Here is a 144179-nt window from a genome sequence, read left to right on the forward strand (position 1 = left end):
ATTCTCTTCCACAGCAATATTACCCCAGTGAGAAACCTCAATGACCCGGGTCATACTGGTGATGGTCAAGAAAGGGCTGTTGTTTTCATAGTGTACTTTAAAAGCATCCTAGAAGAGAAGTAAACAAACAGTTCATAGCCTTGGCAACAGAAAAATCAACATTCGTTTAAAAGAAATTAACTAGGGCTGGAGAGAGTTAAGAGCACCGACTGCTCTTCCAGAAGTTCTGAGTTCAATTCCCACCAACCACATTGTGGTTCACAACCATGTGTAATGAGATCTGGTACCCTTTTCTGGCCTGTAGGCATACATGCAGACAGAACATCATATACATAATAAATAAATCTTTAAAAAAAATAACTACAGAGGGCCTATGCATCATCCACAGAATGGTTACTAAGCACCAATATATATAGAGTGGTTTTAAGGCCAAGAATGTGTTAGATCTCCTAAAGCAACCAGATATAGGTGCTAGGACATGAACTCAGGTCCTCTGCAACAATAGCATGTGGTCTTAACCACTAAGCCATATCTCCAGGCCTGAACTATAGAAGGTTTTTTTTGTTTTGTTTTTGAGAAAGAAACTTGCTCTAAAACTTTCAAAAAGTGGTCATTTATGCCCATAATCCCAATTCTCAACAAGCAGAGGCAGGAGAATCACCATGAGTTCCAAGGCCAGCCTGGGAAACAGAGACCCTGTCTTTAAAAAAATAAAATAAAATAAAATAAACTAAGGCTGAAGCAGGAAGATGCTTATACTACAGGAAGATGGGTCTATGTTTTGCCTTACCTGCCTAAGGCACATGGTTGGTTTAATAAAGAGCTGAATGGCCAATAGCTAGCTAGGCAGGAGAGAATAGGCAGGACTTCCAGGGAGAGAGAGGAACTCGGAATGAATATAGGTGCATGGGAGATGCCAGAGAGACATGGAGAAAGTCAGATGTACAGAATGGAGGAGATATAAAAAGCCATGTGGCAAAACGTAGATTAACAGAAACAGATTAAGTTATAAGAGCTAGTTGGGAACAAGCCTAAACTGTAGGCTCTCATAATTAACAGTAAGTCTCTGTGCCATTATTCGTGGCTGGCAGTCTAAAAAAGTCCCTCAAGAAAGCCCAACCATATAAGACCAGGAGTGATGCCACACTTTTAATCCCAGCACTTGGAGATAGAGGAAGGCAGATTTCTGAATTTGAGGCCAGTCTGGTCTACAGAGGGAATTCCAGGGCAGTCAGAGAAACCGCTTCAAAAAACCTAAAAAACAAACAGGTTGGAAGTCCCAGTCTCCACAACCTTTGCTCTAGTTGATAAACATAAGCAACAATACTAGATCTTCAGCAAGTGGAAATTCTGAGTCCAAGTGTCTGCATAATTCTTCAAGTTGTCTGCCAACTCCCCCAGAGGTTAGCTTTATTTTAATCTCAGGTAGGAACAGCAAGGCGGCTTAGCAAGTAAGGGCACTTGCTGTTACACTTGGGACCCATATAATAATAGAAGAGAAATGATTACCAAAAGCTGTCCTCCGGCCTCCAGACATGTGCTGTGGCACTCACACCAACACATCTCACATATACTCACACATACATACACACACTAAAATTTTAAAAAACTCTCTGGGGTTGAGACTATATATGGGTTAGTGCCGGGGTGCTTACCCTGCACACAAAGGTCCTAGATTCAACGGGGAGTAGGTTTGGGGTCTCTCTGGTCACTGAGTAATGCCCTTTGATGAACTTGCCCATAATTCAGAAAGGCAATATAAAATTAGAATGTTAGGAAAATACCCTTCTTTCCAAAGTCTAGGAAGAGAAGCAAACACATTTTGTAATTTTATAAATTCTCTTATTCTCTCACTCTCTAACCACATCCTTTAAGATTCAATTCAAACTCCTACTGAACAATATGCAGTGCTGTTGGCAGAGGTTGCTCATTTGTTCGCGGCTGCCCAGACTGAAATAATCACACAGAAACTGTATTATTACAACACACTGTTTGGCCTATTAGCTCACGCTTCTTATTGCCTAGTTTTTTGTATCTTAAATTAACCCATTTCTATTAATCTGTGTGTCGCCATGTGGTTAGGGCCTACCGGTAAGGCTCTGTCTGGTGTCTAGCATCTGTCTCCTGTAACAGCTACATGGCTTCTCCCTGACTCTGCCTACTCTCTCCTCTTCTATCTGCTTGGAATTCCTGCCTTGCCCTTTTCTGCACTGTAATAGGCCCAAAGCAGCTTCTTTATTAACCAATGGTATTCACAGCATACAGAGGGGAATCCCACATCACAGTGCCAATACTATAAGGACGGCAGCTTCATGCTGCAGGAATCATAGGTACAGCTCACTGATAGAGCACATCCTTAGCATGCCTAAGACCCTGGATTCAACTCCAAATGCACACACTTGTGAGCAGATTCAGACTCAAATACACACATACACAGACACACAAGAACTTACTTTCATTCTTAAAATGCTCATGGTGTTTGTTCTGTTTTGAAACAAAGAATATGAAGCATGGCTGGCCTCAAACAATCCTGGTATCTCTGCCTCCTGAGTGTTGGTTTTACAAGCAATTGCCATCATTTCTAGCTTTAAAATGTTTGTTTCAGCCGGGCGGCAGTGGCGCACGCCTTTAATCCCAGCACTCGGGAGGCAGAGGCAGGCGGATCTCTGCGAGTTCGAGACCAGCCTGGTCTACAAGAGCTAGTTCCAGGACAGGCTCCAAAACCACAGAGAAACCCTGTCTCAAAAAACAAAAAAAAAAAAAAAATGTTTGTTTCAGCCAGGTGGCCATGGAGTACACCTTCAATCTCAGCACTCGGGAGGCAGAGGCAGGCGGATCTCTGCGAGTTCGAGACCAGCCTGGTCTACAAGAGCTAGTTCCAGGACAGGCTCCAAAACCACAGAGAAACCCTGTCTCAAAAAAAAAAAAAAAAAAAAAGTTTGTTTCAGCCAGGTGGCCATGGAGTACACCTTCAATCTCAGCACTCGGGAGGCAGAGGCAGGCAGATTTCTGTGAGTTTGAGACCAGACTAGTCTAAAGAGCGAGTTCCAAAATTGGCTCCATAGCTACTGAGAAACCTGCCTTAAAAAAACCAAAAAGAGGGGCTGGAGAGATGGCTCAGAGGTTAAGAGCATTGCCTGCTCTTCCAAAGGTCCTGAGTTCAATTCCCAGCAACCACATGGTGGCTCACAACCATCTGTAATGGGGTCTGGTGCCCTCTTCTGGCCTGCAGGCATACACACAGACAGAATATTGTGTACATAATAAATAAATAAATAAATATTTAAAAAAAAAAACCAAAAAGAAAAAAAATGTTTGTTGAGCTGGGGAATGGCTGCTTACAACTGAAATACCATCTGTTTAGGAAGACTGAGGCAGGACTGCCACACAAGGCAAACATCAGAAAAATGGCTACCAAAAAAGTGTACAGTGCAGTTACTAAGCATAAGAATTAGGCAATACATTATATAACATGATCTCTACATTAATAGCATTATCTCTAGTCAAGAATAGGCCGAGCGGTGGTGGCGCACGCCTTTAATCCCAGCACTCGGGAGGCAGAGGCAGGTGGATCTCTGTGAGTTCGAGACCAGCCTGGTCTACAAGAGCTAGTTCCAGGACAGGCTCCAAAGCTACAGAGAACCCTGTCTCAAAAAACTAAAAAAAAAAGCCGGGCGGTGGTGGCACACGCCTTTAATCCCAGCACTCGGGGGGCAGAGACAGGCGGATCTCTGTGAGTTCGAGACCAGGAGACCAGCCTGGTCTACAAGAGCTAGTTCCAGGACAGGCTCTGAAGCCACAGAGAAACCCTGTCTTGAAAAACCAAAAAAAAAAAAAAAAAAAGAATAGTACTGCACACCTATACTTCCAGTGCTCCAGAGGCTGAAGCAATAGCCTGTGCTACAAAAAAGCAAGACTAGAATGAATTCCAGGGGCCAGTGCTGGAGCTCAGTGGGAGTCTTACCTATCATGTGTGAAGTTCTGAGTACAATCCTCAACTTGGCAAGAAAAGGGCATTAGATCCCACAAGACTAGTTATAAGACAGTTGGGAGCCACCACATGGTCTGGAAGAAGGTCAGGTCCTCTGGAAGAGCAGTCAGTGCTTTTAACTGCCCAGTCAATTGTTGTTTTCTTTTTTGACACAGAGTCTCACTGTGTATCCCTGGCTAACCTGGAATTCTATGTAGACAAGGCTAGCCTCGAATTCAAGATATTCTCCTGAGTCTTGGACCTTGCCCCACAACAAAATTTTTATCATGAATTAAATGCTTTCTCTCCCAAAGTACCAATTCCAAGGCCCTTAGCCTCTGGTCTGTTTACTACCACCGTCACCCCAATTTCTCTCCTTGTCCATCACGACCCTGCCCTCATTGCCTTCTCAAATGATGCCCACTTTCCAGTGTCTGAACTCAGCTCTCAGGTGGAAGTTAATGGGACTAAGAGTTACTTCAAGATAGGTTCTGAACATTTTCTGAATGCCAACCGGCACATACCATCCAAGCCTGGCCGTGATGGTCTCTGGAACCTACCTGACTGTAGGCAGGGATGTCTTTGAAAGGTCCATAATCCAAGACGTCTTCAGATCGTGTGGGGTTCCCCAACTTGGTATAGCTTTCTACATTTCGGGAGGCAAGTTTCACTCTCATGGTTTGGGTCTTTGTTGGATAGGGAGAATAGAAATAATGGTTGCCCTCAAATACCACAAACTGTTTCTCTGACTGAGTTATCTGAGTCGGATATGGATGAAGCACATGGGTGTAGACAGTTTCCACAACAACCGAGATCTTGGACCCAGGATCAAGAGCAACTGGAAGCTTGACTGTGAAAAATCTCCCACTGAAGGAGGAAAGCGAGAGAATTAGAATTAAAGACACTGGTCCAGGCATGGTAGCACACACCTTTTTTTCCTAGCACTTAGGAGGCAGAGGAAAGTGGATCTCTGTGACTTCTCAGCCAGTCTAATCTATGTAACAAGCTCTAGAAAAAGCAAGAAGACTAAAGATACTGAAATCAGCTAGTATTTCAAAGTCACAGTAAATTCTTCATCCAAGATGAAAGATATCGCCTTTAATATATTAACTTAAGCCTTTAAAGATGGATGTCCAGATGTTCATCCCAAGTTTGTTTATGATAATAAAAACATAAAAACTATCAGAGACAGGTCAAGTGACAGACCTCTAATCCCAACACTTGAAAGATAAAGGCAGAAAGAACAAGAATTCAAGGTCATCCTTAGTGACAGAGGGAGTTTAAGATCAGCTGGAGTTAGTGAGACTGACTCAAGAAAATGGGTGACCAGAGATATGGCTCAACAGTATGAGTACTGGCTGTTCTTTCAGAGGAGCCAGATTTGATTCTCAGCAAACACACAGCAGTTCATTACTCTGACTCCAGTTTCAAGGGGATATGTCATCTTCTTCTGGCCTCCGAGGCTACTGCATGCAAGTGGTGCACACATATATGCAAGAAAAACACCCCCCGCCCACAAAGTCAACTAATTAATTTTAAAGTAACCCTGTCTCAAAAAACAAACAAAAACATTTCTTTAAAAAATGCTTGGGGCAGAGAGATGAATCAGTGGATAAAAGGGCCTGCGGTCAAGCATGACTACCTGAGTTCAAGCCCCAAGACTCACAAGAGGAGAGAAGCACTACTGCAAGCTGTCCTCTCCTATGCATGTCCAGCTGCAGCATGCATACAAGTGAGCAAGGAGACACTGCCTGTACACTAATGAATCTTAATTTCCTAAGCCAAAAAATGAATTTTTGTTAGACCCAGTATGTCATTAGTAAAAACTTGAAGGCTTTTAAACATGTTCCCATGTAATTCACCCTCAATGATTAGAATGTGGATGACTTAATTGAGAACTCACAGCACTGTACATCATATTGCTTTAAAAAGTTCACAACTAAGACAACACTTCAAGCCCTCCGTCTTCTAGGACAGTTTTATCCCGTTCTTGGCTTCAAGTATCATATCTGCTTTTCTTTTCACGACTGGTCCTGAGTAAGCAGTGTTCACGTTTCCTTGTTAGTTCTGCGGACGGCCCAGTCAATTCAAAACACCAGTACCATTCCCAGCAGATCCCCTCCTCTGTTAACAGCACTGCCATGCAGCCAACTCTAAGCTAGAAAACTAGGGGATTTTCTGATGTCTCTACCTATCCCACCTATCCCAAACATCTGGTCAGCCACCTTATAAACACCTCTCGGTCCGCCTGCTTACCTTTTCCCCTTCATTTTGGTTTCACGTACTTCAAGGTTGCTGTCTTCCTCATCTTCTCCCTTTACCTATAACAGAAAAAGAGTAGTTCATTCTTTCTTATATTTTCAAGTTCTAAATTTTAAGCCAACTATTAACAATTATGGTTTAAATGAGAATGCCCTGCAAGGCTCATGCTTAAATACTTGGCCCCCAGTTGGTGTTACCATTTGTGAAGGGTTCAGGCTTGCCCTCTGGGGAGGTTTGAATAGGTATGGTCCCCACAGACTCATGTGCTTGAGAGCTTGGCCCATAGGGAGTGGCACAATTAGGAGGTGCCACCTTGTTGGAGGGAGCGTGTCACTATGGAAGCCAGCTTTGAGGTTTTTTATGCTCAAGCTGTGCCCAGGGTACCACAGTCTCCTGCTGCCTGCAGATCAAGATGTAGCACTCTCAGCTCCTTCTCCAGCACCATGTCTCCATGTCCAACCATGATAATAACGGACTAAACCTCTGAAACCCTAAGTGAGCCCCAATAAAATGTTTTCCTTTACAACAGCTGCATGGTCATGGTGTCTCTTTACAGCAATAGAAAGCCCAACGAAGACAACCCTTCTGAGAGAATGTGTGTCACTGGGGGGTGGTCTAAGAGGTTTCAAAAATACTCCAACCATTCCCAGTGTGCTCTATGCCTCCTGCTTGTGGATCAAATGTGAATTCTCACTGCTGCCCCCAACTACCTGCCACCTGCTACCTCTGCTCTAACCCTCTGAAACTACAAGTGTCAAAGAGGTAAATCCTTCTTTCCTAAAGCTGCTTTGGTTTTGAAGTTATATCATAGCAATAGAAAGGAAACTAATACACCAACTTCTTTACAATATTTACGTTAAAGTAACTTTTCATAGTTTTTTTTTTCGTGTGTGTGTTGTGTGTGCATGTGTATGTGTGTTTGAGGGGGAATGAAGAGGGAGCGGGAGGGGGAGTGTGCACATGTGTGGAGACCGAGACAGGATCTCTCCTGCTGTTTCTGCCATGGTGGGTACTCCACGCTTACTGGCCTGCAAGCTTCCAGGTGATTCTTCTATCTCTGTTTCCCGTCTGAAGGTGCCAGTGCTGATATTACAGATGTGGACCACTGCACCAGGATTTTTATATGGGTTTCAGGACTCACTCCAATCGTCAATCAGACTTGCACCATGAGGGCCTTTACCCCCTGAGCCTTCTCACTGGCCTAGAAATTTTGTTTGTAGTGCTGGTGATTGAAGTCAGGGCCAGGCAAATACCTTTACCCAACTTTATTTTTTATCTGAAACCATAAGATTTAGCCTGAACATCACGGAAGAGTTACTATAAACATTTTCCTAAACAATCAAATACACATAAAGACCTTATCTCCATGTTTACTTCCCAAATGTTCCAAAGACTTCCTTCTGGACATTTTCTTTTTCATATCAAAATAACTCTAAGTACAAATAAAAGGCAACAACAGAAGTCCCATCTGTGACCAAATCTTCTGATCCCAGAGTGGCAGAAGTGCAAAGGCCTTAGGGGAAAGGAGCCCCAGGGGCCGCTATGGGACATGCTGTACTCTTATCCTTTAACGGCACCAGACATGCACCCAGGTTAACTCTAGAAGGCTGCTGAGGCTTCCTGAGGTGTTATCTGGAGTCACAGACTGTGGCAGTCTATGTGGAAAACATACATACTCTCCACTAACTAACCCTTGATCAGACTAACCTATCCTCATGGAAAAAATAAAATTCTAGGACTGAAGCACTAATTCCCAAGAGAGCACACAGCTATGAAGAAGACTTCTATGTGCGGTGCTGAGCTGAGACTTGCACTCACGGCCTGCACAGATGGGCATGTGCTTTACCATCGCTTCACACACCAGCTCAATAGGAAGTCAGTCTCAGAGCACAAGCTAGCCTCACACTCCCTTTAGGATGACCTTCAACTACCGACCCTCCCACCAACTGCTGGGACTGTATGAGCCACCATCACCATCTCCCAACTCCAAAAGCAATTTCTTAAATATCATTTTTAGTACTTCAGAAAGTCCAAAAAGTTTGCTTATTCAGAACTCTTTGTTAATGCATAGCTTACTGATATTCACGAAAAATATTGATGACTTAGTAAAAAGTAAAAGAGAACCAAGCATGGTGTTATAAAACTGTAGTCCCAGTACATGGGGAAAAGTAGCAAGATGATCTGAAGTTCAAAGTCATTTTTAGCCATCAGCATTCAAGTTCTAAAATAGTCTTAGGGCTATAGAACATGACCCTGTCTCTAATAATAATAATAATAATAGTGATGGCTCAAACCACATAATCAGTATTGTCCTTCTACCAGTTCCTAAAAGGGTTCCCGTAACCCATCCAACCTCACCCACGTTCCCAACGCAGTATGTGCTCCTTCTCACATTTGGCGTCCCTGTGTCTCACAAGGTAGGAGTATAATGCAGTTTACATATACAACTGGCCTCCCTCCAGAATTAACACCACTGTGAATAAACCGAAATATCAGAACTAGTCTCATATCACGGCCAGGAAGCAAGTAGTCAATAATGCAGCAACATACAGGACATGGAACAAATTATAAACCTTCATTTGTGGGGTTAGCAGCTCCAAGGCAGATGCTTCCACAGCCATGTAGTAACACCTATACCTCAAAAAGTTGCTGTAACAGAAAAAGCACTTAAAATACCTGATGCAACCTTCTCTTTTCCTTTCTTTTTAATGTGTATGGGTTTTTTGCTTCCATGTATGCCTGTGCACCCTGGCACTGGCGTTACAGATGGCTATGAGGTATCGTGTAGGTGCTAGGAATTACATTTGGATACCCTGTGCTCTTGACTACTGAGCCACACGGAGTGGCCCAACTTGAGTGCCTTCTCCACCTCGACAGCTATGATAATATATATTGCGATCTCATGAAGTCATGACTGGCTTTCACGAACTTGGGCTGAACATTCAAAACACTCATGAGCGGCTCTGTAAGTTGAGAGAAGTCATGAATGTCTTTCCAGAAAGAGCCAAGCAAAGCTGTGCTTCAGCGTGAACAAGGCTTCAGTGCGAAGGAGCCAGGTCCAGTGACAATGTACCCTGCTTTATTATAGCTCCATTACAGTCAGGAGAATGTGGTGTGCTTAGGATGTGATACTGTAATTACTAGTCTCCTCCTAATAAAGTCGGTAATCACTTAATGAATACAGTTTAATGGAAACGGCAATAAAAGCAACCTGTGTGGACAGTCCCTCTACTCCCAGAGACCACGATGGCTAAGCCGTAAAAGTGTGCTCACTGAAAGGCACAGGGGGGAAAGCTAGGCGCCCGAAGCACCGCACCTGGTCACAGCCAAGATGTTCCTGTGCTGTGGTGTGGTGTGGAAGGTGGTCGCCGGGAGACCAAGGGGTCGCCTCGGGCTCCGGAGCTGCCACGTGGGCGGCGCCCGCCGCTCCTAAGTTTGTGCTGACGTGTCCGAGTGGACACGCGGACGAGAGGGGCGGTGGACCCCGACCTCTCGGCTGTCCCCTCCACACCAGCCTTCCAGACAACCCTCAACTTTCCCGGCAGCCCGCCCCGGCCTCCGCAGGGATCCCCGGCGCCGCAGGAAGCCCGTGTGCGGCAGCCCGGCCCATTCTCCGCTCACCTGCACGCCGAGGTGAGCCAGCCGAGACTCGAGTTCCGGCTCCAGGGCCAGGACGAACGAGCTGGCTCGAGACGTGGAGCCGCCGCCCGGGTGCGCCAGGACCACCTCGGCCGTCACCTTGGCCAGGTGGCTGCTCAAGTCCACCGTGCGCTTCACATCCTCGTTGACCAGCGGCGGAGCCTCCGAAGAGGCGCTGCCGGGCGTCGGGGCCAAAGCCCCGAGCCACAGCAGCAACACCAAGCCGACCGGCGCCTCCATGTTCGCGAGCAGAGCGCCGGCGACCAGCGCCCCGCCCCCCAGCCACGGAGCAACCGCTGATTGGACAACAGCACCACAAGATGGCTGGGCCCCGCCAGAAAGGACCCCGTCTCCAGGGCAACCGGGCAACCACGGGGCGCCTGACTGAAATCTTAAAGCGCAGGCCTGCTTCTTGGGGTGCAGAACTGTTCTTTACTTCCGAGACGACACTTTAATGTGGCATCATCTAAGGAAGGAATTCCATATCCTCATGTGACAGAACGATAGGAAAGGGTCTCCCTGCGGCAAGCCCCTTTACAAAGGCATCTTGAGGATGGATTCCTCTGGTGCAATCATCTCCCAAAGCCATACAGAAGAGTTAATGAGTTAAAACAACGAACCTCAAACTAGTGCAGAAACTCTCTGCACAGCATACCTTCTATCAAGGAAACCAGCATAGTAATGAGAACATCCGCTGGCATTATTGGGCCTTGAAACCATTTTTTTATTTTTATTTATTTTTTTATTTTTTAGTTTTTTTCGAGACAGGGTTTCTCTGTGGTTTTGGAGCCTGTCCTGGAACTAGCTCTTGTAGACCAGGCTGGTCTCGAACTCACAGAGATCCGCCTGCCTCTGCCTCCCGAGTGCTGGGATTAAAGGCGTGCGCCACCACCGCCCGGCTGAAACCATTTTTTTAAAACAAAGAAAGAAAGATCACATCTATTGACTCTTTTGGTAAACCTTTCCTCCCCAAAAGTTCCCTTTTCACCCTATCCAACCTCCAAGCTCCCTGCACCAACGCAGGTGCACAGGCTCCCCTCCAGCAGAGGACTGCTGCCCGTCATTTGCTCTGACTGAAGGACAGTTCTGCTTCTGTTGAGATTCTGCAATTCTGCTTCTCTTTCATTTCCAAGTTGCCTCAATTAATCCCTGTCTAACGAACACGCCCCAATATTGTTGCTTGAAGGATTTAGTTTCGATGTGAATTTTGAAGGAAATGGAAATATTCAACAATAACACCAGCTAATGGAAAGAGAGAAGGGAGGGAAGGACATGCTCCACCCTCCCTATAGAGCAAAAGTCAGAAAATTAGCACCTGCAGGCCAACAGTCTATCCTCGTCCATAAAGTTTTATTGGAACAGAGCCACATTTATTTGCCTGTGGCTTACGACTGCTTTCACGCTACAAAAGGAACAGTAGTATATTTACAAAACAGACTGTGTGGCCCACAAAGCAAAATTGCTTACTGTTTGAACACTAATACATACACAAAGCTGGAAAGATGGCTCAGTGATTAAGAGAACTTGCTGCTCTCACAAGGGACCTGAGTTCCTCCAGTTCCCAGCACCCACACAAACAGCTCACAGCTACCTGTAGCTCACAACCAGGGGATCTGATGCTCTCTTCTGATTGCCACAGACACCCATGCATGATCTCTCTGCTCCTCTCTCTCTTCCTCTCTGTCTCTGTCTCTGTCTCTCTGTCTCTCTCTCTCTCTCTCTCTCTCTCTCTCTCTCTCTCTCTCTCTCACAAACACATAGACATTTAAAAATAATTTTTTAATGCCACTTGGGTGTAGTAGTGCATGTCTGTAATCCTTCAGTGCTTAGAAGGCTAAAGAAAGAATACAGCAAATTCAGGACCAGCATAGGATATTTTGTCTTAAGTATTAAAATAATAATGATAGTAGAAAGTATGACTACTACTACTTTATTATCACCTTCACAGGGCAAAGATCTGCAAAGGGCAATATAGCAGCTGCTTAGGACAACAATCCAAAATTAGAGACACAATTTTTTCAACTCTTTGAAACTTAAAAGTTATAAAGTAAAGTGGCTGGAGAGATGGCTCAGCAGTTAAGTGTACTGACTGCTTTTACAGAGGACCCAGGTTCAATTCTCAGAACCCACATACCTGCTCACACAATAAATCCATTTCCAGTGGATCTAACATTCTCTTCCAGACACCACTGGCATTGCAGGAACATGGCACACAGACCCACATGCAAGCAAAACCCCCAGACACAAAAGATAAATAAATAAATATTTTTAGAATAATAAAGTTATTATTAAGAGTGTTAAGAGGGGAACTGGGTGGATAGCTCAGTCATAAAATCCTTGCCACACAAGCATAAAAACCTGAGCTTGATCCGCAGAATCCATGAAAAAAGTCAGGCACAGAGATATACCCTTGCAATTGCAGCACTGGGGTGTCAGAGACAGAGACGTGTTTGCTCTCTGGAGTTTGCTGTCCACCCTAGCCTACTAGATGAGTTTCAAGCCAGTGAGAGATCCTGTCTCAAAAAGCAAGGTAGACAGCTCCTGAGGAAAGAAGCTGTTCCCTGGCCTCTTTTGGACGCTTATATACATATATGCACAAAGGAAAGTGTGAAGAAGGATTGGGAACACTACTTGCCGAGCATGCAGAAGGAATTTAGGGGTGTTGCTCAATGGTAGAGCATGTGCTTCACGTGTAAAAGACCTAGGGCTCAATCCTCAGAGCCATGGACACATACACACAACTCTGGAAAGCAGGCCTCAGAGTGGAAGAAAAAACTGGAGCATCCAAAATAATAGAAAAATACAAAATAAGAAGAAAAACAATAGATAACAATTGGGAAATGAGCGGCATTGAATAAGCATGTTTGAAAGAATAAGCAGGCTATATAGCTCAATGAGAGGACATTTGCCTCATATGGACAAAGCCTGATTTCCAGCCCCAACACTACAGTAAATAAAAAAAAACTAAATAGATAAATAAACAAATCCAGTGCAGCTGATAGGAACAACTTATAAGCAAGGGTTACATGACTCACAATTTCACAAGTTTCAATCCGTGATTGGTTAGCCCTGTTGCTCTGACTTTGTGGCAACACATTATGATAGAGCGAAACTGATCACTTAATAGCGAGGAATGAAAAGAGAAGAGGAGGGGCTGGGCCCCAGAATCCCTTTGGGGGTATCTTCCCTACCACTTTAAGAATCCCCACTTGGCCCACCTCTTACAGTTCCACCACCTAGCGATAGTGCCAAGACGGAGATTAAGTGTGCTGGTTAGTTGTCGTCAGTTTGTCACAAACTAGAGTCACCTGGGAATTCACCTCCAGTGAGGAATTGTTCCCATCAGATCTGTCTGTCGGCATGTCTGTTGGCCAGTTTTCCGTTACCAGGCATGATTTTCCTCCTGCTGAGTGAGCCAGTTAGACAGTTGTTGGTTACTGCCAGGATATCAATGCCACTATTGCACCATAGGGATATTTTACCATGCTTATGGGGAGCTGAGAAAGCCATGAGCGAGTGAAGTGCTGAGGAAATGTGTGCTGTCAGCATGGGCATGGCCAGGTTAAGGACCCCATAGCCTTGGGTCCAGAAAGATTGCAAAGCTTCCTCAGAGGACTAAATGCTCATGTTAACAGTGTGTGCAGAAAATGCCCATGAAAGCCTCCCCCGCCCAGATACTTATGACTTGAAGACCACTTGTCTACAGAGACCATTTCTACCAAGATCAGCTGAGCCTATCCTCTTGATCCCGCTGTACACCATAAACCCTGCTTCCTTGTTTATCTGTATATAATAACCCAACCTCCTTGTTCAGCTGTATGAAATAACCCTACCTCTCTGTTCAACCTTATATAATAAATGCGCTGAGCTTCCAAGATGCTGTAGGTTCTTCATCAGAGATCCCAGTCTGCCCGACACCAGCTTTTCTGTGTGCCCGTGTGTTCAACCATCCACATTTTCATCATTCCCTCACTGCCCCAGTCAAGCTTATCCCTGAAGTCACGCTGGATGTGGCACATGCTGGTCATTGTTATGGTTCTTAGGCATCACAGCTAGGCAGGGCTCTTGATTGCTTCCACCCTTGGAAGCTTGCATAGCAACTTCTAGTACTATGAAAGCTAGTCCGCAGCAACTATTTTCATATTAATGATTGACGTTGGAGAGCCCAGCTCACTGTGAGCAGTGCCACCCCTGGGAAGGTGGTTCTGGGTAAGCTGAGCAAGCCATGGAGAATAAGTCAGTGAGCAGCACTCCTCCATGGCCTTTGCTTCAGTTCCTGTCTCCAGGTTCCTGCCTTGAGCTCCTGCTCTGACTTCCCTCAGTGATAGTCTGTGATGTGGAAGTATAAGCCAAATAAGCCCTTTTCCAACAGAAAGCAAACAGCAACACTTTTAAGTATTTACTTATTTTATTTGTGTCACGATGTGTGTCTGTGTTTACAATAGGGTTCTCTCTGTATCCCAGACTGACCTAGAACTCACAGGATAGCCCAGGCCACCCTCGAACTCATAGCAATTCTCCCACCTCAGAGGGCTGGTACCACAGGCCTGTACCAACTCGCTGTCCTCAGTGGACAAGTATTCTGACTTGTCTTATTCTTATTTCATATTCTCTCTCTCTCTCTCTCTCTCTCTCTCTCTCTCTCTCTCTCTCTCTCTCTCTTTCTCCCTCCCTCCCTACCTCCCTCCCTCCCTCCCTCCCTCCCCACGGTAACCTTGCAGAATAAGACTAAAGCAATCATGGTGGAAACTAGCCCTAGTACCCTTGGAACCAGAGGGTAGAGAATGGCGTGACAGCTCCTCTAAAGATCTGTTTCTGTTAACACATCAGTTATTCTGTGGGAAGGCCCACTGAGAAGATTTGTCTTGGGCTGTGACCCAGAAGTGTTTGTGGGAAACAACAGTGGGGATCTGTAGGTGGATTTTTCTTTGGGCCACCAGCTCACAAAAAAATAACATGGAGACTTATTATTAATTATGAAAGCTCAGCCTTGGCTTAGGCTTGTTTCTAATAGTTCTCACAACTGAAATTAACCCATATTTTTTAATCTGTGTTCTTCCATTACCTCATCTCTATTATACCCATCCTGGTTATTCCACGTCTGGCTGGCGACTCCGCCTTTCTTCTTCCCAGAGCTCTCTCTGTCTAGAAGTCCCATCTATACCTCCTGCCTAGCTACTGATCATTTAGCTTTTTATTAGACCAATCACCGTGGCACATCTTCCTTCACACAATATAAAGGAATATTCCACAACAGGATCTTTAAGCATCACAGTGACCTGGGTGGTGATAACAGTTGGGGCAAATAACACGCTGATTAAATCCTCTTAAAGGGGAGGAGAAGGAGTTTGGGGAGCTAAAGTCTGCACATACATAGAACTGGGCACAAGAATACACAAAGCACTGGAGTTCACAAAGGGCTGTAAGATCTTACAGTTGCTGACTTTTTGGCTCTGTGCACACTGGAAGGATGAAACAGAGTTGTGAACTGAAGAATCTACCTGTGTCTTGTCCAGTATGGCTTGGTCCTATTCAAGATTATAGCACACAGCAAGAGGAAAGGCCCATCAGTCTCAGTGTAAGGTCTCTGTAGATGAGTTATAAATGCCTGGGAGGCGGAATCGGCAGTCTACACTTTCTGTACCCTCTGTCACTTGCACACAAAACCGAGGAGGGTTTTGCCAGTGCCCATGTGTCTGAAGCACTGGTCTTTGTCGATAGTGTTCATTGACTCACACCTTCATTAATTCCTTACATATTCACCCAAGGCTTCCTCCACTCTCCATGTAACCAGGCATCAAAGGTAAGTAAGTTTCCACACGCTCACAGAACAAAGTTGGAAGATCTAGGAATTCCAAACATTTAAGGAAGTCTCTCTCCAGTAACTTTTTGGTCATTCAGCTAGATGTTCAGCTTGTTTAAAGAAAAACAAAAACAGGGCTGAGTGTGGTGGTGCACAGAGTTAATCCCAGCATTCTGGAGGCAGAGGAAAGTGAATCTCTGTGGGTTCAAACCCAGCCTGGTTTACAGAGTGACTAGGTCAGGGTTATGTAGAGAGACCCTGTCTCAAAAAGAAGAGGAGGAGGAGGAAAGAGAAGAAGGAAGGAAGGAAGGAAGGAAAGAAGGAAGCAAGGAAGGAAGGAAAGAATACTGCTAACATTACTGTTATATATATATAACAATAATGTTAATATAACATTATTAACATAGCATTTTATGCCATAACATAAAAATGGCAGCAGTGGGATGGAGAGATGGCTCAGTAGATAAGGGCACTGGCTGCTCTTGCGGAAGTCCCAGCACCATATGCTGACTCACAGACATTAGTAATTCCAGTTCCAGTGGATCTGACACCCTCTTCTGACCTGAGCATCAGGCATGCATGTGGTACATAGACATACATACATACAAACATTTGTACACTATATATACACACACATATACATTTCTTATGGTGTGATGGCAAATGTCTGTAATCAAAAGCATTTGAGGACAGAGAGGCAGAAAGGGCAGGTGCTGAAGTCCAGCCTGAGCACATGACATTGTGTCTCAAAAACAAAAAACCAAGCAAACAAGATGTCAATTCAATATGTTGTACTAGTTCAAGTGAATAATCACATGGAAAGTCTGTTTTTGTCTATTTCTTTCATTATTCTTATTTTTCTTCTTAAACTATTTTTTTTTTAATTTTTGGGGAAAATCACTTATATATCTATTTGAACTTGAAAGCTTTATTCTGCATCATGAGAGACAATACCTTTGTTTCTTCAGAAACTTTTAAACTATCAGGCAGGAGAGATGACTCACCAGTTAAGAGTACCGGCTGTTCTTCTGGAGGACCCTGTTTCAGTTACCAGCACCCACATGGCAGCTCACAACTATCTGTAATTCCAGTTCCAGGGGACCCAACACCCTCACACAGACACACATGTAAGCAAAACACGAACACCCATAAAATAAAAATAAAACAATGTAAGTTATTAAACTGTCATCACCCCAAGAATCCTAGCACCCCCTTTTATGTTTTATGTTTGTTTGTTTGATATTTTGGTCTCTCTCTTGTGTGTGTGCGTGCGCACACTCACCTGCATATGTAAATGTGCACATTTGTTTGCATGAACACAGACAGGCATGTTGTATGGGTCAGCACAATATCAGGCATTGGTCCTCACCTTCCTCCTGAGTTGAGACAGGGTTTTTGTTGGTTTTCTGCTGCATATGTAAGGCGGCTAGCCATCAGGTTTCTAGGGATTCTTCTGTCTCTGCCTCCATCTTCCTTTATGAGTGTTGTAACGACAAAGTCTCGTTTAGTTTTTATATGGGTTCTGGAAATTCAAACTCAGGTCTTCATGCTATGTGGCAAGTGTTTTTACGCACCTCTGCACCTTTCTGGGCAACTCAAATACACTGTCCAAAATGTTTCCTCTAGGCTGCACTGCTGTAGGAAATCCTACAGACAGTAGCCTTTAAGTTACTCGCCCATTTGGGTGTGGCCTCTTATACTATTTATGCTGATGTAAAGGCGCATCTGGCCTCTTTACTGGCTGCTCCATGGCGTCTCTCTGACTCTGCTTTCTTCCTCCCAGCATTCTGTTTAGTTTTCCCCACCTAGCTCTGTTCCCCTATGACCTCCCATGCCATTTCCCCTTTTTTGTTTAAACAAAAAATGGTGTATACATTGTTTACATTTTGAGGTCATTGTCCTCATTTGTTGCATATTTGTTTATTGTATAATATTCTAATATGAAGTCTTAGTCTTTAAGTTATATAGGTATTAAGGATTCTAGATCAATAGTCATCTATGTTTATCATACTTATAGTTAGACTAATTAGGTTCTTTAGATAAATAGGGATTGCATTCTGCATAGATAGGTAATCTTCAACCACTTCAAAGAACTGTAGAATATGGCATTTAAATAAATTAGGGTTCTGTTGACATGAGACATGATTGCTCCTGGCAGCACCAATCTATTACCTAGCGAATGTTGAGCACCAAAGACACTCCATTTGGAGTTTGTTTTCTGCTTGGTACAGTTGGCCTTTAGGCAAAGAATTACCCATGCTTCAACCACTGACAAGGTACATGGTATCTGGAAATGGATAAGCAGGACACAAGGAAAAAGACTGTCAAATCTTGCCAAGACAGGGTAAGACGGTTTTGAAAATTTTCTTGCCTCTGAAAATGGTCTGTCAGTTACACTAGGCCTTAGCCAAAGTTGGTTGCTTCAATGTTGCAAACGAGACTTTGGGTGATTGCTCAGGTAACTAATTGTTTCCATCATATATTGCTCATTTTAGAGGTTGTTTGATTGCACTTCCTGCTTACTCAAGTAATATTATTTCCCTTCTCGGATCTTTAGTGGGGTTAAAGACTAGTTAGTTGTAGTTACTTTCCTCTCATGACTTGGCCAAGTAATTTATTATACAAAACTTAAACTCATTAGGATAGGATAATTATTGAATATATTTGTTCTTATTGTATATAATTTTGTATTAATATTATAATTTGTATATAATTTTGATCAGAGGTAGAAATGTACATTGCAATATGATAAATATATCTTAAAATTGTATCAATATACAAAATGTTTTAAGCAGAGGTAGAAGCATACATGCATACAATATGACAAAATAACTTTGCCTAGATATACAAATATTGTAGATAAAAATAGGAACATATTCAGTATAATTTAAGTTTGTATCACTATACAAGAATCTATACCAATGTAAATTGCCTATAAACAACAGCTCACAAGTATTCACTCTATTACTCACTATTATTAGTGTGAGTAAGCTCACACTTATCTGTTTTCCCATCCAATCCCCCTCCCCTTTTTTTTTTCTTTTCAAAGACTGCACTCCAGTATTTCCAGGTCTCAAACACTTAACATCTAAGTGTTCAGATTCTTCCAACACTTGGGAGGCAGCTCTCTGTGAGTTGGAGGCCAGCCTGATCTACAGGGCAAGTTCTAGAACAGCCAGGGTTACACAAAGAAACCCTTTCTTAAAAACGCCAAAACAAAGTTAGTAAATGTTCAGACTCTTTCCTCTTTTGATTCTTCGTCAGGATTTCTATATTTTTCTCCTTTTCTTCCTCCTCTACTACATTAAGCTAGGGATCTAATGCCTTATTTTGCTTCCCTAAATGGAAATTTATATATAAATATATGTATAATTTTAATCATAGCTGGATATAATAGCTCACTCTTGTAATTCCAGTACGTAAGAGGCTAAAGGAGGGGGGTAGCTATGAGTTACAATGAGTTCCACAGCATCCTAGGACTGAGGTCCCATCTCAGAAACAAAGCAAAAAACACTTCTGACCTTTGCGGGCACCCAGTACACCATATGGTGTACAAATATACATGCAGGCAAAACTGTCATATACATAAAGTAAATACGCTTTATAGAAAAGCAAAACAAAACAAAATCCACCTGGCACTGTAACTAAAAACTCGTTAAATCTTACAATGATGAAGGCAAATGCCTGCAAATCTACCTCAACCAGAGTTTAGCCAAGTGCGTAGAAGAAGAGACTCGGTTTTGTTCCCAGAAAACTTTAGCAACGTTCTCATCTCCAGGCCTTCAGCTCCAAAACTACAGGCTCCGCCCCGACAGGCCCCGCCCCCATCCGCTGAGCAAATTTAGCCAACTACGTGGTGAACTCTAGGCTCTTCTAGACCTGCTTGTTGATTTCAGCGGTCCAGGCCGACCCGGAAGCAGAATTCGCAAGTCAAAGATCACGCACATGATAAAGCACGGCCGCCAGGGGGTGTGCAAGCCGCCCTAATGTCGTGCAGTTCCTCTTTAAACCAGCCTGGCCTCCGAAAACGAAGGCTTGCAGCGGACGTTCCGGCCGCTTTCCGCCTGTTGTACGAACATGGAGAGGCATCCTTGCTCCTGGGAAGCGCAGAGATTCCACCCACAGAGCCACCGCTGCGGAGCTTCTGGAGCGGCGACGCCGAAGACAACCTAGAGCGGAATATGGCGACGCAGCGCTGTGCCTCAGGACAGAGGGAGTGTAGCCTGGTCTTCTAGCTATTGTGTCTTGGGTGCCACCCCAGGGTCGTCATGGCAGTGTTTCCTTGCACCAAGCTGAGGGGTTTCCAGGAGTCATAACTTGACTGCAGACAATCTCCCCTTTCCAATTTTCAGCCACAAATTGAAACCATGGAAACTCAGCATGGTGAAACCTTTCCGCCGGAAATCTCTAACCCTTAACAGTGCAGAACAGTGGGGCTGAGGCAGTTTAGAAAACCAGGGCAAATTAAAGGGCCGTGGAAGAGAAAGGAACCCTTTACCTGGAGTCCCCTAAGGGTTAAAAACTGTGATATATGATACAACAAAATTCTCTGCGAACATTGCCTTCACAGACGATTATTATTAAATAGGAATGTTTCAAAGAATGTTACAGTAACTAGCCCGTAATCCCAACACTGGGGGAGGCTAAAACAGGAGGGTTGCGGTGAGTTTAAGATTAGCCTGAGCCTCAGAGTGTGGCCTTGTCTCGATCCAGAAGGAAAAACTGAAGGTCTTAGATAGTTTAGCCTTAAACTTTAACTGTGTTTCTCAGCTCTTGTATCGTGACCCCTTTGTGTGTTGGGGAGGCGGGGGCTGTCAAATGACTCTTTTTCCCAAGGGTTGTCTAAGACCATATTATATCACGATTCATAACAGTAGCAAAATTGCAGTTATAAAGTAGCAACAAAAGTAATTTTATGGTTAGGGGTCACCACAACAGGAAGAACTGGATTAAGGGGTCGCAGCACTAGGAACATTGGGAACCCACTGCACTTAAAGCATGACTCATTGGCATTTTAATTTATTGATTTTGATAGGTTACTTGTAGCACAGGCTGGCCCCTCTAAATAGCCAGTGATGTCCCGCCTCCTGAGGCCTGGGAATTAGGTGTATGCTGCTACCCGTAGCTTTATTTGGTTTTACTTTTTTGAGGCAGGGTCTCCCACTAGCCCAGGCTTGCACAGGCTGGCCTCTGTCTCATGCCTCAGCCATCCCAGGGCTAGGATTATAGGTACGATCCGCCACATCTTGATACATCTTTGAGAGTATCCTAGCTGTAACCTGTAACCTGAGAGTCTTAGAAGATGACTAGCCTTGTTTAGCAGTGAAAGCATAATTTAACGTTAATGTCACCACTGTAGTAAAGATGCCTTTGACACTTGGGACCTGTGCTTTTGTCATGTCAGCCTGTAATGCTATCCAGCCCACCTCAGAAACCTCCCCTTGATCACATTTACAAAAAAAAAAAAAGTACAAAGGAATGAAATTCCTTAGAACTCTTAAACAGTGTACCTTCAAAAGTCACCCTGTGTTGAAAAACCCTTTCCTGTGTATGTAATGTGAACTGTCATGTTGAGAAACTCATGCCTGTGTATGTAATGTGTCATGTTAAGAAACCCTTGCCTGTGTATGCAATGTGTTCTGTCATGTTGAGAAACCCTTGCTTGTGTATATAATGTGTACTGTCATGTTGAGAAGCCCATGCCTGTGTATGTAATGTGTACTGTCATGTTGAGAAGCCCATGCCTGTGTATGTAATGTGTTCTATCATGTTGAGAAGCCCATGCCTGTGTATGTAATGTGTTCTGTCATGTTGAGAAGCCCATGCTTGTGTATGTAATGTGTACTGTCATGTTGGGAAATCCATGCCTGTGTACGTGATGTGCATTGTCATGTTGAGAAACCGATGCCTGTGCATGTATGGTCCTCCTAAGCATCTTTCTCTCTCCTTTATTATCCAAGTTTAAATGTACACTAAAAACCTTTTTTTCCAAGACCATGTCTCACTATGTATCCTTGGTTGGCCTGGAACTCACTATGTAGACCAGGTTGACCTCAAAATCACATAGATCCACCTGACTCTGCCTCCCTACCATTGTACCCAATCGAGAACATTTTCTTTCTAAACTCCAACTCTGCTTCATACGAGATCATTCTGAAATTCTCTTTGCTGCAAGTTAAGAGCCTGGCTTGTGGGCTAGTAACGTGGATGCCTATAATGTCCAAAGCCTGGTTAGACCTCCAGCACAGCATGAATCAGGAGTGCACAAGCACACTTGCTGTCCTGGCCCTCGGGGAGGACCAGGAGTTCAAGGTCATTATCAGCTGTATAGTAAGTTGAAACCAACGGGGGTTATAAGAAACTGTCTCAAAACCAAAATTTATCATTAGTGTCTGAAGAAGTAGATCAAATGGTGGAGTGCTCGCCTAGCATCCGTGAACCCTGAGTTTTCTCCTCCGTACTACATAAACCGGGCATAGAGGCAGAAACTTGTGAGCCTAGCCGTTGAGAGGGGAGGCAAGTAGCAAGTTTAAGATCAACCAGGAACGCATGAGACTATTAGAAAAGAATCCTGGCTAGGAATGGGGGCTCATGACTTTAACCCCAGTGCTCTGCAGCCAGAGGCAGGTGGATCTCTGTAAGGCCAGCCTGGCCTACATAGTGAGTTCAAGGTCAGCCTAGGTTATGCGGTGAGACCTTGACTCAAAAAAACAAAGAAAAATCAAAACAAAAAAAATCTGGCTTCACCCGAGCGGAAGTCTCTGAAAAGAATGTGTTACGTTGCCGTTTGAAGTAGGGCTGAGCTGTATCCCCCTCTCTTCTATGCTGTTGACAGAACCAACTCCGAAGGGTATGCAAGCAAAGCACGGGAAACAGTGGATAGGCCACCGTTTGTTTTAGACAGATCCACACAGATGAGGAGAGAGATGAGCATGTGTAGCACTCTGTCTAGGACATAACGACCTGGTAGCTGCCCATCCAAAGGACAGTTGAAGGGACAGTAGGGGACAGTTTTCATCTAAGATCAAGCCTTCGGAGGCTTATAAATTATGATGTTTGTGTTACTGTTGTTTGGTTTTTTAAGACAGGGTTTCTCTGTGTAGCCCTTGCTGTCCTGGAACTCACTCTGTAGACCAGGCTGGCCTCGAACTCACAGAGATCTGCCTGCCTCTGCTTCCTGAGTGCTGGGATTAAAGGCGTGCGCCACCACTGCCCAGCGAGGATGGGTCCTCTTGCCTCTGTTCGACCTGTCTGTCTGCGAGTTGCTGTTTACCTTAAATTGCAGGATCACAGATCCGAGAGATAAACAGCCTGTGAGGCAAGTGGACAGTGGACGTTGGCCCCTGAGCCAGCACTTGCCTTCCCAGCAGGAGTTTCCTTAGCACAGGACTGGTGGTTGTAGACCACCGCCCCACCCCAGCTGCAGCAACTCCTTTGACTCCTAAGGCTGACGCTGGCCTTTGTTCTTCCTCAAGATACAGGCACACTGAAGGAAAAGCTCGCTTTCCTGTTTCGTCACCTTTCCTGCCTGTTTTTCTTTCAGGGTGAGAAGCAAAATCCGGCCAGCTAGAATCCCTCCAGTCTATCTTCTCTTCTGGGGTTCTAGATGTAGATCTGACACATCTGAGAAAATTACTGAGACAGTTTGCAGGGATAAAATTTTCAAGGTTAATATGAAATACATGCTGCCAGGAATACAAACCCAAGTGACAACCTGCACCCTCTTGGAAGTTAAGTGGACTTATTTTGAGGGAGATGGAGAGTGATCAGGGACATGAAGATCTATCTACCTGTCCACTGCATCCTTGCCTTTCTATTACACAAACTCCCGTGGCTTTTCAGTTGGTATGTCCTTTGGGTTTAGTATTACAAAAAGCTGGTAGCATTAAGTTACAGGTGGAGCCCAGTTCAGACTTAAAATTATTTGGAAAGATGTTTTCAGTGCTTGAAAAGTAAAGTAGCATTCAGAGTGAGATCCCATGACTATTCCCAGCACTTGTAGGCTGAGGCAGGAGAATTATGAGTTTGAGGCCAGCCCGGGCTACAGTTTAAGATCCTGTCTCAAAAGAAGAAAAAGAAAGAAAGAAAAAGAAAAGAAAGAGAAACATCATGACGTAGCAGACTGAGAACCGGTGTTGATCTTGGAGGTCACATTTAACGTGAAAAGAGGAATTGGTCAACATCCTAAAGAACTCCACAGAACCTTCGCCTAGTGTGCAGTCTTCACAGTACCTTTGCCTAGTGTTCAGTCTTTGACAAGCTGGACATACTTTTAAAACAGGCTGTCACATAGAGGACTCTGTTTTTAACTCCGGGTCCTCTTGCCTAAGTCTTCCTAGTGCTGGGATTTGGGGCTTGTACTAACACTGGAAAGAGGGCTAAATTGAGCACTCTCCAATTGGGTAATCACACGCAGCTCCTGAGGATCATGGGAGTGTTAATATGATAATATACTCTGATTCCTCATCCACCGAGACGTGGCAGAGTATACTGTTCAAGCCACCACAGAGCCTCAGCTTTTAGGCCTCCCCACCAGATACTGAGTCAAGGTAAACCCCTCCTTCCACAAAAAAAGAAAACCTAAATATAATGTAATCAGCCAATCTACTTATTATTACCTGCACCAAGTGCTTGATAAATATTAGCTATGTATTAGCCTGGAACAACACTTCATAGCTTGAGACAGCGCGGTTGAGGCTTTGAGTTTCTTGGGGGTTGAGAAATGTGTTAGTTCTGTAGGCATCTTAGAGGCCACGTGGCACATGAGAAAGAATTCAGCCTCATCCTATGCATCCTTTAGGAAGTTTCCTAACCTTTTCCAACTTCAGCCCCAGCCAAAGGTGAAAATTGCAAACCTCTTTTAAGGGTAACAGAGAAAATTATTAGAAGTAATTTATATAACAGGCATGTGGGTTCACATCTGTAATCCCAGCCCTGAGGAGGCTGAGTCAGGAAGAACTCAAGTTGGAGGCCAGCCTGGGCTACGTAATGAGATGCTGTCTCAAATAGAAACAAAGCCCCTTGCCAGTCACCACCTATTGCTTCAGTCACAGTCCCCTCTGTGCCTGTCAGAGGCTCAGCCCATCTTCATCCTTCCTGCCCCCTCCCCCACTAGAGACTACCCAGGCTGTCCTGAAACTCAAACTCACTTGGTTAGCCAAGGATGACTTTGAATTCTCTCTACTTTTTGCTTTGCTTTTAGAGACAAGGTTTCTCTGTGTAGCCCTGGCCATCCTGCAACTCACTCTTGTAGACCTGGCTGGCCTCGAATGACTTTGAACTCTTGAGGGCTCCCCCTCCCCCCAGTCTGAACTGCTGAGTATGCAGTCATGCACCACCACACCTGGCTCTTGTCTTCAAGCTTCATATGAGTTAGTTTTGGATACATTCTAAAATATATTTAATTGTTGCAAAATACACATACACCAAGCTTAGATCTTACCCTTCTTAAGTGCGTAGACCAATAAGGCACACTCACAGTATTTCATAAGCCACCACTAGGACTCTTCATCTTGCATAACTGAACTGAAAGTCTACCACGAAGTAGTAATTCCTCATTTCACTCCAACCCAAGCTCTGGCAACCAGCATTCTACTTTTTTGTCTCTCTGAACTCTACTATACTGTATGGCTCATTTTGATGGGACCATACAGGATTTAAACTGGTGTATGTGGTTATTTAATTCAGCCCAGTATTTTCAACATTCCAATAATTTTTTCAGGACATAGCAGAGCTTCATTTCTCTTTATTCTGATTAATCTATTGTAGTTACTTAGTACATTTATCAATTCCCCTCTTAATGAATACTTGGGTTGCTTCCACTGTTCAGCAATTAGCATTAAAGTTGCTATAAATTAAAGTTGCAGAAATACTTTAATACAAGGAAATTCTGATAGGACCAGAGACAGTTGATTATATTTTTTGTTTGACTAAGTAAAAAGTTGCTATGTGCCAGGTGGCGGTGGCACATGCTTTAAATCCCAGCACTGGGGAGGCAGAGGCAGGTGGATCTATGTGAGTTCAAGGCCAGCATGGTCTACAGAGTGAGTTGCAGGACAACCAGGGCTACATAGAGAAACTGTCTTGAAAAAAGAAAAAAAGGAATGGACTAAAGTAGGCAAGGCGTTATACACATGGCCACAGCTGTACAGGAAGCTGAAGCAGGAGAATGTTATAAGTTAAAAGACAACTTGGGCAACCCAGTGAGACTCTGCTGTAGGGATAATCTTTTTGTACACTGTGTGAAGATGTGTCTCTGTCCAGCCTCACCTGCCTAAGTCACCTTCTGATTGGTTTAATAAAGACCTAAAGGAGCAATAGCTAGACAGGAGAAGATGGTGGTACTTCCAGGGAGAGAGGGGAACTATGGGAAAGGATTTGAGGCATGGGAGCTTTCGCCAGTCAGACTCAGATGAATGTGTGGTACTGACGAGAGGTAATGAGTCACATGGCAGAACATAGATTCATATAAATGGGTTATTTTAAGTTTTAAGAGCTAGCTGGAACAAGTCTAAGCTAAGGCTAAGCCTTTATAATGAATAAGAAGTCTCAGTGTCAGTATTTAGGAGCTGGTGATCCAGAGAAAGACCCAATGTATTTCCCCATACACTTGGAAGTGGGGTGGGTGAACTAGGCTATAGTAGAGTTCAGTGGTAGAGCATTGCCTAACATGAGAACCTTGGTTTAATCCCTAGTGTCACTACCAAAACCAAAAAAAGGCAAGCAAGCAAGAAAGAGCAGGAATAGTGAACCAGACCTGTGATTCTGGTGTTTAGGAGAGTCAAGGGCAACTTGAACTTATGGTGAACTAGAGGCCTGGGCGAACTGTCAAGAAATAAAGAAAAACACACAACAGGTAGATCTCTATGAACTGGAGGCCATCCTGGCACATATAACAACCTCCATGTCAGTCAGAGCTACACAGTGAGATCAAACACTTAAAACCAGATATGGTGGCACATTCCTTTGATCCCAGCACTCTGTAAGTAAATGTTGGCAGTCTCCGAGAGCCTAGTTTACACAGTGAGTTTCAGGCCAGCCAGGGCTGCATAGTGAGACTCCATCTTAAAAGAAAAGAAAAGACTAGGTAAGTATAAGGACACATGCTTGTAGTCCCAACACTTCAGAAATGGAGACAGGACAACCAAATACTCAAGGTCTTCCTTAGTTACATAGTAAGTTAAGGTCAGCCTAGGCTGCATGAAGCTCAATCTTAAAACACACACAAAATTAAAACACCATCAAAGCCGGGTGGTGGTGGCGCATGCCTTTAATCCCAGCACTCAGGAGGCAGAGGCAGGCGGATCTCTGTGAGTTCGAGACCAGCCTGGTCTACAAGAGCTAGTTCCAGGACAGGCTCCAAAACCACAGAGAAACCCTGTCTCGGAAAAAAAAAATCAAAATGTCATGTAAAACAGAATACAACTTTCAAAAAATGAATATAGAAAACAATTATACTATAATAAGTGTGGCTTTCTCTGGGTGACAGAACTATGCAGTTTCATTCAAGATGGTTCCTTACCATTTTTCTTTGTTGTTTTGAGCATGTCTTAGTTTAATAAACATGATAAAAAAAATAGTTGTTTTTTTAAAAAAAAAAAAAACTCTTATTCAGGCCTGGTGTCAAAGACCTGCGATCACAGCTGCTCAGTAGGCTGAGACAAAAGAATCACAAGCTTCAAGGCAGCCTGGACAATTTAGTGTGTGAGGCAGCAGTATGAACGACAGTGGTGCCCATAGACTCCTATTTTTAAATACCTGATCCCCAGTTGGTGGAATGGTTTGGAAAAGATTAGAAGGTGTAGCCTTTGGGGAGGAGGTGTGTCCATGGGGGCAGGCTTTGAGGTTCCAATGAGCTCCCAACTATCCCTGTTGCCATGCCTTTGGTCTGCCATCATGGACTCTAACCCTCTGTAACTATAAGCCCTAAATTGAATGTTTTCTAAGTTGCCTTGACCATAGTGTTTTATCACAGTAATAGAAAAGTAATTAAGATAGTGAGACCCTGTCTCAAAATTAAAAGGTGGATTGGTAGGGGTTGTGGGAGTTGGGGGTGGTAGTGGGGTGATAGTGTGTAGCTTTCTTTTCGGACTTTCTTCTGGGACCACTAGCCCTCAAATAACGACACGAAGACTTTTAAATTATGAAATCTTGGCCTTAGCTTAGACTTGTTTCAAACTAACTCTTCTAACTTAAGTTAGCCAGTTTCTATTCATCTATGTTTTAGCCACGTGACTTTTTACCTCTCCTCCATTCTGTATCTTTGACTCCCTCCAGGTCACATGGGTTTCTCCTCTGGTGCCATATTCTAACCCTCAGTTCCTCTCTCTGCCCGGAATTCCTGCTTAGTCTCTCCTGTCTAGCTATTGGCCATTCACCTCTTTGTTTATTTATTTTTGTTTGTTTGTTTGTTTGTTTATTGGCTTTTCAAGACAGGGTTTCTCTGTGTAACATTCCCAGCTGTCCTGGAACTTGTTTTGTAGCCCAGACTGGCCTTGTACTCATTGATATCCACCTGTCTCTCCCTCCCAAGTGCTGGGATTAAAGACCCACACCACCACCTGCCCATTAAACTCTTTATTAAACCAATCAGAAATCGCCTTAGGCAGAGTCACAATGTACAAAAAGATTATCCCACAACATCTTTATCTCCAGCACTTGGGAGGCAGAGGCGGGGGTTCCAGTCTAGCCAGTGCTAGAACAAGACCCTATCTCAAAAAGAAGTAGGGTGGAGTAGGGAGGGAGGAGGTGCTGGGATATAGAAGTAGGGTGGAGTAGGGAGGAGGAGGTGCTGGGATATAGCTTGGTGGTAGTAGGGTGGAGTAGGGAGGGAGGAGGTGCTGGGATATAGCTTGGTGGTAGTAGGGTGGAGTATGGAGGGAGAAGGTGCTGGGATGTAGCTTGGTGGTAGTAGGGTGGAGTAGGGAGGGAGGAGGTGCTGGGATGTAGCTTAGTGGTAGGTCACTTGGCTAGCACACATGCAGCCCTGGGTTTAATCTCAACAACTCCCAATAAGTAAAAATAAATAAATAAAATAAACTACATAAATATCTTTAGCCTAATAATTATTGAAAGAAGACACACGAAGACTTCTGGGTTGACATCTGAGAAAGAGTGGCGCATTGCAGGGAAGGCTGTCACCTCAACTTCGTATGGATGCTCTCTCAAAGTTGCTAAAATCCCACTTCAGAATCAAGTTATGTGCCTAGAACGCTAGACCAGGGAGGCGATTTCCTCAGCAATCAGGAACACAAACTTCCAAGTTCCCTGGGCGCCAGCTGTCCTACCAGGAAGTGTCCATCCCCCTCCTGAACTTCCTGTGGTCATATTGCTTACTCACGATTGGGAACCTGACATACTTATGTAGTGCTCTGGCCAGGAAAAGGCCTTCCCTCAGCTGGAGCACCGATCTGATCCTCTCTTTTCTTCCTCAGAGTGGGGCTGACATTTCTACCGAACCTGGCCAGGTGTTGAGGGACTTCCGTCTCCCACCAGGAGGCCTCCTGTCTGTCCTTTCAGACCTCCTCCCAAGTCCCTGGCCCAACAGTCACCTCTCTCTCAGTCGTTGAGATGAACCATTTTCATCGTGTGCCCGCTCTTTATCCCCAAAACAACCAACAAGGGACTGGAGAGAGTTCAGCAATTCCGAGCACTTGCTGTTCCTGCAAAGGATCTGAGCTCAGTTCTTAGCATCTGCAGTCATCTGTATGTGGCTCAGAACCCTGTGATTCCAGGATGGGATGCCCTCTTCCGATCGCCACAGGCACAAGGCACACATGTGGTGCACATATATACATGTAGACAAAGCACTTGTACAGATGAAATAAATTTACAAAAAACACAACAAACAAGTTAGAGCTTGGTCATTTCATTTTGTAAAAGAAATTTGGATTTTCCCTTTTATCATCTGATAAATAATTCTACACATGGTGAGGGTATGCTCAGCGGTACAGCACTTGCCGAGTACACACAAGGCCCCGGGTTCGTCTCCAGAGTCACACACTCACGCTGTAGTTCCTCATCCAGGCACACATTTTATCTTTCTCGTTAACTGAGAGGTCACCGTGAAGTCACTAGAGACCAATGTCACTTTTCTGCTCCATCTTCCTTATCCTGCGGCTTTCATCTTTCAACTGTCCCCTCGAGATCAAAGATGGCTGTGACACTTCCCCATCACTGCCCAGTTTCAGAGAGGATGAAGGAGTATGAAGCCACCAACTGTACTCTCTAGCTTAGTCAGCGCTTCCTTTGTGAAAAGTTCAAGGAAGCACAGCCAGCAACTTCCACTTGCACCCTGTCACCTGGCCACTTGCTCCCTGCAGGGAACACTGACAGGAAAGGTTTTTAATTTATTATTATGTATGTGTGTGTGTTTACCTATATGTATGTCTACCCTGCAAGCTGGTAGCCATGGAGGCAAGAAGAGGACATCAGAACTGGAGTAACACACAGTTATGAGCGCTTTGTGGGTGATGGGAATTGAAGTACAGTCCTCTGGAAGAGCAGCCAGTGTTGTTAATCAATCAGTAGCTCTCCAGCACGGAGATGTAGTTCCTTTGTTGTTGCTGTTTCTCCAGGTAGCCCTCCCTGACTGTCCCGGAACTTGCTTTGGAAAACATGCTGGCCTTGAACTCATAGAGATCCACCCACCTCTGCCTCCCAAGTGCTGGATTAAAAGCTGCCACTATCACCACCACCTCCCGTCCTGTAGTTCTTTTTTTTTTTTTGAGACATGATTTTATGTAGCCCAGACTGTCTCTATCTTTGGGGTCCTGGGATCACAGGTGTGTGTCACCTTGCTCAGTTTTAATCACTGTTTCTTTTTTTTATTATTGATTTTTATTGAGCTCTACATTTTTCTTTGTTCCGCTCCCTGCCTCTCCCCTCCCCTTCAACCCTCTCCCAAGGTCCCCATGCTCCCAATTTACTCAGGAGATCTTGTCTTTTTCTACTTCCCATGTAGATTAAATCCATGTATGTCTCTCTTATGGTCCTCATTGTTGTCAAGGTTCTCTGGGATTGTGATTTGTGGGCTGGTTTTCTTTGCTTTATGTTTAAAACCCATGTATGAGTGAGTACATGTGATAATTGTCTTTCTGTGTCTGGGTTACCTCACTCAATATGATGTTTTCTAGGTTCATCCATTTGCCTCCAAATTCGAGATGTTATTTTTTTTTCTGCCATGTAATACTCAGTTGTGTAAATGTAGCACATTTTCCTTATCCATTCTTCTGTCGAGGGGCATTTAGGTTGTTTTCAGGTTCTGGCTACGACAAACAAAGCTGCTATGAACACAATTGAGCACATTTCCTTGTAGCACAATTGAACATCCTTTGGATATAGACCCAAAAATGGCATTACTGGGTCTTGAGGAATGTTGTTTCCCAATTTTCTGAGAAATCACCACATTGATATCCAAAGGGGTTGTACCAGCTTGCATTCCCACCAACAATGCAGAAGTGTTCCCTTTACCCCACAACCTATCCAGCATAAGTTGTCATCAGTGTTTTTGATCTTGGCCATTCTCACAGGTGTAAGATGAAATCTCAGAGTTGTTTTGATTTGCATTTCTCTGATGACTAAGGATGTCGAACATTTCCTTAAGTGTCTTTCAGCCATTTTAGATTCTTCTGTTGAGAGTTCTCTGTTTAGGTCTGTACTCCATTTTTTTATTGGATTATTTGTTCTTTTGATGACCAATTTCTTGAGTTCTTTGTATATTTTGGAGATCAGACTCTGATGTGGAGTTAGTGAAGATCTTTTTCCATTCTGTAGGCTGTCGTTTTGTCTTGTTGACCATGTCCTTTGCTTTACAGAAGCTTTTCAGTTTCAGGAGGTCCTATTTATTAATTGTTTCTCTCAGTGTCTGTGCTACTGGGGTTATATTTAAGATGTGGTCTCCCGTGCCAATGCGTTCAAGTGTACTTCCCACTTTCTCTTCTATGAGGTTCAGTGTGGCTGGCCTTATGTTGAAGTTTTTGATCCATTTGGACTTGAGTTTTGTGCATGGTGATAGATATGTGTCTATTTTCATTCTTCTACATGTTGATATCCAGTTATGCCAGCACCACTTGTTAAATATGCTTTCTTTTTTCCATTTTATATTTTTTTTGCTTCTTTGTCAAAAGTCAGGTGTTCAAAGGTGTGTAGATTAATATCCAGGTCTTCGATTCATCGATTCAGTTCCATTGGTCCTCCTGTCTGTTTTTATGCCAATACCAGGCTGTTTTCAGTACTGTAGCTCTGTAGTAGAGTTTGAAGCCAGGGATTGTGATGCCTCCAGAAGTTCTTTTATTGTACAGGATTGTTTTGGCCATCCTGCGTTTTTTGCTTTTCCATATGAAGTTGAGTACTGTTCTTTCGAGGCCTGTGAAGAATTTTAATGGAATTTTGATGGGCATTGCATTGAATCTGTAGATTGCTTATGGTAAGATTGTCGTTTTTACTATGTTAATTGTACCTACTCAAGAGCATGAGCGATCTTTCCACTTTCTGGTGTCTTCAATTTCTTTCTTCAAAGATTTAAGGTTCTTGTCATACGGGTCTTCCACTTGTTTGGTTAGAGTTACTCTGAGATATTTTATGGGCTATTTGTGGCTATTGTGAAGGGTGATGTTTCTCTGATTTCTTTCTCAGCCCATTTATTATCTGTGAATAGGAGGGCTGTTGATTTTTTTGAGTTAGTTTGTATCCTACTACATTACTGAAAGTGTTTATGAGTTGTAGATGTTCAGTGGTAGAATTTTTGTGGTCACTTATGTAAACTATCATATCAGCAAATAATGAGAGTTTGACTTCTTTTTTTCCGATTTATATCCCTTGATCTCCTTTTGGTGTCTTATTGCTCTAACTAGGACCTCAAGAACTATATTAAATACATATGGAGAGTGTGGACAACCTTGTCTTGTTCCTGAATTCAGTGGGATTGTTGTGAGTTTCTCTCCATTTAGTTTGATTGTTGGCTGTTGTATATTGCCTTAATTATGTTTAGGTATGTTCCTTGTATCCCTGCTCTCTCCAAGACCTTTATCATGAAGGGATATCGTATTTTGTCAAAAGTTTTTTTGGCATCTAATGAGATGATCCTTAATCACTGTTTCTAACTTTTGGCTTCTCAAGAGCTTTAACATTCCAGTGTCCTAATTGGACATGGTGGTACAGTCCTGTAGTTTCAGCATTCTGGAAGTTGAGACAGAATTTCCTGGGCTACATAGTGAACTCTAGTCTATCTTGGACTACGTAGAGTGAGTCCCTGCCTCGAAATAAATAAATTGGTGGATAAACAAACAAATACAGTCGCACCATTTGTTGAGAATCTCCCAGAAAAAGAAAAAGCTATGACCATGGTACACACATTTCAAGGAACAGAATGAGCCTAAGGAACCCCCTGTTACCATGGTTGTTTTTTTTTTTTTAAGTTTTTAAAATACATTTTATTTGTGGCTAGAGAAAGGTGCCTCAGTAGTTAAGAGTACTCTTTGCAAAGAATGCAGGTTTGGTTGTCAGCACCCATATGGTGGCTCACAACTGTCTGTAACTCTAGTCCTAGGGGACCCGATGTCCTCTTCTGGTCTCTGCTGGCACCATGCCATGTGGCGCACAGATGTCTGTGCAGACAAAGCACCCAGCCTATAAAACTAAAAAGCAATATCAAGTAAGTTCTGGTTACCTTCATATTCAATTCTAGCCAGCAGAAAGAGAAGAAAGAAGAGGGTGCACGCACATTCCTTTTTTAGTCCAGAACCACGCTCATGTCTTACAAGTGCTCTGTCACTGATCCACACCCCACGCATTCCTCTTTGTTTTCTGCCTCAAATTTATTTGTAAAAACTGTGCAGAACCCCAGCCAACTTCAAATGTGAGGGGGCTAGTGTTGGAGTCACACCAGTCTGTCTTCTTTATATTGGTAGACAGAGGCCTTTGCTGGGATGGCATTCACACAGCCTGGGTATCTTTTGAAGTTTGAGCTGGAGTTAGAGCAACAAGAGGAACTGAAGCCTGGGGTTGGGCCAGAGCTCCAGCTCCACCTTGGTATGGGCTTTGCTCTTTGGTTGGCAAAGCCGCAAATCATGTTTCTAAGCTTGCTGAAAGCCATGAAACAAGTTAGTAGAGCTTGTGATTGAGACCCTTTAGCATCCTGGGTTTAGCGTATCTAGGCTTCACAGAGGCCTTTGCCGTCCTGGTGTTTGAGATGCTTTCCCCAGGCCCTTCTGGGCTTCTTGGCAGAACACATTTCCTCAGGAACTTGGAGTCAAGGTCCTTCAGACGTGTGAGTCTTTCTTCTGAGTTTCTCAATGCCATTTCTCTGCCATTCTGTGGTTGGCACAGGGGGCCTAACCTCATTAAAGATCCTGAAGGTCAAGAAAGTCTTAGAGAACAGGATGTTAGAGAATGACAAATCCATGTTCTTAAAACATGTACCTCTCCCTCATCTTCAAGAGTGTGACCTACAAGTAGCTTGATGAACCAGAACCCACATTTCAGAAAAAACTAGAGTTTTAGGGGACCAGGAGATGGCTCAGTTGGTGATGTTTCTGCCATTCAAGCACAAGGACCTGTTCTAATTAGCCTTTCTGTTGCTGTGATAAAATAAACTCTACTACCGAAAGCCGCTTGGGCAATGGCTTGTTTCACTTGACATTTCTAGACAGCAGTTTGTCACTGACAGAAGTCAGGGCAGGAATTCAAAGCAGAACCCCAGGAGGATGGCTGCTTATTGGCTCGCTCTCTGGCTCTTACTCAGCTTTCTCACACAGCTCAGGTTCCCTGCCTGGAGTGGTGTTTCCCCAGGTAGCCTGGGCTTCCCACATCAATCATCAATCACGACAATCTCTCACAAGCATGGTCACCAGCCAATCTGACTGAGGCAATGCTTCACCTGAGGTTCTTTGTTCGCAGGCGATTGGTTATAGGTTATAGGGACTTTTGTCATAGAGGTTTTAATGCTCACTAGGACAGGTCCTGAGTTTGAATTCCTAGCATGCATGTAAAAGCCAGGCGTGGTAGTGAACATCTATAACCTTAGCTCCTGGAGGAAATGGGAGGGACAGATGTAATAGGCCTGAGACTTTAGTGGGTCCCAGATCTTAGCACAACTGACTCCATGATAGAAGTGCCATTCAGACCATAAAACTCAGCATGTAGACAGCACCACCTGCCAAAATGAAAATAAATACCAAATCCATCAAAGTCCATAGTTCTGGGAAAGTCTCTAAATGTACTAACCTTGCCTTTGACTTCTCTAGCTCTGTTTGCTGCTGGCTAACTATTCTAACTGAAGTATGTCAGCCCAGGATACAGTTTTTGTACTTAAAGGCTCACCTGGATAAAGGCTCGGGGCTGCACTGTAATTGTGAATACCCTGTGTTGTCACTATTGGCCTAAACTAGTGCCCAAGTCATATCCTCTGGTGGATACCCCACAACACAGACACAGATTTCCCAGAGCTTGACAACTTCAATTCAGTCCCCAATGCCCACATGGTGCAGAGAACTGACTTCCTGAGTTTTCCTTTGGTCTCCACACGTGTGCCTGTGCCATGGCTTAGGCACGCCTCCTCCCACACAAATAAATAGATGAAGAAATGTTAAAGAAGACACCCAATGTAGGATTCTGCCCCCTATGTGAACGGATACACATGCGGAGGTTCAGCAGCATATACATGTGCACACACATCCACCACACACACACACACACACACACACACACACACACACACACACACAGACAGCTTTGGTGCTAGTCTGTGTTTACCATGTGAGAGACCCAATGTTTGACAAGCAATACCACTGAGATTAACTGAGGGGCTCTTGAGCCTGCCTTCTGCCTTCTCACATTTTTCTCAATCTCTCTATAAAATGAGTGATTTATAAAGAATAGAGATTTAACTTATGATTCTAGAGGCGGGGACCCAGGAACTTGGAGCAAATCTGGCCAGTGCCTTCATGCTGTGCGTCTAATGGCAGAAGGACAAGAGAGAGCCAGCCTACTTTGATAGCCATCAAATTCATTCTCAGTAACTAATGTACTGTGCCAGCCCTTCATCCATTCGTGGGGCAGAGCCCTTGTGATCCGATCTCTTTGGACTCCATAGAAAAGCCTGTTGCATGGAGGATTGCGTCTCCAACCCTTGAACTTTGGGGGCCATATTCAAACTCCAGAGCCTTCCTAGAGTATATATTCTCCTAAGGTGATGCAGTGATAACAATGATAAGAAGTTATAGGTCCTAAGAAGGAAAAAGAGCAGGACTGAGGGGTCAGAGGTGACCTCATTAGGATGGTCAGATTAGTGGGAGCCTGAAGAGATGCTCCCGGCAGGAGGAACATCGAGTCCTCGCTCCCTAATGTGGAATGTGCTTGGCATGTCGGAGGAACAGCATGTTATGGCGGGGTGCCTGGAACTGGGTGAAATCAGAGAAGGGGTATAAGGTAGAGCAAGTTGAGCCCAGGGGGGTGGGGCAGGGGATAGAAGCAGGGGGTGGCATTTAAGAACTGAGAAGTCTCTGCGGACCTCTGACCTCTGGGCAGAGTGATATTTCAATTTACATTTCCCAAACACTGTTCTAATTTAATAGGCTATAAAAGCCATTAGAACCCTAACCAAAAGTACTAAAACTGTCATACTTGCAGAAGAAAATCCACGAGACCCAGGGGAGTACTTGGTGACATCCATCAGTGAGTGTAGAGCATATTATAGAGAATAGTGTTCTACAGCGACGTGGAAGATAGCATGGGGCGCAGCTTCCTCGCCATCTCCAGGCAGGTACACAACCCTCCTGGTACTGTTCATTCAGTACCAGGCACTCTCCAAAGCCCATCCTTTGGTTTTCTGGGGCCGCATCTGTATCAGTATTACATTATTAGCTATTGGTGATCATCACCATCTTCATCTTCTGCAAGAGTTGTTTATTAGAACAAAAGATGCTCATATTAGCCCAGCATGCTGGGGCACTCCTTCAATCTCAGCACTCAGGAGGCAGAGCAAGGTGGATCTCTGAGTTCGAGGCCATCCTGTTCTTCAGTTCCAAGGGACTGAAGAGCCCTGGTGTCAGAGTTGTGGGGTCCAAGATGAGACAAGTACTCCTACCACTTAGGAGATCAAAGCAGTTCCCAGAACCCTAAGCTACAGTGTGGAGGCAGGAAGACATTGTGTATATTTCTTTTTAAAAAATTTGAATTAATTTTATTTGTAGGAGTGTTTTGCCTACATACCTGTGTGTGCACCACTTGCATTCTGGGTGAACTCAGGGGCCAGAAGGCATCAGGTACCCTGGAACTGGAGCTACACAGGGCTTTGAGCCACCAGCTGGAGGCTGGGAACGAAACCTGGATCCTCTTGACAAGCGGCCAGTATTTGTTGGGGGATATTAAATTACACTGTGAACCCCAAGTTTGCATTTGCATTGATTAAATAAAATTAACTTTGGGTCAGGAGACTGAGTTAGCAACTAGTTGACAGAAAGTAATCATAGAGCATCAGAGAACATCCGGGAGAGATAGAGAGGCACAGGAAGTAGTAGGGAGGGATTTAGAGTGGCATAGGTTTTTTCCTGGATTGGTGGAGCAGAAGCACGGGGCTTTCAAAGAAGCCAGAAAGGGAAGAATGTTTGCTTTTTGCTACTCAGCCTCTCTGAATTCACAGGTTTTTCACCCCAGCCTTTGAATTTCAAGTGTTATTTATAAATAGAATGACAGAGATTTAGCCAAAGCTATCTTTAGGGGCAGCGGCAGAGCCAGTGCCTGTGGGAACAGAACTCCCACCAGGCTGTGGCCTGAGCGGCCAGGACATTGCTAGAGGAGCAGACCAGTAACTGTGGACTTGCTGTTGCTGGCGGAAATAGCAATAGATTCTGTGCAGTCACTGTGCCCTAGTTAAAACAGCAAATATTCTTAAGCAATAGCCATCTTTTGAGGCCATAGTATGTATAATTCTTATATTTCATGGTGCTGTTGAATGGCACACTTTAAATTGGCTTGCTTTTTTCTTTTTTTTCCTCTCCCTGCCTTCGAGACTGTGTTTCTCTGTGAAACAATCCTGTTGTCCTGGAACTTACTATGTAGACCAGGCTAGCCTCAAACTCACAGAGATCTGCCTGCCTCTTCCTCCTAAGTGCTGGGATTAAAGGCTTGTATCCTTACCATCCTAAAATGGCACACTTTAATAGTACTTTAAAGTAACTCTATAGAGTACTTCTCAAAATAGTTCAAATAGCAAAATTTGTTTTTTTTCCTTTGTACTATGATTTGTTTTTATCTGCTGCACAGTGCATCTGATCCTATTGTTTCCTCAGCCAATGACTGTGCCTTCCCAGCCATTGCCACTGCTTCTGCAGCTGCTTCAGGTCCCTCCACACCATGAGTGTAAGCGGTAACTATGCTTTCGCTTCCCAGCCACCCGGACCCAATAATCACAGAAACTATATTAATTACTGTACTGCTTGGCCAATGGCTCAGGCTTATTCCCACCTAGCTCTTACATCTTAAATTAACCCATATATAGATATAGTGTCTGTGTAGTATTGTACTGGTTCCTTTCCATCCCGAGGATGTGTTAGTGACTTCTCCATTGCTAGGATAAAACACCATGACCCAAATTGAGTTATGGAAGAGTTTATTTTGGGTTACAGATCCAGAGGGAGGGGGGGATAGTAAGAGGTTAGGAGAGACAGGACAGCAGGTGGTTGGAGCAGGCAGGTGGAAGATTACATCTCCATTCACAGGAAGGAAGCAGAGAGAGGAAACTGGAAGAGGGAGAGACAACAAACTCTGAAGGCCCATCCCAGTTACACACTTCCCTCAACAAGGTTCTGTTTCCTAAAGGTTCCATAACCTCCCAAAACAGCACCAGCAACGAAGTGTTGCCATTTAGATATATAAGGAATGGAGGCATTCCTTATTCTAAACACCATGGTAAGACACTAGCGATTGGGAGATAAAGAGAGGTTTGGTAAGCTTACGTTTTGAAGCTTCAGAGTACAAGATCAAATGACTCTCTGGGTTTGGCTCTGGCAAGAGAAGCATCATGATGAAAGTATCAGGCAGGCACGAACAATCAGATCTTGAAATGGGGCAGAGGCAGAGAAGAGAGACAGATGTTGTGGAATAATTTTTTTGTACACTGTGAAGATGTGTCATTGTGATTGGTTTAATATAAAACAGAATGGCCAATAAATAGTCAGGAGAGAACAGGCACAGAGAGGAAGTCAGAAGGAGGGCACCAGTGAGGTGCAGGTGAAACAGGAAGCGCCATACAGAGATGAGGTAATGAGCCATCTGGCAGAACAGAGATTTAAAAACATGGGTTAATGTAAATTATAAGAGTTCATTGAGAATGAGCCTAAGCTAAAGGCCATGCTTTCTTAATTGGCAATCAAGTTTCTGTGTCACTATTTGCATGTGCCAGGCTTGCCTAGACTGCCAGTCCCTAAATCAAGACATGAAGACTAATTATTAGTTATAAAAGCTCGGCCTTAGCTTAGGGCTCATTTCTTGCTAGCTCCTATAACTTAAGTGGTTTCTCTTCATCTACATTTTGCCTCAGGGATTTTTTTTTTAGACAGGATTTGTCTTGTGTAACAGTCCTGGCTGACTTGAAACTTGCTCTGTAGGCTAGGCTGGCCTCAAACTCACAGAGATTTACCCACCTCTGCCTCCCAAGTGCTGGGATTAAAGGTGTGTGCCACCATCACCTAGCTTGCCTTGGGGATCTTTACCTTTCATTCTGTGCCCTACTTTTCCTGCTCATTCCATGTCTGACTGACTGGCAGCTGTCTGACCTGCTGGCCCAGACATCTCCCTTTATATCTCCCTCATTCTCATTCTCTCTCTCTCTCTCTCTCTCTCTCTCTCTCTCTCTCTCTCTCTCTCTCTCTCCTAGATTTCTCCTCCTACTTATTCTGTCTGTGCACCAGTCCTACCTATCCCTCTACTGCATAGCTATTGATCATCCAGCTTTTTATTAGATCAATCAGGTGCCTTAGGTAAGCTAAAACAAATGCAGTACATCTTTACATAGTTAAAGTAATATTCCACAACATTTGCAGGCTGGCAGTCCTGACAAGAAAGTACTGTTACAGAGGTCAGGGCTCACAGTCCCCTTCACAAGCATGACTCCAGGACCCACACGCCATCTACACCTTGCAACACCTACCAGTACCACACTCTAGGGAACAAGCTTTCAACTCATGGGCCCCAGTGTGAGATCATGCTGGGGAAGTGAATTCAAGCTTTAGGATTTGCTTTGGAGAGAAGAGCAGGAAAGAGGAGAAGAGACTCTGCTTCTAAAACTGTTCCTGTGTTCTTCAGGTCACACTACCCAAGCACATCAAAAGCTCCTGATTTGGGGTACCATGTTCTGAGCCCCCCAGGAGTTAAAGGAAAAGTGCAGTCTGGGGTTGCGGGTACAGAGTGCACACCGATAAGTACTGGAGAAGCCAGGGAAGTTAAACACGCAGCTCACCTCTTCAGCAGAATGGGGTGTGTAGCTGCTCTTCCTAGAACGCTGGGAATGACGGAGTTTTGCAACCTGGTGATCCTTTCCTATCTGATAAGACAGGCTCTGTCTCTATCTCTCAGAATTTATGTTTTTATTTACCCAAGACTTTTTTCCCTAAATATTGAGCATTGTTTTTAGACCATAAAACCTACTATATGGCTGGGCGGTGGTGGCACACACCTATAATCCCAGCATTCAGGAGGCAGAGGCAGGTAGATCTTTGTGAGTTTGAGGCCAGCCTGGTCTACAAGAGCTAGTTCCAGGACAGCTCCAAAAACAAACAAACAACAACAGCAACAAAAAAACCTACAAAGAAACCCTGTCTCAAAAAAACCAAAAACCAACTAACCAAACAACCCCCCCCCCACTATCTGAGTGGTGTAGTTAGTTTTGTTTTTACTCTTTGGGGCCCAACATCCAGCACCCAAGTTAATACATGGAGATTTATTCTTCCTTATGAATGCCTGGTCTTAGCTTGCCCTGTTTCTATCAAGCTTTTCTAACTTAAATTATTCCATCTCTCTTTAACTATGTTTTGCCTCTGGGTTTTTTTTAACCTTTCTTTATTCTATGCATCTTTCTTTCCTTCTTACTCTGTGGCTGGGTGGCTGGCTCCTGGCATCCTCCTCATCTCTTCCTTTTCTCATTCCTTGCTCATCTCTTTTTTTCCCGGCCTAGATTTGTCCTCTGATTTATTCTCTCTGTCTGACAGCCCCACCTACCCCTCTACTGCCTAGCTATTGGCTGTTCAACTCTTTATTAATCAGGCGATTTGGGCAGGCAAAGTAACACAGGCAGAGATGAACAAATGAAACATAAAAGAATGCAGCAGGAAACAAATATCTGCAGCATAAACAAATGTAACACATCTTAAACTAATATATCACAACAGGATGTCACTCATGCTTCACAGCAGCCTGAGTGACTGCTGTGTTATTTTAGGGCCAGGCCAATCCTCACACCCACAAGTGTTATGTCAAGCTCCCTAGACACCATTTTTTTTTTTTTTTTTTGGTTTTTCAAGGCAGAGTTTCTCTGTAGCTTTGGAGCCCGTCCTGGAACTAGCTCTTGTAGACCAGGCTGCATTGAACTCACAGAGATCTGGTGCCTCTGTCTCCCAAGTGCTGGAATTAAAGGCGTGTGCCATCACCGTCTGGCTGGCCCTATCTTTTTTATTTTATTTTATTGAGCTATACAGTTTTCTCTGCTCCCCTCCCTTTGTCTCCCCTCCCCTTCAACCCTCTCCTGTGGTCCCAGTGCTTCCAATTTACTCAGGAGATTTTGTCTTTTTCTACTTCCCACATAGATTAGATCCATGTATGTCTCTCTTAGGGTCCTCATTGTTGTCTAGGTTCTCTGGAATTGTGAATTGTAGACTGGTTTTTCTTTGATTTATGTCTAAAAGCCACTTATGAGTGAGTACATATGATATTTGTCTTTCTGGGTCTGGGTTACCTCACTCAATATGATGTTTTCTAGGTTCATCCATTTATTTGCCCGCAAATTTCAGGATGTCATTGTATTTTCTGCTGTGTAGTATTCCATTGTGTAAATATACCACATTTTTCCTTATCCATTATTCAGTCAAGGAGCATTTAGGTTGTTTCCAGGTTCTGGCTATGACAAACAAAGCTGCTATGAACATAGTTGAGCACATGTCCTTGTGGTACAATTGAGCATCCTTTGGGTATAGAACCAAAAGTGGTATTGCTGGGTCTTGAGGAAGGTTGTTTTCTAATTTTCTGAGAACTCACCATACTGATATCCAAAGGGGCTGTACCAGTTTACACTGCCACCAACAATGCTGGAGTGTTCCCTTTACACCACAACCTCTCCAGCAGAAGTTGTCATCAGTGTTTTTGATTGTGGCCATTCTTACAGGTGTAAGATGGAATCTCAGAGTTGTTTTGATTTGCATTTCTCTGATGGCTAAGGATGTTGAATATTTCCTTAAGTGTCTTTCAGCCATTTTAGAGTCCTCTGTTGAGAGTTCTCTGTTTAGGTCTGTACTCCGTTTTTTGTTTTTTGTTTTTTTTTAGTTTTTCGAAACAGGGTTTCTCTGTGGCTTTGGAGCCTGTCCTGGAACTAGCTCTGTAGACCAAGCTGGTCTCGAACTCACAGAGATCCGCCTGCCTCTGCCTCCTGAGTGCTGGGATTAAAGGCGTGCGCCACCATCGCCCGGCTGTACTCCATTTTTTATTGGATTATTTATTCTTTAGATGACCAATTTCTTGAGTTCTTTGTATATTTTGGAGATCAGCCCTCTGTCTAATGTGGGATTGGTGAAAATCTTTTCCCATTTTGTAGGCTGTCATTTTGTGTTGTTGACCATGTCCTTTGTTTTACAGAAGCTTTTAAGTTTCAGGAGGTCCCATTTATTAATTGTTTCTCTCAGTATCTGTGCTATTGGGGTTATATTTAGGAAGTGGTCTCCTGTACCAATGCATTCAAGTGTACTTCCCACTTTCTCTTCTATGAGGTTCAGTGTGGTTGGTTTTATGTTGAGGTCTTTGATTCATTCTGACTTGAGTTTTGTGCATGGTGATAGATATGGATCTATTTTCATTTTTCTGCATGTTGATATCCAGTTATGCCAGCACCATTTGTTCAATATGCTTTTTTCCATTTTATATTTCTGGCTTCTTTGTAAAAATTAGATTAATATCTGGGTCTTTGATTCGGTTCCATTGGTCCCCCTGTCTTTTTTGTTTGATTTTGAAGACAGGGTTTCTCTGTTGCTTTGGAGCCTGTCCTGGAACTAGCTCTTGTAGAACAGGCTGGCCTTGAACTCACAGAGATCCGCCTGCCTCTGCCTCCTGAGTGCTGGGATTAAAGGTGTGTGCCACCACCGCCCAGCAACAATACCGATTCTTGTGAAAGAAGCCAGATTCATAAGGAATATCAATGTAAACATGTTAAGGCAAGAGTCTCACTTTGTTGTGGTGGTTTTGGGGCTTATTGAGACAGAATCTCTCTATGTACTCTGGGATATTTTGGAACTCACTCTGTAGGTCAAGTTGGCCTCAAACTCACAGAGATCCTCCTGCCTCTGCCCCCTAGGTGCTGGGATTAAAGGCATGTGCCACCATGCCTGGCTAGAGTCTCACTTCGTAACCCAGACTGGCCTCAGACTTGTTCCTCAACCTCCTAAACACTATGATTACAGGCATGAGCCACCACATACAGCCTGGCTTGAGAACTACTTCTTCTACCTCAGCCTGTGTGTGTGTGTGTGTGTGTGTCTCGCGTGTGTGCCCCCATGCGCACGCACATGTGTGCTCCCATGTAAGCTCATACCTGTGGAGGACAGAGGTTGATGTCCAGAGTATCCCCTGTCTCTCTCTATTAACCAACAGAAGGTCTCTCACTGAACTCAGAACCCTCAGCTTTGGATAATCTAACTAGTCATCATGCTGGACTGTGGCATTAAGCATACAGGGGTTTTGTTTTGCAGCAATAGATGGCTGATAGAATAATTTGGCCCAGTGTCTGCCTGAACTAATGGCTCGAAAGTCTGGTACTCTATCCTCCCGGAGGTGGTTAGCAGGTGGCATCCCCTGAAGTCTCCATCCCCAAACCCTAGCCCTGCCTTGCTCAACTTTACAGCTCTTAGGAGACAGAGGACAGAACCAAGCCATGTGCTGCCTCCTTCTAGGTTGCTCAGGAAAGGAGACACCTGTGTCCCTGGCTCTGTCATGTCTCATACCTTAAAAGCCTTTTGGCAATGGTAGGGAAGGAAAACCCAGCAGTCAAAACCCCACTGGAGGCAGGGCTTCTTGTGAACTCCCTCGCCCACCTGCTTTCCCAGCAGCTATCCCGGGTGTGCTGAGGGACAGGACTGTGCTGGTCCTGCTCTGCCACCAGCTAGTGAACGCCCAGAACCAATTTTAGTAGACTTCCTGAATTCCTCCCCATATGTGAGGTCCACAGTACACTGCCTTCAATTATGACTCTCAGTTGTCAATACCAGGAAAATAGGGAAAGTCCCCATCTACGTCAGAGCCAGGGACCCACCACAACCTGCTCTCTGCTTGGGCTCCCGTGTCCACATGGTTTCCTTCTCTCTGACATCATAGCTGAGCGATGTTTCACCAGCAGTTTCCAGGATGAGTTATGACACCGTCTCCTCTCCACACCTTGAGAATACTGGTCTCCCTGGTGACAACTGCCTTCCTCTTTCTTTACTGGCAGAAGTTTTGCTTTCCTGAGTCACCAGACTGCTACCTCCTCTGGGAAGTCCTTGAGTGTCCCACCTCCCTGGTGATATCAAGGGCCTCTCCTGAGTCACTCCAGATAGCATTAATTCTGCTAGACTGATGGCAGACACAAGGAGTTCTCCGCCAGCTATCATTCTCATCCACCGTGTCTGTCTGTTGCTAGAAAGCAGCTGTCCAAACTGGAGCCCAAGTCACAGCCCTCTGGCTTGTGGGCGTGGCCACACAAGTTGCTCCTGCCTCAGGTATGTGAGCAGAAGCTATGTGTCACGACTGCCGGAGGCTTTGAAGTGGGTGTGCCACTTGACTCTCTTGTCGTGTGATCAGCTGTATTTAGACAGTGACAAGCCCCTTTGGAATGGCGCTGGTGTGGCACCTGGGACCTGTTGATGGAGGAAACATACCTGCTGTTTGTAGCATGAATAATAAAAACCCAGAGACAGATATTGGGGTTCAAGGTGAAGATCAGAAAAACAAAACAGCCAAGCCGCTAGAGAAGTCTTACCTCTACCAAGGCTGGGCAACTGTAGATTGAGCTCTGAGCTTCTGTCTCCTCCCGTTTATATTCCCCTTTAGTGCTGGGATTAAAGGCATGACTCCCTAGTACTGCCATTAAATGTGTGAGCCACCACCACCTGGATCTGTTTCTGCACTGATCTTGTGTAGCCCAGGGTAACCTTGAACTCACAGAGATCCGTCTGCTACTGTCTCCCAAATCTTGGGGTTAAAGGTGTGTGATACCACTGCCTGGCCGCTAGTGGCTTAGTTTTATCCTCTGATCTTCAGGCTAGCTTTATTTATTAAAACATAAATAAAATATCACAATAGCTGTTATTTTGTTTGATGTGGAATTTCCTTGGAGACATATTTGTCTTGTAGCTAAATACAAGCCAGCCCTAAGTCCTTAGCTTCCAAGATCAGATAAGGTGGGATACATTGCACCAAGGATTGTATGGCCACAGACCAGATATATTGTTACAGCATCTAGTGTTCTCTTACTTAGAACACATCTTAATGTTCTGTTTACTCCTTGCTGAATGGCCTCTTTGCGAGACTGGTTTTAAAAGAAAATGGGGATTTTGTTTTTCTGTGAAGGGAGGGGCAAAGGAGCATCGGACATATATGTAATGCCAGCAGGTTAAGTTTTGCCTTCCTGACTCACCTGACTGCTGCCTCCTCTGGAAGGAGTGTCCCACCTCCCTGGTGACATTAAGTGTGTCTCCTGGGTCACTCCAGCTTCTTTCCTCTCATCAGAGAGCATTTGTTTACTCTGCTGGCTTAATGGCAGGGACAAACAAAATGAATCTCACTGAGGAAGGTCCCCAACACTGCTCCTGGCCTGGGAGTTATACCAATGCAAGAGGCAGACAAGGGCATGAGCTTTAGGGGGAGAATCACCGGCAATGTGACGCTCTCCACTGGCTAATATGCTGTGTTTTCCCCTCATTCACCTTTTTGCAGCTTGATTTTTAGCTCCGGATCCCCTGTATGTTACATAGAGCTATATGTGCATACATAACCTTTGTTTTCTGTCTCTTCCACAAGAACATACATTCCAGTCTGGCAGAGATTCCTGTTGGTCCTATTCACTGAGGTCTCCTATTAGGCCCTACCTAGAGCTGTCTGTGCCTGCCAGGCAGTAATGTTCAAGCTGTGTTCATTGCGTGAATGAACGATGCAAACAGACTGGATTGAAACAGAGTCTCCAGGGTCTTTCTAGATAAAGTCTATCCAAGATGCACACAGATGGAGCAAGGCGAGCCACCCCCAGCTCGGTCAGGATATGGCTAGAGCAGTACTTCAACCCACAATGGAGACAAAACGGATAAATGGAAGCAACTCTGTTATTTCTATTTATGAATCTGAGTGAAAGACTGGAAACAAGTGGGTGAGAGGTCAGATGAAGTAGAGTTGAGGGGGTGACAACTGTGTGTGTGTGACGTGCTGAAAGAACCCACAGTCAAGGTGTCTCTCAGCCACACTAGCTCAGTCCCGCGGGGGCAGCTCTGGGGGCTTGTGCCCTGCCTTCACTGGGGTACTGAGTGTTGAGGGCTCAGGTGCTGAAGTCTTGGTCTGCAGGTGGTGACTCAGCAGAGGTGATTAGATTCCAGATGGGCTCGGTGGGTTAGTCCTCTGGACAACTCATCTTCAGGGGGCTGTTAGGAATGAACATTAACATCGGACTGTCAGGACGTGTGGCTGGGTTGGAGAAATCACTGCTCATATGTGCTTGAAGGGTCACCTTGTTTGTGGGCTCTTCTTGCTTCCTGCCAACCATCAGGTGAGCAATTTTCTTCCACCATGTCCTTCTGCCATGTTTCAGCAGTCTGTGGACAGAGACCTCCCAGGCTGTCAGCCAAAATTCATTCTCCCCGCTTCATGTTATTTATCTCAGGTACTTATTTGAAACTACTAGAAAGTGGCTGACACACATCCGACTACAGCCGCCTCCCGACTCTGGAGTAGACACCCTGTCTGTGGGGCAGGAATTGTCATTCTCATCCCACACAAGAGGGAAATGAGGTTAAGCATCATGTCAGGCAGGACTCTTAGAGGCAAGAGCTGGAAATCCTGTTTGAATTGGCTTGTGTTTCTTGGCAGCCTAGAACAGAGCCTGAGAGCAAAGTTCAACCTGATGTTGCTAACTGTGGCGTTCGGTCCTGGACAGCAAGACCGGGACAGAAAGAGAAGAGAAGAGAGAGGTGTGTCATCAACTGTCCCCAGCAGCACAGTGCTCCATCTGTCCCACAGAGGCTGCCGGACCAAACTCAACAAGGCACAGGCAGGCATCAGTTGTAGATGGCTATGGCTAGTGTTCTAGCAGAAGCATTCACATTTGTTAATTCTGACACCCTGGGCCCAGGCGCTATCTCCAGGGAGGTCATTTGAAGGCTCTACCTCTCAGCCCCTCTTCAAATTCTGAGTCTAGCTCCTCAGTTTGCCCTAGGGGATTGTGTTAATAAGATCATCACAACAAATGCCTGGCGTAATTTATGAAGAAAATAGGATTGTCTCATGGTCTTTTGCTAGGATCAAGTGCAGGTTAAGAGAAAAGGCATGTTTTGGTTCATGGCTTTGGAGGTAGCAAATTAAACAAACAACCACCCCACCATACACACACACACACACACACACGCACGGACACACACACACACACACACACTAGCAAATTAAACAAACCACCCCCACCATACACACACACACACTCGCAAATTAAACAAACCACCCCACCATACACACACACACACTAGCAACTTAAACAAGCAAACACTCCACCACACACACATACACACACTAGCAAATTAAACAGACAAGCAAGCACCCCATCATACACACACACACACACACACTAACAAATTAAACAGACAAGCAAGCACCCCATCACACACACACACACACACACACACACAAGCAAATTAAACAAACAACCCCACCATACACACACACTAGCAAATTGAAAACCATCCTACCATACACACACACACACACACCCCCCCCCAGTAAAACAGTTTTGAAAGTTCTTGTCTGTGCTGATTAAGCTTTTGCCAACTTGACACAAGTTAGGGCTATCTGAGAAGAGGGGATGTCAGCTGAGAAAATGCTCCCATTAGACTGCCCTGTAGGCAAGTCTGTAGATGCATTTTCTTGATTAATGGTTAATGTGAGAGGCCCATCCCACTGTGGGTGGTACCACCCTGGGCGGATGGTAATGGGAAGTATTACAAAGTTGAATTTGAGTTTGGAGTAAGCCTGAGTTAGATTCCCAGCACTCACATGGCTGCTCACAACCACCTCTAACTCCTGTTTTAGGGGACCTGATGTCCTCTTCTGGACTCCAAGAGCACCGGTCACACAAATGGTACCCAGACATACATACGGGGATAAAACACACCCATACATGTAAAACTAAAATTAAAATGAAATAAAATTTAAAAAGAGCACCTGGCGGCAGGGTGTAGTGCATGCCTGCATGTCTTTTATCCCAACACTTGGGAGGCAGAGGAAGGTGAATCTTTGAGTTCTAGGTCATCCTGCTCTACAGAGTGAGTTCCAGAACAGTAGGGCTTACACAGAGAAACCCTGTTTCAAAAAACTAAAAAAGAAAACAAAACATAAATTAAAAAGAGCAGAGTAGGAAAACCAAAAGAAAGAAATATAACCTCCAAGATTGTTTTTAAGAACTGAGGCTTTGGGAGGTTATTAAGTTGTTTATGAGGACCCAACAGTCATGAATGGCATTAGTGGCCTTAGACCAGGGCTCAGGGAATCTGGTTACTCCTTTTGCCTGCTTCTGCCATGTGAGGACCCATCAAGAAGGCTTCATGTTGGAGGCTTGGTACTTTTTTCTCATTATGACAAATTCATCCCCTGCTTCCTTTGCCTCTCCTGTTGGCCCTTTTCTTCCCAGCATCCTCTTTGTCTGGTTCTCCCACCAAACCTTATTATCCTGCCTAGTTACAAACCAGTCAGCTTCTTTATTAAACCAATCACAGTGACATATATTCACACAGTATAAAGGAATATTCTAATATTGATAAAGAATAATTAGATAAACACATCAATGTTTCCCCCTTTTGTCTAACTAAAAAGAAAAGTTTTAACTTTAACATAGTAAAGTTATATACAACAAAAATAGTTATCAAATAAGAATTACAGTTACAATATATAGCCAATTTGTATTTGGAAAATTTAGAGAAAATATTCTATTATTTATTTTTGTGGATCTAAAGTTTTATACCTAATTTGTCTTTATTCATAACTAAGGAAAACTTTAAGTCTAATTATTTAGTCTTTAACTCCATCAAAGACCGCAGAAAGGTATAATGTTCCCTAATGACATGAACATCTGGATGCTTGGACAGTTACCCAAAGTTCTTCTGTAACTTTGGGGTATCTATCTTTGGCATACAGGCCTATTATATTTGACAAACTTTTTTGAGAAGCAGGGAATTTTGAAGAACCATCCTAATTTGTCTTGGCAAAGTTTGGCAGTTGCTTTTCTTTCTGTCCTGCTGATTCAATTTGGACACTATACTGTCAGAAATTGAGGCAAAGGCAGTGGTGACTAGCTTTTGCCATAAAGAAAGCAAACTCCATCTGGAGTTTCTTTGATGCCCATCATCTTCTTTTGAAGGAAATTGGTATTCTCAAAAGCAGAAGTGTCTCACTGTTATGAAAAGTCTTAGGTTATTAAATGTCATATTCTGTAGATCTTTGAAGTATTTGAAGACCATCTATCTATCTAAATATATCTGTTTAACCTTGAAAACATACCTAATATGATTATAAGTTTGATTATTACAGATGGCTATTAATCTGTATTTTTAATTATACATTACATTTTTAAATGAGCTACATAAACACAATACCCCAAACAAGAGTAGAAACATACATACAGTATACTCAAATTAGCTTTAAATTTGTATCAATAAACCAAAATCCATACCAATATAAATTTTGAGATTAATAGTTGTGTTTTGATTTAAAGATTCAGTAATCTACCCTTTTATCTCATCATTTTTGTATCATACCCCCTTTTTCCTTTAGAAAGAGATCTTTGCATTTAACTCTTTTGTTTAGCTTTTTTTCTGACTATTACCACTCACAACTTGTACCCAATCCCACTAAACCATGACAAACATTTATAATTCATTGAATAACCTAAACATACCCATACTCTATCTCTTGGGAATTTGGGCATCATTCTCTAGACTCTTCCTGTTGTCTAGGGCACTGGTATCTCAAGGGGAACCTTAAAATCAGGATAATTGTTAAGTCTCTTAGTTGGAGTTGTTTGTGAGGCTGGATCATTTCAGCCAGCACACTGAAAGCTATTCTGGATGCAAAATTCTGAGGAGAATGTAGCAAAGGCATTTTGAGATGCTGGATCATCTGATCATCTGGATCATCCTTTATTTATTGGTGTTTGCTCCCTTGTTCTGAAAATACATAAACTTTTTTTTCCCCCTGGCTGTCCTGGAAATAGCTCTTATAAACCAGGGTGGCCTCAAACTCACAGAGATCTGCCGGCCTCTGCCTCCTGAGTGCTGATATTAAAGGTATACACCACCACTGCCCGGCATGAAAATACATAAACTTTTAAGGGTGACATATATGGCTGTATCAATACAAGTATAGACTATGTACTGCACAAGTTAGCCAAAGGTGATTTTGTTTTATGTTTGAGCAGTTCCTGTTGGGCTTCACAGTCATGTGTGTCAGTGTTATTAGCCAGTTTTGCTTCCTGACTGTTGGTCTAACCGTCATGTGGAGGGTGACGCTATGTCCAAGATGATTTGGAGAGACAGGAGTGTGCACCAACTTCCCACATCCCTACAGTTGTGGAAAGTCTGACTCTATCACCAGTTCTTTATTTCAGTCATTCCTAAGGTCCTACTTCCCTTTCCACTTTTAATACGGAAGCTAAATAACCACTTTTACTAGTTGCTGAAGTCTGAGTTTATTCTACCCTGGCTTTTTGTTGTGAGATATTTTATTACACTGTGTAAAGATACATCACTGTGACTGTTTTAATAAAAATCTTAAGAGCCAGGCGATGGTGGTGCATGCCTTTAATCCCAGCACTCGGGAGGCAGAGGCAGGCGGATCTCTGTGAGTTCGAGACCAGCCTGGTCTACAGAGCTAGTTCCAGGACAGGCTCCAAAGCCACAGAGAAGCCCTGTCACGGAAAACCAAAAAAATTAAAAAATAAAAAAAATAAAAATCTTAAGAATCAATAGCTAGGCAGGAGGTATAGGTGGGACTTCAGGACAGAGTACTGGGAAGAAGAAAGGGCTATTCGCCAAGAAAGGGTTAGTTGCCAGTGGGATGCAGAGGAAACAGGATATGCAGAAGGAGAGGGAAAAACCACAAGCCATGTGGCAGCATATAGATGAATAGAAATGGCTAGTTTAAGTTATAAGAGCTAGTTAGAAACAAGTTGTAGCTAAGGCCGAGCATTTATGATTAACAAGAAGTCTCTGTGTTATTATTTGAGCACTGGTGGGGACAGAGAAATGATGTGGGAGTGTCATATATCAACCTGTTGATTTCATTGGTTAAGCAATAAAGAAACTGCTTGGCCCTGATAGGTTAAAACATAAGTGGGAGGAGTAAACAGAACAGAATGCTGGGAGGAAGAGGAAGTGAGCTCAGACTCGACATCTCTGCTCTCTGGAGGAGAGACGCCATGTTCTCCTCTCCCGGACAGAGGCGATAGCTCTGCTCTCTGGGGCAGACTCATGAAGCTCAGACCCAGGATGGACGTAGGCTAGAATCTTTCCCGGTAAGACTGATGCTACACAGATTATTAGAGATGGGTTGATTGGGATATGAGAATTAGCCTGTAAGGGCTAGAGTTAATGGGCCAAGCAGTGTTTAAAAGAATACAGTTTGTGTGTTGTTATTTCGGGGCATAAGCTAGCAGGCGGCTGGGGTGCTGGGGACGCAGCCCTGCCGCTCATATTACAATAGAGAAATACTCATTATAACTCACCCCCCCACACACACAAAAGGTCACACTAACTTCTTTTGTTCTTGTTCTTTTTTATAGTTCCAAAATATTCAGTTGAATGGCCAAGTAACACTTAACTGTTGAGATCTAAGCAAAAATTTCACCTTGTGTTTTTATTTAAACACTGTCTATTATATCAAGTGGTGAGGATCTTAGCAGAAAGGTCTTTTTAATTTATTTATTTATTTGGCTTTTCAGGCTGGAGAGTTGGCTCAGCCATTAAAGGCTAGGTTCACAACTAAAAATATAAGAAATGTCTTGTTTTTCCCTATTCCTTAGGATCTACAGATGTCTAGCATGTTCTCAGTCAACAGTTTGTTGGAATGACACACTTCTATTTATTTTCTATGAGTGATTTTATTGTATGCTCAAATCCTTATTTTCATCAGAGGCACCCCAAGCCTCACTATCCCATCTCTGCCTCAGACGAAACCATCTGCCACTTCCACATCTCATGGAGATGTTCCATCTCAGTGTTTCTATACCTAAACTGTCTCTAATAGTCTATTACTACTTCTGGGCTTCAGTCTCTGGTCCTTTCCGACCCCTCCAGCTCCTTCAGTGGCACTGCAGTGTCCTTAGTCTGGTTTTCCCGCTTAACCTTATCCTGTTCAGCTATTGGCCAGTCAGCTTCTATATTAAACCCATCACTGCGTAATTTTCACAGTGTACAGGATTATTCCATAGCATTCTTCCCTCTTTTCCTTTGTTGCAGAGCTGTGGACCTAGGGCTTAGCACACACAAGACGAGTGTACTACCACTGAACCACATTTCATAGCAAACTTCCTTGAAGAGGTCCGCACATGGATCAATAGTCTCTACTTGTCTGTCCCTACCCAAACTCCTCACCTGTCTCATTGGGTTTCTGTGTCTTCAGACATCAAGCCACTAGAGATTTTATCTTATTATTTTTACCTATCTACCTATTTTTTTTTGAGACAGAGTCTCATTATGGAATTTTGAGTGGCCTGGTAATGAATATCAAGGCTGAGCTTAAACTCAGAGAATCACCTGCTCTGCCTCCAAATATTGGATTTGAAGGAGTGTGCCATGATGCCCAGTGTTTTGTCTTTAGACAGGCTCTCAGCCCAGGCCTTGAATTTAAGGTAATATTACTGCTTCATCCTCCCAAGGGATGGATTACAGATTAGAGCCACTGTATCCTATGGATTAAGTGCAGGATGCATGTGTGCTGCTAGGGATGGAAACCAGGTGCTCAGCAAGTCCAGGTACGCTGATTCTATCACTGAGCCACATCCAACCTTTACTGGAGAACTTCTCCTCCTCCACCTTTTGGGTTTTCAAGACAGGATTTCTCTATCTAGTTCCAGGCTGCTCTGGAATTTACTCTAGACCAGGTTGGCCTCCAACTCAGAGATCTGCCTGCCTCTGCCTCCTGAGTGTTGGGATTAAAGGCGAGCACCACCACCACCCAGTTTAGAGAATGTGTAAGTTTCTGTGATACTGTCATTCCCTAACAACTGTGAGGTATGGTCCCACCTCGACCTGACTTTTTAGACAACTCTTCCATTCCAGTACAGTCCTGTCCTGTTTGTCTACTGGTACCTAACCAGGCAGCCATTTGATATGGCTTGGGTATGGCTTGAGTGAATCTCCCTAGAATTCATGTGTTGGGCGCTCTCTCCTCAGACTGAGATGTTGGGGAATGACAGAACCTTTGAGAGGTTGTCTTAGCACAAAGGGATTCCTTGATACCGGTACTGGAGAATGAGTTTGTAGTCCTTAGAAATCGAATTATTATACAAGGTACTAGAAAAATAGAGTGGCTGTAGGGCCCGGGTCTACCCTAGTTCTTGGGGGTTCATCTTGAGGACAGTTTCTGGTCAGCCAACTAAAACATTCTGTTTGTTCCTGAGCTCCCTCTGCCTCACCTGGTGATTATCTGCAGGGCATTGTTTACACCATCTTTGGTGTGGTAATTTCCCACCTGCCTGGGTGGAAAATCCTTGTGCATCTAGGTATATAAGGATTTCTCCAAGGCTAAATAAACGCATTTGGCTGATCTCCTTTCGAATGACCCAGGTCTCTTTGTGTGTTCTTTCAATCTCTAGGCCCTTGCCCGACTTGTGTACGGTACAGTGGCCTGCAAACTGTACCAACACAGAATCGGGTGTTACAAGTGGCAGAGCCTAGAGTTGTTTGGTTTTTGTTTTTTGAGACAGGTAACCCAGAATCCTGAAGGCTTGAGGCTAATCGGAGTTCAGACCTTTAATTGAACTCCAGGGGTGGGGGAGTTGACGACCACTGATCCTTTGGGTTTTGGGGAGGGGATTTGGTACTATCGAGAGATCTGTCTGGTCTGTCTTTATTGGACCTCTTTTATGACTAAATTTTAGGCCTAGTCTTTCCATTCTCTTGCTTCTACCTCCCTGGGGTGAATTCCATGCCTGTGTCGCCACAACCACCCTTCTGTGTGTCTCTTTTCAGCTCAGCAACCCCTTAGCTCCTTTTCCATTTTCCTGGATCATCTATCCTGCCCAGGTATCTAAAGACATCTAGTTCACCCCTGGGTCTCCATCACTGGGGACACTGTAGTCAATCCTTTCCATCCACCTTAGAGGTTGTACCCGGGTGTAATAAGGGGTCGACTGCTTTATCAGTTCTCAGCCCAATATGGCGTGCTCCAGCTTCCGCACCACTCTCAAAGATGGCAGCCCCCATCTGGAGACCGCCATATTTACCCTACAAGACGCCCGGCCAGGGCCTGACGCGGCCGGAACGTGACGCAAAGTGGAGGCGGGGCTCCTCCCCCCAAACCCCTGGCGTCGAGTGTCTCGTGACAGGCACTTCCGCTCGGGGCGGCGGCGGTGGCGGAAGTGGGAGCAAGGCCGGAGCTTTGGCCATAAAGCCCGAGGCGGCGGTGTTGGCTACGGTGTTTGGGGCTGGGCAGCTCCGAGGAGCCTGCTGGAGCCGGAGTCGGACTCTCTGTCGCGGCCTGCGTTGTGTCTCTTCCTCGGCGGACCCCGCGGTGAGTGGCGGGCCCGGGCCGCCCTTCCCCCGCCGCGGCCCCGGCCTCCGGGCCTGGCGTCCTAGGCGAGAGCCGGGCCGGGCCAGGCGGGGCGGCGCCCGGCGGGCGGAGGTCGGAGGGCGCGGGGTGACCGGGCGGGCGGCGGGTACGGGGACCCTTGGTCTCCGCGCGTCCTCGGCGGCAGCCCTGCTGGCTGGGAAGAGGTACCGGCCGGCCACCGAGGCAGCGCTGCCAGGCGCGTCACATGCCCCGGCCCGCCGCGGACACCGGGAGACAGGAGCTTTCAGGGTCCTGCACGGTAGATCCTATTTCGAAGTCCCAGGGGGCAGGACCTCCTGAGTGTCTCTGAGAAGGCCTGGTGCCCTCCTGGCTGGTAATCGTGCGAATGTGGAGAGTAACGTTGGGAAGATTTCGGATTTCTCGTTTGCCTGGGCTGCGTGGCAAGACCGCACAGGTTGCCCTATTCTCCTAGCAGCCCTCCGAAGCACCGAGGCAGTGTCCACTTACGGAGAAATCAAAGAACAGAGAGGTTAAGTCACTCATCCAAGGTCACACCGCTGATAAGTTACACAGAGAGAGACCGAGGCGTCGACACTCTAAGCAATCTACTGGCCTCTGGCCTCTTCTGCTTTAGGTGCTTCCAGAGCTTGCCACCTGTTATCTGTCCATCAGCACCCTCCTCCACCTCCTGTCTAGTGATGTCATTTGAGAGCTTCTTGGTCCTACCTTAAAGCCGGGTTGCATTGGCCGTTGTAACTTACAAGGCGTATCCCGGCAGTGTAGTGTCACCGAATCAGAAGATTTGAGTTCTGGTAAGGTATGTATTGGATTTGAATAGTTTTCGCATCCAGGTCTTTTCTTTGAGTCAGGTCTGGCATGCCTGTCGTCTGCACCTTCCGTTCTATAAGAGTTGATAGGTGCCTCGCTTGTTGAAAATACTCTTTGCCTTCCCACAGAACAGACTCTTCTCTCTTCCTTGTGACATCAGCTGATGACCCGCATGATTGGGTCAGTAAAATCTCCTGTTAGTATGTTTTTCTTCGAGCTTGGGAGGGTTGGTTCAGAATTGAGTTCAAGAGCTGGCAAGTGAGTTTCAGCTACTTCTGAAGCTGGCCGAGCTAAAGTTTGGTATTCTAGAGTGCCTGGCTTTTAGCATTGTTACCCAGCCTGGTCCCCATAAGGAGTGGGAGAGCAGTGGCTGGCACCTTCATTTAGGAAATGTTTTCTTCCATCGCCTGTGTGTCAGGCATTACTGGGTCCTGACTCAGGGAGACAGGCATGGGTCCTGGCCTCCAGGAATGGTGAAACGGTGAGCCTCACAATTCAGAACTCTGTTTTGGGATGACTGGGCTGTTAGAAAGATTGTGAGGCTTTTGCAGAAAGTGGTTGGTTTTTTTAGGTGAATCAGACATCCAAAAGTGTTGTGTTCTGGCTAAGAGCTTGAAATATTTGCCAACTTTGTATGTGTGGTGTGTGCATGTGTGAGGTTGACATTGGGTGTCTTACTTAAATGTCCGACTTCTTTTGAGCAGCGTTTATTTACTAACCTGAAGCTCATCCACTGCTAAGTAAGGTAGGCTTGGCGAAATCAGCCCCTCCCCCCGGGGTTACAGGTGCCTCTGCACCTAGCTTTTTCTTTTTCTTGATTGGAATGTGAGTCCAGGGGATCTGAACTCAAGTCCTTATGCTTGAAAGCGCCTGACCCATTTTTAGGCCCCATCTTTGTGTCTTTGTGAGCTTTAGGAACAGTGTTTGTATGGTTTGCTTTTGAAAGAGGGTATCAAATTACAGCTTATGACTGATCACATCTTTTTTTTTTTTTTTTTTTTTGAGACAGGGTTTCTCTGTGGCTTTGGAGCCTGTCCTGAAACTAGCTCTGTAGACCAGGCTGGTCTCGAACTCGCAGAGATCCGCCTGCCTCTGCCTCCCGAGTGCTGGGATTAAAGGTGTGTGCCACCACCTCCCGGCTGACTGATCACATTTTATGAAGAGTAACCATCAACACTAAACTTGATTCCATTTTTGTTGTAAGTGATATTTTTGTCCTCCCTCCCGGGGAAATGATGCCACTTGGTACAGTACACTGTAGTGTGTGAGCAAAGGCACATTTGATATGCTGGGTTTTCCTTGTCAGCTGACAAAAAGCCTAATGTAGCTCCTGCCAGACTTCGTGATGCAGTCTGGATTTAGACAAAGAAACAAACAAACCAGTGCCCTCTGTTTCCTGCAGCTTTCTGGTTCCTTCCTTTAAGGCCAGGTTTACTCTGAAGGTAGACCTCCACGAGTAAACACAGGAGGGTGGGGCTGAGACACCTCTGAAAATAGTCTTATTAGTGTAGTCTTCCAGGTGATTTTTGGCAGCCCCGTGAGTGACTTTCTTGGTTTTCTTTTTTTTTTTTGGTGCCAATTGTACCTTACAGTCAGAGGTCCTAACTCTGTAAGAGGACAGCCCTTGTAGGAAACGGTCTGTGAATTGGTTTCTGGCTCCACCACCAAGTGAGGCAGGAAAGTTTGGTCCTTGGATTTGCTGTTACTCCATCTTCAAAGAGATCTTGCACTAGTAATCCTTTAACCTTACATTTGCCGTCAAGCTTGCTGTGAAAATACGGTGCAAACCCAGACCCTGAAGTCCACTAGGCATCTTCTGCGTTCAGCCTCCCTGGGTCTGACATGAATCTTTCATTTTTTTTTTCTATGATATCCATCCAAGTCAGCAGATATGGCCGAGATACATGACAGTTTCCCTGGGGAAGTAACAAGGAGGTGGCCTCCTAATCTGGGCTTACCAGCAGCTCCTTTGGGAGCTAGGTCCTCTTTGGAAGGGTCCTGAAGCTCCGCTATGTTTTGGCTCCTGCTTTTTGCACCACTGGGGTTGCTCTCATTGTGTCTGGTTCTGTTCTCACTGTGTTCCCAGACCCTTACCTGTGCTGACCTGTGCTCTTGCTCTGTGGTCTGGGTGCTGTACTACCTGCAGTTTCTGCAGAGACATTTGCAGAGTTCTCTTGAGTTATTTGTCCTCACATCTTTCACCTTTTAGATGGCATTAAAGACTGGAAAGCACTTGCATTTATGTTTTAGAGTGCAAATAAAAAACAAAACCAGAGCCAGACTTTAAACGGTGTCTGAGCAGTGACCTGCAGGGCTGCTGTGATGGGTAGGGTTGAAACAGGCTTTAGAAGGCTCCCTGACCAGCTCCACTTGGAATGCTGCACTCTGATTCCAAAACCAAATTTAAGAGGAGCTACTTGCAAAATGTCCCCGTTGGGAAGGAAGAGAACTTGGGATTTGGCTCCAGTGGTGAAGTGACATGCAGTATTGGCTTTGTTCATCTGCTTTAAGATGCAGTAATTAATGCACAGGGTGGGAGTCCAGCCAGAGCTCTGTTTTGGTGATGTCATCACTGCTTTGGAGATGTTTGATTCTGTTGTCCACTTCCTGGTCTCCTAGGATTGCCTGTGTTGGCACAAAGCAGATCTGAGGCAGCCTGAGGACCTGAGCAGTCTGTAGGGATTGCACAGCCAGGTCTGCTTCTCACTCAGCCTTGCTTATGATGCTGCCAGACAGAGTGAAGGAGGTTCTTGACACTCCCTAGGCGTTAAGTGAAGGAAGCTCACTTGACTTCCGGAGCCCTATAACAGTTACTGCACATGAGTGAAGTGCACTATATACATGTATGAAAATGACATAAAAATACATGATAATAATTATTAAAATGGTTAACACCATGTGTTCGAGTCTGTGTATCAGTGTAATTTTTAAAAGGTTGACTTCAATTTTGTAAACTTTAGTTTGAGTTGAGCACACAATGACAAAGCTACTATGAATTCAAAGCTACTTAAAAAAAATAGTGGACTGGTGCTCATACACACACAAGCCAGGTACATCTATTGAATAGGAACTTCTGTAGTCCAGGTTAGCCTTAAATCCTTAAATTGCTAAAGGTGACTAAACTGATCCTTTTTTCTCTTTCTAAGTGCTGCAACTGTAGACTTCCATCACTGTGTCTCTTAGATATAATGATTGGTCAGCCGGCCAACAATTCTCCATGTGCTTACCAGATCTGGGGACCTTGAAGTAGCTCTAAGTCATCTTTGCAGTTCCTTGTAGAACTGTTTCTAGGGTGTGGTGGCATACACCTTTTGGGAGGCAGACAGGTGAAACTTTGAGTTTGAGGCCAGCCTGGTCTACATAGTGAGTTATAGATCAGCCAAGGCAACACAGTGAGGGCACCCCCCCCCCCCGTTTTCTTTTTAAAGCAGCCTGGGTGTGTTGGCACACACCTTTAATCACACAGTAGGTGAATCTCTGAGTGAGGTCAGTCTGGTCTACATAGTTCCAGGACAATCAAAGTTACATAGACCCTGTCTGGAGGAAAAGTGCTTTAGCCTGTGCTATTTTGTCACTCACTGCTGGAAGAACATTGTTGACTTGTAGAAACCCTCCTACCCAGCATCTTCTGTAAATACCGTCTAATATTTGTGTGTTACTTATGGGTTCCAGGGAATGTAATTTTATGCTCACAGCCTGGTGTTTCTTGTTGAGATGGTCATGAGTGGTTGGGTGGCCCAGCTAGAGTGGAATGCCATCCTGCCTTCTCCATCACACGTGTTCCCTGAAGACCTTAGTAGTTGACCTCTTATGCAGATGTGTCTTTCTTCTACTAATTTACTTAAAGCCACATCTTTTTTGCTAATTATTAAACTACTCAGATATTTTTTAAGGTAAGAACTAGAAAGAAGAAACGTTTGTAATTTTCTACCTACTAGTTTCTATCTGCAAATATATACTTTTTTGCTAATTATTAAACTACTCAGATATTTTTTTAAGGTAAGAACTAGAAAGAAGAAACGTTTGTAATTTTCTACCTACTAGTTTCTTTCTGCAAATATATACTTTAATTTTATTTATTTATTTCCAGACAGGGTTTCTCTGTGTAGCCCTGACTGTTCTGGAACTTACCCAAGCCCAGGCTGGCCTCAAACTCAGAGATCTACCTGTCTCTGCCTCTCAAGTGCTGGAATTAAAGGTGTGCACTACCATGTATGGCCCACTTTTTAAATAGGCAAATATCTATATGGAAATAAATGTAGATGAGCAGTTTAAAGACTTTTCACAAACTTTAAAGATTGCTTGTGCCTCTTTCAAGCCATTATCTCCTTACTGTTCTTACCTCCGCTGAGGGTTTTCTTTCTTTTTTCATCTTGTAAAGCTATTTATTGAACATCTCCTCCAGCCCCAGTCCTATCCCACTCCCACGCTCAGAACATGAAGCCAGCTGCAGCTGATTTCTAACACAGTGACTAATTTTGCTTGGTTTGGATTCTTTTGTGTAAATGGAATTATCCACTCTGCAGTCTTTCCTCTTTATCTGGTTTCCTTGACTTTTCTGAAACCTTGAGTAATGTGTAGTTTTAATTCCATTTTCATTGCACAGTAATAGTCTATTATGTGATTAAAATGTTTAAATTAAGTAGAGTTGGTGGTGTGGTGTGCACCTCCATTTACTCTGGAGGCTGATACAGAGCAATCTCTTGAGCCCAGGAGTTCAAGTTCAGCCTGGATAACGCAAGAACACCTCTATTCAAAATATAAATGAATAAATAAAAGTAGAAAGGCTGAGTTTTAGGCAATGTGTCTGCTGGTATGCCATGAATCCAGTAGTTTAAATAGCAGCGGTGTATTCCCTTATGGCTCTGGAGGTTATGCACCTGAGCTGCAGACGGACAGAAGGGGCTTCTGAAGCCTCTTCCCGCCCTTTACATCATTGTCCTCTTTTGTGTGGTGTCCTGACCTCCTCCTTAGTCAAGCTGAATAAGGGCCAACTCTAATGACCTCTTTAGCCTGTAACCCCTTTAAAGACCCTATCCTGCAGTAAGTCCCATTCTGAATTGGAGCTGGGCTTGCAGTACATGAATGGGTATGGAGGGTTGGGGCAGGTCACAGTTGAGCTGTTTCACTGTAATAGACAGGGCCCTTGCTCACAGAATCTGACCCTTTGTGGCCCCCCCCTTCCCCTTTTTCCCAATGTAGGGAGACCTGGAGTGGGCAAGAGAGATATAGTTCTAGTTTGAGACTACTAACAGCGTTCCTTACCTGTTAGAGGTGAAGGCTGAGGAATGCTTGATTAGCGTGTGTAGGGACCTAGGCTTGATCCATAGCACCTCAGAAAGGAAAATAAGTAATGAAATGATGAATGTTCTGAGGTTAGAAAACCAGAATGACTTCAGTGTGGTGAGTGGAGAGAAGCCTTCCATGGCTACTCATGTGATCTCTTTGCTTTTATGATCTTTGATCTTGACCCAGCTATCTCTGAGCTTGGCCCAAAGAGTATAGCTTGTCATAGCAGAGGGTGCTGGCATCACTCAGGCTGCCAGTTTTTTTAGCTGAATGATCTTGAGCTTTGAACATCATATCTTAGTTTGAAATATTATGTCTTTGCTTCTTCCCAAATCTCAGCCCCCTTTAAAGCTTTTAAATTCTGTACCTAGAACAACTCTTCAGAGTAATTTACTTTTGGTAGTATGTGAGTAGTTTCTGGACTGGTAGTTAATTTGCTAGATTTTTATTGTCTTCTATAAGAAAAGGCTGCCAGCAGCTGTGAGTAATGTAAAATTAGGAGCCCTGTAGATTCAGGCGTAATTGTTGAACCAGGAAGGTGAGAGTCCTAGAAATAACTTAAAGAAAATGTTAAAGTTCTTTGACTAAAGTAGGGAGTGAGGACCTCAGTGAATTTTTGGATAGTGTTGGCATGGAAGTGTAACTTAGTAGGAAGGCCGATATTGTGGCTAAGAGGTGCCACTGATGTTAATGCTGTGCCATTATGTAGACACTCTGTTGAAGCTCATGACTGTATTGAAGAGTCCGGATAGCTGGGCTGTTAGGACTCATGCTTTTAATCCCAGCACTTCGAAGCAGAGTCAGCCAGATCTCTGAGTTTGAGGCTGGCCTGAACTTGTAAAGCAAGTTTCAGGACAGCCGGGACTGTTAGACAGAGAAGCCTTGTCTTGGAAAAAAAGAAGCAGCTGGATATGCCCTAGTTCTGGGAGAGAAGTGCCTTTCTTGTGATAACTTATTATCAGAGTTGAACCAGGGGCCTCATAGGAGCTAGGCAAGTACTCTACCACTGACCTATAATCCCACCTCAGATGCCTTTCGCAGTAGGTTGAAAATGGGAAGAATAGAGGTGGAAGAAGAGTCTTAATTTGATTTTCCTCTTCAACCAGCCAGCTGTTTGAGTTCCTTTTAGGAACTTAGGGCTGAGCTGTCATTGTTTGCATAGTCTATGATACCTGAAACTGTTGAAAACAGTTCTTAGAGGACTGCCTGTGTTAGTAGCTATCTGCTTTATAGCCTGCCTGTCTAGCCAAAAAACCACTATCACCCTTGTCACTTATTTAGTTCTAGGTTTAAAATTTTAACTTTGGACAGCTTTGGAGATACAGCTATATATATGGTAGAGACCAGCAAATGCAAGCTGCAAGTGCCTCCCTTCCCTGCTCACCCCCACCCACCAAAAAAGTAAACACGATAAACACGACAAAGCTATGAGAAGGGCAAACCCTCTTAGCAAGAAATACATTCCAAGGAACTTGCTTTTTTTTTTTAAATTCCCCCATTGGTTTTTTTTGAGACAGGGTTTCTCTGTAGCTTTGGAGCCTGTCCTGAAACTCACTCTGTTGACTAGGCTGGCCTTGAATTTACAGTGATCCACCTGCCTCTGCATCCTGAATGCTGGGATTAAAGGTGTGTGCCACCACTGTCCAGCTCAAGGAACTTGCTTTTTTGAAAGTTGCCTTTGTTTTTTCTTCCCTGTGAGAATATGATACCTGGAACAGAGTGTGAATGGTCTGTACATTGCATCATTTAAGCTTCACAAATTAATAAATTTCTTGACATGTCACTTTTCTTCTTCCAATGAGATCTTCAGTATTGTGAAACTACTACGTAGAGGATCTGGGTCTAGCACCAAGTAGAAGGCACTGTGACCCTAATGTGAGAATAGCATCTTCAGTGAAGATCTGCCTTCCTTAATTTCGTGGTTTGTGTTTTACCAATTCAAAGTCAGCTCTACAAGCCGGGTGTGTGGTGGTGCACACCTTTAGTCCCAGCACTCAAGAGGCAGAAGCAGGTGATCTATGTGAGATTGAGGCCAGCCTGGTCTGCAGAGTGAGTTCCAAGATAGCCAGGGCTACACAGAGAAGCCCTGTCTCAAAAAATAAAACCAGTTGGTTATACTTGCTGTTCTGTTTCTGTGATGTGTAAATTCCTAGGTAGTGACTTTTGAAGCATTATCAGACATAACAGGTGAGGCTGTGCTTTGTAACAACCTCTGAATGTACAGTAAATAGCACATGGTTCTTAGCTTGCTGCTAGGATTTTATTTTGTTTTGAGAGGAGCCTCACACTGTTAACCTAGAATGGCCTTGTACTTGAGATAATAGGTCCGCTTCCCTTCCCCTTTTGTTCTTAGGTAGAACCCAGGGCCTTGTGCATACTCCACAAGTGAACTAAACGCCAGCCCTGCATCCTCCTTACTCCTGAAGGAGTATCTATGATAGGACAAAGGAAGAACAAACTGCTAAAGGCTCTTGGACCTAGAGGGAATTGTTTCAGGCCAAAAATGACTCATCACTTATGCTTATGGCTCGTTGGCTAGGAAGTCACAACATAGAAGGCGTCCTGAAGTGTGATCCTGCTCTGTATCCAGCAGGCCCAGGGCTGGAAGCACTAGTATCTGTTGAAGTGACTGAGAGAAACAAGTCTTTTTAGAGATTTCTGCTCCAGGCTGGTAGTTAACTTAAAAGCTGAGAGGAGCTTAGTTCTGTAGTATATATTTGGGTATTATTTGAACCTGGGTCTCCCTCTGTGTCCCAGGCTTGGCAGTCCTCATGATTCAGCCTCCTCGTTGCTGGGATTGTAGGTGCCACCAGGCCTGGTTTGGTTTAGCTCTGTTTATGAAGTGACCTGCCACTTTGATTCAAGACTCGCCTTCCAAACTAGATTTATTCTAGGGATAAGTGTAACAGTCTTCAAATATTGCTTAGGTCTTTTTCCTTCCCTGTCTGTAGAACCCTCCTTTTCCATTGCCTGTGGTTTAAGACCTTCACATATTGGTAGTGTTGGCCTTCCTGGTTTTGTCCCCCTGGCCGGTAAGGCAGTCCCAATGCTACCTTTCCTCTGTAGCGATATGACATCCAGTCTGCCATCCTACCTTGATCTTCCTGAGTTCTGGGATGACAGGTGTATTTCACCAGGACTGCCTCCAACTCTGTTTTTGTTTGTTTGCTTGAGGTGGTTTTATCTATCCTTTGAGTGCTGGGTTTAAAGGCATGGTCTGTCATATCTGGCCATCCCTAACTAGCTTTTGATAAATAATCTACGTGTATATTTGATGTGGGATGTCCTTCTGTATATGTGTTGCTTTTATTGGTTGATGAATAAAGCTGATTTGGCCTATAGCAGGGCAGATCATAGCCATGCTGAAAGGGATATTTAGAGAGAGTGGGTGGAGTTAGAGTCACCATCTTTCTCTCTGAAGGAGGAAGATGCCTGCGGGGACCCTTACCACCAGTAAGCACAGCCTTGTGCCAATACACAGATTAATAGAAATGGGTTATTTTAAGATGTAAGAATTAATTAATAAGAAGCCTGAGCTAATAGATCAAACAGTGTCATAATTAATACAGTTTCTGTGTGATTAATCTGGTCTGAGTAGTCGAGAAACGAACGAGCAGTCTCCGCCTACATATATCTGCTATGATTGGTGGTTGAAGAAATACGTGTAAGTGTGTGGAGTGAGTAGATCAGAAGCTGTAGGATTGCAGATGCTTCCCTCAGCAGGACTTCAAGGTGTAATACAAGATTACCTGTTCTTAGCTGGGTTTGGTAGGGCACACCTTTAATTTCAGCACTTGGGAGGCAAAGGCAGGCAGATCTCTGTGAGTCCGGGGCCAAACTGGTCTAAAACATCAAATTCCAGGATAGCCAAGATTACACAGAGACCCCCCCCCCAAAAAAAACAAAAACAAAAAAATTACCTGTTCTTAAAATCTTCTAGTATTTTCAGTACTTTCTGGCTCTTAGTCATAGAACTTTATTGATCTTTTTGATTTTTTTTTTTGAGATAGAGTTTCTTGCAACCCAGGTTGTCCTTGAATCTCTTATTAGGATTACAGGAGTATATAATATACAAGTGGGTTTCCTTCCTGTTAACCATTTTCAAACGACTGGCTTGAAGCTTTACCTTACTTCTTTGTGAGAGGAAAGCATAACCTTATGACCTGATAGTCGCCCTTTCAAATTGTTTATAAATTACAAAAGCAGTATAGAAGTCTTTTTCAGAGATAAGATCTCTCTGTGCAGACTAGGCCGATCTTAAATTGTAATTCCAACTCTGCTACCCAAGTGCTAGGGTTACAGGCCTGCACCACTCTGCCTTGCTAGTATAAAAGTCCATTTGGACAATGTGGGGATTATTCAGAACTCCTTTTTAAAAGATTTGTTTATTATGTATACAATGTTCTGTCTGCATGTGTGTCTGCAGGCCAGATCAGAAGAGAGTACTAGATTGGTTGTGAGTCACTATATGGTTGCTGGAATTGAACTCAGGATCTCAGGAAGAACAGCCAGTGCTCCTAACCACTGAACCATCTCTCCAGCCCCCTCAGAACTGTTTTAAAGCAGAATCACATAGTACATACTCTATAGCTTTGTAAAAATTCACCATGCATAGAAATTCTTCCTTGTAATGTATGCTGGCTTTTGTTTCTGATGTGCTGGGAGCAAACCCAGGATCTCATGCATGCTAGAGGTAGGTGGTGAATCTCTGACCCACATCCCTCATCTATGACATGCTGTTTCTAATGACTCTGATAAGTAAGTGCACTTGCCATCCTCGAAAGAACATTTTAGTTCTAACCCTACAAGGAAAGAATTCAGGGGGCTAGAGAGATGGTAACGCGGTTAAAGACCACTCGGTGCTCTTCCAGAGGTCCCATATTTAATTTCCAGCACCCATATAACTAGTAACTCTAGTTCCAGGAATCTGATGCCCTCTTCTGACCTCTTCAGGTACCAGGTATGCATATGGTGCACAGACATCCATATGTACAAAACACCCATATACATAAATAAAAGAATTCAGTGTTTATCTTTTGCCACTTATCCAATCATTTCCTTAAGATACAGCGTTTACACAATCTTAAAATTGTTTTCACTGCCAAGGGGCCTCAGGAAGATTTGTACTTAACAGTTATAGTTTGGAAATTGTGCTCATATAGGTGTCAGTTGTCAGTTTCCTTAATTTTGTCCACTTAACAAATGAGAAAAAAAGTTAAATACTTTAAGCTTTGAGTTTTGTTAGATTCAGTGTAGTAGTTTGAATGTTCCCCAAAGTCTCAGGCATTGGATGGGTGATCCCCAGTTGGTGCTGTTGGAGGAGGCCTAAGAGGTGTGGCTTTGCTGGAGGAAGTACTGTCTCTAGGATCTGGCTTTGAAAAGCTAAAGCCATTTTAAGTTCATTCTCTTTCCTGCTTGTGAGATCTGTTTGCTGACACGACTGCCTGACACCAAGCTTCCCTGCCTTGATGGTGATGGGCTTTTATCCTTCTGGAACTATAAACCCAAACAAACCCTTCCTTGTGTTGGTCGCCGTGGTCATGACATTTTATCATAGCAGTCAGAAAGTAACTGTTAGTTTTAAAAATACATTCATTAGTTATTTGTGTTCTGTGAATTTGCTTGTGTGCCAAAATTCAAGTGAGTCCCTCCTTTCCTCCATCTATAAATGGCTCAGATAACAGTTTTTGATTCTTTTTCTTGGTGAAATTTGGTGGATGATGTGTTTTTGTAGAAACAAACCTTTTTGTGTCAGATCTGCCACCTGGATTTTATGTCATACTTAGCCCTTTTCTATACAGGACAAAAACAGCTGCTCATCTAGCCCTTGGTCCGTGTGTGACTTTTGTGTGTGGGGGGGGGAATCTTTCTCCAGATGCCTGTTTAGTGCTTAATTGTAATGCCTGTTCCTCATTCACAAGATAGTACTTTATCACAAAAATTCCCACCTACGTGAATTTCTCCCCTTCCTCCTCCCCTTCAACTCCCCTCCCCTCCTATCCTATCCCACATTTTCCTCTCTGTCTTTGGGGCAGTTTCCTGCTGGGTTTTATAAGCCAGACAGTTTTCTGTCCCTCAAAAAACTCCATTAAAGTTGCTTCAAATATTTCTCCCTTGATCAGTTTGACCAGCAGAATCACTCATGTAGATATTGAGAGGAATCTTTTCCTAAGGTGCCTTCAAAGAGTGAAGAAGCTAAATACTTTCCCTGTTAATGTATCTGGGACAAGTGCTGTATAGTTGTCTATTTTTACAGATGCACAATGGTAGAAGACCTGTTTTTGATCCCCAGAGCCCTGGGTTTGCTGGGACAATAGTAATGGAATAATGTTGGTGTACAAAAGAGTTCACACTAGCCCCGAATGGAGTATAACAAAGGCTTATTTATTTGGGGATAAACTCACAGAAAGTGTAGCGATATGCAGTCCTCTGCATGCGCTGGGAACTGGAACTGAATCCAGTAGCCAAGAGGCCCACTGTATGCTTTTTTTCTGCATTTATAATACATGAGACCACACCCAAAGTGGACCTGTATCTTTGGTTTCTGTTTTTGTTTTTCGAGACTGGGTTTCTCTGTAGCTTGTCCCGGAACTAGCTCTTGTAGACCAGGCTGGCCTCGAACTCCCAGAGATCCACCTGCCTCTGCCTCCCAAGTGCTGGGATTAAAGGTGTGCGCCACCATCGCCCTGCGTGGACCTGTATCTTAAAAGCTATTGGCTAAAGGACTTCCTACAACAGAGGAAGGATTACCCCTTGAAGAAGCAAGTGTTAGATTTAAATTATGCCCATGAAACTCGTATTTCCTACTCTGCCTTCTCTTGTCTTTTCCTGCTGCATTTGAAACAGTCTCAGGGAGGTGTTCTCAATCTGTAAAGTGCTTGCTGCAAGCTTGAGAACCTGAGTTTGGTTATTCAGTGCCTACAAAAAAAAAGCTGGATATGGTGGCACACTCCTGTGACTCCAGCACGGGTGAGAGGAATGAGGTTGGGGAGGCGAAGATAGATGGATCCCAGGGACTTGCTGGCCAGCCAGTGTCACCAGAATAGTGAGCAGCTGGATTTGTGATAGACTATGTTTCAAAAAAAGAAGCTGGAGAGCAATAGAGGAAGACACCTAATGTTAACCCCTTACATACCTGCTCACCCACCCACACGGGAGCATGCACTTGCACTGTTCAACAGCAACAACAAAAGATTTCACAAGAGGGCTGGAGAGATGGCTCAGAGGTTAAAAGTACTGGCGGCTCTTCCAGGGGTCCTGAGTTCAATTCCTAGCAACCACATGATGACATACAACTATCTATAATGAGATCTGGTGCCCTCTTCTGGTGTGCAGGCACACATGCAGGCAGAACACTGTATACATAATAAATAAATAAATCTAAAAAAATTTTCACAAGAACAGCTCCTTCATAATCTACATTGTAGATGAGTGATTTGCTGTTAATACTGTATGTTAATTGTTGTCTTTGAACTGGATTTCTTTTATTATTCCTGTAGGGAGTTGTTAATGGTGGATTTTCTGTTTTACTAATTTAAAAAGCTTGATTTTATATGTATGGATAGTTTATTTGTATGTCTTTGCAGCACTTCTGTGCCTGGTTCCTCGAGGAATCTTGAAGGTGTCTGATCCACTGGAATTGGGTTTGCAGATGGTTGTGGGTGCTGGGATTCAAACTCAGGTCCTTTAGAAGAGCAGTCAGTGCCCTTAACTGCTGAGCCACCTCTTGTTTTGACAGATGAAGAAAAAGTTAATTAGTATTCACAGAGTTAACCAGAGGACTGTTTTTTTTCATCCCAGAACTTTTAAAGGAATATTAGCCATCTGAACTGAGGAAAATGATTGCCTTCTAAACAGGAAGAGAGTTCATGGGTCAGCTAACTCTTCCCATTTTGCGTTGCTATCTTTTGGAGGCTGAGTTAATCATCTGTACATGCCATGTGAAGTCTGTCTTTATGTACCTGCTGAGTTGTTCTTGCCAAAATGGCTGCCTTTTGGCTTGCAGTTGTGAACCCATGAAGTTGTCTGGAGTTGCAGAGGATCCACAATCTGCTTGTTGTTTCTGAAGGGTAGAGCCTTCTGGTCACTGTTTTGTTTTTTTTTTCTTTTTTCCTTCCTTCCTTCCTTCCTTCCTTCCTTCCTTCCTTCCTTCCTTCCTTCCTTCCTTCCTTCCTTTCTGTCACATAGGGTTTTAAAGCAGACAGGTTAGGAAGATTCCCCTTACCTACTCTTATTAGTGTGTGTAGTTAGAATGAGTGTGTATATGACGGGCAGATGGCATGTATAGTTAATTAGTAACTTCACCTGTTCAAATAGTGCTGGTCAGAAACCGAGAAGTGAGTTGGTTTTTCTGTTTCTCATTGCTGCTGCAGAGAACACTGAGTTCTGTCCTTGGGATTCAGGGGAAGTGAGAGTGTAGTCAGCACACAGCAGCCTCAGGATGCATCATGCCGAGTACTAGGCTAGAGAAAGGCCTGTGGAGGGGGTCGGTTTTTCTGCACTAAAGAATTGAAGTATGTGAAGGGCCATCAACGAGATGACATGAAGATATGATGTGCTATGCTGAAAGTTAAGATTTCAGAGGCTTTAGGATAATTTTTTTCCCTTTTTGCATTATTTTGCAGTTTGGGGCTGCTGAATCCCACAAGCATCCATCACTGAGCCACAACCTCAGCTCCACCTTTGTGAACAATGTTTTTGTTGTTGTTAGTTACTGTTTTGTGACACAGGGATTCTGTGTAGTCCTGGATGTCTTTGAGACTCACATAGATACTCTTGCCTCTGCCTCTGGAGGCATGTGCTACAATGCCTGGCCAACAATGGTTATTTTTATAGAACTAGTTGTACAAAAAGAATTCCCCCATCCCCCACAAAATACAAGGGATTTATTTAGAAGATAAAGTTCAAGATAGATACAGTACAGAGGAGTAGTGAGTGAGGGCAAAATTGTCTTGGTTTGTTTGATTTTTTTTTTTTAATTTTTTATGTGTATGGGTGATTTGGCTGTATGTCTGTGTGTGTATGCAGTACCTGCAAAGGCCAGAAGAGGGTATTGGATTTCCTGGAACTGGAGTTAGAGATTTTTGTTAGCTGCCATATTGGTGCTGGGACTGTACCTGGGTCCTTTGAAAGAGCAGTCAGTACTCTTAAGTGCTGAGCCATCTCTCCAGCCCTGGCTTTTTCTTTGTTTTTTCTCTTTTCCTTTTTTCTTGGGGGGGGGGGTAGTCTGGCCTGTCACTAACTTTATGTCCCAGACTGACCTTCAGCCTCCAGAAATCCTCTTGCCTCAACTTTGGGAGTGCTGGTACTACAGGTGTGAGCTGCAATGACACAAAAGGAAATCTTGAAAGTAAAGTGTTTGGCCCACTTCAGCTGGGATTCTCTTAGGAAATAATGTTGCGCCAACTGTACTGGTCCATGCCTTTAATCCTGGCACTCCAGAGGGCAGGACTGCAAGGGCAAAACAAACAACAAAAACAAAACAAAAACAAAAAGAGAGAGAGAGAAGAAGGAAGAAAGGAAGGAAAGCAAGCAAGCAAGCAGTGTTGTAGCAGACTTTGACCTCTAGCCCCCAAATCATAACCTCTGTCAAACAGGATCCTGGTGACCATGATGTGGAGCGTGAAGCATTCCTTGTTCCCACATGGTCATTCATCATGGGGCTGTCCCTCTTTGAGGATATTTCTGCTAAGTGCAGAAATCAAAGAATTTGTAAGGGAGTAGTGTGAACAATTACATACCTGTTAATTAGATAACCTAGATGACTGGACAGATCCCTAGCAGTACCAAACCTAAGGTTGAATTACAAAGAGATAAGAAATCTGAGTAGGCTCGTAACCTGTAAAGAAATTGAATCGTTTGTCTCTAGACTGTTTACAGAAAAAGCCCTGGGCCTGGTAACTTGAGTGGTGAATTCTACTGAAGTAAAGAACTTAGACCAGCTCTTCTAACAGCCATGGTGTCTTCACAGCAGTAGAGCAGTGACTGAGACACTATGCGACTACCACTTTTACTTCATTTAGCTGTCTCCCTGACACTTCGGGTTTTTTCATCAATAGGTTGTGGTTTTGTTTAACCTCCTTGAATCAATTTAATTCTTTTCCATACTTTTATAAATAACTTGTTTTATTAACTTCCTTTTGAGATTATTAGTGTATAGATCTGTGATTTTAGTTTGTAGATTTAGTTTCTACAGTTTTGTTGAGTTACTTTATCAGATCTAAGCTTTCTTGTTATTGAAGTCCTTAGATTCCAGCCTGGCACACTAATAAGTTAATAAGTTAATAATTCCATGACCACAACAACTTTTTTTACTCTTTTTGTTTTGTTTTGTTCTTTTATTTCGAGACAGGGTTTCTCTGCAGCTTTGGAGCCTGTCCTGGAACTAGCTCTTGTAGAACAGACTGGCCTTGAACTTTTGAAGGTCCTCCTGCCTCTGCCTCCCTAGTGCTGGGATTAAAGGTGTATGCTACCACCGCCTGGCACCACAACAACTCTTACAAGCGGAAGCATTTAATTGGGAGCTTATTTACAATTTCAGTCTCTTAGTCCATTATCAACGCAGGGATCATGGTGGTGGAGTAGTTGAGAGCTACATGCTGATCCACAGGTAGAGGGGTGGGGGTGGGGGTAAGGCAGGCAGACAGAGAGATCAAAACCCTAATGACATATTTCCTCCACCTAGGCCGCACCTCCTGGGAACATTTTAATTCTATCAAAGAGTTTCATTCCCTGGTGATTAAGCATTCAACTATATGAGCCCATGATGGTGAGGTCTTTCATATTTAAACCACAAGTCTGATGACCCAACTCAGTCATTAAAAAATCAGATGCAGTGGTTTGCATCTATAATCCTATCACTTACTAGGGTGAGAAGGGAAACAAATTGCTCAGAAGCTTGTGGGATAGCTAGTCTGCATTATGTAGTGTGGTGCAACACACAACATATTTTTAAAGATTTTCATTTATTGTGTATGAGTGTTTGATATATATACACACATACATACATACATACATACATACATACATACATTGATTGATTGTGCCGTGTGTGTGCCTTGTGCCTGAGAAAGGCATTGGATCACCCAGAACTGCCCTCTACAAAAGCCACAAGTGCTGTTAACCTCTGAGCCATAGATCCAGCTCCTCTTAAGAAAAAAGAAAGAAATTGAAGAGGGCTGTGATGAAAAGGCTGAGAAGCAGCAGCTTAAAGGAAAGAGTGTTTGTTTTGGTCTGACTTTGAGAATATCCAGCCTGTCATAGTGGGAGTATGGCAGCAGGAGCGTGAAATGGTGCTCACTTTGTATCCGGAAGAGAGAGATATGCCTACTGGTGGTCAACTTCTGTTGAAGTTATTCAGACCCTGACTCCAGCCTGTGGGCTCTCATTAAGCTGTATCTTCCCTGTTCAGTTAAAAAGTAACAAACGCTAGTCAAAACACAAGCCTGACCGAGGAACCGAGGAAATCCAATTTTTAATCTCGCACTGTTTCATTTTTTGATACAGTGTCTCAGTGTTAGCCCTGGGTAGTTTGGAACTTGCTAATAGACTGGACTGGTCTTGAACTAACAAAGATTTGACTCCCCCTGCCTTCTGGTGCTCTGTTGGTTTGTTGTTGTTTTGTTTCCAACAATCTGACAGTGTAGCCCTACTCACTATGTAGACCAAGCTGGCTTGGATCTCAGAGACCTATCTGCCTCTGCTGCCAGGAGCTCAAATTAAAGACATGTATCACTATGCCCAGCTCTGGTGATTCTAGATTTTATTTTTTTGTTTGTTTGTTTTTTAAGACAGGGTTTTTCTGTGTATCTCTGTCTGTCCTGGAACTCACTCTGTAGACCAGGTTGTCTATAAATCTTAATCAAATCGATAAACTTAACCATGCAGCTTGACTATAGCTCAAATTGATAAGATTAACTATTGCAGCTGGAATGTAATTCACTGGAGAGGATATGTGACCCATCCTTAGCATTGCAAAGAGGGAAGGAAGGCTAAATGAATGAAAAGAAAGATAGCTTGTGTTCATTGATTAGAAAATATACTGTTTTAGGGAATCACAGAGCATCCCCAAACTTAAATACCTACCTTTGTATTTTGACATACACCTCTAACTTCTACATTAAACAGGCCGAGAGAGGAGGGGTATCTAGAATTCAAAGCCATCTTGATGTTACAACATAGTAAGATTCTGTTTCAAAAAGAAAAAAAAAATGGTGGGCTGTGGTGGTACAGGCAGATCACTGATTTCTAGGCCATCCAGTTCCAGAACAGTCAGGACTACAACAAGAAACCCTGTCTTAAACAAACAAAGGGAAAGAAAATAACCTACCCCAATTTTATGTGGGAATTCATGTAATTCTGAATACCCACATTGTCTTAACTACCCAGAACTTGGTTGTTGGGATGGGGGGGGGGGGCGGTCATAATTCCTAATTTCAGATTTTACATCAGAGCAAGTCAGGCATCACAGAAAACCATAGCTGAAATCCCACCACTCTGGAGACTGAAACAGGCAGATGACAAATTCCAGACCAGCTCTACTTCCCCTAAACACAGTGAAACTTCCCCTAAACAAAGCTGCTCCAATCACAGCAGCTTGGTACTGGCACAAGTCCAGATTCTGACTTGAGGCCATTTTTCCTTCCTTAGATAGCAACAACATAGTAACAAGCATAACTGACTTTTTTTTCCCCATTTTTTATTATGATACAGTATACATGTGGTATAAAACTTGCCATTTTATCTTTTTGCTTTTTTGTGCTATTGAAGGCACATTTTTGGCAGGTGTGTGTGTGTGCGCGCACACACACACTCAGAGTTGGGAATGTGCTGAAGGCCAGAGGCTTATTGGGTGTCTTCTATTACTCTCCACCTCATATATTGAGAGGCTACGTCTCGGTATATAAGTATAGAGCTTGCTGGTTCAGCTAGTCTAGATTGCTAGCTTGCTCCAGGGATCTCTTGTTTCTGTTCCTGCCTGCTGGAATTACTGGCAGACCACCCTGCCCAACTGTTATTTATGTGAGTACTGGGAACCCAAACTCCAGTCCTCATGCTTGCTTGGCAAGTGCTTACCTACTTAGTCAACTCCGTAGCAGAGAATACTTTCATTTTTATTTATTTTTGAGTTAGCTCTGGCTAACTTTGAACTTAAGCTCTTCCTGCCTCAGGTTCCCTGCCTTGACCTACGTGACTTTGGGATTGATGTGACAGGATGAGGGAATGAAGAAAGGACAGATACACAAAGGCTGGGATCAGAGTACATGGGGTTGAACCACGCACTCTGATGGAGCCATACCAAAAACAGTCCGGAAAACTCAGTATTTATTCTTTTGAATGAGGACACAGGTTTTGCTAATTTTGATAGGTGGTCCCTATAGGGGAGCAATTTTAGACTGTAAAACATCTGGAGGTGTGCCGGGCTTTTTCTTTTTTTGCGGGGGGCAACCAGCTCCCAAATTATGATACATGGACTTATTAGTTATGAATGCTTGGCCTTAGCTTAGGCTCATTTCTGGCTACCTCTTTTAACTTAAATTAAGCTTTTTTGTATCTACCTTTTGTATATCTTACTTTCTGTATATCTTACTTTCTGTATATCTTACTTTCACTGCTTCTCATGTCTGTTTGGCTGGTGGCTGCCTGGCATCTCCCTCCCTCCCTCCCCCTCCCTCCCCGCTCCCTCTCCCTTCTAGATTTCTCCTATTTATTCTCACTCCCTGTTAGCACCGCCTATCCTTTCTTTGCCTACCTATTGGTCTTTCAGCTCTTTATTAGACCAATCAGGTGCCTTAGGCAGATTAGGTGAAACAAATGGAGCACATCTTTACATAATTAAACAAATGCAGCAGAACAAAAGTAACACACCTTTACATAGTTAAATTAATACTGTGTAGCATAAACAAATATAGTCTTTCGTTACCTAGTTAAAATAATATTCCACAACAGAGAAGAGGAAACTTTGATCTATCCTTTTTACACATACTGTTAACATTCACACATGGCCCAGGGTAAGGTGTTGCTATTTTCATGATTCTGAGGCAGTGTGGTCTTTGATATGGCTATGCTTACGTCAACAGTACATTTATTCAGGACTTCATCCACTCCTTACAAAGGGCATCCTTTGATCCCCACAGTTCTCCCCTAAGTACCACATAAACTGGGCATGGTGGTGCATATATCTGTAATCCTAGCACTGTGGAGGTTGAGACAGAAGGATCAGAAATTTAGCGTTAAAAGTGACCGCCTTCCAAATTCAACCTATTGAGATATACTTAGCTTGATTTCCACATCTTGGGTATTGCTGGAATAATAAGACATACAGATGCCACTACCTGCTAGCTATTTTATATCTTCTTTTTAAGAATGTTCATTAATAGTATTAGTTGTATTAATAAATTTAGTGGGATTTTTATTTTTAGTTATTCAAGACAGGGTTTCTCTGTGTAGTCCTGGCTCTTCTGGAACTCAGAGATCCATCTGCTTCTGCTTCCCAAGTGCTGACTTTAAAGGCATGCACCACCACTTCCCTGGTTAGTGGGATATTTTTGGTGTGATAAGATATACTGATGAGATTCTGCCTCCCTTTTCCACTCTCCACCCACACTTTTCCAGCCCCTAGTGATTATGATTCTACTTTGTAAATAACTTTAACCTCTCGTATACATGGTATATACGTTTGTCTGTGTCTGACTTGCTGCACTTCATGTGCTGCCCTACAGTTCACTCACTTTGCAGCAAACGACAGCGTTCGTCCTTCTTTATGGCTAAATCATACTCTGATGTATATGTATTATTTCTCCTCCTTTTCCTTTTTCTGGCTTAAAAAAAATCACTTTGCATGTCATGCTCACTGTTGGAGATCAAAGGACTTCTTGTGGAGCCAGTTCTTTCTACCTTTTATGGGTTTAAGAGTTGAACTTAGGTCATCAGGCTTGCTCTGCAAGTTCTTTTATACACTGAGCCATCTCACAGGCTCCTCTCTGCTGTGTTTGCTTTGTGGGGTCTTTTGGTTTGTTTGTTTTAATTTTTCAGTCAGGCTCATGCCAAACTCACTGTGTAGCCGAGGATGACCTTAAGCTTAAGACCTTAAGTGTCTATATCCCAGGTGCTGGGATTACAGGTGTTCTGTACCCACCCCACCCCCCGAGCTTTTTTTTTTTTTTTTTTTGGTTTGGTTTGGTTTTTCAAGGCAGGGTTTCATTGTATCTTTGGAGCCTGTCCTGGAAGTAGTTCTTATAGACCAGGCTGGCTTTGAACTCTCAGACATCCACCTGCCTCTGCCTCCCCAGTGTTGGTATTAAAGGTGTGTGCCACCACCACCTGGCTTTTATCTGTTGGTTTTAACACTGGCTGATTTCATGTCCTAGCTTTAGTGCCATCGTGAATGTGGGTGTGCTGATGTAACATGTATCTTCTTTTGAGAAAAGTTTCTTAGATTCTTTGCTCACTTTTACTGTAGCACCTGTAGTACGGGATGGTATGGGACGGTATGCAAGCCGGGAACTAGGCTGGCGATTTAAAAATATACACACACAGACAGAGACATGGGGACACAGATCATTCTTGAAACAAGAATGCCAACTTTATTGTGCTCCAGGGAAGCTTATGTAGGGATCCTTAACTGATAGCCACACCCCAGTTCTTGGGATTTCCAGCTCTAAAACCCATCAGAATTCACTCCTGATAGAACTCATGAGGGTCTCATGCTCAGAGCAGCTGCAGGCACAGGAAAATTAGTTGTTTTGCTCAGAGAAGCTGCAAGCTTTTACAGGAAATTCGGGGTCTGGGGGTCCACAGCCCCCAACATTTCACAAAAATGTATTTTTATTATTTCTAAGTATGTGCGTGTGCACACACACATGCATAGGTGAGTGCAGGTACTTGCAGAGGTAAAAGGTATCAGATCCCACTGGATGGTGATTACAGGTCATCGTGGACTACCTGATGTGAGTGCTGGGAATTGAACCTGGGTCCTGGAAGAGAAGTGCTCTTAACTGATGAGCCATCTTTCCAGCCTATCTTTACCTACTTTTGATTGGATTGTTCTCATCCTATGAGTTGTTGCTAATATGTTTTGCCTCTTAATTCCTTATTGAGGTATTTGGTTTGCATATCTATATTTTCTCATTCTGTAAGTTGTTTCTTCTTTCTGTTAATAGTTTCCAATCCTGAATTTTGTACTTGATATGAACTCTTTGTGAGCAATGTGATGGCCTTTAAAAAATGGCATAAAATCCCTTGAGAGGCCTTTTTCTTATCTGTCCAGACTGTGTAGACTTTCACACCCAAACAGGACGAAACTGCTTGTGCAGGTTGTAAAGATGCATTGAAGCTTTAGTCTGGCACGTAGTGCTGCCCAGGTGATTGTCCCTCTGGTGCTGTGGTTGCTTTTTCCCTTTGCTCTGGTGTTATGATGGTTAGACTCCTTAGCTGAAGCTTAGTCCCAGTGGATTCCAGAGACTTTCACAAAGGGTTTGGGCGCCTATTGGTCTGCTGAGACAGTGGTCACAGATATTTTGAAATGTACAGTGTACCATTCTCATGAAGAATTCACATATCAGATTTTACCCAGTGCTTGCCCTTGAAAAAACAAGATTTACACTGTTCCTTCAGGAGCATGAGAGATGGGTTAGATACTGGGTAATGAAACAAGAAGTGATTACATGTTGAGATTTGAGATGGTGGCAGACTATTAATCCTAGTAAAATACCCTCAAATGTTTAGATCCACACTGTGCAGTAGAAGTTTCTGTCATGGTGGAAGTGTTCATATTTGCCTTTAATTCCTGGTGATTATTGAGCACTTAAAATGGGGCTAATGTTGCTGAAGAGAGTGTTTGATTTATTGAATTGATTTCCTTAAGTATAGCCACCTGTGGCTAGTAATGACTATATTGTAGATTCAGATCTTAACCAGCATTTCTCAAGCTTTTTCCATTACTGTTTTCCCCTCCTACTGTGCCTCTAGACATTTCCCTACAGTGTCTAGCACTCTGCCACCTAGCAACATTCCTCAGCAACCAGTGAAGTTGTTAATTCCATAGATATACTAATGTGTGTGCTGTGCCTATTAGATGTAAGGCCTCTGATCATTGGTTAGCATCTTTTTGGGGAATGCATGGTCAAGACTAATGGAAGGTGATAGTATTATGAAGCTAACTAATTATCATAGTAGTTGTTGCTGTGAGAGTTAAGGCTAATCATATTTGTGACTTGTATAGTTGAGGACTTGAAAGCTGAGGAAGGTTTTGGAGGAGCTGTAAAGTTCTCATTCATCCTTTGTCTTTAGGGAACATTCTTATACTATCAATCTGTATTTGTTTGTTTGATTTTTGAGGAAAGGTCTCATTATGTAGGCCTGGCAGGCTTGAAATTCTGTATGCGGACTTGACTGTCCTCAAACTCAAAGAGATCCATCAGCTTCTTCCTCCATAGTGCTGGGATTAAAGACATGTGCCACTATGCCTACCAATCTGTTGTAATAGTGGATAGTACTTACATATATAACTCTGAAGAGACGTACTATTCTTATCTGATCATGGAGACTTAATAATTTTGAGAGCTTGGCTTTAGCATAGGTTTTTTTTTTCTGATCAGCGCTTACAACTTTATTAACCTGTTTCTATTAATCTATGTTCTATCACGTGGCTCAGTTACCTTTCCTCTGTCCCATATGTCCAACTTGGTTTGTGTCCCCTTGGCATCTCCTGTGTGCCTTGATTCATCCTCCTCTTCCTCTTTCTCCCCGGGAATCCCGCCTATCCTCCCTGCCTAGGTATTGGCCATTCAGCTTTCTATTAAACCAATCAGAAAGCACCTTTAGGCAGAGACACAGCTTTACAGCATACACAAATAATTCTACAATTTTTAAGTGTTTTCACAGCTTCTAGCCATGGTTCTTTCCCCAGTGATCAATCTAAGCATTTAGCCGTCTCCTGAGAGTTTGGGAGTCTCTGCTTTTTGTCTGTAGTGTGTGATATGATCTCAAGTTCTTTAAGAAGCTTCTCTGAGCAGAGCAGTCAAAGAAGACTGTAAAGTCTCCTAGCACTTGGCAGGTGGAGTCAAAAAAGGAATTCAAGACCTCCAACCTCAATTCCTTAAAGAATTTAAGGTCAGCTTGGGATACACAAATATCCCCAATCAAAAATTAAAAATACAGTCAGAAAGTAGAACTGTAATATAGAACTAGCCTGGTATAGGGCACTTTGATGCCCATGAAAAATGACTGTTTGGGTGCTAGAGGATGATTCTTGTAGAGAGATATCATTGAAGAGTGTCTGAGGTCGCATACTGGCTTCATAGTCTGTAGCTGTGACCATTTAATCTTACTGTTCTCTGTTGGCATTAAGTTCTAAGCAGCCACTTATGCAATAGCTGAGAGAATCTGTACCTTGTGTAGGTCAGAGCAGTTCTCCCTGATTGTGTGGGCTGATTCCACATGGCTTGGGAAGCTGCTTTCTGCCTTCCTGCTCCCTTTCTATTACCTTACAAGCAGTAGTGCCACAGGTCACACAGGCCACACAGCCATACAGGCTCCTTATGGCAACACAAAGGGATAGTAGTGTTGAAGGGCACCAAGGCTGGCTTGTGGAAATTAACAACAAAAGCCTTCTAACAGTTAGCTCCCTATCTAGTAAATGCACACCAGCTTGCCTGTGCTGTCTACCATGGCAATAAGATAGAGAACCATGGACAGAATTTATTGAAGTTTGATGGGGAGGGGAGTTGCCAGATAGGTTTTAGATCTCCTGTAATCTTCCTAGATTTTTGCTTTCTTACTCAGTCAACCCTTTAAGGATCACAGGCCACCAAGTAAAAAGTAGTATTTCCAGCTGAGGGATTTAGTCACCGATGGAGCAGTTGCTTAGCATATAGGAGATCCTGTTAGCATATTTATAGCACTAACAATAAATCTGGCTCTACTTTCTAAGGGTGAGCACAGGGAACACTTATTATCTTGTTGCTTCAGGTTTATTTTTTTCTTGTCCAGACTTAGCCAGCCTTTTCTCATGATGACTAATAGGCCTAAAATCTTCCTTTGAATAAGAGTAAACAGCATCACAGACCCTAGTAGAGTTGGAAACACTCAGGGCAGCCACCTAAGAATGGTGTCTAAAGAAAGTTCTGGGCAGGACTGTACACTCTCCACAGTATTTACCAAACTTTCTTCCCCCAGTATTGCTGGATGTGGAAAGTTAGCATGAAAGAAAGAATTACTTTAGGATAGTGTGTACACCCCCTCCCCTCCGCAGGACAAGTGGTCATGAATCCAACATAATAAAGAGTGGAGTGGCCTGGTGTCCAGAGCATCACTGCTCTCAGGAGAGCAAGCCTGCTGTAGGGCACATAGTGAGTAAGGGCTAGGGAGTTGTGATGAGCTTACTTGACAGTAGGTACTGGGGGTTGAGAATGAGGCTTAGTTGAGAAGGTAGTTGTAAGGTTTAACTATTTCTCTCAACTCTACATGTTTGGTTTCCTTTGCCATGGTTAGCTACTACCTTCGATGAACCTTCTCTACCTCCCAGCTGTCTCCTTTAACCTCTTGAACATCAGCTCTCAGGATCTGACCCTTGCTTGTTTTCCAGACTCCTGTTCCTTTTTTCTTTATCTTTTTCTTTTTCCTTTACATTTTCTGTCCTGCTTTCTGGATTAATAACAAGTAAAATGTCTTGTCGCTTATCCACGGCCCCCATCCCCCGTAAACTATATGATGCATGTATGGAGAGGTGAGAGGATAGCCTGGGCTGTTGATCATAGTCTCTGTTTGCATAGGTCAGGGTAGCCTGCCTAATAGCGTTCAGAGACTCCTGTCTCTGCCTCCTATCTCACCCTGGGACAGTGGGTCAGTCACAGATGTGCACTAGCTACCACATTTAGCTTTATGGGGCTTCTGAGGTTTTGTGCTCAGGTCCCCATAGCCACACAGCATTTATCCTCTGAGCCTCTCGAACTCCTTTATGACAGTGCCAAGGAAGGAATGCATCTTTCCAAGAAATGCATATTCATTATTGAGTTTGTCTCTCTCTGCTGGTATGTCCCTGCCTTTGCCATGTTCTGCTTGTATGGCCTGGTGTCGCAATGGTATCATTTGACTTCCCAGATAACAAGCCTCTAGAAAGGCAGCTCTTTCCATCAGCTTTCTTTTATATTGCATTGTGTGTTTGAGGAATGCTGGTGTTTGCAGCTTAGCATGAGGGGGTAAAATCCCAACAGAAACAAGCATTCCTTCGGGTGAAATTTAAATCCCAAATAATCACATTATCCTTCTTTGGAGATAGGATCTCCAAAGCACCCTTGACCTCACCATGTACCCAGACTAGCTTCAAACTCATGATCATTCTGTTTTGCCTTCTTGTGTGTTTTTAACAAGTCACCTTGCTAGCAGAGCCCTACATTTCTTGTGCTCTTTCTGTCAACCAGGGTTACTGCCCTGATCTTTTGTTCCTCGATGCTGTTTCCTCCAAGCCTCACCTTCATTCTAGTGCCATCAGCTCTTGTGTTGATAGCCGCATCAGGCCTTCATGAGCTTCTCTAGACTGTGGTTTCAGGACTTTCTCATGGCCTGCAAGGCCCCATATGATGTGGTGAGTGGACTGTCTGATTCTTATTTCTTTCTCTGATGAGACCTATGAACATGCTGTTCTCTCTGCCTGAAAGACTCATTGCTATCTTTCTACTTTAGACCCACGCTCAGCTGGATCTTCTACAGGAATCTGTTCCCCGTTCTTGAAGCTGTCATAATTGCCTTCAGCATAGCTTGATTTTAGTATTTACCACATGAACACACAGTTAGCATACAGGGTAACAGGTTTCATTATGACACTGATTTGTTTGGTGTCTCACATACACAGTATTTTATGTCTGTGGTTGATATGATTTTTGCCTGTATTCTAGTGCTGCATTTTTGATTGATATTCTTTTGGCGAATATAGTAAGATCATTTTAGTGCTGATTGATGGTTGTGGGGCTGCAGTGTTCTGTCAGTAGCATAAATTCAGAAATCATGCATTAGAGCTTCTATATGGTGCACATATACACATGCAGGCAAAAACAATCACACACATAAAAAATCCACAGGAGAGAGAACGGAACTAAAAATCTTAAGACACGAGGCTGAAGAGATGGCTCAGAAATTAAGAGTACTTGGTGCTCTTGCAGAGGACTCAGGTTTGATTCCCAGCTCTAACATGGTAGCTTGCAAGTGTCTATAACTTCAGTTCCAGGAGATCCAACAGCCTCTTACCTCTGCAGACATTTGGCACACATTTGGTACACAGACATTCGTGTGATCAAAACCCTTGTGTATATGAATGTATACAAGGAAAAAAGCAAGACATTTGAGGGACTCTTTATTTTCATCCTAGATGTTTTGTCTATCATTTCCTGCTAGACCTATTTGAGTTTATTTTGAGGATTTTTTTTTTTTTTTTTGGATTTTTGAGACAGGGTTTCTCTGTAGCTTTTGGTTCCTGTCCTGGAACTAGCTCTTGTAGACCAGGCTGGCCTCAAACTCACAGGGATCCACCTGCCTCTGCCTCCCGAGTGTCCTTTTGAGGATTTCTAATAGCATTTTCCTTTTGAATTTCTTCGGAGATGGTAGTTCTAAATTAAACTACAGATCAGCAACTACTTACTAAGAGGATTGACTTAAAATTCTTGGAACATGAAAGTTAAGCATGACCATTATGCTATGTATTTCAAGTCTTAGTACATTTTAGCATCTCAAAAGCAAATGAAAACCACACAAAATCATGTAGGTGGAGACAATAGCTTCATTAAGAGGACTGTGATTTGGTAACTGTTCCCATCAAAAGTGGCAACATGGCTGTCTTTCAAATGCACTCTTGTTTTGTGCTGTTCAGACTCCCTTCTCAAGTTAGCAGAATGGCTTGGATCATGTGTGGAAGGAACCCCAGTTGCTCAGGTAGTGCAGGAAGAACAATGGCCACTGGAAGGACGGAGGTTGAACGCTAGCTTGGACTTTGTAGACATCTCATGATTGTCAGTGAAGATACATTTTGACCTTAAGGAAAATTACAGACAGGCCCTTGTGCCCTGGGAGGCAGGAGACTGGATTTGGAGTTCAGTAGCTAAATTACCAGTGGCACTGCTGTACAGTCAGAGAGGTACACAGACTCAGTGTGACCAGTTACTGAATTCTGCCTTCCAGGCTGTCCTCACAAAATGACTTTGTTATTTTACAACAGTGACCTGGCCAAAGCACCCACTCATACCCTTCTTTCTCGTCTGACTGGTGAGATTTTATTCTTGCAGTCTGAGAACCAGCTATCAATCTCTCTCAACTTTTCTGGGTGCTCCAGAAAGTATAGCTGAGCCATTACTTCTTTCCTTCTCCCTCCACTGTGCTAGCAGACACCAGCCGTTTTTCTGTCTAACCTGGGAATTTCCAGCACTTCCAGATGGTTTTTTATTCTGTTAGTTTTAACCAGTGAGACATTTTTGCTGTTTGTAGTTCTGGTCAGTTTCAGCCCCTTAGCTTCCTGTTGTTTAAGGTAATGTTACTGTATTTCTGAGTTCTCTTTATTTCATTTCTATTTATTGTCTGGAGTGTATGTTTGGGGCTAGGAGGCATTCATGTGACTAGAGGTACTTCTGGAGGTCATAGGACAGCTTGGGGGGCAGGGTCAGTTCACTTCACCTTGTGGGTCTCGAGCATTGAGTTCAGGTCGTCACACTTGACAGCAAGAGCTTTTACCCACTGAGCTGGCTTGCCAGCCTATTCTGCCATCCTGACCCCTTTCCTCCTCCTCTGTGTACAGTTTTCCTGTGTGCAGGTTTATTTTATAGAACTTTTTGAAAAATACATTCAGGAAAGTAAACAGAAGTTAATATGGTCTCATCTGCCCTAAAGAGGTGATGTTTGATCTGGAAGGGTGATTTGATTTGTAAGTCCAAATAATCACCTATTCAGGACCCTTTCTTCACACATGACCTACTTAACAGGCAGACCCAGTGAGTTCGAGTTTAGCCTGGTCTATATAGGGAATTCCAGGACAGCTATGGCTGTTATACAGAGAAATCCTGTCTGGAAAAAAAAAGTTTGTAAAAACAATTGCAAAATTAAAGTGTGTGTCCTTCAACTTGTGGGTAGACTTCTTTCCCTACTTCATGGCAGATCCACAAATGTAGATCTGCAGCTCTCTCAGGCAGAACTCCACATTTGGTGAAGACTGCAGTAGAGTGGGCATGTCTTCTGCAAACTGAACAGCTTCTTGGTCTCCTTACTTCTGTGTATCACACCACATTCTACTTCTTTGCCTCCTCTCCCCCATCCAGCAAGCACGAGGAAGTAGCCTTACCTGGATTTTCTTAACTATTATTCAAAGTGGCCATTCTTCTCCCTACCCTCAAAGGACCAGATGACTCTGTCCCCAAGTTGTTCTAACCATCATACTTCCCAAACCAGGGGATAAACACAAATTCTTTTTTTATTTTAAAAATTATGTATGTATTTTATATATGAGTGTTCTGTCTGCAAGTATGCCTGCATGCTAAATGAGGATGTGCTGTTTAGGTTACCCTTTATCTACTTGTTTGTTTGTTTGTTTTTTGAGGATTGAGACAGGGTCACACTATGTAGCCCTGGCTGTCCATGAACTCATTATGTAGACCAGGCTGATCTCAAACTCACAGAGATGTGCCCACCTTTGCCTCCCAAGTGCTGGGATTAAAGGCATGTGCCACTATGCCCTGCTCTACTTGGCTTCTTGATGGTGTTCTGTCCGGGGAACCTGGGCCCAGTTGCTTCTGCTACTGCACAACTTTATCAGTGCTTTACCATGGATGCCATTAGCTGATGCTGCTGTTAAAGTCTTCCATCTTAAGCTTCTCAGAATTAAAAGCCCAAATTCTTTTTTTTTTTTTTTGGTTTTTCAAGACAGGGTTTCTCTGTAGCTTTGGTGCCTGTCCCAGAACTAGCTCTTGTAGACCAGGTTGGCCTTGAACTCCCAGAGATCCGCCTGCCTCTGCCTCCTGAGTGCTGGGATTAAAGGCATGCGCCACCACCGCCCGGTCCAAATTCATATTTATATTTTATTTTCTCTTTACCCTGTTTGTTCACAAACTGATCCTAGAAACTGCCTAATTTTTTTTAATCAAAATTGTAAGTTTTCACTTAGACATCTTTTTAGATAATATATACTCAATGCTTTGCTGGGAGCCAGTAAAGGCTGGTTTCACCTGTGCCCCCTGAGCTTTGGTAAAAGCAAAATATACCTTGGTTAGTAAGTTATGTGGGATGTTGAAGCTCACTATGGGCCCTCTGGGCACAGCAGCTTGTGCTGTATGTGTCCTTCATGGGGAGCCTGAGCAGCTGGAAGGGAATGTTTTCCTTTAAAGAATAAGTGTGCTCTGCCAAGGGTGACACTGATGTCTTTTGATCCTAAACCATATACTGAAAGGACTCTCGCAAGAACTCCCATTGTTGATGCCCACTGCTGCCTACTGACCACGTGTAGAAGCTGTGTGAGTCTGAATGGAAGATCTCTCCATCCCTGAATTCTCCTCTAGCTCTTACAACCTCCCAAAGAAAATTATCCCACAGACAGAAAGAATTCAGAAATATTTTCTCTCCTCTCCTTCACTTCCCTTCTCACTCTCTTTTTGGTGTATGGACTAAACAGGTCCTTTTACCACAAAACAACATCCTTAGCCCCAGAGACATTCCTTACAACATTCATCCTTCCACATTTTTCATGTATTAACAGCATAGGAGAATCAAAATAAGTCAATTGTATGCTGCTTGTTGTGGTGGTAACTTGATGGCCTTGGGGCAGCAGCCCTGTGTAGTTTCCAGATGAAGAAAGTGACTCACTTTACTGCTGCAGAGTAAGCATGTTAGGCGCTCTGTGGCACTGCCTGTGGGCAGACACAGTGGGAAGGAAACAGATGGGTCAGTATGCATGAGCAGAACCTGAGTGTAGTCTTCCTTTCCGATACTCAGAGAGGCTACTAAGAAATCAGGCTATGACCAGGACATGTCGCACACGCCTTTAATTTCAACAATCAGGAGGCAGAGGCAGGTCATGGGTCTCTCATGAGTTCGAGGTCAGCTTGGTCTACATAGTGAGTTCCAGGACAGCCAGAGCTACATACATGGTAAGACCCTTTCTAAACCGCCCCCCCCCCGAAAAAAAGAAAGGAAAGGAAATATTTGCAAAACCTTTCTTTTTATCTCTTAACTCTGTCCCTTGGATTTGTAACCTGTTCAATGGCATAATGTAATCTCCATCTCAAAAAGTGATTCTAGACCTTAGGTGAGACTGAACCCTTGCTTAGTCAAGACAGCCCTTAGGGAGGTGGGGGGAAGTTAGGCTCCAAACATAATGCATGGTTTAGGGTATGAGAAAAATGTAGGTGTGGCAGGAAGCTAAAGGAAAGTCTCTGAGGATTCAGCTCTCATGTACTCAGCACTGGCTGCTGTTTTTCTGACCAGTGCAACTAGTGAGAGTAGCCAGACCTTCTCTGTGGTTGATCTATTTGCTTGTTTTTTGAGACAGCATTTCTGTGTAGCCTTGGCTTCCCAGGAACTCACTCTGTAGACCAGGGTGGTCTCCACCTCATGGGGTTGCGCCTGCCTCTGCTTTCCTAGTGCTGGAATTCAAGGTGTGTGCCACCACCACCTGATCATGATTGCCAGTTTCATTTGATTGAGAGACACTTAGGAGATGTATAAAGCTCGTTTTGGGGGTGTCTGTGGTGGCATTATTGCATTGATTTTATTGTGTGTATATGTGTGTGCATGTCTCAGCATCCATGTAGAGGTCAGAGGACAACTTTCAGGAGTTGGTTCTCTCTTTCCAATCTGTCATACTGGGGATTGAACTCTGGTTATTAGGCTGGGAGGCACTGACCCCAGAGACAATTAAGTCAGGAGACATTCTTTGAATGTGGGTGGTACTATCCCATATGTTGTTATGTGGTGGGGGAAGTGGCTGATGAAATAAGGAGCAAGGAGGAAGCCTAGTGGTACAGAGTTTCTTGGACCCCCCCCCCCCATCATGACATAGAGACTAGGCTTAGTTCTAGCTATCTTTTTTTTTTTAATTTAAAGTAACCCGTTTCTATTAATCGATGTTTACCTCATCTGCATACTGTCCATCTTGCTTTTCTACTTCCTCTGATTCCGGCTGACGACCCCCCCCCCCCCCCCCGCGAGTCCCACCTTTCCGTCTTCTGCCTAGCTATTGGCCATTGAGCTTTTTATTAGCTCAGACACAGTAAAACAGCAGCACATCTTAACACAGTCAAGCATTCTATCTACAATGGTGGTGTGTCTTTGGTTACAATTCCTGTGATGAAATGGCATGACTGAAAGCACCTTGGGGGAAGAAAGGGTTTATTTGGCCTACATATCCCAAGTCAAAATTCATCGAGGGACGCCAATGTAGGAACGCAAACCAGATAGAACTTGGAGGCAGGAGCAGACACAGAAGCCATAGAAGATTTCTATTTACTAGATTGTTCCTCGCAGCCTACTCAGCTTGCTTTCTTATGGAGCTCAGGATCACCAGCCCCAGAGTTGGTGCCACACACAATGGGTGGGATCTCCCACATCAATCACTAATGAAGAAAATGACCTACAGACCTGCCTGATCTTATGGAGGCATTTTCTCAATTGAGATTCCCTTCTTTCTGACTCCAGCTTGTGTCAGGTTGACTGACATAAAACTAGCTAGGTAGCACCCATGATGCTTAAATAAAGTGGTTCCTAGCCAGCTGTGGTGGTACAAATAAGTAAAGTGATTCCTTGCTGAGAAAGTAGTGCTTAAGTAATGAGGCCTATCTTTACTGTGGACTCGTGATGACTCTGTTTGGATCATTAATCCCAACTGATGGCACCAGGAATGGATCCAGCATTTGAGAGAGAAGGCAACATTTTCATCCTTGCAGCTCCTCCCTTGTTGTCTAGACTAGCTCAAGGGTTCACGGTTCTGCTAAGGATGCTGTTCTCTTCATCAGAACCCCAGGGTAATCTGAGTGAAGGCTGGGACTCTGTTCCTGATTGGGTAGATTGGCAGCACAGGAGACAAGGTCTTCTTCCTCAGCTCACCTGTGCTTTTCTTCTTCCTATAGCTTAAAGGATGACCTCTAGGAAGAAAGTGTTGCTGAAGGTCATCATCCTGGGAGATTCTGGGTAAGTATTTCTCATGAATATGAGCTCACAGACGGATTTGAAGCCTCATCTTCACTGATCTCATCTCTGACAGCTCCACATTCTGCTCTGGGCCTGTCTTCTAGCCTTACTTTTGGGATATAGTAGAAATTTGAATGTTCCTTTGGTGTATATTTTTGTTCCTTGTTTTTTTTGCATGGGTTTGTGTGCATGTCCCTGTATGGATGTGTGTTTCCCTGGGAATATTCCAGGGTGTTGAACATGTTAGGCATGCACTCTACCACAGCTGCATCACTGTCTCTTTTAACATGTTTGGATTTGAGATTTTTTGGGGGGTAGTGAGGAAGGGGTAGGTCTGGACCCAGTAAATGATTGTCATTTTTATGGATCCTCTGCTATACCATGTGGCCAAACTAGAAAGTGCTAGTCTCATGATGAAGGTACTGTCAGTACCTTGCCTATGCAGATGTGGGTCTGCCTGCATGTACATTGCTGTTCCCTTCTGTGCCTGACCAAGGCTTGTATGTGGAAGAGCCAGGACCAGAAGAAGACTGGATTTTGTTTCTAGATTGTCCACTCACCAACTAATGAACTCTTCAATGGCCAATAAGATTACTTGTTGGAATACAAAAGAGTTCCACAATCGTCTAGTAGGCTTTTCTTTTTTTCTTCTTTTCGGGGGGGTGTTGAAACAGGCTCTCATCCTGTAGCTCTGACTATTCTGGAACTCATTGTGTAGACCAGGCTGACCCCAGACTCACAGAAGATCCACCTGCCTCTGCCTCCCAGTTGTTTTTTTTTTCTTTCAGTTTTCAGACTTGGTTTCTTATGTGACTCATGACAGCTTTGCTTCACTGAGGGTTTGTGTATAAATTAGTAAGTTGGCGCAGTGCACATGCCTGTCATCCCAGCTACTTAGAAGGCTGACATGGGAAGGTCACTTAAGCCTGAAGCAAGCCTGAGCAGCACAGACTCTGTCTCTGAAAAAAGAAGGCAATAAGAACATATAAAAAACAGGTGTGCCCCTCTATTCCAAATTTCCTTCCTTTCCGTAAGAAAACCAGCCCCTCCCCCAGTATTATCTACAAACCTAGTATGTGATGGTAGGGTGATTGTTGTCCTACGCTTGGTTGAGAGGGAGATACCTGTTCTCAACGATGACAGGTGGGTTACTTTGATAAAATGATTTGTTGTTGTTATTGTTTTCATTTTTCAAGATGTTTTGTTTTTTAAATTGCTGTAGTGCTGTGGAGGTTAAAACCAGGGCCTGTGTGTGTCATGCAAGCACTTACCAGCTGAACTATCTCTCTAGCCCAACAGGTTGCTTGTTTTTTTTTTTAATTTATTTATTATGTATGTAGTGTTCTGGGCACCAGATCGCATTATAGATGGGTGTGAGCCTTCATGTGGTTGCTGGGAATTGAACTCAGGACCTCCGGAACAGCAATCAGTTCTCTTAACCTCTGAGCCATCTCTCCAGCCCAACAGGTGGCTTTTTAAATTGTGAGCATAAGTTAGTTTCAGTCCCTTATTTGTCTGAAACTTGTGGTTTTCTCCAATTTCAGTGTTGGAAAGACATCGCTCATGAACCAGTATGTAAATAAGAAGTTCAGTAACCAGTACAAAGCCACAATAGGAGCAGACTTTCTGACCAAGGAGGTGATGGTGGATGACAGACTTGTCACCATGCAGGTAAGCCACTCCAGAGCTGCTAGCCTGTTAGCTTACTGAATCTTTTAAGAAATGTATTCCTTATATGTGGGTGTCACAGGACAATTTGGGGGAGCTGGTTCTCTTTCTTCCTGTATATGTGTTCTAGGGATTGACTGAAAACACTTTACCAGCTGAGCCCTCTTGTAGGCCCAGCTTCTTGAATCTAAATTGTTTTTCACATCTACCTCTTGTAGGTGGACTTTTCTTGTCTTCCTGCCAGTTCCCAAATAACTAACATGGAGACTCAAAATTTAATGAAAATTATGAATGCTCAGGCTTATTACTAACTAGTTCTTAAAACTTAAATTAACCCATATATATTAACCTACATTCTACCACGTGACATTACCTCTTTTACTTCACACCTCTTGTTTCTTCTCTGTGTCTCACTGGACTCCTGACTCCTCCCTCCTTCTTCCCAGTGTCCTTAGTCTGGTTTTTCCACTTAACCTTATCCTGTCCAGCTGTTGGCCAGTCAGCTTCTTTATTAAACCAATCACAGTGTAATTTACACAGTGTACAGAAAGTTTATTCTACAGCAACCTGTTTTCTTCCCTGTTTCTTAAACCTACCATTATATTCATAGAATTGTTAGATAAAACAACCAGTTTAAACTTGATTGGAGGCATGATAGGAATGGGCCAGGGCCTTGTGCATGCTGAGTGCACGTGTTCCCCCCCACTAAGCTAGACCCTAGCCCCTAAATTTGAATTTTAGATTGCAAGACAACTAAGAATTTTTGTAAAATTTAATTTAGCTAGGTTTGTTGTGTGGTTTTTGTTGTTATTGTTTTCCTAAATTTAACAACCTATAGGTCCTTACTATGTTCCAAAATATCATCTTTCTGGTTTTTTATTTTCTTTCTTTCTTTCTTTCTTTCTTTCTTTCTTTCTTTCTTTCTTTCTTTCTTTCTTTCTTTCTTTCAGATTGGGGGCTGTAGGATCTTTCTGTGTAGCCATGATTATCCTGGAACTTAATGCGCTAGACTAGGCTGGCCTTGAACTCAAAATGATGCACTTGCCTCTGCTGGAATTAAAGACTTGAGCCACCATTCGCCATTCGGCTTATCTCTTGGAATCTTTGTCCAGTATTTCAGGTCAGAAATCTTTGTGTGTTTCCTAACTTCTTATAGCAGACATTAAGGTGGTATTTATTTATTTGCTATTCTATTTGTGGCCTTTGGGACTGTAAAAGACGGCTATGTGATTAAGAGCACTGGCTGCTCTTTGCAGAGGACTCAGGTTCAGTTGCTGGCACCACTGTTTCTAACTCCAGTTCTAAGGGATCTGATACCCTCTTCTGCTCTCCAGGCACCAAGCATGCAATTCGGTGCACAAGTGCAGGCAAACACACACACATTAATAAGTGCTTTTTTTATAAGGTTGAGTTCTGTTAAGCCAGTCTAGTTTTTCCATGTGTCTGCTCAGCATCATGCTCCAAATACATTAATGGTTCCAGTGAAACAGACTTTTTGAAAATCTTCATCTTATGGCCATACTTTTTTTGTTGTTGAGCATTTTGTGTAGTGAATACATGTTCTTGTGCACAAACACGTCTAGAAAAAGAATCTCAATATTTTTGTCTTCTCTTCTGGTCCATGATGCCCACTCAGGTAGTTGGTACAGCAACATCAAACTAAAGAGACAAGAGAAGATTAATTTTTTAAAAATATTTATTTATTTATTTGTTATATATACAACATTCTATCTGTGTGTATGCCTACAGGCCAGAAGAGGGCACCAGACCTTATTACAGATGGTTGTGAGCCACCATGTGGTTGCTGGGAATTGAGCTCAGGACCTTTGGAATACTCTTAACCACTAAGCCATCTCTCCAGCCCGAGAAGATTATTCTTTGAGTTTCACATTAGATTTTTAGTTTTCCATTAAAGCTGAGGGCTGTTGCCCCTTATTTTAAATTTTTTGGTGTGTGTGGATGCAGGTACATGTATACCAAGGCATGAGTATGTGGGTTAGAAAACAACCTCGGGGGTTGATCCTTGCCTTCTATCCTCCCACCCTTTTATTTATTTTCTCCTTAGACAAATAGGATCTCACTTCGTGGTCTTGCTGACCCGGAACTTGCAGTGTTTATCAGGCTGGCCTTGAACTCAGAAATCCTCGGCCTCCTGAGTACTAGGATTAAAGGTGTGAACTGCCATTTCGAGCTTCCTCTCTGTTTTGAGACAGGGTCTTTGTTTTTGTTTTCCCACTACATATGCCAGACTAGCTTTGTCTGAGCTTACAGGAATTCCTGCCTCCTCTTTCATCTCCCTATTATAGCACTGGCATTATAGAGACTCTCCTTGTAAGTCTGGCTTTTATGTCATGAGTGATGAGGACCAGAATTCCGGTCCTCGTATTTATAACCCTCTGCTTTCTTTAAAAATCTTACTTTTTATGTGCATTGATGTTTTTGCCTGCATGTATGTCTGTCTGAGGGTGTTGGATCCTCTGTAATTGGAGTTACAGACAGTTGTGAGCTGCCACATGGGTGCTGGGAATTGAACCCAGGTCCTCTGGAAGAGCAGCCAGTGCTCTTAACTGGTGAACCATCTCTCCAGCCTTTTTTTTTTTTTAAAGATAGTGTTTCATTTAGCCTTTTATGGGGCTTGGGGAACAACAGTGTCTCATAAAATCCAGGTTAGCCTCAAACTCTATAGCAGAGGATGATGGCCTTGAATGTCTGATCTTTCTGCCCCTGCCTCCTGAGTGCTAGGATTATGGACTGCTGCCACACACTTAGCACAAAGTAAGAACTCTTTTAGTTTTTCGAGACAGGGTTTCTCTATAGCTTTGGAGCCTGTTGTTGAACTAGCTCTTGTAGATCAGGCTGTCCTCGAGAGATACACTTGCCTCTGCCTCCTGAGTGCTGGGATTAAAGGCGCACACCACCACCGCCTGGCGTAAGAACTCTTAATTGGCTCATATTTTAGGGTGGAGGTAATGTAAATCTGCCCTCCCCAGCCCACCCACACTTATACATCTGGAGGTTTCTAAAATATCTGAAAGTTAAATAAACCAAATTTGAGAAAAGGAAATGACCAGATTATAGGAACAAAGAAGAAAGTGAAACTGTTACACACAGACTCAGGCTTCTGCCATGGGGTGGCGTAGCTCGACTTTCTTTGGACTGCCAACTCCGAAATAATGATGTGGAGACTTGGTGATTATGAGAGCTTGGTCTTAGCTTATGCTTGTTCCCAACTAACTCTAAAAACTTACATTAACCCATTTATATTAATCTATGGTCTGCCATGTGACTCCATACTGTACGTCTGACTTCCTCTGAGTCTCTCTGGGGAATCCCCCTCACCTCAGATTCCTCCCAGACTTCCTACCTTTCTCTCTCTTGGTCCTGCCTATTTTCTCCTGCCTAACTATTGGCGTTTGGCTCTTTATTAACCCAGTCAGAAGATGCCTTAGGTAGGGAGTTTAAACAGAGACACATCTTCGCAGTATAGAAAAAGGATTATCCCACAACAGATGGGATGATTTTGTAAGTTTCGGCTGTGAAAGGATAGAAAATGTAAGTTACTGCCCATGTGGGGAGCTGAAGCTGCAAAACGCACACTCAACAGCACAAGTCCAGGGCCCAGAAAGACTGTGAAAGGAGGGCAGGTAGATGGGTCCAGGGTGTGGCAATGCTTGTGGGACTCCTGAGCTTGAGACATCGCTCCATTGTTTACCTGTCCACTCATGTGGTGGTTGCTTTTGGTGTGTATTTGGGGAATGGAGAACTTGGAATTGAATCTAGGATTTCTTAAGTGCTGGACAAACACTGCTGTTGGGCTTTGTCTGCAGACCTTTTTAAAGTAGTGTCTTGAGACAGCACACTGACCTTGAACTTGCAGATCTCTTTGTCTCAGCCTCCCCTGGGTTTGCCTTCCCAAATTTGACTTTGTATGTGTAGAATCTATACTCTTCAAAGAACCTGGAATCTGTCTTGAAGAATTTAACAGAAATGCCTATCATTCTTGACAAACACCATGATTAGTTTGTGGGACAAAAGTGGAGTGAGAACATACTCTCCTGGCCATATGAGGAAATCATATGCCACAAGTAATCTTCATAATGACTGTCATTTTTTAAAAATGGGAATAGAAACCAGAATGGAAAAAAAATGAGGATATGGAAAAGTTAGAACTTCAAAAACTGAAAAAACAACATCAAAATAAATAAAAGACACTGTTAAATTGTAGAAGCACAGTAAGCTACAAGGCTTGGGCAGGGTTTCAAAAAGAACCTGAGACTGGCTAGGTTTAGTGGTACATGCCTTTGATCCCAGCACTTGAGAGGCAGAGACAGGCAGATCTCTGAGTACTGTGAATCTCTATGAGGCTACCTGGTCTACTTAGTTGAAAACATCCAAGGTTACATAATAAGAGTCTGCCTTTGAAAAACAAACAAACAAAAGGAATCTGAGACTGCCAGAAACCAAATGGCTGCCTAGGAGCTCCCAGAAATAACAGGTGATGTGGAGGAAGGGTTGCTAGGCTGGTGCTCCCCACAGCAGCAGAGGTGGGAGGGAATGGGTACTAGCTAAAATGCAAGTGCTGCCCTTGGGTCCTGTGGTCACAGGGTTGAGAATTTAGATCCCAGCCACACTCACTGTGGCAATATATCCCATCAAAGAGGCGCAGCTGGAGACCCACAGGGCAGAAGGGTCCGGGAAAGGGTGAGATGAGATGGCCGCTTCTGAGTGATGGGGCAGTCTGGAGAGAGCTCCACATATTTCTCAGCTTGTAGTAAAAGATAAATAAGAATGAAGATATCACAAAAAAAGAACCCGAATGATGACCTCCCTGGGCTTGGAGAGTGTATTTTACGTTTTAAAAAGGAGCCTGGTCTGGTTCCACAGGCCTACAATCTCAGCTAGTTCAGGATCATCCAGGACAATTGATTCATATTTACAGATAGTCCAGGCTGCCCTTAAACTCTTGGAATTCTTTAGCCTTTGTTCTCCCAAGGGCTAAGAGTGTAGGCATGAACTACCACAGCTGGTTAATGTGTTAGAACTCCCCACTTTGAGGGTTGAGCAGTGTTACGGACCAAGCCTAAAGCTTCCGATAGGAAGGTGTTCAACCACAGAGCTCTGACTACAGCCCTGTACACTGATTTTAATTTGAAAGAGGAAAATAATTGTGCATCTGCAGAAGAGACAAATGGCAATATAGACTTGAGAAAAAATTAATAGAACTTCTAAAACTTTGGGAATGTCAGTTCACAGTAGATTGGATACAGCAGAAAGGATCTACAACAAAGAAAACTGGCAGGAAATGGACGAGAAGGCTCTGTAAGGGCACACCTACCCACTTGTTTTTGTTTAGGGCCTTACACATACCCAGCAAGCATTCTCCCACTGAGCTTATGTATTTCTAGTACAGACCCACTTTTAATTAGTTTCAGGAGGAATAAGAGAAGAGATTAAAGATGAAATTTGCCAAGAATTTCTCAGAACTAATATTGCACCAAATGATGCCCACTTTCAAAAGATTAAGGAGGAGCCAAGGGAAGTGTAGCCACAGAAGCCAGGGAAGGAGCAGCCTTGAGGTTGCCAACTAATCCACGATGGCAGTGCAGCAGCAACAGGGGGTGCTGTCCAAAGTATGTCAGCATATTCAGCAGGCTGTTCTAGAACTCTTGACACTGAAAGCGTGAGTTCTTCTTGCTTTGGCCTCCATGAGTGCCCCACCACAGAGACACATAAATAAGAATAAAACAAAAGCATAGAACTAGAGGAGTAATTTCATGATAGAATGCTTGCTATGACCCATGAGGCCCTGGGTTTTATCACTGTGGAGCAAAGAAAGCATAGGCAGCTTCCCTTGGTATCTACTCAGAACTGGTCTGAGACACTTCCTCACCCAGATGCAACTTTTATGCCCAGGGCTTTGGGTTTATATAGTTGAGTGGTCAAGCACTTGCATAGCATGCATGTGCTCCTGGATTCAGTCCCCAGCAACAACAGAAAACTGAGTGTGGTGGTGCTAGCCTGTTATCCAGCACTTGGGATACAGCTACAGGCTGGCGGATTCAAGGTCAGTGTGGGCTGGAGAGATGGCGAAATGTTTAAGAGTACTGGCTCTTTTCCAGAGGACCCAGGTTTGAATCCCAGCATGCATAGTGGTATTCACAACTGCTTGTAACTCTAGTCCCAGGGAATCAGATACTCTTTTCTAGCCTCCTTGGACACCAGGCATGCACATGGTACACAGATATACACACAGGCAAAACACTCATAGACTAAAATTATAAAAATTTTAATAGAAATAAATGTTATAATTGATGGTCATGTCTATATAGAACATAAGAATACCCTTGTATATAATTTTAATCTTCAATTTATTTACAGGATCTAATCCCAGGTAAGCAGTTATTAGACTGTGTCTAGGAATAATGATACAGAGGGAAATCCATAAATGCATACTAAAGTGTGGCCTGGTGTTAGTTGGATCTTCAGGTGTGGCCCACATTGGGTCCTACTGTAAGGAAACCAGGATTGGAGTTATGCATTGTAATGTTCAGTGGAAGAATAGTGGTGGCTATGTTTTATTTACATTTCTGATATTGTCAAGGAAAAAGCTAGGTGTCAGGTGTGCATAAACACTCAAACTCAGTAAGCTGAAATTGAAGTCACTGAGGCAGCGGTATTAGCACAGATACACAGAAGGCCCATGGGGCAATAGATAGGCACAGAACTTTGCTGGGAACCTTAGGGAGAGAGCTTCTGCTTGGGTTGAGTGGAACCTTCAATAGAGTTAACTACAGGCTTCAGGACCCAAGTGAGGTGGAAAAAGCATAAAGTAAAAATGTTTAGAAGGAAAATAGCCTTTGACATTTAAAGTGCAGCAAGAACAAGTCATACAAGGTCAAGGTTGTATGAGACCACATTAAATCAAATACCTAAATAGTGTGATTCCCAAATAACCCAGGTAATCACTGAACAGGAGAGTATGCTGTATATGTATGCCTGTGGTTACGTGGGCAGACTACAGCAAATGGCAGGTTCTGGAAGCCTGATTTCAGGGAATTGGAGTGACGTCAAGGTGGAAGTGGACAGGCATTGTACTTTTTTACAGTGTGGATACCCGCATACCTCCCAGCCTAATGGTTTCTGTGACTAATCAATGGCTTAAAACTTACCTCTGGGCAGGAGGAGAGAAGCATTAAGAGTATCCATTGCCACCCTGCATGTGAGGGTGGATGGCCAGGGAATAAACTGCAGTATAATAAGGTCGTGGGATACTATTAGCTGTTGATTTGGGGTATGAGGAAAGACAACTGAAAGAGATTTACAGCAGAGTACTGTTAGTGTAAGACATTTTTTTCAAGAGCCATTTGCTTCTGGGGAAAAAGTGTCATTGGGGGCAGTGTTGTTTTGTGTGTGTGTGTGTGTGTGTGTGTGTGTGTGTGTGTGTGTGTGTGTGTCTGTCTGTCTGTCTGTCTGTCTGTCTGTCTGTCTGTCTGTCTGTCTGTCTGCACCACATTCCTGCCTGGAGCCCACAAGAGCCATAAGAAGGCATCAGATTTCCTAGAATTGGAATTACAGGTAGTTATGAGTTGCCATGTGGGTGCTGGGAACTGGGTTCTCAGGAAGTACAGCCTTAACTGCTGAGCCATCTCTCTGGTTATTATAAGTACTCTTGAAAGAAAAAGAAAGAAAGAAAGGAAGGAAGGAAGGAAGGAAGGAAAGAAGGAAGGAAGGAAGGAAAGAAGGAAGGAAGGAAGGAAGGAAAAGAAAGAAGAGAGAGAGAGAGAGAGAGAGAGAGAGAGAGAGAGAGAGAGAGAAATGTAGGGGCTGGAGAAATGGCTCTGGCTCAGTGGTAAGAAGAGGTCCTGAGTTCAAGTCCCAGTAACCACATGGTGGCTCACAACCGTCCATAATGAGATCTGGTGCCCTCTTCTGGTGTGCAGGCACACATGCCTGCAGAATACGTATACATAATAAATAAATGTTCTTTGTTTTTTTTTTTAATGTAAAATAAGAACAGTGGCAATATTAATACCAGGTGGTAGAATGTATACTTAGCATTCATGAAGCTATAAGTTCCATCTCCAGGTTCCTTCTGTAGTACCCCCCCCCCAAATTAGAGCTTTGGATAGGTAAATATATGGGTATACTTTTGGATATAAAAGAGAAAATATTTCATTTGGGAATCTATACAGTAAGCATTAGAGCTTGCTCAGAGTGTGCTTGATGCCCTGTATTCTGTTCCCACCACTACCTTCCGAAAAAAATTCAGTTTGAAAATTTAAAAGGACCATTTGACATAGGGTTATTTTTTTTTGTTCTTGTTAATTGACAAATATAAATTATACTTTTGTAAGTTTGAAGCTAAGGTAAATTTAAAAACTTCCCAGGAATAATGCCCCAGTTTTCAGCATGAGTTTTTTTCTTCTTTTTTTTTTTAAATCTGCTCTGTCTTTGAATTCCTTATACCATTTGCACCTGTAGAACCATATATACGCCGAACCAGTGGGACCTGCTCCTAGCTTCTACTCTGTTGTTCTTCTCTCTTCAGACCTTTTTTAAAGAATTTTTAATTAACTTTGTTTTTGTTTTAATTTTTTTTAAAAAAAACTTGTTTATTTAAAGAAATGACATTGTTAAAAACCCATCAACACAAATATTCATTTTAGTCAGTAATCTTTTATTTCTACTACCCCTAGAAAAGCTTGTGGTAGGATTGCAAGTTCAAGGCCTGCTGTAGCTACATAGAGTACTCAAAGCACAATAATCAAGCCCTTAGAAAGTTCCCAGAAGGGGGCTGGGGAGATGGCTCAGTGGTTAAGAGCATTGCCTGCTCTTCCAAAGGTCCTGAGTTCAATTCCCGGCAACCACATGGTGTCTCACAACCATCTGTAATGAGGTCTGGTGCAGACATACACAAAGACAGAATATCGTATACATAATAAATAAAATTAAAAAAAAAAAGTTCCCAGAATACATAAGTCTTGAGGCTGTACCTTCATTTTCTTTGTAGCCTGTCCTGGAACTCACTTTGTAGATCAGGCTGGCCTTGAACTTACAGAGATCCACCTGCCACTGCCTTCCCAGTGCTAGGATTAAAGGCATGAGCAACCACCGCCTGGCTTTGTATCTTCATTTTCTTTTTAAATTTATTTATTATTTATTGAGAGTTGAGTATAGAGTTTATTATTCAGTGGGTTATGGAGGGGAAAAGGGAAGAGGAGAGAGGGGGGAGGGGAAGGAGGGGGGAGAGGATAAGAGGCAGCAGCCACCTTTTTCGAAGAGAGACGGAACCTTAAATTTTATTTTAGATGTATTGATGTTTTGCCTTCATGTATGTCTGATCCTGTGGAAGTGGACTAACAGACAGTTGTGAACTGTCATGTGGGTGCTAGGAATTGAATCTAGGTCCTCTGGAGGAGCAGTAGAGCTCTTACCTGCTGTAGCTTTATTTTCATTTCCTATATACATACCCGGGAGAAGATAGAGGAGACTCATGTCACTCCCTCCTATACCCCCCCCCCCCCCCCACACACACACACAGTGCCCAGCATCTTCTGGAGACCGCGTCTTTTGTTTCTTGCAGATCTGGGACACAGCTGGTCAAGAACGGTTCCAGTCTCTTGGTGTGGCCTTCTACAGAGGTGCAGATTGCTGTGTTCTGGTGTTTGATGTGACTGCCCCCAACACATTCAAAACCCTTGACAGCTGGAGAGACGAATTCCTTATTCAGGCCAGCCCCCGGGATCCCGAGAACTTCCCCTTTGTTGTGTTGGGAAACAAGATTGACCTTGAAAACAGACAAGTAAGTACTACCTCGGACACCTGACACGCCCCTCCTCTGGGACCTTGGAGTTCGGAGGGTTCTCTTCCAGGCTGAGAATAATCTAGGAAGGTACTGGTGGGAGTGCTTGTCACCCAGTGCCCAGCTGACCCCAGCCAGCTTTGATGTGAGGCCGACTATTAGAGGAAGGACTAGGAGTAGGTTTTCTCGCTTCAGGGTGGAAGAGTGCTATGAGTCGTGCTGCTCATGGGAGTTCTACACAGCATTCCTGTCGAACATAGTTTTGTTGATTTTAGCCCAGCTTATTTCTGACCATCTCTCTCCCCTTCTAGAGTTTGTCTCTGTTTCTTGGCTTGGACAGGGGAAAGATCTAAGGGGTGAGCACTGCAAAATCTGTGCCACTTGCCACTTGCAGGTGGCTCAAGATGGGTGTGGGTAAAGGGGTTTATACCAGAGATCAACCGTGGACCCCAGGAGAAATCGCTTTCTACCTCCTGGGATTGGCCGGTGGCACACTGCTAAGGCCCACAAGGTCTGGCTACGGCCAGAAATAGCTCAAGTTTGGATACCTCACATGGGCAGCAGAGTGACCTGACCTGCAGGTCTATAGGCCACACTCATCCTCATTCCCAGATCTGTCCTAGGGAGGACCGAGTCATTGTCCACTGTTCATGTCAGTAATGTCCTCCTCCCTCCTCTAGGTGGCCACGAAGAGGGCACAGGCTTGGTGCTACAGCAAAAACAACATTCCCTACTTCGAGACCAGTGCCAAGGAGGCCATCAATGTGGAGCAGGCCTTCCAGACAATTGCTCGGAATGCCCTTAAACAGGTGGGTCTCCAGGACTCCCCAGATGCGAGGTGCCCTCTGGTGATGCCTGATGTTTTTTCCTGGATGCCTTTCTTCCTAGCTGCAACTGGGAAAACCTAGGGTGCTTCTCTGGGTGGGATAGGTCATGACATACTCTGCCCCAGCCCTTAAGAGAGCCACGGCTTTATTAGTCATCTAAAGGACACAGGGCAGAGCTAGTGACTTAGTGATAGAACACTTCCTAAGATGCAGAGCACTCAAGGACAGCTTGGTCCTTGAATAATGAGTTCCAGGCGTAGTGAAACCTTTGGGGGAACAAAACAAACATCTTAGTAAAGGAGGTATGGGCTTGTTTTTTTTTCCTGAGCAGTTTAGGAGATGAAGCCACATGGGACCTCATGCCAGATCAATACTTCTAGTTAATGAGTTAAAATTGAATCATATCTCAGCTGCACCTAATTATTTATGTCTGAGCTTCTGCCCCTTCCATGCAGAACAATGCCAGCCTTGAAGGGTGGTTGTGGTTGCCTGCCTCAACTCTCAGACCATGAAATGGCTGTTTCCTGAGAGTAGTTATGGACATATACAAGTAAGAAATACAAGAAAACTGAATCACAAAATCCAGAGCTCCTAGCTACCCTCTTCTTGGAGAAAATAGTATGCGCCACGGCAGTATAGAGGCCAGGCCTGTGACATAGGCCTGTAATTCCACCTATTGCAGGGAAGCTGAGGCAGGACGGCAAATTCAAGGCCAGCGAAGGCAACATAGTAGTGCATAGGAGCACTGGAGGTGTAGCCAGGTTAGTGTTGGTTTAGCACACGCAAGACCCAGGGGTTTGTCACAGTGTTGGGGAGAATTTTTTCAAAAGTGTGGGCTTGGGCTACTGGCACTTTTGTAGGCCATGGTAAATTAAAGCTGGCTACAAGGCTTCATCATGCACGATCCAGAAAACAGTGTGGGTCAGCAGGGACACCTGAGGCAGGCAGTAGCTGCAAAGACAAGGCATGTTCTCCCATCTCTAGGGAGCTGGGTATCAATGCACTGGTTCTCAGCAGGACAGGACTACTGGCTGTGTGGGTGGCAGAGACTTGGAATGAACTGTTTCAGGGGCAGGAGTTCTGGTGTAGAGAGGCTGCACAAAGTGCTTTAAGACAGTGGTGGGCCTGCCCAGGTAGAATCATTCATCCAAACACCAAGAAGCCCCCCCCAAAAAAAACATGCTTTCTTCTGATGTCTCTCCCCCCTCCCCCAGTCTACCCTCCTACCTGGATTTTTCTTAGCATGTATGTATCCGTGTGAAAATCCAAGTCTCTCATCTCTGTTCTGTGGCCTGACACCGTCAGGTTCTCTCCAGCCCTGCTGTTCTCTTTCCGGAGATGACCCCCTATACTCTGGTAGACTGTTTTGGATGGGGCTGGGAAGCTGTGGGTGGTGCCACAACTCCAGCTGCTGGATCTGTAAGTTGCCACTTTATAAGCACTGACCCTTTGAGCCTCTGCTCCTAGGCTTGACACTCTGATCTGATGCTTTTCTGTCTGCTTAGCAACTAAGCATGAATCTATTGACATTTTAATTATCATCTGCTACCCCATGGCCCATCAGTCATCGCCCTGCCAGTAGTTTTAAATTAAGTCTTTATCATTCTGTTTATCGATAAAAGACTCAGAAGTGAAAGGTGAGGGTGAAAACCTGCTGGCTCAGAGAAGTTGTTGCAACTAGCTGATCATGCTTTTTGGTTAGATACACTGCAAGAACTTCATCCTAGAACCAAGAGAGCTCAAACTCTAGTCCCTGTCCTGTGCATACGTTCTATCCAAATTGCTGGCTTCTCTGTGCCCAATTCTAGTCAGCTAGTCACTGGCTGTGCTCCCTGATTTCAAAGTTTATTGGACAGTCTTGGGCATATCAGTGGTATCAAAATATCACACAACATTCTCATGAGGCTTGTTGTGCTTTTTAATATTTCATCTTCTCTTTTCCTGGAAAGAGAAGCTACATGTCCTTTTGAATTCTCCAGACCAAGATGCCTTTAATATGATGGGACTTTTTGTTCCCTAACTCACCAAGAGTCCTTATACCAATGTGTGGTTCTTTCAGAGGCAGTTCTTGGGAATGTGCCCAGAGTGAGCGTATGAACTCCTGGTAACTAGACATTGCCTTCACCTACCTTCCAGCTTCCTTTATCACCCACCCCAATTCTTGTTTTTGATAACCTTTGGCCATAGGAAAAAAGCCATCTTAGCTGGGTGTGGTGGTACCTGCTTGTAGTTTAAGCACTTAGAGAGTTGAGGTAAGAAGAGAGGAGAATGGCAAATTCTAGGACAGCCTAGGCTACATGTGGTAGAACATGTTATAATCCCAACACTTGGGAAGTGGAGACAGGAAGATCAGGAGAGTTTAAGACCAGCCTCAGCAACAAAGCAAATTCAAGGCTACCCTGGAAGATCCTGTGTCTAACAAGAAAAAGTCATCTTTCTGTTCAAATACAAATACAGGCTGGTTGTAACCTTTGCCCTTCAGAGAACCCATGTTTCCAGTGGGCGTGGGTGTTGGGGTAGCTGTTGTCCCCTTAAAGTGTGCCCAGTTGTTAAAGCATTCATGTTCATCTTTCGGAATTTCTAGACTGTCTTGGCCATGTCTGGGTTCTTTTACCTCAGTGGTTCTCAAACCTATTGTTCCTCTTATTGTGGTGAGCCCCCTGACCATAAAATTATTTCATTGCTACTTTTATGAATTGTAAATATCTGATTTGCAGGTTAACCCATTTACCTGGAGGACCATCTTTATTTCAGTATCTTGAGTATATAGGTCTGCCTCCCAACTCCCTCTCAGCCAGGTCAAAGCCACTTGAGATTTTTGTTGGAATTGTATATCTACTTGGGTGGGCCATAACAAAATACCATAGATTGGATAGCTTATACATATATTTTATTAGAGTCTGGGACCAAGGCTGACACGCTGGTTTTAGGATAGGGGACTTTCCTGTCATGCAGATGACTGTCTTCTTGCTATTCACACAGAGAGCAAATTTGATAAGCCTCCTGGGGTGTCTCAGTGACAACATATATAGTATAATTTCTGGAGCTTGAGCTCAGTTGGTAGAGTGCTCTCCTGGCATTCATGAGACCCTGGGATCCATCTTCGGTAACCTGGCGTGGTAATACATTCTTTGTCCCAGCACCAGGTAGAAGCAGGAGAATTTAGTAATTCAAAATCCTCTACCTAGCAAGTTCAAGGTCAGCCTGGGATACATATGAGACCCTGTCTGAAAGAGAAAATTGGAAGTCCTGTGAGATCAGATGTCAGAGATAACCCTATCTAATCTGACTGTTCTAGGCATAGACACACTAGGAAGTTAGAGTTTCAACATCCAAACTTTGGGTTGACGCCCATTCTGTCCAAGACTGTCATTCATAATCTGCTTTTTGTGTTAGAAGTACATATTAGTACTGACGGGGGTGTATGTACATTATTGTTCACCAACTGATGAGTGTCTAAACAAAAGGTGGTTCATCTACTACAGATGTCATTCAGCCATAGGAGCAGTGGAGTAGGCCAAGGGTCTAATGCAGAGGCTGGAATGAAACCTTATCATATTAAGACCCTGTATCTCAGAAGTCCGTAGCGTATGGTGTGCACACTTGCCGTCCTTGTAGAAGCAGGAAGATTGCCCACAAATCCAGGACCAGGCTGAGCTACAGAGTAAGACCCTTTGTATGACAAGAGAAATGAGACAGGTCTGGGATGAAATGGGGCTCATTGGCAGAGTGCCTGCTTAGCATTTATGAAGTTCATGGAGGGGGAAGGTGATGAGAAAACAAGATTGGTTGTGGTGGTGGTGGGGGGAGAATGGCTGCTAAAGCACAGGGTTTCTTTTTCGGGTGATGAGTGTTGGGAACTGATGCACTAAGATAAAAAGCTCCTGCTGTATTCAGTATGTATTCCCAGTTATTGCATGTTTTTGTAGCTGTTGTGAATAAAACAAGAATAATACTGTTTAGGAAACTTTCCTTCTTGGGTACCGTGCTGAGGGGCAGCTCCATTCCTCCTTACAAGGATTAGTCCAGGAAGTGACTGAAGCCCATCAGCTGCTCATGAAGCACAGGTGATGGCATCCCCCACAGCTCTGCCCCCCCCCCCCCCCAGGCTGCAACCTGTGGAAGAAAAGAGACTAGCTCCTGGACAACAGTCCAGAAAATTCAATGGGACGTGATCACATGGAGCAGTGAGCAGGGCCCTACCTGACAGTTACTGGGTGTGGTCTACGATGCTCATCAGCAGCCTGTGTTCTGACTACCTGGTGTAGATGTGGTTCCTGCTGACTCCTTACCGAGTCTGTTACCCTGCACCAAGCTGAGAATTGTCATCAACCTCTCTCTCTCCCCGACCAGGAAACAGAAGTGGAGTTATACAATGAATTCCCTGAACCCATCAAACTGGACAAGAATGACCGGGCCAAGGCCTCCGCAGAGAGCTGCAGCTGTTGAAGGGGCAGTGAGCACAGAGCACAGAGTCCTTCACAGACCAAGAACACACATAGGCCTTCAATATGCGTCCCTCCTCCTCTAAACAGAACAGAACGTCATCTCTCACATCCAGCTGCCAAAAGAAAACCACCAAACACAGTCAGCTACCACATACACACACACAGTAAGCAAACTCTAGCCTGTGCCTGACGGGCTCTTGAGCCTTGTGTACGGCAGGCATAAGGCGGAGCCCCGGGTGCTCTGGGGTGCAGTGGGCATGGAAAGCTTACTCTTTTTGTCCACTGGAGAGTGAGAGAACTGTTCACAGTTCGTCCAAGTCTAATTATCTGATTTTTTTTTAACGGTCTTGTGGTCTTTACCCCTACCCCTCCTTGAAGGTCCTGTGGGAAGGCTGGTGCCCACGTTCCATTCTGAACAGGCTGTTTTGTATGTATCTGTTAATGCTTGTTACTTTTAACTAATCAGATCTTTTTACAGTATCCATTTATTATGTAATGCTTCTTAGAAAAGAATCTTATAGTACATGTTAATATATGCAACCAATTAAAATGTATAAATTAGTGTAAGGAATTCCTGGATTGTGTGTTTAAGTCCTCTAACGCAGGCGTGCAAGGTGGAGGGTTGAACCCTGTCTGGATTACAAGAGTGTTAGAGACTCAAATTTGGAAGTCCAGCTAGCGGCAGTATTCTGTACAGTAGACACAAGAATTATGTACGCCTTTTATCAAAGACTTAAGAGCCAAAAGCTTTTGATCTCTCCAGAGGGAAAACTGAACTAGACAGTTCCCTTCTGTGTCTAAATTTTCCAAAAGGTTGATTTGCATAATAACAGTAGTATGTACAATGGGTAAATTGCTGTTATTTTAGAAATTAAATTCTCATTTTCCCCTTCTTAGTTTTTTTTTCTTCCGTTCAACACTTTACTACTCTAAGGGGAAAAGAGAACCCCACCAGACCTGTCCTAGTGACTCTACCTTTGTTCTAGAAGGCGCTCCTTTCAGGGTGGTACCTGTAGGTTAGCAGACCCCCCTCCTTTTCCCCCACCCCACCCAAGTGTGGCCCAGCACTAACCCACCCGTCTCTTGGGTTGAGCCCTGGCAGTTCTGTTCCCTCCCGAGGTCCTGCCCTGCATCATGGCTTGCTTCCCAGAGCACTTCCCCTCCAAAAGTCTACATTCTAGAGTGTAGGCTGAGTTCTTCTGTAAAGAGACGAGCGTGATGCCAATAAAATTTAACAGGAACAAAGAAAAGTTGCCCTGTCTTTTTTTTTCTTGCAGACTTCAGCTGTGTGCAGACATTCTCTGTGTTCATTGTACCCTTGTGGGCCCTTGTGGAGCTTAGAGGCAGGGATGCTTTCATGCCTAATCCTAGAATACCTGCCGCCCTAGTGGAGATCTTTTTCTTAACCACAGTATTGGGAAAGGTGGGGCATGAAATGGAAAACATGTTTCCTAAGAGCAGCGGCCCTAAACTGCTGGTGACCTCTGGCCATTATACACCTGGAATCTGTGTGTGTGTGACAGTGTCAGACAGGTGGGCTGGATGACTGGGGCCAAATGACAGTTGTCACTTTTCACAGGTCTTCCCTTCTGGCAGCAGGAACCTGTACCCCAGCATACACAGGGCACCTGCTGACTGAGAGGCTGCCATTGCAGTGGTTCTTAATGTGTCCATCGAGGTCTTACTAACCATCTCCCAGAATCTCCAAACTCCTCTCACTTCCCTTCTTTCTCCTTCCCCTTGGCACAGACTTCATTGTTAAAAATTACATTTTTTCTGGGCATTGTGATATACTTGTAGGCAAATGAGACAAAAGGTTGAGGCAGGAGGATCGCTTGAGCTTAGGCATTTGGTGTCAGCTCTGTGTCTGTCAAATCTTGCCAGAGTTGAACTGATAAAACCATTTCCCCAAGACAGACTTGACAGCACATGAGGGAGGCTAGGGCAGGAGGAAGGGGAGTTCAGGGCCAACCTAGGCCTGTCTCAAAAAATTCAAATATAAGGCTGGGGGAGGTGGTACATGCTTTTCATCTCTGGAGGCAGAGGTAGGTAGTGAACTCTGAGTTCTAGGCCAGCCTGGTCTGTGTAGTGAGTTCCAGGGTTATATAGAGAATCGGTCTCAAAAATAGTCAAATACAATTTCCCCTACATACATCCAGCTTTTCTACCTTCACTTTAAAAACCTGGAATACTTCCTGAGTTTCTAGTAGTGATTAAGGGTCCACCTCAGTCAAATTCTGGGGGTAAGGGTGTGACTTGGAGGCTCACTTGCAATCCACAGAAACCCTCACATCACGAGCAGCTAGGAGTGGTGTGGCCTCTGCCAGGCAGAACATGCTGAGGCTGGAGGGCTGCTGGGGAGTCTGTTCCTGACCCTGCCTATAGAGGGGGCCCCTGTGCACCTCACTCCTGCACAACTGCCTTAGTTTACACTACAGGGCAAGCACATGCTTTATACTGCCCGAGCTCCACAACACCACCTGGAGTTTGTGTGCTTCCTACCTAGGGTTTAGATCAGCCCACTTTATCCCAAAACAACATAGCACAGCCCCATGATAGAAAAGTGGAAATGTGTGTGGCATCACGAGGCCACATAGGCAGAGCTGGCATTAAATCCTGAGAGGCCGGGTGCTCTAGCTCAGGTCGTGGACAAGATGGCCACATACTTTGGCACCATCAACAAAGCAGAGAAAAGGCATCCAGATTGCAAAGGAAGAGGTCAGCATGTCTTCCACAGACAGTCCACTCATGTAGAATACTGTTAGAGCTGATTAAGTCAGCAAGGAACAATCCCAAAAGCAAACCAAGAAAAATACTACATTTATAAAATCACCAGAAAACAAAGGTTTTCAGTTTTGAGACAGGATCTCGTGTCCTAGGCTCACCTCGGCTTCACTGTAACTGGATGGAATGGCCTTGAACCTCTTCCTCATCCTGCCTGTGCGCACCTCCTTACACCTCCTTACCGCCGGGTTACAGGTGAAAGCCACTGTGGTTGGTCCATGCTATATATACTAGGAATCAAACCTGGGGTGAACACTACCAACTGAGCTACACATCTCAGCACCAAAAACTAAAGTATTTAAAAACAAGAAGGTAAAAGATTTGCTCATTAGAAACAAGACGTGGCTGAAGCTCAGTGTGGTGACATGACTTTATCCCAGCCTCTGGGAAGCTATTCAGGGCCACAGAGAAATACTCAAAAACTTTACAAATTTCAGAAATTAAGATAGCTGGGCAGAGGGGCTGGAGAGATGGCTCAGTGGTTAGGAGCACTGCCTGCTCTTCCAAAGGTCCTGAGTTCAATTCCCGGCAACCACATGGTGGCTCACAACCATCTGTAGTGAGGTCTGGTGCCCTCTTCTGGCCTGCAGGGATACACACCGATAGAATATTGTATACATAATAAATAAATAAATAAATAAATATTTAAAAAAAGATAGCTGGGCAGAATAACTTGCAACTGTAACTCCCTCTGACACCAGGCCCTACCTTCAGTGCGGTGGCTCTGGAGAGGACCCTGTTGCAGCACTGTGAAGACTGGGGTCACCGGAGGGGCTGGCCTTCCTGCCAGCCCTGCACTTGTAGGGCAGCCGTTCCCAGGAAAGTCCCACATCGACAGCTGGCCCGAGTGCTAAGCCCGGGATCTGCTTCCAGGCTTTCAGGGCTGTCTGAGCAGATAGACTCACTTCGAGGTCCCCCCACGCAGCTTCTAGAGAGGCAGAAAGAGAAGAAATTTAGCTGTCGTTTGATTTTTTCTAGTTTCCTTCTTTTTTAGGCCGGCCTCTTTTGGCTGGTGGGTGCCGCAGTGAAGGAGGACTTCAGGCAAGGGCAGAGTGCCCTATTAATGGCAGCATTTCTCTCAGTAAGAAAATTACAGTTAGACCTGTAAGCATCTCACACGGATTTAAGGCTAAGGTACAGGGGTGTGATGCTAGACCCGCAGTTCTCAGCCTGTGGGTAGCGACTACCAGAAAACACATTCCCAATGGCCTTAGGAACCCTCAACTATAAATTTATTTTCATCACTACTTCATAATTATATTTTTGCTACTGAGTGATGTCTCAGTTCCTAAGACCATCAGAAATAAGTGTTTTCCAATGGGTGCGACCCACAGGTTGGGAACCACTGCCTTAAACTGTTGGAGACAAGCTGACCATCCTACTTCTTGGCTATACTTTCCTGCTGGGTGTTCAAGACCATTGTTGTGGCCATAATTAATTATATTTTTTGTTTCCCTGTCAAGGCCATTTGAAGATCTGGTCCTCAGGCTCCTCTAGGCTCCTTAGATTCGTTTTTCCATCTATGCGAGAGCAAGTCAAAGGCCTTGCTTGAAAGCATGGAGCACATTTTCCCTCTGTTCTGACCCTCCTCTTTGTAGACTGGACACTGGGTAGAGCTCACCACAATGGGGTATCCGTGGCTCTGAAGGAATGAGACTCCTACAACTAACATTTAAAAGGTGCCTGCCGTACAGTCCCTACAGGTCAAGGTGGGAAGATTCTGCCTTTTCATCCCTCTGAGAATATTAGTGTAGCTCCTAATACAGTTACTGAACACCCAGAAAGTATCTGCCCGGTACTGTATTGACTGTACACTATTTAGATAAAGCTTGAGCAAAAGTCAAACACTTAAAACTTTGATTAGATGTACATTTTTGTTTCTTAAGCCAGTTCTTGTCATTATTATGGAGACCAGGCCAGTAGTAATTCCATCAATTTGAGTTGAGATTCAACATCAGCGAAATGAACTCTGACCTACATGCCGTATCTAACTCGCTCAGGCCCTTGTCACTTTGGAAACACATCTAGCTACCCTGCGGAACATAACATCAACACCACCTTAGTAAAAGGAAGTTGAACAAACCGCATACATAATAAATGATCATTACCTGTGTATGTGCTGTTAAACTATGGGTTGGTAAGTTCCCAGGTAAACCTTTTAGAGCTCACAGGACGCTCTTCATACAGTGCACAGAGCGATGTGCCCTAACTGCTTCTGGTTCTGAAGGAACATTACATAGTAGTAGAGACAGCTTTGTTATGTGTGAGATGAAGAATGGTCACAGGCCTTTACTCTGGTTATTTTGCTGTCCTTTCTTCCTGTCACAGAGTCGGCCACACTGACTTAGGAAAACGTAGGGGCCTTGGAAGACATTTTTAAATAAAACATGGTTGGGTCCAAATCCCACCTCCAGAGCCAGCTCAGCTTCTCCATGAGCTCAAACAGCATGCAACAACTTAGTGGATACACAAAAAGCATTTGTTCTTCTTTAAGCCTGACCCTCAACACACTGTTGGGTCCAGGGTATCTGGCCAGATCCAAAGTACCTGTCCTTTGTGCAGATGCATCTTACCTATTGGGGCACACATTCTAAGACTTCAAACCTTTCCAGTTCAGGAGCATCCGTGGTCAAGAGGACCAAACTGACATAAGTTTCTGCTTTATCAATGCCTAACCTGAAGCTCTGGCTAGACTTGGAGGGACCAAGTGACTGGAAGTCTGTAGTACTCTGCTGCCTAGACTCTGCTAAGGAGGGCCTGTGGATATGTGGCTCTGAATACTGCAAGGGAAACATTCCGGGGAGATTGGGGCCATGCCTCCTGACAAGGAACAAAAGAGGGTTGTTTGAGTTCCTGAGGATCTAACTGTGCTAGGTGTTTGAGGAACAGCTGAATGGACCTTTCTTGGAACCAGATAGTTCTATCCGCAAGGAGATGGAGGAGGAAGAGAAGTCTTGGGCCAGAGTTGCCTTCTCACTTCCATGGTTCCTTTGCCCACCAGGATGAGCATGTCCAATCGGTGAGCAGCTAGTGAGGTCTAGTCTGTCCCAGGGAGGGACCAGATTTAACTAGGATTTGCACACTTTATCCATGGCTCAGTCCCCTACTATTTGCCGTGTCCTCCTTTAATAGACCATAGAACCCGAGAGGAACCGGAGCCCATTTGCCTATGTGATGGGTGCTGTTCCACTCCAGCCTCATGTGTTCTCATCATCAGTCACAGAGCTGGAAGCACAGTCAGATGCAGAAAGGAAGTAGGCAGGCTCCAGCTCCTTGGCCTGTTGGCACACTACGGGAAGCCCAGGAGCCAGGACTGATCTGCTTATCCTGGGACCCATCCATCGACAGTGAAGAGTCACCTGCAGAAATCCTAGAGAAACAGATAGAACACATGCATACCCTCCTAATTCCAGGAGGGAAGACCCAGGGCACAACTGCAATCCGAGCTCAGTGTCCAGTGTTTAAATCCATTTATAATCTGGGCTCCAGAGGGCCCAGCCGGCGCTTCGGTTCTGCCTTCTGCAGCACGGTCGGCCTCAGGCTCATGCCAGCTCCACTGCACAACTCCCGCTGTCTGTGGGGTCATCCCAGTACTGGCATTTCCCGCAGCTCTCTTGCCACCAAAGTTTGGCTGCCAGCATGGGATACAGCCTTGGTCCCTCTTACCACAGCCCGTGTGCTGACCTGGAAGAACTACTTCCCAGAAGATTAACCACCATGACACTGTTATTAATCACAGCCAATTCTTCGCCCCAGCTGACCAGAGACCATGGCTCACATGAACAGCCCTGAGTCACACTTCCCTCTGAACCTTCACAAGCCACGCCCACTAGCCCATTACCAGCCACCGCTGACAGCCCACAGGTTTGCCTCCGACACCATATTCCCATCTAGTCCTCAGATCACAGCTGCTAGAGTACATGTGACCTGTCTTTGAGACGAATGTCATCCAACTGAAATAGGTTCCATGCAGCTCACAGGTCCTTTCAGACTTGGCCAGCAAGGTTTCAGACACATGCAGGGCTTGCCATTTGCTACCTAATCTGCCCAGTGTTCAACAGTTGATGTGGGAAGTCCTTCTGTCTTGGTTAATGAATTAAGAAACTGCCTTGGCCTGTTGATAGGGAGAACTAGGTGGGGGGGGGGGAACTAAGCTGAATGCTGGGAGAAAGAAGGGCAGAGTCAGAGAGAAGCCATATAGCCGCCAGAGATGGGATGCCTGAACTTTAGCCACAGCCATGTGGCAATACACAAATTAATAGAAATGGGTTAAATTAAGATGTAAGAGTTAGCTAATAAGAAGTTAGAGCTAATGGGCCAAGCAGTGTCTTTAAATAATATAGTTTCTGTGTGATTATTTCGGTTCTGGGCGGCCAGGACAAACAAGTGGCCCCTGCCCTCTCCAACAAACAGTGGCTGTTCATACCCACCTTTCCCTTTGGATCTCACTACATAACCATCAGGACAAGTATTCAAGGTGCCAACAAGTAGCACCTGTCACACAGTGACCTCAGAGGGTGAATCCAGTGGCCCCTGTGACAATGACCTCACATCTCACAGAGAGGGAGACTCCTCAGTGACCTAAAGCCCACCCCTAGTGGGGTGGGGAACATCTGATTGGTACAAAGATGCAAGCACTCATGGCTACTACCTCCAGAATCCCTGTGACAGTGACCATGGCTTCCCATGGTTAAGTGGCATCTACTCCACTTCAGCACTACCTCTCCTGGCCTAGCCATGCCATGGTCACTGTGAGTATCTACATAGGAAGCAGCTGAGCAGTCGTCCCATGGCCAGCCTACCCCAGGTCCTGCACACACCTATTCACAGCCCACCAGAGTGCTCACAGCCAGGATCACAGCCCACCAGAGTGCTCACAGCCAGGATCACAGCTCACAGCCAGGAACACAGCTCACAGCCAGGATCACAGCTCACAGCCAGGCCCACAGCTCACCCGAGTGCTCACAGCCAGGATCACAGCTCACGAGTGCTCACAGCCAGGATCACAGCTCACGAGTGCTCACAGCCAGGATCACAGCTCACAGCCAGGAACACAGCTCACAGCCAGGATCACAGCTCACAGCCAGGCCCACAGCTCACCAGTGTGCTCACAGCCAGGATCACAGCTCACAGCCAGGATCACAGCTCACCAGTGTGCTCACAGCCAGGATCACAGCTCACCAGAGTGCTTACAGCCAGGCCCACAGCTCACCAGTGTGCTCACAGCCAGGCCCACAGCTCACAGCCAGGTCCACAGCTCACCAGAGTGCTCACAGCCAGGATCACAGCTCACGAGTGCTCACAGCCAGGATCACAGCTCACCAGTGTGCTCACAGCCAGGATCACAGCTCACAGCCAGGATCACAGCTCACCAGAGTGCTTACAGCCAGGCCCACAGCTCACCAGTGTGCTCACAGCCAGGCCCACAGCTCACAGCCAGGATCACAGCCCACCAGAGTGCTCACAGCCAGGATCACAGCTCACAGCCAGGCCCACAGCCAGGATCACAGCTCACCAGTGTGCTCACAGCCAGGCCCACAGCTCACCGGGGTGCTCACAGCCAGGATCACAGCTCACAGCCAGGATCACAGCTCACAGCCAGGATCACAGCTCACAGCCAGGCCCACAGCTCACCAGAGTGCTCACAGCCAGGATCACAGCTCACCAGAGAGCTCACAGCCAGGATCACAGCTCACAGCCAGGCCCACAGCTCACGAGTGTGCTCACAGCCAGGATCACAGCTCACCGGGGTGCTCACAGCCAGGATCACAGCTCACCCGAGTGCTCACAGCCAGGCACCAGGCACCCAGCGATCTGGCGAGGACTGAGCTTCCCCGAGATCCTTCCCCAGGTGTACTGAGTGGAGCTCTGCCCTCTCTGCCCCTTCCTCCTTGAGAAAACTCTCCATTCCTTGCTGTCCATTTCTTGAGGTCCGGTTTGCCCAGCCTCTTGGCTTAGGAACGGCAGCCTAAGCACCCACTCTGGTTCTCAAGGAATCAGTCTCCTTCCAGCCCTAAAAAAGGTCAGATCACTCCACCCCATCAGTGCCCGAGCCCCTACTCTCCTCCTGCTGGAGTGGGCGTTCACTATGCTAGCTGTGGTCAGTGTGTTCCCTAGCTCAGAAGGGACCCTTGGAGTACCAGTTGGGTCACAGCCAACTCAGTCTTCCAAGATTTTCAGTCAAGTCAGTTCTTCTGAAATTCTGGTAAACTCCCAAGAAATATAACCAGAGAAAACAGCTGTCTACAGAGTTACTGAGACCCTTCTGGCATAAACAAAATATCGAACTGGGAAAGACCGATGAGACCCCGAGAAAAGAAAAGTAACAACTTCATCCACTCAGAATGGGAGAAGCTGGAAGCCGTTTGTTCCACTGACCCTGGCTTAGGTATTTTACAGGCCCCTGGGTCCTCCCCGTTCCCCTGTCCATCCAGTCTAGACACCCTCTGACCCGGGAATAGCAAACCTGCCTTAGCTGCATGCTTCTGCCAGGAGTAGGGGCTACAGCCTGTGGTCCCATTTGCCACCACAGAACTGTCTTCAGTTTTGCTTTACTCTCAGGGTTTTGTTTTGAAACAGGGCCTTAGACTCCTGGGTGCTAGGCTGGCCACAGAGCAGCGGAAAGAAAAGAGCCTGCTCCTTCAGAGGCTCAGGGTTTCATTTCCAGCATCCACCCGGCTGTTCACAACTCCAGCTCCAGGCAATCTGGCGCCCTCTTCTGGCATTCCTCGCTATCGCTACCCCAGTAAGACTTACGGGAAAATAAGGTTAAACACACACACCCGTACTCAAGCAGGTCATGTAGCCCGGCGTCCACACTGGGCTTCACCATGGTAGGGCCTCTGTCCCCTCCAGCCCCGCCTTCACAGGGTGCTTCATTCACTGGCCTTTCTCCCTGGCCCTGGAGGCTCAGCAGTCCTGAGAGGGATTTGACCAGTGAGTACTTTGTATTTTGCTTTGCATTTTTTGGGGTTTGTTTTTGTGGAGTTTTTGTTTTGTTTTGTTGTCTTGATGTTTTATAGGGTTTTGTTTTGTTTCAGTTTTGGTTTGTGTGATTTTTCTGGGACAAAATTGATCAGAAACAAACTCCAGACTGGGGCTGTGAGCACATGGACAAAAAGACCTTAGGGTATGCTTGATGTGGCTGCCTTTGTGTCCCAGGCAAGTATGGGAACCACTGGTCCCAGTGTCCCTAACCCCACAGCGACCAGTGGTCTGGATCTGAGATAATGGGCCAGAGGTGCTGACTGCACAGACCTGGGAGACACAGCAATGGGCTCCATCCTGTGGTCACTGGAGAAGCCAGCTCTGCCAGGTGACCGTCTACTTGCAGGTGGGTTAGCCTCACTTTTCTAGACAAAGAGTAAAGAGGAGGTACAGTAACCTGATGTGTGGGAGGGACAATGGCCTTGGGTTACCTGGAATATAGCCCAAGGGGAAACCTCTGAGCCCTCTATAGCTTCTGCTAGGAAACCACTCACCAGATCAAACGAACAGGGCCGCAAAGAACACTAGAGCAGGGCTGGTCCGGCAGCAAACATTCCAACACCCCACGCGCTTCCCTGGAGAAGGTCGGTGAGGAGACAGTGGCTTTGTGAACGGTGGCTGCACAGGGTCCGCACTGGGGGCCCGCTTCCTTGACTGGTGTGTGGGGGAAGTGTGGGTATCCATGGAGACGGGGCGGAAAAGGGGTGGGGCGCTCCCAACGTTTACCCAACGGCCAACCGCTGAACTGCAAGGCAGTCGGGCACTAGGTGCTGCTGCCTCCCGCAGCGGGGCCTGAAAGCTGGGAAAGACGGCTGCCTCTTCCTAAGATCTGGGCCTCTGCAGGCCAGGACAACCTCAGAAACAAACCCTTTCTTCTTCCCTGCTAGCCTGGGCTGGGCAGCGACCTTGTGGGTTGCCTGCCACAGCTCTGGCAGCACTTAGGGCACCCAGCATCAGGACCCAGGCCCTTCCTTAAGCAAATGAACATTTGTGAGCATGAGACCCAGTTACATAGGACTCGGTTACACAGAGTGGCCGATAGGACCAGGGGAGACTAGCTAGCACAGGACCTCAAGTGCCCCGAAGGAAAAACATGCAAAAGGCACAGGAATGGGGCCGGGCAACCCTACTTCAGATGGGGGGTTTGGAGACGGCCTTTCTGTGGAGGGGCAGGGCATGGGGAAGTATTTGGGGACATTAGCGGACACCACGGAAAGGCCCCCAGGTAGAATGGGTGTTCTATAAAGGCAGGATCCTAACACCTCGCTCCAGAGACATTGGATTTTATCCCCACAGGGGAGGACCTATGGCAGCGTTTAAAAAAAAAAAAAGAAAGAAAGGCAGAAATAGACCCAGTTGGATGGGGCAAGGGCAGGCACTCCTCAGATCAATACAGCTGTGGACCAAGATACTTCCAGGAGGCTGAATCTTTCCCCCATCTTTTTTTTTTCCCCCAGGGCAGGAGCTGTCTTTTGAGACAGGGTCTCTTTACATAGCCCTGGCTGTCCTGGAACTCACTATGTAGACCAGGCTGGCCTCAAACATAGAGATCCTCCTGCCTCTGCCCTCCCCATTCTTCGGTGCAATGCCTATAAAATCGTGTCTGGCTCTCAAAAGTCTGATTCTTGAGGTTTTGTCATTGAGGCCTATAAAAGTGCCCAAGGCCTTTGTCCATGGTACTGGTCCTGACCCAGGCCACCCAGGAATGAAAGAACCCAGTCACTGGCTTTCTCTGCTGTGCTGACCCGCAACTTTAGGGATAGCATGGGAATGATGACACTAAAAAGCAACAAAACCAAAAACACCTTTTTATTTGAGGCTAGGGGTGAGGAGGCAGGACTGATGTGTGTGTGTGTGTGTGTGTATGTGTGTGTGTGTTTGTGCAACAGTGAAAAGCATGTTCTTGTACTACCTAAAGTTTAGGGACTCGCTACTCGCTGTACCATTTACACCAGACAAGAACTCTGGCTCTTGCTTTCAGATGAATAGTTAAGGTAACTCTGAAAACTTTCCAAAAAGAGGAGAGCTCCTGCCTCTGGGCTGTGTCATGCTGTGCTCAGTGGTCACCCACAGCCTGCTCAGCCCTGCTGGTGGGTGCTCTTTACATGAGGAATACATTTCCTTTCCTGAACTTTAGAGGAAAATTCGCCTAAATCTCCTCTGAAAACTTCTAAGGGAGAAAAACAGTCCATTGATTTTTGGTAAACTTGTTCTTTTTTTTTGGTGGCAGGATAGAACCTAGGCCCTCAATGACTAGGAAAGTACTCAATACTGAGCCAGCTCAGTCCCCTTAAATAAAGACAATGGACAATACAGTTTTCAAGGTGAAAAGTATGGGTCACAGAACTGAAATTTTCTGTGTTCAGGTCAAGACCTGAAACTTTTGTGGGGGGGGTAGAGAAGTATTCAAAATTTTTGCAAAATGAACATTTTCTACCAAATATGCTCTCTTCCTTATTCGGTACTCAGTGATAAAGGGCAGACATGGCCTTTTTGCTTCTCATGGTGGACAGTGTTTCAAATACTTGCTGGGTTTTATTGGGCATGTTTGTTTACATAAGTTGCTGACCTTAAACAGAGAAGACCCAGAGTGTAGAATTACCAGAAAAATTCATTAGTTTCTTCTGTGATGTCAACAAAGAAAAGCTGGTTGGGGGTTACAGAGCCCTATGGACCTTTCACAGTGCAGGCAGAGCACAGGACTGAACCAGCAAACAGCACACACATGCCCTGTCTCCTGAGGCTAGACAGTTTCTGGGACTGTTGCCAGTGGCACATATGCAGAGTCCGCTTGGGATACCTAAGGGTTGTCTTTGAGCCAGAGACCCAGGAGGCTGAGGTACCCTTCTGTACCCTGTGTCCAACCCTGCAGCTTCTCGTCCTCTATGAGGTGGCCTGCCAGGTGCCTCTATGTGACCCCGTTAGCTGGACAGTTGCAAGGGCGAGGGCAGGACCTAGGAAATCTGCTTGGACGATATTCCAGATACACATCCTGGTCCCCACCTCTTTCTTCATGTAAGATGGAGGCCGGGACAAGGGCACCTCCTAAAGGCCATCTCTCATAGACACTCTTGTCTTAGGAGAACAGGACAGATCCTCTTCTGAGGTGTCCCAGCAGTGCCAGCTTGGGGTTTGCTTTGCTTTTTAATCTTTCATAAATATAGTCCAAGATAGAGTGACCGATCTAGATCTCTATCACTTGGCATTGTGCAGACCAAGTCTCTGTGACAGAGGGATGGATATTGCAGAAAAAGCTTAATGAAAAGGAACCAGAACGGCCTGTTGAGGAATAGCAAAGGAGGAGCATGGGGCAGAAGACAAAGCCCAAGAGGTCGGCAGGGGCCAGGATCCTGGAGCCCTGGGATCTCGGCAGAAACATGGTGTCGCTAACTCACCTGCAGTCAGACGCCGCCGATGCCCAGTTTGTGACACTGCCATGTCTGTCTGTGATGGCAGTGAAGAAATGGTGGTGTGGCCCCAGCAGCTGCTGATCAGCTCCTACGTTGGGGAGCTCAGGATTCCCGAGCCCTAATGGGGCAAGAAGCTCTCTGTATTAAAAGGAAGTTCTGTGTCCCTCACAAGAGCCACAATTATTATGCTAGGTTCTGAGGTGAGGTCCCACCACCTGCCCTGTTGGGTGCCTTAGACCCCATGAAGCTCTTGGTCCTGGGTCCCCCGTGGAGATGGTGGCATGAAAGAGTCAGAAACACCCAAAGTCTGTTCTTGGCTTGAGTCGCATCTCATTCATTCAACAAATATTTATTGAGGGCCTACTATGTGCCGGGCTGTGTAGTAGGAGTTATCGAGTCTTCCTCTAGCTAATGCCAGGATCCCAGAAAGCGAGAGCACCGCTTGAGTGGGCCCAACAGTAAAGAGTCGCTATCTGTCACAGCCAGTCTCTCCCAGCTCCCAGGAACCCCTGCCAGGGCCTGCTCTGCTGTCCTAGGTTGAAGTTTCTGCCTCCTTCCCCCAGTCAAGTGAGATGGGGAGTCTAGCTGACAGGTCTCACCTAGGCCCTTCCACAGTGGCCTCTCATCCCATCCCAACTCCTTAGGGACCCATCACTTCTTCAGGGACAAAAACAAGGTGTGATCAGTGCCACTGGGAGAGTTCAAGCAGGGCTAACAGCCCCCCACCAAGACTGTAAACTTGCACCTGGTGAAGATGGACCCCTTCCCCCAAAGCAACTGGATGTCCAAGGCTTTAGTGGGAAGGCTGAAGGGCCTCCAGTTCTGGCGCTGAGCATGGGACATCTAGGATGAGGCCTACGGATGGGTCTTTATTAACACACCCCTGCACAACCCTTTTTGAGTCAGAATGCAGGAAACAGCAATTCCAAACTAAGGGTCACGGGGCAGGTGGCAGGGCCCAGGGTAGGTAGCAGGCACCCAAGGCGGTCAGCATGGACAGCAAGAGACAAGAAGCAGGAACTTGTAGTGAGAATGGAAAACATGAAATTACATCGGGGTTCAGCAGAGCTGCTCCCTAAGCTGGTCTTCCCAAGAGCCCGAGGAGGGTGGCAAACTATGGGGGCCGGGGGGACTGTGGGGGCACAGCAGGAGGATGGAGAAGGAGGCATCAAGACTGACATGTAAGTCAGTGAGCAAAGCCAGGATGCCCACCTAGCCATGCCAAAGGAAAGGCCACACTACACCAGTGCAGAGGGCAGCTGCTATGTTAATAACATAAAGGACCAGAAGTCTGGTGCCAGGTGGCTTTTCCCAGTTCACTGGCATTGCTGCCACCCTCAAGAATGCCCTTTTCTTTCTTAATAAACTGCCTCTATTTCTATCACTATCCATGTGTCCCTTGTTAGGTCTCAAACACTGGACAAATGGCTGAGGTGTCCATTAACATATCAAAGCGGACACTGGCCAGCTGCCCCAGCATCACTCAGTGCTTGTGACTCCAGCTCTTCTAACCCCAAGGGCTGGGCTTCTGCGCTCCTCCTCCACCCCCCACCCCCTGTCATTTTTGCTAAAGAGGCCTCTCTTGCTCCTCCCTCTCAAGGTCAGCCTGGACTCTCCCCTCTGCCTGCTTTCTCCCTTAGCTCTACAATAAAAATCTTCTCCAGACTTTAGGAGTAGTGGTGTCCTCCTCTTCATTCATCTGGTGCCGAAACCCAGGAGCAGCATAAATGAGCTCCCTTCCAAGGACCTCAGCCTCTGGAACCAACTGCTATGATATGACACGCTATGTCCAGATCATTTGTTTATGCTGGCTGCTGTCACCCACAAAATTTGATTCCAAATTCCACTCTCCTCTATCTGTTCTAACCATTGTCTCTCCCGCTCTCCTCTGCAAGCCCAGCTCACATGTCAAACAATACTCCTGGGCATTTAAGCAGATGCCCTCCAAACTCAGATCTGGGCGCACTACAGCACCAGAAGCTGAAATGGGGCTCAAGGCACACAAAGAAGAGCAGAAGGGGATGAGAAAGGAATCTAGACCTGGCCTAGGCCGGTAGTGCGATGCTGTCCGAGAGACGGCGCACAGCGAGGGGGGCGCGCGGGGGGGGGGGACGCTCCATACCCATCCTCCAGTCTCTGAATGGCCCTGCACAGCTCTGGAGCGGGGTAGGCGAGAGAGAGCAGTAACTCTGGTACAGCTTCTCGGGCCCAGCACCCAGAATCAGAACTCTACACTTAGGCTGCAAGGGTCTCCATGGTGAAGCCCTGGCCTGCTGGCTCATGGTCCTTTCCACAGGGGCCTCTTTAGGACATGTTTTCTCAGAACATCAAAGCCTCTGCTAGGTTCCAGCATAGCCAGGACTGTCTGCGACTGGGGTCTGCCTCATCTGGAATCCCACTGCAGCCCCTCTGCTGACCTCCCGATCTGGAGGGCCCCCCAGGCTCTTCCCATTGACCAGCAATCCCCCCATCATTGCCCAAACTGGGGAGTGGAGACAAAAGGGGTCCCAGTCGAATAACAAGGCCTCCTGCAGCTTCACGATACTCATTTGCATCTTAAAGGCACCTTCCCACCATCCTAGTGGCTGAGACTTCCCCTTTGTGCTCCCATCCAGGCCTAAAGCCACTTGATGTTCCTAAAGGGGGAGCACTCCTCCCTCACCCCATCTTGCTGGCCACTGCAGAAGGCCAGGGCATGCACAGCCTCCAGCTCTGAGCCAGGACTTCAGAGCAGCACGGGCCCTCCCTCCCTTTGCCAGGCTCAGCCTGTTACAACCCAAACTGAGCTCAGATGTCACACCTACAGCAGACCCTCTTCCCCCCCTGCCTCCCCCTCCCCCCCCTCCACCTCCCCCCACCCCCACCCCCTCCAGATACTGATGGGCACCCCACTGAGGGCACTGTCTGTCAATCTCTAGCTAACAGACTTCAAAGTGCCCAGATCTCTGACTGTGGCTACTGTGGTCACTGTGGTCATGCACCCCTGTCCTCTCCCCCTTCGCTGTTGTTTGCTGCAAAATGAGAGAGCGCCTGACTTCAGGCTGTGAACCCCCATCCTTCAGGGACCCAGACTCTGTCTGCTGACAGCCATGCTGCTATCTGTCCATGGCATCAATGACTCTTCTAATGAACTCCTTACCCCCACAGTCCATCTCACTGTCCTCTCTGAACCCCACTATTCAAGACCTTTCAGCCTGTAGGGAACAGGTGCCCCCACCACTCAGAGTTGTGAGATCTTAATCCTGGTCTTCTTCCCTGCGTCTGTGTGGATCACTTCAGCCAGGCTGCACTTTGCTTCCTGTCCATGTTCTAAAGCTGCTTTCTCTACACGAATATGAGACTGGTACTCCAGCTGCTAGGACCAGGGCCTGGGCCTTAGCAGCCCAAGAAGTTCCGCCATCATCCTCAACAGGTCTATCAAAGAAGCAGTAGAGAGGAAAGATTTAGTGACCGCACAGGGAAGAAACAAAGAGACCCAACAAGAGCCCCAGCATCATCCTGCCTACCATCTTGTCCAGCACAGAGGTCAGACATGTTGTCGGAATCTGAAATCTCTTTCTAGAAAACAAGCTCCCCTCTACATTCATTCAGCCTTTTCCTTTCCCCAAGAGGAGATTCTTGGAAACATTCCAATTGCACTGGGAAGTGTTGGGAGCCAAGAGCAGGGGCATAGAAGTGTCAACAGTGCTTCTCAACCTGGGGGTCAAGACCCCTATGGGATCAAATGATTCTTTTTCAGAGGTCGCCCAAGGTCATCAGAAGACACAGATATTTACATTACAAAATTACAGTTATTTATTAACAACAAAAATCCTTTTCTGTCTGGGGTATTAAAGAGTTGCAGCGTTGGGAAGGTGAGAGCCGCTGCTGGAGACCACCTCCACTCTTGCCAGTGATGAGCTTTCAGATGAGCTCACCAGAATATGTCACCTGCAGCAGCCTCCTCCAGCTGCCCTGGAGGAAAGTCGAGCTTGTGTACTGCGGACCTCTGACAGACTCAGGTGCCCTGTTTCCAAGAGAATGGCAGGGCACACTAATTATTCCCTGAAGGAAGTTTACAGCCCGCAGACTGCCAGACTCCAGAACATGAGAGTGCTCTGAGCGTAATGAGCTCGGCCCAATTAGCCTTGCCACCCTTCCAACTGTTCTTACAGCTTTGCTGTCAAACATCCCTTCCCTGGAGAGCAAGCTGGTGCTGTGCCTGCTCAGCTGCCAGGTAGAAAACCACTAAGAAGGGTCTCCCACTCTGCCTCAAGGGCCTGAGCGCTCTTCTTGGGGCCCCACCATGCTCTTTCCATGGCATTAATATCCAGATAAATCCCCTACTCCAATGGCAATCAGCCTCAGTGTCTTCCTTGAGCCCAGTCCCCAAAATCTTTCCGTTACAGGAACGTCAAGGAGAAGGGTCACTCACTTCAAATGCCATCTGACTGGGTGTGGGGAGCTCACATCAGGCAAATTATCAAGTCGTGGGGTTGGGATTGCTGTCAAGCCTGCTTTGATCCCTAGCACACACATGGTGGAAAGAACTACTTCTTACCAGCTGTCCTTTGACCTACACACACACACACACACACACACAGACATGCGTGGTGGCATGAAGGCCCTCCCTTCCCACCTCACTAAATACAATTCTAAAAATTTAAATAGCAAGTCTCTGTCTAGAAAAAAAAATGCATACAGACACAAAAGCAACAATAACAACAAAAACCCACAAGCCAGAGCCAAGCCCACAGCTAACAGAGAAGCGCACCTGGTGGCGGGAAGGCCGGGAAGGAAACAATACTGGGAGGCAGCATCGTGCGCCCTGAGACTGCCCTGCAGCCGTGCAGCCGCCTCAGGCAGGAGCCCTCAGGGGAGTGTAAGGAAGAAAAGGACTAGAGGCTGAAGCTGGAGCCAGGGAGCAGCCTGGACCGGTGGCTGCAGGGCTCACCTTGCCGGTTGCACAGCCACTGGAGTCTATTAGCAGAGGCTGGCACCACGCCCCTCTCGCAGATGTGGGGTGAGGTGAGGGTAGAGGCTTGGACAGATGTGGGGCAGGTTGACTGTCAGCAGCGTCAGGAATACGCAGCCCAACACAGCGGCCAGCACTGCCTGGAAACCTCCACTTAGGTGAAGGGAGGTCCTTGCCTGCTTCTCAGAAAACACTTCAGAATGAGTCAGAGTGGAGAAAAGCTAGAAAGGCTCGATATTCAGACAGTTAAAAGTGAGGCAGGAGAGAAAGATAGAAGGAAGTATGGGGCATGAAAAGAGAGGGGAGCCCCTCATCCCAGAATCTGGCTGAAGAAAGAATTCCAACACGAGTAACTGCTTAAGGCTGTCTCTTTCCCCAGCTATCAGCCTGCACCTTCCAGGACTCTCACCAGACCCCGTTTACAGGGAAGACACACACCTTGCACCCCTGCAGTCCTCGTGGCTCCGGGTTTTAGCTAACCAGGTAATCCCAGCCAAGGCATCAGAAAAAGATGTGAAAAATATGAGGATCTGAGTTCAAATTCCCAGCACCCCATAAAAGCCCAGAAAGACAGCATGCCTCTAGAGTCCCAATAATGGCAGCGGCAACAGGCAGAGCCTGGAGCATCACTGGCCAGCCAGTCTATCACAATAGCTCTAGGTCCAGTGAGAAACCCTGTCTCAGAAAACAAGGTGGTTGGGCTGAGACAGTTGAGAGGTTAAGAGCGCTGAGTTAACTCAGTTAACTTCTTACAGAGAAGCCAGGCTCAGTACCCAGCAGCCACACAGCGGCTCACAAGCATCTGTAACTCCAGTTCCTAGAGTTTTCTTCTGACCTCTGCACACATACAGGCATACATGCAGGCAAAACACTCATATACACAAAGTAAACTATCTTTAAAAACTAGGGTGAAGCATGACGGGAAGACACCCACACACATGGGGGAGTGTGTGCCCACACGCTTTATGCATGGAGGAAGGGAAAAGGAAGGAGGGTTTCTTAGCAATCTTTTGAGATGTAACTTGAGAGCCACCAAATGGTACACACAGCTAGGGATCCTGACTCCTTCAGGGAAGCTGTGTTTCATTCTCTCGAGCATCTTTCTAACACATCTCCAGCTCTACTTCTTAGTGGCTAGTCCTCATTCTTTCTACATCAAAACCACAAACTAGTTGAGCCTGAGCAGAGGTCCCTAAAAACTGAAGGGAACTCTGAATGTGAAGGTGTGGAGCTGTATGTGGCCTTCGCCACACCTACGGTAATCTGCAATTCCAAGACAGGGGTGTGGGAGGGAAAGGAGGGAGAGGAAGGGAAGGAGAGGGAAGAGGAAGGATGGAGGGGAGGGGACTGGGTGGGAGCAGCTGAGAGCCAATCCCTGGCGCCCATCTGGGTCTGTCTGCACATCTGTAACTCTAGCACTGCCAAGGCAAACACAGCAGATGCCAGGAGCTTGTGGGCCAGCCGAGCTAGCAGCGGGAGACAACAAGCCATGCACGTGTGTTTGTGTGTGCGTGCACACACACAGCCACACCCAGTCATCTTTATAACAACTTTCTACAGTTACATTCCTCAGAGGAAATCACTTACAGCATGGTTTAAAGATTTAAGCAAAGCTTAAAATGCAAGGAAAGTTTAAGAGTGAGGTAAAAATACATGATCTGTCTCAGTTTTTAAAATCTTAAGTAATTTGTCTTTTGTGCTAGACAGTGGAGGCCCATGCCTTTAATCCCAGCACTTGGGAGGCAGAGGCCGGTGGATCTCAGTGAGTTCGAGGCCAGCCTGGTCTACAAAGCCAGTCCCAGGACAGTCTGGGCTACAAAGAGAAATCCTGTCTCAAAAACCAAACAAACAAAACTCACTTTGCAAATGAAATAAGGTGTTTTTAAGAGCTGCATTCTGAAGGTCAGCAAAGAGAGAAGTGCCAAGCTGACAGAACTGAAGGTGACATTGTGTCCCTAGCTAGCGAGAGCTCATCTGATTTTCCCATGTCTTAGGAAAAGCATATTTCTGTGGACAATTTTAGGTTTAGTGGTGGTATTGAAGTTTCTTGACTCTTATCAAGAAAGACAAACTAGACCAAGAGGGAGGGGCTCTCCTCACCTTCCCTTTTTTCCCAAGGCTATTCTACCACAAACTGACAGGAACCAATAGACTGGCCCGAACGGGTGAAAGACCAATCAGCCCTTCTGCCTGAAGCTCCAAGTGAGCCTGTGGGCAGCATTCTAGAGCACAGAGCAGGAGGCATCAGGTTTCTGCTTGTGTGGAGGAGTGGGTGCCATCAGCCCAAGGTGTTTGAAGTCACCAGGATGAGCTGCTCTGGAAATAGCGTGTTGAGTCCAGGAGAGAGCGTCCCCACACAGACTGTGTCTCAATGAAGAGTTCCATAGCGTCTCCTCCTGATGGGGCAATTCTGGCTCTGATTTCGGCTAAACCCCTGCCTACTTCCTGATGATCCTTACCACCCTTCTCCTTTGATGGGGTGTGCTGGGGCATATTTGTGCACTGTGTGAAGGTGTAATGCTGTGATTGGTTTAATAAAATGCTGAATGGCCAACAGCTAGGCAGGAGGTATAGGCGGGACTTCAGGACAGAGAGAGGAAGAAGGAAGAGAAATGGAGGCACTGAGAGAAATTCGAGGAGCTATGGAGGAAGCAGGGTGGGTGGCAGGTAATAGATGAAGAGAAACGGGTTAATTTAAGTTATAAGAGCTTGTTAAAAACAAGCCGGAGCTATGGCCCAGCTTTCACAATTAGTAAGTCTCCATGTCATTATTTGTGAGCTGGCGACCCAAAGAAAAATCCACTACAGGGATGGGGGAAGAGAGGCAGGTGGACCCAGTAGTTTGAAAGGCATCTCTGATGGCCAAGAATCTTGGGTTTCCCTTTCTTCATGGGATCGGTGGGGTGAGTTAGGGCCTTCCTGATCTCCAGGCAAACTCTCCCTTCACTCAAGAGGCCAGGGAACTGCTTGACACCTATCAGCGAAAAGTTGCATGAACTCCAACTGGTATCTACTATGTCCTTCACAGGCTGGCCACTGCCTGAACCATTCATTCCCATCTCCACCTACAAGCCCTCCCTTACCAAATGCTGCAGTATTCGACCCCAAAAGCCACTCCCTGCCACACCCTCTCAGGGACATGCCTCTGAGCCTCACACTTGTACAGCCTGAAGTCCCCCATTTCGTTTAGATGGGACCAGGGACAGCTACTTAAGCATCACAAAATGGGGTACTTGGTGCCAGGGAATAGTGAAGCAGTGTCTGGAGAGAGGCCCTTGTGGTCGTACCAGCGCTGACACTCCCTTGGGATGTCTGGTGCCCAGAGCCCAAGATCCCAAGCAAGCAACCTCAGGGGACCTCCCTTCTGCTGTCTCCTTAGAACCCAAAGGAGACCCCCGCCCCAGAACCTTCTCGTTCTTCGCATTGCTCCTGTCGGCCGCATGAGGGCGTACCTTGTGTTAGTTCGGACAAATTAAAGCCCAGCTTGCGGGTAGGCCTGTGGTCCCCGGGGCCCAGACCTAAATCGGGTGCCCGAGGAGCACCCTTGGCTGCCCCCTGCAAAGCTTTGGGCCTTGGGGTCTCGCCCTGGGCCCACGATAATCGTTCTCAAACTGTGCGCCCCCCTCCTCCACGCTCTTGTAGCCTGGGGTACACACCTCTGTGCCCCTCCGCAAAGCCCCTCCTAGGTGCAGGCTGCCTCTGTGCCGCGCAGCGGGCTCGGACCCTGGCCAGGGCACACTGCTGAGGGTGCAGCCGCGCCCGGAAGCCACGGGCAGAGGAGCTAGCGGCCGCGGAATGCACTCCAAGAAGCACAAGTTGGCGCTGGCCTGGGCCCAGGCTGTTGTTGTTCTCAACGTGGTCCGCCACGGGGAAATAAAAGCGGAGCGGGGCGCGCTCTCCGCCAGAGCGCAGCGCGCACGCCCAGAGCTCCGGAGCCGGCGCAGCCCCGCCGCGCTCCCCGCAGGCTCTCCGCATCCCACCCCCGAGCCCCGCCGCGGCCGGCCCGGCCCCCGCCCGCGCCCCAGCCCTGCCGCCTGGTCCTAGGCCCGGCCGCGGCCGCTCCCGCCTGGAGCCGCCGCGCGCCCCCAGTCCCCCGGCGCCGCCGAGGCCCCTCGCCTTCCTCTTCCCGGCGCGGCCCCCAGGCTACCGCGCGCCGCCCGCCACTAACCCGCTGGCCACCATGTCCGTGGAGCTTGAGGAGGCCCTGCCGCCGACGAGCGCCGACGGGACGGCCCGCAAGACGGCCAAGACGAGCGGCCCGGCGGCGCCCGCGCAGCCCAAGAAAAGGAAGAACCGCAAGAAGAACCAGCCGGGCAAGTACAGCCAGCTGGTGGTGGAGACCATCCGCAGGCTGGGCGAGCGCGGCGGCTCGTCCCTGGCGCGCATCTACGCCGAGGCCAGGAAGGTGGCGTGGTTCGACCAGCAGAACGGGCGCACCTACCTCAAATACTCGATCCGGGCGCTGGTGCAGAACGACACGCTGCTGCAGGTGAAAGGCACCGGCGCCAACGGCTCCTTCAAGCTGAACCGCAAGAAGCTGGAAGGCGGCGCCGAGCGGCGCGGAGCCTCGGCGGCCAGCAGCCCCTCGCCCAAGGCTCGCCCGGCGGCGGCAGACAGAACGCCGGCCAGGCCGCAGCCCGAGCGGCGCGCCCACAAGGGCAAGAAGGCGGCGGCGGCTGCCGGCGCGAAGAAGGTGAAGAAGGCGGCCAAACCTAGCGTGCCCAAGGTGCCCAAGGGCCGCAAGTGACACCCCCACGGTCTGGCGACGTTGTCAAGTTTTTCAGTCTCTACCCCGCGGTGTACCGGTTCCGTACGGTTCGGCCTGGCCCAGGTCCCCCACTCCCGGTCCCTTTCCCGCCCCTCCCCCAGCGATGCTGCGTTCTGTTTGCTTTAGGTTTTTGAAACGGCCCTGGCGACGCCTCCATTGGCTCTCACCCTTGGCAACGGCCGTCGTCATGGTTACCGGCCCGGCGGCGCCAATGGCTTGGCGGCGCCTGCCTGCCATACCCGCCGCTGGCCACCCCGGGCTCTGGTTGCGCGGCGCCTTGCTCCGCCCGCCGCCCTCCTGGGGCGCAATAAACCGTTCCAACCTTGACCCCTTGTCGTTGTCTTGTGGGGCTGTGGGGGGAGTCGAGGTTTCTAAGCTCAGCCAGACAACTGGCAGCCCGCGCTGGCGGAAGTGGGGCAGGTGTGCCCTGAGATGCTGGCCAGCAGAGAGCACAGCACCTATAAGAAGTGTGGAGAGAGTGGGTTCCCAGCCTCGTCACTGCGCTGTCCAGCGTATACAGATTAGCTGGCCACATTGTTGGGGGTTAGAGCTCAGGGTCTGGTCTAACTGGACAATTTTGCAAATGGAAGACCCGCAAAGTTCTAGAACAGTGTGTACACATACGAGGTGGGGGTGAGCTGGGGCCAGGCTAGGAGAGAGATAACGGGGTGCTATTTCTCTGTCACTTTTAAAAAGTGGGAAAGGGCCCAGCGTTTCTTGGCAGGTGTGAACATGAGGCAGACCCAGCTACCTGAACAAAGTGGTCACTTCACTGCCTCTTGAAGTCTGGTACCTGACTGAAGGTTCCCTGAAAACGGCATGGCCAGTTACCATGTCGAATTGGGCTCTACCATCCCCAAGCTGGTCAGTGACGACTCCCAGAAGGCTCAGGCCCTGTCCACAGGGCCATGACTAGAGCTAGGCCTAGGGAACAGCCTTGCCCAGTCTCACGGGTATTTTTAAAGTTTCCTGAAGATTACGGGTTGGCTTTGCCTACCTGAGTGTTCCCAGTACTCCACAGCCAGCACGGTGAAATCCCTACCTTGTCTTCTGTCTGCCTGCTAACCCTCTTTGGAGACATTTCCTGAGCTCTGGGGCTCCTTGGTGCCTTTTGAACTGTCATTTTTCCCTAACTCCAGCTACACTCCTACCTTCCACAAGCTTAAACCCCTTCCTGCTGCTGCCTGTTGTCCAGCCCCTGGAACGCATGCCATCCCTTGGAGATGTTGGTTCTTGGCTTCTGGCTTCCACTCCATGCCCACGCTAGACATCAAAGCACCCAGAGTACTAATCAATAGGCGTCTTAGGGTTTCTGTTGCTGTAATGAAACACCATGACTGAAGCAATTTGGGAAGGAAAGGGTTTATTTGGTTTGCATATCGTAACTGTGACTCTATTGAGGGAAGCCAAGTCAGGAACTCAAACAAGTAACCTGAAGGCAGAAGCTGATACAGAGATCATGGAGGATGCTGCTTACCGGCTTGCTTCTCATGGCTTGTTCACTCTGTTTTCATATAGAACCCAGGACCACCAATCAGGGGTGATAGCACCCACAATGGGTAGGGCCTGCCCCCATGAACCACTAATTAAGGAAATATCCTACAGGCTTGCCTACAACCTGATCTTGGGGGTCATATTCTCAGACGAGGTTTCCTCCTCTCAGCCAACTCTAACTTGGGTCAAGTTAACAAAACCATTCAGTAGAGTAGGTCAGGGCCCCTGCATATTGTACAAGTCCTTTAGGAACCAAGCTCACCCCAATGTCAGGTTACAGGGCTGGAGGAATGCTGAACCCCTCCAGCCCCAGGGGTGGTCATGTGACCTAAGACCTGGCCAATGAGGGCTTAGGTAGGTTGTTAACTTGGCTTCAGTTTGAGATGGAGACGGATTCAATGCCAAGCAGCTGGAGGGCTTCTCTGGACACTATTGAGAGTCACTAAATGATAGGAATATAAGGCCAGAGGTGCCACCGGTCCTGAGGCAGCAGCGTGGCTCTGGTTCTAAACGGCAACTGCTGTTCTGGCCACTTGTCACAAGATAGAGGCTGAACACCGATGGCAGTGTTAAAGTATGTCAAGACCCCACCTGGGGTCCTTCACTCAGCATTTTCTGGATGGCCCTCTGGACAGTATCAGGCTGTGGACTGGGTGGAGAAACCCAGAGAATCAGGACTAGCACAGATCTGAGGTCTGGAGATGCTTCTGGGGGGTGAGAAGGTGCAGCAGAGATCAGCAGAACCCAGGCTTCTGGGTCAACCAGAGCTCAACAGGAAGTAGAAACTGGGGGGACATGGGAGCCAAAGTAGGGGTCTGACGTTATGGACATTCTCTAAGGATGTCTTCATGTCAGTTGAAACCTGAAGCCACAGCAGGCAAGCCCCCCGCTAGCTGAGATGGTATCTAGCACAGAGTGAAACCTGTCATGATAATGAGAGCATCTTGGAGAAGTCATGACCCTTGTTCACTGTTCCTAGCGACAGGAAGGCTGGGGAGTATGGTGCCAGGCTCTGGACGTCAGGCAAGTCAGCAGATAAGCAAGTGACATGGCTACTTCCTTCTAAATCTGGCGGGAATCTGCCCACGATTCCCCCGCCCCTTGAGCGATAGGCAAACAAGGTTGTTCTGGGGATGAGAGGAAGGAGGGTGTATTGGGGTTCTCTAGAGAAACAGAACTTATAGAATGAATCTATATACAGAAAAAGGAGATTTATTAGAATGGCTTACAGGCTGTGGTCCAGCTAGTCCTACAGTGCCTGTCTGCCAGTGGAAGGCCCAGGAATCCAGGAGTTCAGCCCACAGAGCTGGGCTGGATGTCTCAGCTAGTGCTCAGTATATGCTAGAGTCCTGAAGTTGGCTCTAGGGCCAGAGAAGGGACGGACGTGTCAGCAAGAGAGCCATCCTTGCTTCTCTCAGCTCAAGCTGTGGCCCAGAGAAAAGATGTCTCTTCTCACCTGAAAAATCCAGAGTAGGAGTGGGCCTTCCCACTTCAAATGATTTAATTAAGCAAAATTCCTCACAGGCATGCCCGGACATTTTGGTTTTACTTAATTCCAGGTGTAGTTGAGTTGACAACCAAGAATAACCATTACAAAGGTGGCTCCCACAGGCAACAGGCAGGATAATGCAACCAAGTCAACTTAAGCTAGAGCACATGAAGTACCTCATTCAACTGAGTTTGTCAGTCAGAGTGTTTGTTTTCTCCTTCAGATGTATGACCTCCTTTTCAACAAGTTTTGTACTAGTCTGTGCCGTGTCTAAAAGTACCTCAGTTGACTGAGTATTGTTAGTTAAGGTGGTTGTGTCCTGCTTCAGAGTCCCAACTTCTTTCCTAAAAAGCCTGGATTCAGTCTGTAAAGACTGAACCATTTCTAAAAATGCCTCATTCTTAGCTCTATTGTCAAACCATATTTTTAAGAAAAAAAATATTGAGGACAAGACTAAGCCCCAGAGGGGCTGGAGAGGTGGCTCAGTGGTTAAGAGCATTGCCTGCTCTTCCAAAGGTCCTGAGTTCAATTCCCAGCAACCACATGGTGGCTCACAACCATCTGTAATGAAGTCTGGTGCCCTCTCCTGGCCTGCAGGCATACACACAGACAGAACATTATATACATAATAAATAAATATTAAAAGAAAAAAAAAGACTAAGCCCCAGAAATAAATATAGTGATGTATGTTGAAGCCTGTGCCGGTCCAACACAGATAATTCTTTTCCCTAACTGGAACTGGAACGGAGGTTTATATATCATCCCATAAATAGATACATACATTAGGCTGTATCCTAGGTAACCCTGGTGAACGGCCTTCTGTTCATGTCATGTCTGCATCTGTATGCTAGCTGTCACATAGGCCTAAATTAGCATCTCTATAAGACTTCCTCCAAATTACCAAGAAATAAGCCCCAAACATCCTGACCAGTTTCAGCCAACACCTCTCCTTAGGAGATCTACATTTCTAACAAAAGAAAGAAAGGAGCTGTACATCCTGGCTATTGTTACACAGAGACAGCTTGTCTGCAGAGCTATGCGAGCACCTCAGACTGTACTTATGGCTTTTGTGCTTGGCTGCCACACCATACAGAAATATGGGCCAACAGAGGTAGAAGGGACATCCTATACATCTTGTAAAACCTCGCACATGGTGTAAGTAAAGAGGCTATTGAAACCTTGGACAGTTAGGTTGTCTGACATATTGTCCTTTTAAATCAGCAACTTATGAATTATAAATCTTACCTGTGGTTTAATTAGCTGGAGTAGGTGCAATAACTGTTATCTGCCAGTAGGTGTCGCGGTGCACTTGGAGCACTTGGTTTAAATCTGATTTTAGAGTTAAATGCTGAAAGATACGCTTAGATTAAAAAGTTATTTAGTATAAATCACAGACTGTGTGCTGCATGAAGGTCCCTGGCTGTTCAACAGCCGCACGAGACAATTGGCAGAGGGAGGCAGGCACCTCCTGCTCAGGACAGAGGGTGTGTTGCCCATGCGGCAGTGGCAGAGCTGGGCTGGGTGTGAGCTTCTCAGCTGTTGCCCGTTGTGGCGGTGGTGGCGCTATGCAAGCTCCTCACCCTTTTCCACCTTGGCCTCCCACATCTCTCCTCCCACACTGCTTGAGCTTTCTCCAGCACAGAAAAGCCTGGACCCAGAAGTCAACCAGTAGCAGCTAATCAGGGCTGCTGTGCTTGGGAATTCTATGCCCAAATGAATGCCAGAGACTCTAGTGGCCCTACATTGAGCACCAACTGTGGAAGTTAGCTTGATTCAGAAAACAGTCAGGCTATCTTAAAGAAAAATAATATTTTTACTTATTATAAGGGGAAACTCACACCACAAGAATGGAAAGTCCCAAGTTCCTCTGTGTCCTGCGGGAATCATCCAGAGAGAGTGAGCACCTGGTCCATCCCAGTTTTTTTCCTGGGCTCCAGGAAGCCAGACCTTAACTAGTTCCACTTCTTAACAAAGCTTCCCCTATCACATCTATCTTCAGCTTGCAGGCCTATGACATCTAGCAAACTTTTCTATGAAGCAGAAATTTTGAAGGACTGTCCCACCTTGTCTTGGCAAAGTTTGGGAGTCCTTTCTTTTGTGTCTTGTTTGTACAATTTGGACAGCATACAGTCAGCAGTGGAGGCAAGGGAAGATTCTTGCCCAGCGACTAAGATTGCCACAATAAAAGCAAATTTCATATGAAGTTTCTTTGATGCTCATCATCCTTTTTTGATGTAAGTTGGTGCTGCCAGGAGTAGGTGGTTTTATTGTCATAAAAAGACTTAGAAATAGGGTCCTTTAGGGTACCAGTCCTTCAGACGCCTCCAAGGTCCAACTGAGGCATCACAGCTGGCAAAGGAAAATAAGTCAGCTGTCTTGACTAGGACAGTTTTCGAAAATTATCTTTGTGATGATCCTGTTCTGGCACCAAAATATTAAGGTTTATTTTGGGGTTAAGCCCACTAAACCTCTCAGGGTTCAGAAAGATTCACTATAACAGGCAAAAATCTGACTAATGGGGTCTGAGGATAAACAAAATAAGTTAACTCAAGCACATTACCCCTGCATGTTCTTTATTCTTTGGGTGAAGATGTAGAGAGAAGTGTGATCTCCATCAGGTTTTTAGATTTTACAGACATAGCTTTAAAAAAATTCCATTGGCAGAAACAATGGTATCAACATGCATTTTGGAATCACAAAAAAACAGGTAGAACCTGACAAAGCAATGCTCCAGGAACAGTTGACGCCCCCAGGAAGGGCCAGCATCCAAAGAGAAAAACCTGACATTCTGAACCATTGGATAATATCACTAGATATCCCTGAACCCTAGACTCAGCCACTCCCCTCACCCCATCTCTGTCATGATAACCAGCTTTGGTGATATCCAGACCTGTTTATCAGTAAGGGCGGGCACACTGTTTTCCTATCTTTTTTTTTATCCCTACATGGTCTGTTAGCAAAGGTAATTATGGGGGAATGACTCTATGTAGATGTGATTATTAGAACAAAGAGTGAACATTGTCACTCTAAGGTCCCATGGAAGGTCATTCTATTGCCCATACAGGAGGAAGTTACACTGCTGAAGTATATTGGGAATGAATCCCATTTTGAACGGGAGAAGAGTCATGCCTTCACAAAGTTTCTACAGAATGGACAGCCACTTATCCAAGACAAGTGTTCTTGAAGCTCTGCAATCAGGTTCTCTGTGTGGAGTGCACACTCCCGTGGATCTGTCTGTTGGTCTGTCAAGTATATATTCACTGTATAAGACTTGTGACTCCAACATTAGGTTATTAAAACATCTTAAATGCCATATTCTGTAGGTCTTTGAAGTGTTTGAAGATCATCTATCTAAAATATATCTATTTGACCTTGAAAACATACTTAATAAGGTATGTAAATTTGATTGTTAGATGACTAACTAGTGACCTGTATTTCTTAATTATCCTAAATAGTTTGCAGTAATTACTTCCAAGGACTAGAAATTACATTACATTGTTAAATGAGCTGCATAGGTACAATATGTACAATATGTATATATGTGTATATGTAATAACAAAAATAACCTTAAATTTGTATCATTATACAAAAATCCATACCAAAGCAAAATATTTGAAGTTGGTCCTGCAGCAGCAAGAATGGACTTGTCATCTCAAGGTCCAAATCAGGAGCAAAAGGAGAGAGAGCACGAGCAAGGAACTCAGGACCATGAGGGCTGCACCCACACACTGAGACAATGGGGATGCTCTATCGGGAACTCACCAAGGCCAGCTGGCCCGGGTCTGAAAAATCATGGGATAAAACCAGACTCGCTGAACATAGCAGACAATGAGGACTACTGAGAACTCAAAAACAATGGCAATGGGTTTTTGATCCTACTGCACTGCACATACTGGCTTTGTGGGAGCCTAGGCAGTTTGGATGCTCACCTTACTACACCTGGATGGAGGTGGGTGGTTCTTGGACTTCTCACAGGGCAGGGACCCCTGATTGCTCTTTGGGCTGACGAGGGAGGAGGACTTGATCGGGGAAGAGGGAGGGAAATGGGAGGCGGTGGTGGGAAGGAGGCAGAAATCTTTAATAAATAAATTAATTAATTAAAAAAAAAAGAATGGACTTGTCAGTGGGCAATGGCAGAAGGCAAATGCTGGCTCCCTTTTCTTTGTCCTTTCATCTGTGCTGCCACACGATATTGCCCGTATTTCAGGGGTGTCTTCCTGTTTCAAATAAACTGACCAAGAAAACCCTTCACAGGCATGCCCAGCAGCTGGGGGCTTGGTTAGTTCCAGATGTGGTCAAGTTGACATCCAAGAGGAGAGGAATTCCAAAGCGGCTGGGGCTGGGAAAGAGAAAATGGCAGTGGGAGTCCAAGGTCCACAGGGACAGGGAACAGAGAAGCAGCAGCCACAGAGGAGGGGGAAAGCTCAGCAAGCTGTATTAGAACAGACGCGCTAACACTACAGGGGCAGGAGGGGCTTCCCAGAGCGGGGAGTCCACCAGGGGAACTTGGGTGTTCTATAGACTTCTGTCCCGCTTGCCCTATTTTGTCTGGGCATGTGGTATCCTCCTGAGAGGTGTGGGGAGGGAGGGAGAGGGGGTTGGAGGATGGGGGAGGCTCTTTTCCTCTCACCTGCAGGTTTTCCTTTTAGCTGGCCAATTACAATATCCAGGAGAATAGAGAGACATGAAAAACAGAATCCCTCCCCCCCTCTTAAAGGGCCTGTCCCTGCTTTCCTGATGAGCCCAAATTCCCCTGACTCCCCTGACCTCTTTTCATCACTTCTCTCAAAGACAGATATTGTCTGCCTTCAGGAATGGGGCCATTGGGGTGGTGACCACTCTGCCTGTTTCCTGTTGAGAGGGGATAGTGCTTTAGGGAGTTGGCTGGAGAGAAGTGTTCTCAGGGAAGGGTCTCTTGCACAAATCCAGAAGGCTGCAGTAGAGCTCAGCTGACTGTGTAGGTCTGGGGTGCAGGACAGCATTTTGGCCACAGGGTGCTAAGCAAGCACAAAGTGGAACTGTTAGAGATTATGATCCTGCCAAAAGGGCAGTCGTAGCAGGACACAGTGGCACATGCCTTTAATCCCAGCACTCTGGATGCAGAGGCAGGTGGATCTCTGTGAGTTTGAGGCCAGTCTGGTCTACATAGTGAGTTCCAGGACAACCAGTGTTATGTCTTGTCTTAAGAAAACCAAAACCAAACCAAACAAACAAAAAGTTCAAAGTGCAGCAGCTTCATCCTTATTAGAGGAGGACAAACAAGAAAATCACAGAAAACAAAACCATCTGTTGGTTTCTGTCCCACCAGCCAGCTTCCAAATAACCACACAGAGACTTAATATTGATAATAAATACTTAGCCAAGAGCTGGAGAGATGGCTCAGCAGTTAAGAGTATTGCTTGCTCTTTCAAAGGTCCTGATTTCAATTCCTGGCAACCACATGGTGGCTCACAACCATTTGTAATGAGGTCTGGTGCCCTCTTCTGGCCTTCAGGCATACACACAGACAAAATATTGTATACATAATAAATAAATAAATATTTAAAATAAATAAATACTTAGCCAATAACTTATGCTTGTTTTTTAGCTAACTCCTATGACTTGTATTAACCCATTTCTATTCATCTGTGTGCTGCCCTGAGGCTCGTTTACCTCGTGTATATGCTTCCCATCCTGCTCACTCTGTGTCCCATGGTGTCCCCTCTGACTTAGCCCTTCTTCCCAGCATTCTCCCTGCCCTAAAAATCCTTCCTAGCCATCTGCCAATCAGCTTTTTAATAATAATAAGAGCAGTGCGTCTTCACATGCAGACAGAATACTGTATACACGATTAATAAATCTTCAAAAAAAATTTTAAATAAAAGAGACAAAATTAATGAAGAAACCTCTTGCCTTGCTCAGTGAGGTGAATGCACCTGTGTAGCCGGCTGAACCACACGCCAGGGCCCTGCAGAGCACAGGAAATGCTTAGGCGTCACAGAGAGGAGTGCAGTGTGAGTCAAGGTACTGTTAGGCAGCCCCTCCCAGAAGTAGGTGTCACTTCCCGGTATCAGATGTGCGTCTTGGTGAAGCCAGGGTCCCATTTTCACTGGGGGCAGAAGGCAGATGTCATTCTCTAACTTACAGCCTAGGACAGAAATGAAATTCCCTTGGATTTTATTTTTGTATAGTTGCCCATGGGCACAAGACTAGTGTTCTCAACAAGGAAACCTAATTGTGAGTTTGATGGCTGAGCACTTAGTCTCCTCCCTTTGTCGGGAATGAGCAGCAGAACACTGGATGTTATTTGTCTGTTTCTCTCCTTTTCCAGGTCTCAGTTATAACATACGGAGGTGGCAACCTGGACCAATAGGTCTAAAATCTTGTCTGGTTCACCCACCAGTTTTTGGTTCTGTGAATAATTGGTGACTATACCAGAATTTTCTCTCCTAAGAAAACCTTAGGACCTAATGTGCTTCCTAACCGCCTCATTAGCCTACAGCATCCAGTAAAACTAGAGTCCGGTTGGCATTTCCTGACTAGTCCAGGGCGACCCCAGAGAGAGAGATGCACACAGAGCACCCCTGACCACTTTCCTTCTCTTTTTACAAAGCAAATCTAGTTGCGGGCCAGGAAAACTGAGGCTTCCACTGGGAAGCCATTTCTCACCATCCTTTAGGGAACACTGAGGCCCAGCTTCCTGGCAGAAAAGATCACAGAAATTTTCACCTGTTTTGGGGGTCCAGTTCTGCCCAGGAGGCAGCTGAATGATTGCAGAGAAATCTGGGGATTGGTTTGTCCCATCTGCAGAAGATGGAACAGGGAAAATCTTAGGTGGGGGCTACCCTTCCCTCACCTGCATTTCTGTTCCCGTGGTGATCTGAATAAGAACGGCTCCATAGGCTCATAGATAAGAAAGTTTGGTCTCCAGTTGGTGCACTGTCTGTTTTTGTTGTTTTTTTTTCAAGACAGGGTTTCACTGTATAGATGTGTCTGTCCCAGAACTAGCTCTGTAGACCAGACTGGTTTTGAATTCACTGAGAACCTCCTGCCTCTACCTCCCAAGTGCTGAGATTAAAGGCATGCACCACCATCGCCCAGCTGATGGACTGTTTGGAATGGATTTGGAGATGTGACCTTAATGAAGGTGTGTCACTGAGGTGTGTCACTGTTCCCAGTTAGCTCTCTCTCTCCTCTGTGCTTGTGGATCTGATATAAACTTAGCTGCTGCCCTAGTGTCTGCCCTCCTGCCTGCTACTGTGCTCTATGCCATGATGGTCACGGACTCTCACCTCTGAAAAATGTAAGCCCAAGTGAATGCTCTCTTCTATAAGCAGCCTTGATCATGGTGTCACTTCACAGCAATAAAACGGTGAGACACCATCCCTCAGAACAAAAGAGCCGCTGTCTTGTTTCTGGGTAAAGAAAATCTTAGCTACCTTTCAATTGCTGTGACCCACGTCCATCACAGAACAAACATTACCATTCCAAAAGGGAGGAAAGGGAGAAGAGTGAGGAAATACTGGACCAATGCAAGACCAAAATCCTTCAGGACAAACTCCAAATCCTTTAGCTCCATGTCTGCTGTCGAAGAGCTCAGATGGCTCTGCCCTTCCAGCTTTGCTGACTGTAACACTCTTCTCTCTCAGGTCTGGTTCCACTTCATGTCTGCAACTCTCTCTACTAGATCTCCCGTGGCTCTGGCAGCTTCAGCATCCTGAGGTCAATGCAATTTATAATTTCATGCAGTGTACTGGGAACCCACGCAGGGACTCCACTGCCACAAGCCTCAGTGACTCTCCTTAACCACAGAGGAAGATTCCACAATCCCTTTACTTCTGTGTTCTCCATGACAAAAGCCAGAATCTGATGTCACCAAAGTAGGCTGTCTCCTTGGGATGAAACTTGGTTCACCTTAAACTACATTCGCATAAACTTTATTTATTTATTTATTTTGGTTTTTCGAGACAGGGTTTCTCTGTGACTTTGGAGCCTGTCCTGGAACTAGCTCCTCCGTATACCAGGCTGGTCTCGAACTCACAGAGATCCGCCTGCCTCTGCCTCCCAAGTGCTGGAATTAAAGGTGTGCGCCACCACCGCCCGGCTCGCATAAACTCAGTTGGATGGGATGATGCCCTGTTTGCTCTGCTTTGGTCTGGCCTCTCCTTTGTCTTCTTCAGCACAGCCTTTGAGATTCCTGCTGCCCTTTTCTTCTCAAGCTTTACATTTCTTTTCCCCCTCCCCCACTTCTTTTCATTGTTACGACCTGCATAAGAGTGATCACTACTAACCACACGACAGAGTCAGTATCTGGCTGACTTCAAATATCCTCTGCCAATGAAAGGCCTATGGGGGCCATTATCAACCAAACCAGCACAGGCTCCAAAAAGTAACAGAAGCTGGTTAACTGTACACTACCAGAAGTTTGCATAGAAAAATCAAAATACACAAGTAGAAATTCTCCTCTTACCCCTGAAGGATCCAGTTTCCCAGGGACCAGAAAATGTAATAGGATTCACAGTGAATGGAGTGAAGATCCAGGATGCTATCAGCTGCTCTGTGACAAAATCCTCCTACAACCTAACTCCTTCGGTCCCTTTGGAAAGGACTGAGACTGGCAACATGGGTGATGGCCAAGGTGTAAAGGAAGTTTTGGGGAAAGGGGAAATTGGTAGTGAAAGGGAGTGTGCTACAAGACATTCTATGAAAGGTATGAGTGTCTCAGTTAGGGTTTTTATTGCTGCGAAAAGACATCATGACCACAAAAAGTCGTGTGTGTGTGTGTGTTTGTGTGTGTGTGTGTATGTGGTTTTTTTTTCGATACAGGGTTTCTCTGTGTATCTCTGGCTGTCCTGGATCAACATAGTAAAAATGGCAATTCTACCAAAAGCAATCTATAGATTCAATGCAATCCCCATCAAACTCCCATCAAAATTCTTCACAGATCTGGAGAAGACAATAATCAACTTTATATGGAAAAATCAGCTTGCTTTCTTACAAACATATTTTAAGTCAAAGAACTCTGGCTCTATAGCTAGGGGCCAGTAATCCTGTCATAGCAACTTATTAAAAGTCTGATGAGAAATCTTTTGGATCTGTTGTAGAAGAAATCTGGACAAGTTTACAATTTAGGGTGCAACTAATATGCTTAATAAAAGGAGAAGGGGGTATTAAGAAAGGCATTATCCAATTCCATATTGGACTATCAATGAACCACCAGACTGAGGCATCCAGCTGTTTCTAACATTTTTAAAGATCCACAGGTATTGAGCCTATCTTTACTATTCTTGATCGGATGACATAAAAGCAACTTCCTCTGGCAAAACTTTCTTTACGTTTCAAACATCCTTTCTAAAGTATCCATAGTTGAATCAGATAACAAAATGTCATCCATGTAATAGTAGATTATAGACTTAGGAAATTGCTTACATATTATTTCCAATGGCTGGCTGACAAAGTATTGGCACAGGGTGGGGCTATTGAGCATTCCCTATGGGAGGACGGTTCATTAATATCTCCTAGTAGGATGAGAGTTATTATAAGTAGGCACTGTGAAGGCAAATTTTTCTCTATCCTTTTCTTGTAAAGGTATAATGTAAAAACAATCCTTTAGATCAATAACTATGAGAGACCATTCCTTTGGTAGCAGAGAAGGCAGAGGAATTCCAGATTGTAGAGGGCCCAGAGGTTGAATAACCTTGTTGATAGCTCTAAGATCTGTCACCTTTCTCCAGATTTCTTTTTAATGACAAATACAGGAGAATTCCAAGGGCTGGTAGATTCTTCAATATGGCGAGCATCTAGTTGCTTCTCTACCAACTGCTCTAAAGCCTGCAGCTTTTCTTCAGCTAGAGGCCACTGTTTAACCCATATTGGTTTCTCAGTTAACCATTTTAAAGGCAGTGCCATTGGGACCTCTGAAGGTTTATCAATTGCTTTGTGTTCTTGTACAGACCAAATGGCTGGTGACTGTCATCTATAATTTTTTTCTAATACTTTCCCCAGAAACATAAGTTTTGGGGACTACAGGAATGTTAATCTTGGTATTCCTTTGCTGCAATAGGTCACAACCTCACAAACTCACTGCAATATTGGCTACATTTGGCCTCAGTCTTCCTCTCTGTCCTTCTAGCCCTAGGAATTCAACCCATCTCATCCTTTGTTTTAGCTGGGATAGGGTTCCAATTCCTAGGAACTGAACATCTACCTCTTGAAGAGGCCAATTCAGATGCCAAGATTCTGGAGTAATGATACTTACATCTGCACCTGTGTTTAGTAAGCCTTCAATAAAAATGCCATTTATACACACTCTTAGCTTTAGTTTTTGATCATTTATAGAAGTCTGCCAGAATACATTCCCTATGTCCTGCTGGAGTTTCTGACTCATCCTCCACACTTATTCCATCATTCAGACCAGTATTGGTTTTTACAGTAGGCACTGGATTTTTAATTTTCCTGGTGAGACACATTCTCCACAGGAACAAAAAATGACTGGACCATGTTCATCATGGTGGCCTGCAAGAGGCCCCCCATGGCATTTCCCAATGGTATCAGGTTGCCCATCTTTTGTTGACCTACATTCATTGGTCCAATGTTGGACTTTGCCACACCTCCTACATATACCTTCCCAAAGGAGACATTATTATTCCTAGGAATCCCTAGTCTACAATCCCTTCTCAGATGTCCCATTCTACCACAATTAAAATATTTGGTATTTTGATGTCTTCTCTTACCATTGAAATTTGCTTCTCCTATCCAAGCTTCAGTACCATAGTCAAGTGTCTCGACATTCATTGTATGCAAGACCCATTCATCCAGGGGTGCTGATCTGATCTTTAAAGATTCCTTTGGAATTCTAAGTTGGCATTCCCATAAGTCAAAGATTCAATTTATTATATGTCATTCATAGTTCCTGAATCCTGTCCCAAGCCTTTAAAGCTGCTGTGCTACATAGGGACAAGGTGTGGTAATCATAAAGAACTTGATCCTGAGGATCAGAGTAAAGTCCCTCACCTAGAATTTGATCTAGGGAAATCTCAAGTCCTTTTTTTTTCCCTGTTGCTCTAAAATTTTAGCTTCTTCCTTAAAATAATGCCTCCAAAGCAACTGTGGTCGACTTTCTAGGACTGCTGAGATTAACTGAGTCCAGCCAGCCTTGTGGCATTGCTTTGTTGCTGGAAGCCCATGTTTTGACCCTCTCTCCAACAAAGGAAGAATGTAATCCAAAAGCTACAATTGCTTGTTTAATTTCATCATACATAATTATATCAGTCATACGTATGGGTTCCCATGGATATTCTTTGATAACCTTAGGGTACTTGGGGTCAGATACTCTTTCTGATGTTATCATCAGAAAGGCAGGCAGAACTCTGGGGAACTATCCCAGAGGTTTTTATGTACTGATGAAGCTAAATTTTGCCTTTGTATCTTTTTTCCCTGGTCATCAAATTTGATAAGTTCCTCAATCTTTTCAAATCTATTTACCATTGCCTTTTGTAAAGTCTGGATCTCCTGCCCAGTGTTCTGTTCCAATTCTTTCGTTGAGGATTCCAAGGTATAATGTAGAGATAATATCTCATTCTTGGACATAATCTTCATAGCATGCATATTACCTGCCTGAAGAGACATTCTATCACTCAATCTGTAATACCCCTTTAACAGAGTCCAATTAATACATTCAACATTATGAATTCTCTCAAATAATGTTTCAGTACGCACTGTCATTGACTGGGTTTTATGTGCCAAATTGGCTGTATTCTTCTCCAGAGTGCTGAATTTTTCTCTTATTAAATGACTATCAGTCTGTACCATTTCCAAAAGTACCTCAGTTGTCTGAGTTTTGTTAGTTATATTGTTTGTATCCTTTTTCAGAGTTCTGACCTCTTTTTTTGAGAAGCTTGGTATCAGTCTGTAAAGACTGTACCATTTCTTAAAGTGCCTCATTCTTAGCCCTATTATCAAACGATATTTTTTAAATATTTATTTATTATGTATACAATATTCTGTCTGTGTGTATGGCTGCAGGCCAGAAGAGGGCACCAGACCCCATTACAAATGGTTGTGAGCTACCATGTGGTTGCTGGGAATTGAACTCATGACCTTTGGAAGAGAAGACAATGCTCTTAACCTCTGAGCCATCTCTCAGCCCCTCAAACCATATTTTTGAGGAAAAAATATTAAGGACAAGACCAATCCCCAGAATCAAAAATAGTGATATAGGAGGAAAATCATATAAGTCTTGTAATAAGAAAATATAAAGAACCACGGCCAATCCATAGCAAGAAAAGCTGCTACACAAGAATTCTATATCCAAATAAACTGCTGGCTCCTCGAACAGGCTGCACGTGGCCGAAGTGGGGTGTGGGAGGACTTGCACCTAGCCAGGTGCACTCCAAGCCTGGCGGAGGATGTGCATGCAGTCAGATCTAAAACTAAATGGTTGGTCAACAGATGAAAGTGAAAGTCACAAAATAATCTCACACCAGTTCAGAATTATAAATAATAAAGGGTTTTTTTATTTAGGGGAAACTTACAGATCACTGTCCAAGATTACAGGCCTTTGCCCAAACACGAACAGAGTAAAGCAAGAGCAGGAAGCAACAGAGTGAACACATGCTTTACAGCTGCATTTACAGTATAAGAGACCACACCCAACTGGGCTGGTATCTTAAATGCTATTGGCTAAAGGAATGGATGTGCTCCCACAGCATATGCCCTTATCTGATCGAATTGAAGAAAATTGTGTGTTAGCTGTAATGAATAATATAGAAACTTAGTTGACCATAGGCCCTTAATACATTTAGTTTATGCATATTTGTGGTTGGTTCTATGTCCTCCATATTTAGCTGTTCTGGAATGAATTCCTTTAGGATTAACAATTTGGGTTCAATTATAGGCCACTGTTCCACCCAGATGTCTTGATTTGAGAGCCATGTCATTGGACTGGGACTAGGAGGCTCTCCCTATTATTTTTATGGACAGCAACCCTTAGAATTGGGGGTGACACTTATGCATAGGATTGCAATTTGCTAAACCTGTCTTTTCATGGACCTGAAGGTAATCAAAGAAAACTGTATCATCAGTAGTGAGGACAGCACCCATATCCTCCAGGATGTCTCTGCCCCAGAGGTTTCTCAGTACCATAAAAACAATAGGGAGAATGGTATTTTAGTCTGTGAAACCCAGTGTGCCCACTAAGCATGCTCCTGAGTTGTCAAAGCAGTCTGTGATAACAGAGAAAGATGTGGGAGAGATAAGGGATGGTAGAGATATTTGGCTTAGAGAAGTTAATGAGCAGTGTGGTGAGAGAGTCTAATAAGCCAATGAGTGAGGCCACAAAAGGTGGGCATGAGTTTGACCCAGGAGGGACACACAACCAGCATTCTCCAAGGTGGTCAGGCAGAGCATTAATA

The 144179-nt window shown here is 45.2% G+C and overlaps 3 protein-coding genes across 4 annotated transcripts in view; 2 read left to right on the forward strand and 1 right to left on the reverse strand.

The window, feature by feature from the left end:
* The window catches only part of Rpn1 (ribophorin I), an 18924-nt gene extending 8772 nt beyond the window's left edge, over positions 1-10152 (reverse strand). The window contains exons 1-4 of the mRNA XM_075983554.1: positions 9854-10152; positions 6227-6291; positions 4531-4837; positions 1-108 (exon numbers count right to left, since the gene is read on the reverse strand). The exon at positions 1-108 is cut by the window's left edge and continues 102 nt beyond it. Coding sequence (XP_075839669.1) covers positions 1-108; positions 4531-4837; positions 6227-6291; positions 9854-10111 — 738 coding nt within the window. The 5' untranslated portion in view covers positions 10112-10152. The remainder of the gene's footprint in view (positions 109-4530; positions 4838-6226; positions 6292-9853) is intronic.
* Positions 10153-54696: 44544 nt separating this feature from the next.
* Rab7a (RAB7A, member RAS oncogene family) lies at positions 54697-105794 on the forward strand. 2 transcript variants are annotated; one of them, XM_075983556.1, is made up of 7 exons: positions 54697-54884; positions 55519-55701; positions 88097-88157; positions 89702-89828; positions 99409-99627; positions 100308-100436; positions 104808-105794. In XM_075983556.1, the coding sequence occupies exons 3-7, from the start codon at positions 88105-88107 to the stop codon at positions 104901-104903; spliced, it is 624 nt and encodes a 207-aa protein (XP_075839671.1). In that variant the 5' UTR covers positions 54697-54884; positions 55519-55701; positions 88097-88104; the 3' UTR covers positions 104904-105794. The 2 variants fall into 2 exon arrangements, with proteins under 2 accessions (XP_075839671.1, XP_075839670.1); XM_075983555.1 differs by lacking the exon at positions 55519-55701.
* A 21114-nt stretch (positions 105795-126908) lies between these two features.
* H1-10 (H1.10 linker histone) lies at positions 126909-128132 on the forward strand. Its single transcript, XM_075983557.1, has one exon. It carries the CDS (start codon positions 127218-127220, stop codon positions 127782-127784), a length of 567 nt encoding a protein of 188 aa, XP_075839672.1. The 5' UTR covers positions 126909-127217; the 3' UTR covers positions 127785-128132.
* The last annotated feature ends 16047 nt before the right edge of the window (positions 128133-144179 follow it).

This window comes from Microtus pennsylvanicus, chromosome 8, assembly GCF_037038515.1.
Source record: "Microtus pennsylvanicus isolate mMicPen1 chromosome 8, mMicPen1.hap1, whole genome shotgun sequence".
In the NCBI taxonomy this organism is placed as follows: Eukaryota; Metazoa; Chordata; class Mammalia; order Rodentia; family Cricetidae; genus Microtus; species Microtus pennsylvanicus.

What these genes read in the sequence shown, in the direction of transcription:
- Rab7a (XM_075983556.1), top strand. Translation starts at nt 88,105, where the DNA reads ATGACCTCTAGGAAGAAAGTGTTGCTGAAGGTCATCATCCTGGGAGAT. An exon ending in ATCATCCTGGGAGATTCTGG is followed by an intron (nt 88,158 to 89,701) that starts GTAAGTATTTCT and finishes CTCCAATTTCAG; the next exon opens with TGTTGGAAAGACATCGCTCA. An exon ending in CTCGGAATGCCCTTAAACAG is followed by an intron (nt 100,437 to 104,807) that starts GTGGGTCTCCAG and finishes CTCCCCGACCAG; the next exon opens with GAAACAGAAGTGGAGTTATA.
- H1-10 (XM_075983557.1), top strand. Translation starts at nt 127,218, where the DNA reads ATGTCCGTGGAGCTTGAGGAGGCCCTGCCGCCGACGAGCGCCGACGGG.